Source organism: Heteronotia binoei, unplaced genomic scaffold (assembly GCF_032191835.1).
Source record: "Heteronotia binoei isolate CCM8104 ecotype False Entrance Well unplaced genomic scaffold, APGP_CSIRO_Hbin_v1 ptg000861l, whole genome shotgun sequence".
Classification (NCBI taxonomy): Eukaryota; Metazoa; Chordata; class Lepidosauria; order Squamata; family Gekkonidae; genus Heteronotia; species Heteronotia binoei.
The window spans coordinates 1-119,845 of NW_026800114.1; the positions used below are offsets into that span (position 1 = coordinate 1).

General features: G+C 47.8%; 1 protein-coding gene across 1 annotated transcript; it reads left to right on the forward strand.

The window, feature by feature from the left end:
* Positions 1-43,185: 43,185 nt before the first annotated feature.
* Positions 43,186-111,738, forward strand: LOC132590848 (uncharacterized protein K02A2.6-like). Its single transcript, XM_060263780.1, has 6 exons — positions 43,186-43,224; positions 78,032-78,661; positions 78,734-78,897; positions 79,486-80,463; positions 80,566-80,704; positions 111,529-111,738. Exons 1-6 carry the CDS (start codon positions 43,186-43,188, stop codon positions 111,736-111,738), a joined length of 2,160 nt encoding a protein of 719 aa, XP_060119763.1.
* Positions 111,739-119,845: the final 8,107 nt, after the last annotated feature.

The following is a 119,845-nucleotide window of genomic DNA, read 5'->3' on the forward strand; positions in this document are numbered from 1 at the left end:
CCCTGGGACACAGATGTGCTACGACTTGTGACTTAGCCAACGCCCCCCTGCCGATAACACTATTCGGGATCAGATGTGTGTTAGCCAGATGATGCTATGGACTGTGTGCAGGAGAGAGCTCCCGGGGCTCTTTTTTTGCTGCATCCTGGAGGACATATTTTGAAGGAATTTCTGCACTGTGTTTTCTTTCTCCGCTTCAAAGCATCAATTTTCTTCCACTTCTTCCTCTTTCCCAAACGATGAACCAGCTTCCAGGTCTCAATGATAGAGTCTTGAGAGCCAATTTGGTGTAGTGGATAAGTGCGTGGGACTCTTATCTGGGAGGAGGAGAAGAAGAAGACTGCAGATTTATACCCTGCCCTTCTCTCTCAGGTTGCGATCATACACACTAAATAATGCAATTTCAATCGACTTTCAGGGCACTTTCCAACTGGATTTTCCAGTTCACACAGTGAAAATCCAGTTGGGAAGTGGATTGGAAGTGCATTATTTAGTGTGTGTGATCACAGCCCCAGAGTGGCTCACAATCTTCTTTATCTCCTTCCCCTACAACCAGACACCCTGTGAGGTGGGTGGGGCTGAAAGGGCTCTCCCAGTAGCTGCCCTTTCAAGGACAACTCCTACAGGAGCTATGGCTGACCCAAGGCCATTCCAGCAGCTGCAAGTGGAGGAGTGGGGAATCAAACCCGGTTCTCCCAGATAAGAGTCTGCACACTTCACTACACCAAACTGGGTTTGATTCCCCACTCTTCCACTTGCAGGCTGCTGGGATGGCCTTGGGTCAGCCAGAGCTCTTGTAGGAGTTATACTTGAAAGAATGGATTGTCGAAGAAAGAAAGTTGTGATCCCCGCCTATTATCAAAAAATTTCTGAGCAGCACCATGAATGTCTTTTGATTTTTCATTTCATTGGTTTTAAATTGTTTTCCTCACACTGTGTTTTTAATGGATTGTTAGCGGCCCTGAGTCTACTTCTGGAGAGGGCGGGATAGAAAACGAAAATAATCAATACAAATAAATAAATAAATTATGTGAGAGCTCTCTCAGCCCCACCCACCTCACAGGGTTTCTGTTGTGTGTGTGTGGTGGCAGGGGGGGGGGGAGGTAAAGGAGATTGTGACCACTCTGAGATTCAGAGTATAGGACAAGATATAAATCTGATATCTTCTTACGAGTAAATAACTGGTCAGCCACCCAGATCCCCAGACATATTTTAGACTGATTTTAGATTGTTTTAGATTATGTAAAATTTAATGGTAGATTGTAAAATTATATTGAACTGTATAACTGTTTTATTGTTCAACATGGCTTTTGCCATACCTCGTAAGCCACCCTGAGCCTGCCTTGGCGGGGAGGGCGGGGTATAAATAATTTTTATTATTATTATTATTATTATTATTATTATTATTGTTGTTGTTGTTGTTGTTGTTGTTGTTTGTTGTTGTTGTTGTTGTTGTTGTTGTTGGATATTGTGATTCTGCATGCAAAAGGATCTGGGAGCAGAAGGGTTAAGAAAACTCTCCTTACAGGGGCATACTTGGGCATTGCCCCGCCCCCATTGGTTAGATATAAATAAAACAAATGCAGTATCTCCTTCTTCTTGTGAGTAAATAACTGGTGAATATATAGAAGAACACCTGACACTAGGCAATGTAATAATTGAGTCCCACGCCGTAATGCAGGGGTGGGGAACCTCCATCCTGGGGGCCGTATACAACCCTTGAGGTCACTTGATGTGGCCCTCGGGGATTGCTGGACCGAACCGAGCCATGTGGCAGCCTCCCTGGGGCCTGGTTGGCCAGTGAGGATAATGGGGCCCAGCTGCACTGTGCAGCAGCCTCCCCAGGGCCAGGCAAGGATCACAGGGCCCAGATGTACTGTGTGGAAGCCTCCCTGGGGCTTGGCTGGCCGGCCAGAATTGCTGCAGGGCCTGGAAAAGTTACTGTCGCAGTTCAGTTTGCACTTGATTATCCCAGGTGGTGTGGCCTAATATGCTAATATTAGGGGATGTGGTCTAATATGCTACTGAGTTCCTGGTGGGCTTTTTCTACAAAAAAAAAAAAAAACCCTGGACCTATTAGGGTGGCCAAGTCCAATTCAAGAAATATCTGGGGACTTTGGGGGTGGAGCCAGGAGACTTTGGGGGTGGAGCCAGGAGACATTAGGGGCGGAGCCAGGAGAAAGGGTGTGACAAGCATAACTGAACTCCGAAGGGAGTTCTGGCCGAAGGGGGCTCGGAGCCCAGCCCGGCCCAGATGCCCCTTCCTCCCTGCGGGAGCCACCGGAGGGGGGGGGGAGCAAGGCCAAAAGCGGCCAGCCCCGCCCACCAGCCTGCCACCCCACAGTGCCCCGCCACCCCTGCCACTCACTGGGCCATGTTCTCTCTGGCGGCGCCACGACGCACACTGCCCGCATCCCCCCCCACCCCAGCCCTGGGCTGGCTGCTGCTGCCAGTCATTGGCCGCCCGCCCAGCCCCTCGGGGGGCCAGCCCAGCCAGCCAGCATAGCAGCTCTTGCCGGCCAGCGGGGATGGGGCCAACTTCAGAAAGGGGGCGGCCCGGTCAGCCGCGGCCGAAGGGGGCTCAGAGCCCAGCCTGGCCCAGACGCCCTCTCCTCCCCGCGGGAGCCGCCGAAGGGGGGGGGGGAGCAAGGCCAAAAGCGGCCAGAGGGTGGCCAGCCGGGGACAATCGCTGCGGTCCCGCCGCCCCGGCCACGCTCCTTGGCGCCGTTCCCCCCTCCCCCCGCTTCCGTTTTTTTGGGGAGCGGGGGAAGAGGCTGGAAATCCTGGGGTCCCTCACCAGGGCGGGAGGGTTGGGAAGCCTAGGACCTATGCATTTGTCTACGGCGGCAGGCTGTGTGTGTGTTTGTGTGTGTGTGCCAGATTAGGCTCTCCCCACATGACTTCAAATAGAAAAAACAATTATTTGCATTAATTTTGCTGGCCTGAATCATTCTCCCTCGGCGGAGCACTTTTTTTTAGTTGATAATTTTTTATGGCCCGCGAATGATGTTATAAATATCCAAATGGCCCTTGGCAGAAAAACAGTTCCCCACCCCTGCTGTAATGTCTCGGCCCAAGTCCATACCTAGACCCCATGTTTTTATTACTTTGTTTTAATTTTTTTTTTCAATCTTCCACAGTGGTGTGGGCACTTCAATCAAGTTAATCCGAATGTGGAAAAACGTTGGCTTGATTCCATTGCTTATAATAGTTTGGATAAGACAGAATTCAGAAGTAAAACTGACATTAATTCGATGTCCCGTTTAACTTGATTGAAGAGCCCACACCACTGTGGAAGATTGAAAAAAAGTGGAACAAAGTAATAAAAACATGGGCTCTTCGTATGGACTTGGGCTGAAATATTACCCAGTGGGACTCAATTATTATATTGACTAGTGACGGGTGTTCTTCTATATATTGTAGGGTTGCCAATCCCCAGGTGGGGGCAGGGGATCCCCCAGTTTGGAGGCCCTCCCCCCGCTTCAGGGTTGTCAGAAAGCGGGGGGAGGGGAGGGAAATGTCTGCTGGGAACTCTGTTATTCCCTATGGAGATTTATTCCCATAGAAAATAATGGCGAATTGATCCGCGGGCATCTGGGGCTCTGGGGGGGGCTGTTTTTTGAGGTAGAGGCACCAAATTTTCAGTACAGCATCTAGTGCCTCGCCCCCAAATATCCCCCAAGTTTCAAAACGATTAGACCAGGGGGTCCAATTCTATGAGCCCCAAAAGAAGGTGCCCCTATCCTTCATTATTTCCTTTGGAAGGAAGGCATTGAAAAGGTGTGCCGTCCCTTTAAATGTGATGGCCAGAACTCCCTTCGGAGTTCAATTATGCTTGTCACAGTCTTGATCTTGTCTCCACCCCTAATGTCTCCTGGCTCCACCCCCGAAGTCCCCAGATATTTCTTGAATTGGACTTGGCAACCCTAAGATATTGTTCAAACCGTCATTCCATTTTATTGTATTGTATAAATAACTGGTCAGCCATCCAAATCCCTAGACATAAGTGTTGGATATTGTGACTCATCATGCAAAAAGATCTGGGAGGGGAAGGGTTAAGAAAACTCTCTTACTGGGGCATATTTGGCAGTTGCCCTCCATTCATTGGTTAGATGCTGAGCATCTCTGGCCATTTCTTGCCTTCTATTTCACCTTATATAGGACCTCTCTTTTCTCTCTTACCTGGGCTTGGAGCTGTAGAAAGTTAACCTTTTTGGAAGTTCGTCTGTTCACAATATGTGATATGTCCCTGCATGGATATGGCATGTAAGATGTGCTTCTATTTTTGTAAGTGAAATTTCTTTCTCTTCTTGCCATCGGAGTCAGATCATCTTTGTAATTTGTTTGAACAGCATTTCCCCCTTAACTGGGAAATGTGGAGAATTGGGGATACTGCTTCCAAGGGTATTGTTTCTTCTATATTAAATCCAACAATAAGAACATCAGAAGAGCCCTGCTGGATCAGACCAGTGGTCCATCTGGTCCAGCATCCTCTCCACACAGTGGTCAGTCAGTTCCTCTGGAAGGCCAACAACAGGGCATGGAGGCCAAGGCCTTCGTAAGAACATCAGAAAAGACATGCTGGATCAGACCAGTGGTCCATCTAGTCTAGCATCCTGTCTCACACAGTGGCTGACCAGTTCCTCTGGAAGGCCAACAACAGGGCAGAGAGGTTAAGGCTGTCATAAGAACATCAGAAGAGCCTTGTGGGATAAGACCAGTGGTCCATCTAGTCCAGCATCCTGTCTCACACAGTGGCCAACCAGTTCCTCTGGAGGGTCAATAGCAGGGCCAGAGAGGCCAAGACCTTCATAAGAACATCAGAAGAGCCCTGCTGGATCAGACCATCTAATCCAGCATCTTGTCTCACACAGTGGCCAATCAGTTTCTCTGGTGGGCCAACAACAGGGCAGAGAGGCTGAGGCCTTCATAAGAACATCAGAAGAGCCCTGCTGGATCAGACCAGCGGTCCATCTAGTCCAGCATCCTATCTCACACTCTGGCCAACTGGAGTCCAGTTTTAATTCCAGGAGATCTCTGGGCTCCACCTGGAGACTGGCAGTCCTACCATTCTGTGAAGTCCATCTTGTAGAAATTTGACCCTTAATCCGATTGTTCATCCTAATATCTGCAGTGCCACAAAAGCCGCAAGTAGCCAAAGGGTGCTCCACTTGCATCGCACATCAAAAAGGGTCGATCTCCTCCAAAATAGCTGAGATAGTGGTGAGACCGGAGTATTTCCAGGCTTGTCAGCAATGCGAGCCTTCGTTCCCCCTCAGTCCACGTCAGATTGCCAAGACTGGCTCGAATTAGTAAATCAGGGACCAAGCAGGGAAGTGACAGACCGGAATTAGCAAGGGCTCAACCGTCCAGTGACTGCAGTTGCTATCTATATCTCCTGAAGGATTTTCATGGAGTCATGACATAGTATTTAGGTGATGAGTTAGGGTATTTAGGCCGGCCTGGCCTGGCTTCAGCTGCTTATACATGATCGCGGTTATATATCATTACATTTGTAAGCAGGTGCTAAAACGAGCGGGCGAGGCGAAGCAGGGTGAGCCAAAGGAACTGCATCGGTCCTGTTACAAATCTGCACGCTCAAGACGTTTCGTGGGTTTCCCGAAAGGCGTAGATTTCAGAGTGTTCCCGGGCCGGTTATAACCAAGTTGTTTCCCCTTATGAGTGTATGCAGGGATTGGCTAAAAAAGGGACCGGATCTGTGGTTACTTGAATGTTTCTTGCAAACTGGGTTATTGAATGAGTCCCAAGTCTGGAAAATACACTTGGAGTGATGTACCTTGGGCTAGAGAGGTCGAGAGGATAGCATAGATCAGGGGTGGCCAAACTGTGCCTCGGGAGTCACATGTGGTTCTTTCACATGTAGAGAGCCAGTTTGGTGTAGTGGACTCTTATCTGGGAGAACCAGGTTTGATTCCCCACTCCTCCACTTGCACCTGCTGGAATGGCCTTGGGTCAGCCATAGCTCTGGCAGAGGTTGTCCTTGAAAGGGCAGTTGCCGTGAGAGCCCTCTCAGCCCCACCCACCTCACAGGGTGTCTGTTGTGGGGGAGAAGATATAGGAGATTGTAAGCTGCTCTGAGTCTCTGATTCAGAGAGATGGGCGGGGTATAAATCCACAGTAGTCTTCTTCTTCTTCTTTTGTGGCTCTCAAAGACTCCACCACCCCATCAGCCAGTTTGGAGCAGGCATTTATCTCTTTAAAGCACTTCCCCAAGCCAAGCCAGCTGGCCGGTTGGAGAATGCATTTGAAATTGCTTTTTTTCCATTTCTCCCACCCCACCTTTCCTTCCTTCCTTCCTTCCTTCCTTCCTTCCTTCCTTCCTTCCTTCCTTCCTTCCTTCCTTCCTTCCTTCCTTCCTTCCTTCCTTCCTTCCTTCCTTCCTTCCTTCCTTCCTTCCTTCCTCCCTCCCTCCCTCCCTCCCTCCCTCAATTATCTGATGTTCATGTTTTCCAGCTCTCAAACATCTGACATTTATTCTTTGTGGCTCTTACATTAAGCAAGTTTGGCTACCCCTGATATAGAGGATGGCAACCCTACAATCCAATCCTGGTTAAATCAGTACTTCAGTAATAAAACTCCTCAGTAATAAAATAAAATGGGTATGAGGTTTATTCAGAATGTAAGTTTTCATGTGTGCATGCAGCCGTCTTCAGACGAGTAATCAAGTACAGTGAGCAGAGCTACATATAGCTGGTAGCAGGGGTAAAAATGTAAAATCCAGTGACAGAATAGTAAAATTAACAAATTGAGCAAACCTATGATCTGGGCATGAGTGTGAGAAACCAACGAAACTGCAATGTGTCAAAATGTGAGAATGTTTGCTAATCACTCTATTGTTATAACAATTTGTTAATTTTACTATTTTTACTTAATTAATTTTACTATTCTGTCATTAGATTTTAGATTTGTACCACTGCCTACCAGCTATTTGTAGATTCTAACTTCGTACCACTTTGCATTCTTCATCTCTGCCCGCTGAAGAAGTGTGCATACACACATGAAAGCTTAGGTTCTGAATAAAACTTTGTTGGTCTTATAGGTGCCGCTTCACTCTTGCTTTGTTCTACTGCTTTAGACCAACACGGTTGCCCGCTTGGATCTATCTAGCGTGAGATTTCTTAAGGAACCTTCACTCATAATTTCAGAATTTGTCCCCCCCCCCCCTCGATTCATGGCTTGCGATGTGGGGAAGAAGGAAACAGCCCCATTTTTTTCTGTTTGCAAATATTGTTCTTAAGTGATGTGAAAAGATCTATTTTTTTTGGGGGGGGGGGCGGATTTGCGAGAAGATCAAAGCCGACGAGTTATTTAACGGCGGCTCTACTTTTTGTGAAATTATTTAACGTCCCCCAAATTGCAGTTGAGGTTCCCGGCCCCTCATTTTCGAGCCCGGAATTCTGTTGGGAGCGATCACAATTACTGAGGAGGATAATATTACAAGTGGACTATAAAAATATCTTTTTAATGACTAGCAAATTAGCACAATGTCTTGACCTGAATTGAGACCAAACAGTAGGCTCTGTGTGTGTGTGTGTGTTTTAATGACGGGAAGAGAAGAAAAGACTAAATTGTCCCTACATTGTTATGCTTACTGAATTCTTCAGAACTTAAAATAACATGGGATGATTAGATAAAAATTGAATCATTGTAGATCAGCGAGTGACAGAATACACTATGCCCTTTGGGGGTTTCTCCATTGAACCTTTCCATTAGACAAACATTTTTAGTAGGGCTCAGGGTTTTTAATCTTGTCTTATAAAAGTCTATTATTATTTATTAGTTTTAATCTTTCATCGTCGCTGTTTTATTGGTTTTAAATATTTTAGTTTTATTATCTACTGGCTTTATTATCTACTGGATCTTTCCGATCTGTCTTTATTCCCCCCCACCATAAAGTTGAATTGTAACATGGTGTAAATAAACTGTGCTTTGTTGATAAACCTATAAAAAAAGGTAAAAGTAGTCCCCTGGTGTGGAAGCACCAGTCATTTTTGACTCTGGGGTGACATTGCTTTCACAACATTTTCATGGCAGACTTTTTACGGGGTGGTTTGCCATTGCCTTCCCTAGTCATCTACACTTCCCACCCTGCAAGCTGGGGACTCATTTTACCGACCTCGGAAGGATGGAAGGCTGAGTCGACCTTGAGCCGGCTACCTGAAAACCCAGCTTCCATAGGGGATCGAACTCAGATCATGAGCAGAGGGCTCCGACTGCAGTACTGCAGCTTTACCACTCTGTGTCACAGCGCTGTATATACCTATAAGGGAAAGGAAAGGTCCCCTGTGCAAGCGCCAGTCGTTTCTGATTCTGGGGTGACTTTGCTTTCACAACGTTTCCACGGCAGACTTTTTACGGGGTGGCTTGCCATTGCCTTCCCCAGTCTTTTACACTTTCCCCCCAGAAAGCTGGGTACTCACTTTACCGACCTCGAAGGTTGGAAAGCTGAGTCAACCTTGGGCCGGCTACCTGAACCCAGCTTCCACTGGAATCGAACTCAGGTCATGAGCAGAGAGTTCAGACCACAGTACTGCAGTACTGCTGCTTTACCACTCTGTGCCACGGGGCCGCTATATACCTATAAAGCTGTCCCTAAAACAGAGGTCCCCAACCAACGGGCCATGGACCAGTACCGGTCCATGGCCTACTAGCAACCGGGCTGCGGAGCAAAGCGAAGGTGCCGCATTGCCCCTGCCCGCCCGGGACCTGGGCAGATGGAAGAGGCAGTGCAGCCTCGGACAGGGGTCTTTAAATGGGAGGGGGAGGCAGATTGGCCTTCTGTCGCTTGGCCACTTAGCAGGGAGGTGGCAGAAACAGACCCCATCTCCCCCCTCCATGGGGAGCAGGGATGGGGCACAGGCAGGGACAGCCTGGGGTGGCAAAAACCCCAGCACTGCTCCCCCCCCAGTCCACGGAAAAATTATCTTCCACAAAACTGGTCCCTGGTGCCAAAAAGGTTGGGAATCCCTGCCCTAAAATGTAGCAGAATATTAGGGTTTCTGGGTGCTCCTTGGACACTGGTGGGGAATAGGGTTGGGGTGGGGTTGCAGGCTGCAAGTTGGGTAAAATCTAGAGAAGAAGAAAATTGCAGATTTATACCCCACCCTTCTCTCTGAATCAGAGACAGAACAGCTTACAATCTGCTATGTCTTCTCCCCCCACAACAGACACCCTGTGAGGTGGGTGGGGCTGAGAGAGCTCTCCCAGAAGCTGCCCTTTCAAGGATAACCTCTGCCAGAGCTATGGCTGACCCAAGGCCATTCCAGCAGCTGCAAGTGGAGGAGTGAAGAATCAAAGCTGGTTCTCCCAGATAAGAATCTGTGCACTGAACCACTACACCGCTGAGATCTGGGAAGATGGAGCCTGGGGAGGACAGGGACCTCTATGGGGTTGAACTATCGACAGGGCTGACCCTAGACTGTCCGGCATCCTAGGCAAGGCTAACTTCTGGCACTGCCCCTGCAATGCTAGCATCACCAACTCATACGGTGGGGCAGAAGGCCAGCGCTCTAGGCAATTGCCTAGTTTGCAAAAAAATAAAACTCTCGAAGAGGCATACGAGTTAGTGGCTATTGCTTCACCTTGCACGAGTGAACCCCATGAGTGAATTATTCACTGGATGCGTGTTGTTATGTATTTGCTGTGTTTTACTGGGTGCTTTTTGCCTGAGGTTGAGACAGGCACTCCTTGCAAACCAGGATCCTGAAGCCTGCGAGAACTGGCCAATCAGGATGCGATGCCTGTAACAACTTGTAACAGAGAGATGCAAATGAAGGATTACGGAATGAGCCAATAGGAGTAACTGTTGCCTGCTAGGGGACGTGGTTAACCATGGGCAGCGTGAATATAATGAGTGAGTTGCCTGTGCTGTTTGTGACTGTTTCCTCTTGCAATAAAGTGTTCTTGGTTGATTAAGAGCTCGCTGAACTCACTTTATAACATCTGTCATGAATCTATTGGGTACTAGGGAGGATCCTAAGTTCTTGTATTCTGGGATCTTCTGATTGCTTTCTTCATATTATGTGTGCACTTCTTAAACAGAATCAAATTCAAAACAGAAGCTTTTCACTTAAAAAAAAATCTAATGCATGCCCATTTCTTTCTGTAAAATATTCAGGAATTGGATTTTTTTTTGGTAGTTTGGGGAGAATATTTTATTAATTAAAATATTCATACCCTACCTTTCCTACAGCTCAAGACAGTTTTCAAATTCAAATCTAAAAAAATAAAAACACAATAAAATATGTTATAACCTCCCTCCCTTCCCTAAAAATGCCAGCTGACTTCATCCTATTAAAATCCCCACTGAATAGAATGTCCTTTTACTACTCTACTCAGGGGTGGAATTCTAGCAGGAGCTGCTTTGCATATTAGGCCACACCCACCAGACGTAGCCAATCCTCCAAGAGCTTACAGGGCTCTTCATAGAGGGCCTGCTGTAAGCTCCAGGAGGATTGGCTACATCAGGGGGGTGGAGCCTAATATGCTAAGGAGCTCCTGCTAGAATTCCACCCCTGACTCTATTCTATATTAAAATTCATTGTTTTTAATTGTTTTAAAACACACACACAGGGGAGTACAGAAGGACAAAATAGAAAGGGGAACGTATACATTCATCAATAATTTTCAAATGTTATGAATAATTACACACAACAAGTATTCATTGTTATAAACAGGGCTTTGTGGTAGAAAAAGCCCAGCAGGAACTCATTTGCATATTAGGCCACACCCCCTGATGCCAAGCCAGAACTGTGCTCCTGCTCAAAAAAACCCTGTGGTTATTAGATAATGCCAGTTATTTGGAGAGATCTGCCAGGTAAGGATTCTGTCTTCTCCCCCCAATAGAGTTGCCCAGGGGTGGAATTCTAGCAGGAGCTCCTCTGCATATTAGGCCACATACCCCTGATGTAGCCAATCCTCCTGGAGCTTCCAGGGCTCTTCATAGAAGGCCTGCTGTAAGCTCCAGGAGGATTGGCTACATCAGAGGGGTGTAGCCTAATATGCAAAGGAGTTCCTGCTACAAAGAAAGCCCTGGATGGATGTCAGAGGATGGGGGAATCCTCTGCCCCAGCGGGGATTTGGCAGCCTTGTCCTCCATTTTGTCTCTCTTCTCTGCCTGATTGAGAAATATAAAAAGCCATTTCATCATAGAAGTTGTCTCTGAGCCACGAATGGGTTGAGATAAAACAATGTGAAACTTAAGAACCTAAGAGAAGCCATGTTGGGTCAGGCCAGTGGCCCATCCAGTCCAACACTCTGTGTCACATAAGAACATAAGAGAAGCCATGTTGGATCAGGCTAGTGGCCCATTCAGTCCAACACTCTGTGTCACATAAGAACATAAGAGAAGCCATGTTGGATCAGGCTAGTGGCCCATTCAGTCCAACACTCTGTGTCACACAGTGGCCAAAAAACCCCGGTGCCATCAGGAGGTCCACCAGTGGGGCCAGGACACTAGAAGCCCTCACACTGTTGCCCCTCCCAAGCACCAAGAATACAGAGCATCACTGCCGCAGACCGAGAGTTCCAACAATACGCTGTGGCTAATAGCCACTGACGGTCCTCTGCTCCATAAATCCATCCAATCCCCTCTTGAAGCCGTCTATGCTTGCAGCTTCCACCACCTCCTGTGGCAGTGAGGAAGGGGAGGGAGGGAGATGGAAATAAAGCAACTTTAACTTTAAATGCATTCTCCAAGCCACCTATTGCCCCCCAAAACACGAAGAATACAGAGCATCACTTGCCCCATCACTTGCCATGTTGCATAAGGCAAATGGCCCATCCAGTCCAACACTCTGTGTCACACAGTGGCCAAAAAATCCAAGTGCCATCAGGAGGTCTGCCAGTGGGGCCAGGACCTAGAAGCCCTCACACTGTTGCCCCTCCCAAACACCAAGAATACAGAGCATCACTGCCCCAGACCGAGAGTTCCAACAATACTCTGTGGCTAATAGCCACTGATGGACCTCTGCTCCATATGTCTTTCCAATCCCGTCTTAAATGAGGCACCAGATTGCTGGTTCTCTGTGCAGCAACCGGCTAGCATAGGGACACCTCTGGAATTCTCATCCCAGTCTCTTGACCTGCTCTGTCAACCGGAGGGTAATCTGCTGGTGCCATGGAAAACTTCGCTGGACTCGTCGTGGAGTGACGGGCATGAGAGTGCCAGCCTATGTAATGACCAGTTGGGCTGTCCCGCTTTGTCACAGGTACTGAGCAGAACCCTTCGCCTTCTCCTCTTCTAGGAAGTAATCTGAAATGGGACCTGACATCTCTGTCCATATGGGCAAGCCTCGACAGCTGCGTGGTCCAGATGTCCTGCTGCTGAAAGTTCAGTCCCATTACGAGCATTTTTGACAGATCTATGCACGGCCCCAGAACGAGCTGAACTTTAATCTGGACTGCGCTGCCTTTTGTCATAGCCTCATTTCTTTTCAGTAGAGCTGAGGTCCCAATCCTTGATGAGGACGATTCTGTAATATTTTATTCTAATAAGAGGGGGAAAAAAGATATGGAAAAGGGAGTTTTAAAAATATTGGTTTTGAGCTATTTTAGTATATAAAAAAGAGCCCCGTGGCGCAGAGTGGTAAGGCTGCAGTGCTGCCGTCGGAGCCCTCTGCTCACGACCTGAGTTCGATCCCAGAGGAAGCTGGTTCGGGCAGCTGGCTCCAGCTTGACTCAGCCTTCCATCCTTCCGAGGTCGGTAAAATGAGGACCCAACTTGCTGGGGGGAAAGCCTAGAGGACTGGGGAAGGCAATGGCAAACCGCCCCGTGAAAAGTCTGCCATGAAAATGTTGTGAAAGCAACGTCACCCCAGAGTCGAAAACGACTGGTGCTTGCACAGGGGACTACCTTGGCCTTTTAGTATTTAAAGCAGCCCTGAACTAAATGGCCCAAGCTAGATTGTGATGCTCTGCATTCCTAGTGCTTGCGAAGGGCAACAGTGTGAGGACTTCTAGTGTCCTGGCCCCACTGATGGACCTCCTGATGGCACCTGGGTTTTTTGGCCACTGTGTGACAAAGAGCGTTGGGCTGGATGGGCCATTGGCCTGATCCAACATGGCTTCCCTTATGTCTGGGGCAGTGATGCTCTGTATTCTTGGTGCTTGAGGGGGGGCACAGTGGGAGGGCTTCTGGTGTTCTGGCCCCACTGCTGGATCTCCTGATGGCACCTGGGTTTTTTGGCCACTGTGTGACAGAGTGTTGGACTGGATGGGCCATTGGCCTGATCCAACATGGCTTCTCTTCTGTTCTTATGTGACACAGTGTGTTGGACTGGATGGGCCATTGGCCTGATCCAACATGGCTTCTCTTATGTTCTTATGTGAAACAGAGTGTTGGATTGGATGGGCCACTGGCCTGATCCAACATGGCTTCTCTTATGTTCTTATGTGACACAGAGTGTTGGACTGGATGGGCCATTGGCCTGATCCAACATGGCTTCTCCTATGTTCTTATGTGACACAGAGTGTTGGACTGGAGGGGCCATTGGCCTGATCCAACATGGCTTCTCTTATGTTCTTATGTGACACAGAGTGTTGGACTGGAGGGGCCATTGGCCTGATCCAACATGGCTTCTCCTATGTTCTTATGTGACACAGAGTGTTGGACTGGAGGGGCCGTTGGCCTGTTCCAACAGGCCTTCTATTATGTTCTTATGTGACACAGAGTGTTGGACTGGATGGGCCACTGGCCCGATCCAACGTGGCTTCTCTTATGTTTTTTATGTTCTGTCAGATCTTGGAAGCTAAGCAGGGTCAGCCCTGGTTAATATTTGGATGGGAAACCACCAAGGGGTACCAGGATCGCTACACAGAAGCAAGTGATGGCAAACCACCTCTGAGTGTCTCTTGCTTTGAAAACTCTACAGGCTCTCCATAAATTAAAAGAGAATAAGGACTAGAATAAGGGCTTGTCTTCATCCTGCCCTCCTTAGCCCGGCTGTCGTTTTCCCTTTCTGATCTCCTGGCCTGCCTGGTCTCTTTTGTGCTGTGGACTGGGCCTGTGATGTCATAGAGAGCTTGTGTTGCCAGGGAGCGTCACTAGCTAAACTACCCTGGTTTTAAAAAAACCCACTGCATAACTTGGGGGCACCTTGACCTAGATGACCCAGGCTAGCCCAATCTCATCAGATCTCTGAAGCCAAGCAAGGTAAGCCCCGGATAGTGATTGAATGGGAGACTACTGAGAAGTCCTGGGTTGCTACGCAGAGGCAGGCAATGGCAAACCACCTCTGCCCTGGTCTGAATGCCCCAGGCTAGCCCAGTCTCATCAGATCTCAGAAGCCAAGTAAGGTAAGCCCTGGTTAGGACTTGGATGGGAGACTACTGGAGAAGTCCTGGGTTGCTACGCAGAGGCAGGCAATGGCAAACCACCTCTGCCTCCCGTCTTGAAACCCTTATGGGATGGGTCACCGTAAGTTGGCTGTGACTTGGTGGCAGTTCCCACCACCACCAGTGCATAAAACAAGAGTCACTAAACGGCGGCTCGGGAGCCACATGTGGCTCTTTCAGACATGATGTGTGGCTCTTGAAGGCCCACCGCCCTGTTGGCCACCTTGGAGAAGCCCCACCCGTGGCTCGGTTATTTTTACACTTTGCCTTCGTGACCCACTAAAATTTGGGGGTGGAGCCGGGAGACTTTGGGGGTGAAGCCGGGTGACCGGAGATGATGTACAAACAAGCCTAAAACTCTTGCAATATTTTGTTTAGGAAAGGTAGGAGAATAGTGGGATTTTGCAATGCAATAGTAAAAATAAGACATTAAGAAAAAGCACAAGGACCACACAGCAGAAAAGTAAAAAATATAAAATGCTCTCAGCCTGGGAAAACGCGAAATGGCAGCCTAGGAAAACATGAAATGGCAGGGCGTTTAAAGCTTCTCCCTCCCCCCGGTCTACTCAGATTAGCAATGGCAAGGAAGGAAGGAAAGTGGGAAGGAGGGAAGGAAGGAAGGAAGGAAGGAAGGAAGGAAGGAAGGAAGGAAGGAAGGAAGGAAGGAAGGAAGGAAGGAAGGAAGGAAGGAAGGAAGACTAGGGAAAAGACTGAAGAAAGAAAGGAAGAAGAAGATAGAAGAAGAAGAAGAAGATATTGGATTTATATCCCGCCCTCCACTCCGAAGAGTCTCAGAGCGGCTGAGGAAAAAGAAAGAAAAAGAAAGAAAGAAAAGGGAAGGGAGGGAGGAAGAGTTGGAAACAAATATAGAAAAAAAGAAAAAAGAAAGAAAGGAAATAGGATGGAAGGAAGGAAGGAAGGAAGGAAGGCAGGCAAAGGGAGGGAAAGAGTGAAAGAAAGGAGGGACAAAATGAAGAAAGAGAAAAGAAAGAAATGGGAGCAACTCACCTTTAAAACTGCTCACTCTCGGTGGGAAATCCGGCCACAGAGCCCTCAACGCCATTCCGCAAGGCCTCCAGTCCCCTGGACGCTCCCCGGCCTTCCCCCGCATTGCGCCTCCCTCTTTCGAGTTAGAACATAAGAACATAAAAGAAGCCATGTTGGATCAGGCCAACGGCCCATCCAGTCTAACACTCTGTGTCACACAGTGGCAAAAAAATTTATATATACACACGCACTGTGGCTAATAGCCACTGATGGACCTGTGCTCCATATTTTTATCTAAACCCCTCTTGAAGGTGGCTATACTTGTGGCTGCCACCACCTCCTGTGGCAGTGAATTCCACATGTTAATCACCCTTTGGGTGAAGAAGTACTTCCTTTTATCCATTTTAACCTGTCTGCTCAGCAATTTCATCGAATGCCCACGAGTTCTTGTATTGTGAGAAAGGGAGAAAAGTACTTCTTTCTCTACTTTCTCCATCCCATGCATTATCTTGTAAACCTCTATCATGTCACCCCGCAGTCGACGTTTCTCCAAGCTAAAGAGCCCCAAGCGTTTCAACCTTTCTTCATAGGGAAAGTGCTCCAGCCCTTTAATCATTCTAGTTGCCCTTTTCTGAATTTTCTCCAATGCTATAATATCCTTTTTGAGGTGAGGTGACCAGAACTGCACACAGTACTCCAAATGAGACCGCACCATCGATTTATACAGGGGCATTATGATACTGGCTGATTTGTTTTCAATTCCCTTCCTAATAATTCCCAGCATGGCGTTGGCCATGGCATTAGGAGAATACTTTGAAAGTTAAAGTTGCTTTCTTTTCACCTCTCCTTCCCTCCATCTATTTTTCTTCCTTCCTTCCTTCCTCCTGCCTGCTTTGAAACATCTGCCTGCTTTGAAAAACATTTGCTTTGAAACATCCTCCCCTCCATCTATTTTTCTTCCTTCCTCCTGCCTGCTTTGAAACATCTGATGTTCATGTCTTGCGGCTCTCAAACATCTGATGTTTATTCTATGTGGCTCTGTGTCACAGCAAGTTTGGCCACCCCGGTCTAGTTCTCGTATTTTGATCTCCTGGGATCAGGGTTTTTGTTTGAGCTATGTGTGAAACAATGGTGACAGTATGGGGTGTAGCCTAATATGCAAATGAGCTCCTGCTGGGCTTTTTCTACAAAAAAAGCCCCGTTGAAAACAGTTGTTGGGTGCCAGAAAAGGTGTCGGCGGGTGCCTGTTTTACTCAGATGTAAGTCCCACCAATTAAAGCATGCAGGTGAAAGTATCAAGCAGCTTTTTAAAACGGACTCTACTGCTTCTGAAAATTGTTGATTCCCAGGGCATATATTTTTTTTTATAGAAAAAGGCCAGCATGCACTCATTTACATATTAGGCCATGTCCCCGACTCCAAGCCATCTGGGACTGTGTTCCTGTTTTTTTTTTTTTTTTTTAAAAAGTCCTGTTGATTTGTAAAATGTAAATGTAAAATTTCACTCCATCAGTTTCCTGATATTTGCTTCATGCTTGCCTTAAACTGTTGCAGGGTGTTTTTGCATTCAGTTTGATCCAGAGTTTAAGAGTCTTCAAATCGCCTGCCACCGTTCCGCTTTAATTATTTTCCTTTTACATCGGTGGATTTGCTCTGCTCGTTTTGCGTAGCCAAACTTCTATATTTCCTGCTGAAAGCGTTTCAATTTGGGAGGGGGGGGTCTCTGATCAGAGGGCAGCCGGAATACCAGTGCTTAGTTAAATGTATCCGATTGCTTGGAAATGGTGTCAACGCTGCAAAAACAATACACACTCAAATGACAAGATGAGGCAAGCAATGATATGTAAAAATTTCAAGTGCTGTCAGTTCTCATGCAAATTACTGCACCTTGTGGCTTTTGGAGGAATCTTTTAAAACGCATGGAAACTTCTACAAGACAAGTTGGAAACGCTTGTAGAGAAATGACCGGATCAAAATTAGTTTCAAGAAAAATGTTCCAGCAGCACCGCCGAAACTCATCTCACCAAAATAAATGTAGATGCTTTGGCTAGCAATGACGCAAAACAGTTGTGAGAATGTTAGGTAATGTAAAAGGTGAGTTTCCAATGCGATGATAGAGAGTCACAAACTGTCAGCTTAAAAACACCCGCAGTCTCCCTCCAAGTAGGGGGAAAGATCAGGTGCCAGTGACCTTCATTTTAAGGGTGTCCATTTCGGAAAGTCAGCTCAACCCTTTTCTTCAACCGTCAGGGATCACTGGTCTTCCCAAAGCTGTCTTGGTGATATTGCAGGCAACGCTTGTTTCCAACAAGTCATTTAAAGGAGCTCTATTTCTGCTTCATTGACTACACTAAAGCCTTTGATTGTGTAGATTACAACAAACTGTGGCAAGTCCTTAAAGAGATGGGGGTACCAGCCCATCTCTCATGTCTCCTGAGAAAGCTATATAAGGGTCAAGAAGCAACTGTCAGAACAGGTTATGGAACACAAGAACATAAGAGAAGCCATGTTGGATCAGGTCAATGGCCCATCCAGTCCAACACTCTGTGTCACACAGTGGCCAAAAAAATTATACACACACACACACTGTGGCTAATAGCCACTGATGGACCTCTGCTCCATATTTTTATCTAAACCCCTCTTGAAGGTGGCTATGCTTGTGGCCGCCACCACCTCCTGTGGCACTGAATTCCACATGTTAATCACCCTTTGGGTGAAGAAGTACTTCCTTTTATCCATTTTAACCTGTCTGCTCAGCAATTTCATCGACTGCCCACGAGTTCTTGTATTGTGAGAAAGGGAGAAAAGTACCTCTTTCTCTGCTTTCTCCATCCCATGCATTATCCTGTAAACCTCTATCATGTCACCCCGCAGTCGACGTTTCTCCAAGCTAAAGAGTCCCAAGCGATTCAACCTTTCTTCATAGGGAAAGTGTTCCAGCCCTTTAATCATTCTAGTTCCCCTTTTCTGGACTTTCTCCAATGCTATAATATCCTTTTTGAGGTGCGGCGACCAGAACTGCACACAGTACTCCAAATGAGACTGCACCATCGATTTATACAGGGGCATTATGATACTGGCTGATTTGTTTTCAACTGATTGGTTTAGAATAGGAAAAGGAGTTCGACAAGGATGGATATTGTCACCCTGCTTATTTAATTTATATGCAGAGTACATCATGCGGAATGCTGGCGTGGATGAAGTAAAAGCTGGAATTAAGATTGTCGGGGGAAAACATCAACAACCTGAGAGATGCAGATGACACCACTCTAACAGCAGAAAGTGAGGAGGACCTAAAGAACCTCTTCTCGAGGGTGAAAGAGGAGAGCACAAAAGTAGGCTTGAAACTCAACATCAAAAAACCCGAGATCATGGGATCCGGCCCCACCACACCTTGGCAAATAGAAGGGGAAGACATGGAAGTAGGGACAGACTTCACATTTCTGGGATCCAAGATCTCTGCAGATGGTGACTGTAGCCATGAAATTAAAAGACCACAAAAAAACCCTGTATTTTTTTTTTAAAAAACGGAATGAATAGTTTTCTGCTACGCCATACTTCCTGGTTTCTCCGTGGAAACTTGAGAGCCGTCTGCTACATTCTTGACTGAGATTCCTTCACGCCGTCATGAGTGGTTGCTTTTAGACCAATTCCCACTGGGCCATATTAACATTGCAAGAGATCTCTCCATAGCGAATGCTGGCCATGAATGATATACTGTCACCAGGCAAAAGCAATATAACTTTATCACTAAGAAGCCTGCAGGTTTTGTTGAAGGAGACAGCAGAGTAGCGGGTATTTGTTCACATGTGAAAACTTCATACTGTTTGTTCTGGCTTTCGCTGGGCCTCACTGCTGCAGTCCTGTGACCAATCTTCCCTCTAAATCAGGGGCGTTGATCTCATTTGTTATGAGGACCGAATCTGATATAAATGAGACCTTGTCGGGCCGGGCTGGGTCAGGTTGAGCTGGGCCATGTTGGGCCAGGCCATGTGTATACCAGTGTTCCCTCTAAGCTGAGTTAGCGTGAGCTAGCTCACAGATTTTTAGCCTCCAGCTCAGACATTTTGGTCTTAACCCCAGAGCGCAATAATTTATGAAGTAGCTCACAACTTTTATCCCAGTAGCTCACAACTTTTATGCCAGTAGCTCACAAAGTAGATTTTTTGCTCACAAGACTCCACAGCTTAGGGGGAACATTGGTGTATAGCGATTTATACACCCCGTGGCGCAGAGTGGTAAAGCTGCAGTACTGCAGTCGGAGCCCTCTGCTCATGACCTGAGTTTGATCCCCGGTGGAAGCTGGTTCAGGAAGCTGGCTCCAGGTTGACTCAGCCTTCCATCCTTCCGAGGTTGGTAAAATGAGTACCCCGTTTGCTGGGAGGAAAGTGTACATGACTGGGGAAGGCAATAGCAAACCACCCTGTAAAAAGTCTGCTGTGAAAACGTGAAAGCAACGTCACCCCAGAGTCGAAAACAACTGGTGCTTGCACAGGGGACTACCTCTACCTTTAGCGGAGATATAAACTTTATAAAGGACACAAACACAATTTTTTTTTTAAAAAAGAAAAACCTTAAAACATGTCTAAAATGTTAGCACCCATTGGCCTTAAAGGTGCTTTTTGTATTTCTTCCATGGAATTCATGGAACTGGGCAAAGGAAGCTCTGGCTCTTTCCTTCCTTCCCCAGGGGACAGGGGTGGAGCCTCAGCCAATAGAAGGAAGACAGACTTAGCTCAGTAGCTATGCTGTGCGATTGAGAGAGCCTGGAAAAACAAACTTTGCCTTCCCCCCTTCCTCCCCAAGGGAGGAAGCTCATCCAATGGAGAAAATAGAGGTTTTGCTCTGTAGTTCCTGTGCGATTGAGCAAGTCTGGCAAAGTAAGCTGTGATGCAGAAGGAAGCAAGAGAAAGGGAGAAGGAAGCAGATGACAGCCAGTTGCTCTGGGGGCCTGATTCGACCCCTGGGCTGCATGTTTGACACCCCTGCTATAAGCTGTGGAGCCTTGTGAACAAAAATTCTACTTTGTGAGCTACCGGCATTAAAGTTGTGAGCTACTTCATACATTAGTCTGCTCTGGGGCCATCCTTCCTGAGCTAAGACAAAAATGTGTGAGCCAGAGGCTAAAAACCTGTGAGCTAGCTCACACTAACTCAGCTTAGAGGGAACACTGCTGTGACAGTGTGTCAAGACCTTCCATTTTCTCTATAACTTTTGCTCAAGACCTTCTGTTATTTTCTGTTATTTACTGCTTAGCTGGCCTGGCAAACTGGTATGCTGACCCCAGATAGTTCCTGTTGTGTCTGCTGTGAAATGCAAGATGTCACCCGCCCTAGTTCCCAGAGTTCTTATCTATTCACAGGTCCCTGATAGAATGCTTTGTAGTGGAAAGTTACTGTGTTTATGTTAACCTAGTAACCTTTAGGTTTTAATATTGCGGCCATTTAGTAACGGTCTATGCTATCCAACATAGTGAATGTGTAACCTGTATTGCCTTAGTATCTTCACTGACCATGTCAGTGAAGCATCACCTGTTATTCTAATAAATGCATCTATTTGAAATAACAAAGGATCTCATTCTTGGATTATCAGGGTTTGACACAGTGTTTGTGAAAAACAGATCCTCTTGGGGGACATATTCACCTCCCAAAGATAGGGTTGCCACTTGCCAGCCTCCAGGTGGGCAAAGGGAAAAAGGCACAGCCCCCGTGACAAGTACATATGAACATATGAAGCTGCCTTATACTGAATTAAACCCTCAGTCCATCAAAGTCAATATTGTCTACTCAGACTGGCAGCGGCTCTCCAGGGGCTCAGCTGAGGTTGTTCACGCCTATTTGCCTGGACTCTTTTTAGTTGGAGATGCTGGGGATTGAACCTTGGGCCTTTTGCTTACCAAGCAGATGCTCTACTGCTGAGCCACCATCCATCCTTAAATATGTAGCTGCCTTCTACTGAATCATACCCTGGGTCCATCAAAGTAAGCATTGTCCACTCAGCAGCTCTCCAGCTGAGGTTTTTTTATGCCTATTTGCCTGGACCCTTTTTAGTTGGAGATGCCGGGGATTGAACCTGGGACCTCCTGCTTACCAAGCAGATGCTCTACCACTGAGCCACCATCCCTTATCATGAATAGTTAAAAGATTCAATCACACTGTCAACATGTGAAACACAAACATTTCAATGTCCGCTCCTATAGAGACATTCAGATAAATTTATGGCAATAATCCATGGAACGACCACAAGGTGGAACAGGTAATATGTCAGAAAGTCATTAAAAACGGTTCATAAATGCATCCAAAGATGCTTCTCTCTATCTACACAAAGACAAGTCCTGTTCCAACCACTTAAGAGGATTCCACTCCGGACAAAATTCGTACTCCAGACATAAAGGTCAAGGTAGTCCCCTGTGGAAGACAGAAGGGTCTGGCATGACTTGGTCCATGGGGTTGCAAAGAGTCGGACTCGACTGTGCGACTGAACAACAAAGGTAGTCCCCTGTGCAAGCACCAGTCATTTCCAACTCTGGGGTGACGTCGCATCACGACATTTTCACGGCAGACTTTTTACGGGGTGGTTTGCCGTTGCCTTCCCCAGTCATTTACACTCCGCCCCCCAGCAAGCTGGGTACTCATTTGACCGACCTTGGAAGGACGGAAGGCTGAGTCAATCTTGAGCCAGCTACCTGAACCCAGCTACCGCCGAGATTGAACTCAGGTCGTGAGCAGAGTTTAGGATTGCAGTACTGCAGCTTTACCACTCTGCGCCACAGGGCATGCAATTTAACGAATATTTCTGGAATATCTAGGACCCTGTTTTCCCAGAAGGCTTTATCCAAGCTATACTCGTTAAAGAGAAAATTCTCATTGATCCAACACCACCTCACTCTTCAAAGTTCCAAGCAGGTTCTGAATTTGCAGCTTCCGGATTCGTTACCATTCTAGAGGGCCTGTAAAACAGAGCTGTTCCGCTAGGCCTGTGGTTGAGGCAAGCGAGCATCCTCATGTTATTATACCATATAACTGGCCTCCCAGCAATACTTGTCACCTTGACTGGGGCCGATACCACTGACGTCTCTGGGCAATCTAAGTTGCCTACGATAATTATGCCTCGTGCGCTTACACCATCCAGGCCGTCCTAGATTAATTCTGATCTGTTGTTTTAATTGTTTCATTGTACCGATGTTTTATTGTTGGTTTTAATGGTCTTATTACGTTGGAATCCGCCCTGAGCCCATTACGGGAAAGAGCGGGATACAAATTCACAGAAATAAATAAATAATAAATTACTCTTCTCCGCGATTCTCCTTTGTTGCTATAAGCCTCCAGGTGGGGCCTGGAGATCTCCCGCTTTTACAGCTGATCTCCAGCTGGCAGAGATCAGCTCCCCTGGAGAAAATGGCTGCTTGGAAGGACAGGCTCTATGGTATTACCATGCTAAAGCCCCTCCCCTTCCCAAACCCCTCCCTCTCCCAGCTCCACCCCCAAAGTCCCCAGGTATTTTCCAACACCTGGAAACCCTAGAATGCCCGTGTATATGCGGTTAGTTAAACTTCCCACTAATCCCATATATTTGGGAATTCTAGGGTTAGTTAAATTCTAGGAGCCCCATGATGCAGGGTGGTAAAGCTGCAGTATTGCAGTCCGAGCTCTGCTCACAACCTGAGTCCGATCCCGGCGGAAGCTGGGTTCAGGTAGCCGGCTCAAGGCTGACTCAGCCTTCCATCCTTCCGAGTGCGGTAAAATGAGTCCCCTGCTTACTGGGTATAAAGTGTAAATGACTGGGGAAGGCAGTGGCAAACCACCCCGTAAAAAGTCTGCTGTGAAAATGTTGTGATGCGATGTCATTTAAAGGGACTGATTCGGCCCCTGGGCTGCATGTTTGACACCCACTGTTCAATGGAGTTCCTGGGATCCATAAAGTCTCGTTTGGATGGAAGCCTACAGTTCCAGGATGCGCTTAGTTGAGCCTGTGACTATTAAAGCAGTTTGTTAAAACAGTTTTTTCTTGAGGTAATGCGCTGGTACCATTTGCGGAGTACCTGGATGTGTTTATGTCTTTATTTGAAAACAGTTGTGTTATACCTCTAAGCCTAATGGTTGTCAAGGCAACTTTAGAAATAAAATTCACAATGACAACAAATCAAGAAAATAGTCATTTTTTTTTTAAAGGCATCCGTTTCACAAACAGCCACAGCAACTGAAAATGTAATGCACGCTGCAAGGGCTCCGTTACAATCGTTCTGTGTTTTCAAGTGAAAAGTATGTAGTAAAGAAGAGGTATTTCTTAACGGCTTCACAGTTCTCGATGCAGGAATCCAGGGGGTTCCAATCTGGTACTTGTGGACTTGTTTTCAGAAAATGGGCGGGACCAGGTGAGACACTTGCCCAGCATAGCTTCTGATTAGCTGAATGGATTAGAATAATGTATCAAGAAGAAGAAGAAGAAGATGATTATATTGGATTTATATCTCGCCCTGTACTCTGAATCTCAAAGTCTCTGAGCAGTCACAACCTCCTTTACCCCCCCACAACAGATAGTCTGGGAGGTAGGTGGGGCTGAGAGAGCTCTCACAGCAGCTGCCCTTTCAAGGACAACTCCTACAAGAGCTATGGCTGACCCAAGGCCATTCCAGCTGCTGCAAGTGGAGGAGGAAGGAATCAAACCCGGTTCTCCCAGATAAGAGTCCACACACTTAACCACTATGCCAAACTGGTTCTCTCTTCTTCTCAGAACTTGGATTTCCTCTGGGAGTGTGCTGGGCTCTGCCTCCCAAGGCGGCCATTTTGTGATTGGTCATGCTTCCTGGGGCAGCCATTTTGTGATTGCACCCACCATGGTGGGTCAAAATCCCAAGGGTGCCCACAGGATCAGAAATTTGGGGAAACATAACTTTTTTTAAAAAAAAATGTGAGGAACCAAAAGCAATAGAATTTCATCTTCAGTGGGGAACTGAAAAGGATTTTGAATTAAAATTTACTCAGCATGCAATCCTAAACAGACTTTGTTCTTCTAAACCCATTGGAAGGGCGTAACCCAGTTTAAGATGGTGCTGTAAGACTTGTTATCCTAAGAACAGTTTCCTGAAAGTAAGCCTCATTGAATAAAATGGACTTTACTTCTGAGTAGACCTGGTTACACCTGCTCCCTTAATGTATTCATTTCTGGGCATAGGTTCAAATGACTTTCCTTGTCAAGAAACTCTTTTCAGCTATTCTGAGGTTAAAAAAAAAACCCAAAACACCATGATGTCATCCCATGCAGAGCAGTGGTTCAAAAGTATAAATACATTGTGATTAATCATGCCTGTTACAAATGCAATTTAATTATATTGATTTGTCTAAAACAAGGACGAGACATGAAATTCAGAGCGACAGGAAGTAACCGGCTAAAACAGCTCAACAAAGCAAGAAACAAACATCACGAGAGGAAGTGTATCATCATTTGACATCACATAGCAACCAGGCAGAAAAACAAATATAGTTGCTGGCGAGCACTGGAATACCCTCGACAAGAGAACAATGACAAATGCAGGGCTTTTTTTTTGTAGCAGGAACTCCTTTGTATATTAGGCCACACCCACCTGATGTAGCCAATCCTCCAAGAGCTTTCAGGGCTCTTCTTCCAGGGCCTACTGTAAGGTCTTGGAGGATTGGCTACATCAGGGGGTGTGTGGCCTAATATGCAAAGAAGCTTCTGCTAGAATTCCACCCCTGATTAGGCCACACATACCCTGATGTAGCCAATCCTCCAAGAGCTTTCAGGGCTCTTCTTCCAGGGCCTACTGTAAGGTCTTGGAGGATTGGCTACATCAGGGATGTATGGCCTAACAAGCAAAGGAGTTCCTGCTAAAAAAAAAAAGCTCTGGACAAAGTTATCTTGCCTTTCCAGTTGATGTAACACCAATCAATAATCAAATTTTGTGCCCTTTTTTGTTTCAGTTGTGTCCTATTGCTTTCCATTAGAAGTGGATAAAGATGCCAAGTTTCTTCAAGAGAACGCTGGCCAGTTTTCAACACTCATTTGCTTCAAGATCCCCCATGGTCGCTCATCCATAGTCTGTACTACCAGCACTGAAAGCTAGTGTTTTCTTTAACTTCCCTTTCAAATGCGCCACTGTAAAAATGTAGCCACACATGCTTTCCAAACTGAGTAAAAGCCGCTCTCAAAGGCCGAACGGAAATGAAAATTAATTCCCCCCTCTCACCACACTGTGACCAGATGCCATTCCGGGAGTCAAAGTTCAGAAATCTTCCAGCTGCCTCGCGGTTTCTGATAGCAGATCATATTGTGGTGAGGATTTCCCGATCTTTGATTAGCCATGCGTCCAAAATTGGAGTATGTGTATTTTCCTCCACTTCACGGGTGAATTTTTATCACTCCCTGGGTGCCCATTATTCACTCCGGTGCTGAAGCTGACCATAAACTTTCGAATGATTACCAGTCTGCCATCTGAATCGCCGTTACCTCACTCGCTAGAACCCTGTGCATAAAGTCCTATTCATGGATGCTCAGAGCTCTGTGGGTGCCGGTCATGGAGTCTCCACCGCTCAGCACCTGTGCGGTCAAATGGTGATTCATGCCTTTCAGCCTTCAGGACTTCGCTGTCACTGAATCCCATATTGGGCGGTTTCTTTCCCCGATCTCTCTTTCTCTCGCGCCCCTTGCTCACAGGCACTTACAAGAGATTAGGCGGGCAGCTGTGGAGGAGGTTTGGATGAAGTTGCTAAACCCTGCGACATTGGGCGTTTTTACATTCAGTTTGATCCAGAGTTTTAGAGTCTTCAAATCGCCTGCCACTGTTCCGCTTTAATTATTTCCCTTTTACATTTTAAGTGTTTCAATTTGGGGGGAGGGGGGGGTCTCTGATCAGAGGGCAGCCGGAATACCAGGGCTTAGTTAAATGTATATGATTGCTTGGAAATGGTGTCAATGCTGCAAGAACAATACACATTTAAATTACTAGACGAGGCAAGCAATGATATGTACAAATTTCAAGTGCTGTCAGTTCTCATGCAAATTACTGCACCTTGTGGTGGCTTTTGGAGGAGTCTTTTAAAACGCATGAAAACTTCTACGATACAAGTTTGAAACGCCTGTAGAGAAAAGACCAGATCAAAACTAGTGTCGAGGAAAACGTTGGCGGCAGCAGCTCCAAAACGCATCTCACTGAAATAAATGGAGATGCTTCGGGCAGCGACGATGCAAAACAGTTGTGAGAACGTTAGGTAATGTAAAAGGTGAGTTTTCAATGCAGTGATAGACTGTCACAAACTGTCAGTGTAAAAACACCCATTATCACAAACCTTGTGACTTGAGGGAAGAATGAGACCATGGGGTGGGGAGGTGTTCAAGGAGGCTGAAATCAACAAAATGGAGATTTCATCATGCATTTTTGTTCTTTAAAAAAGGTAAGTGCCAGAGAAGCACCAGACGTGGATGGCCCAGTCTAGCTGGATCTCATCTAGGGTTTCCAAGTCCAATTCAAGAAATATCTGGAGACTTTGGGGGTAGAGCCAGAAGAATGTGGGTCAAATCCAGGATACTTTGGGAGTGAAGACAGGAGACATTGGGGGTGGAGCCAGGAGACTTTGGGAGTGAAGAAGGAGGCTTTGGGGGTGGAGCCAGGAGACTTTGGGAGTGAAGACAGGAGACTCTGGGGGTGGAGCCAGGAGACTTTGGGAGTGAAGACAGGAGACTTTGGGGGTGGAGCCAGGAGACTTTGGGGTGAAAACAGGAGGCTTTGAGGGTGGGGCCAGGAGACTTTGGGAGTGAAGACAGGATACTTTGGGGGTGGAGCCAGGAGACTTTGGGAGTGAAGACAGGAGAGTTTGGGGTGGAGCCAGGGGCAAGATTATGACAATTGAACTCCAAAGGGAGTTCTGGCCATCACACTGAAAGGGACCGCACATCTTCTAAATGCCTTCCCTCCATTTGGAAATGATGGAGGTTAGGGGCACCTTCTTTGGGGGCTCATAGACTAGGACTCCCTGGTCTAATCTTTTTGAGACTTGGAGGGTGTTTTGAAGAGAGGCACTGAATGCTATGCTGAGAATTTGGTGCCCCCATCTCAAAAAGCAGCCCCTCCAGAGCCCCAGATACCTACAGAGCAATTCTCCATTATACCCTGTGGGAATTGTCTCCACGGGGAATAACGGAGTGCTCAGCAGACATTTCCCTTCCCGCCTCTCGCTTTTTGATGACCCTGAAGTGGGGGAGGGCCTCCAAACCAGGGGATCCCCTGCCCTCACTTGGGATTGGCCACCCTAATCTCATCAGATCTCAGCCCTGGTTAGTACTGTTGGAGAGAGCAACTTAGAATGTCTGGACATTGCGGGAGTGGGGGTGCTACATCACTCTAAGGGTGTTTAGATGCTATCTTCTTCAATGGGATGCCTTTCTTGTGAGAGCCAGTTTGGTGTAGTGGTTAAGAGCGGCGAACTCTAATCTGGGGAACTGGGTTTGATTCCCCACTCCTGTGTGGAAATGTGTCAACGCTGACGCGTAATCAGATGTTTTCTTTTCACAACATGGCAGAATGCTGACTTGCAAATGGATGATATGACACAAATTGGGTGCTTGCTGCATCGGAATGTGCAGTCAGCACATGAGTACTCAAAGTCTGATCGGTACTGCATCCAGCCATTCATATATTGAAATGCGCCGAATCTGAACAGAATTATTTCTACCGTGGGAGTGGCTGGAAACATTCCAACCTGTCAGCTATTCAGGCTTTCAGTATGTTTGTGTTCTCTGTGGGAATGAGGAGGACAAAGAAAGAGACTGGACTGATATGTACCTGACAGGGACATTGCCAAACCAGAACGGTTAACTAATCTTCCCATCAAACAGGATCCTCCCGATAGGCAAGCAGTATTGCCACTTTTTTTTTTGCCAATCATTGTACTGGTTTGGGGAGGGACTTCACTTGCGTGAGCCAGTTCTATCACAGAGGCTGCGCCTGATAGGCTGAGGAAAATGCGTCACATGTGCATAACATTAGGCAGGACAGAGAGGGGGCGATAGAGCCTACAGCCACGAAACGGCTTCCACAGCTTACGTTCCATTATGCCATGGAGATCCTTGTGCAGATCGCAAGGAGCAGGGCTTTTTTTTTTTTTTTTTTTAGCAAGAGCTCCTTTGCATATTAGACCACACCCACTTGATGTAGACAATCCTACTGGAGCTTACAGTAGGCCCTGTAAGAAGAGCCCTGTAAGCTTTTGGAGGATTGGCTACCTCGGGGGTGTGGTCTCACATGCAAAGCTGCTCCGGCTAGAATTCCACCCCTGACAGGCCCCCCTCGCCCCCCTCAGTGCCGCAACACTGTGCTCCATCACATCTCCAAGCTGTCACCTCTCTCCATTTCCCCCCACCGTACTCAGTCACACACCCCACCGCTGCCACCCACCCCCTCCTTCCCTTCCCATTGCCGCCTCCACCCCCCGGTGCGATCATAGCATGCCGCGCCTGGTCCCTGCCAACCGCGATGCTCATGCTTCCGAAGGATGCGTTGGAGAAGGTTTGGCTCCCCCGCCTTATGAAGGGGCCAGGCGCAGCATGCTGTGATCACGCAGGGGCAGGGAGGAGGTGACGAGAAGGGAAGGGTGGGTGGTTGTGGGTGGCAGCGGGCAGAGGAGGCAGGCAAACTAGACGTTTGCCTGCTGCACCGGGATGGGGGGAGCCCAATTTGGCGCCCCCACCCTCTTGGTGCCCTAGGCAACTGCCAATTTTGCCTAGTGGGTGAGCTAGCCCTGGGCCAAGAATTGTAGCCAATTCTTCAAGAGCTTACAGGGCTCTAAGTACAGGGCCTACGGTAAGCTTCTGGAGGGTTGGCTACATCAGGGGTGTGTGGCCTAATATACAAAGGAGCTCCTGCTAAAATTCCACCCCTGTAGCCAATCCTCCAAGAGCTTACAGGGCTCTTCGTACAGGGCCCACTGGAAGCTCCAGGAGGATTGGCTACATCAGGGGTGTGTGGCCTAATAGGCAAAGGAGCTCCTGCTAGAATTCCACCCCTGCCCTTAAGACCAACAAACCTGGTCCTGAAAGATGCCAGTGTACTCTATATCCAAAAAATTGATTTGGTGTTGAGAAACAAATAAGAACACTGGTTCTGAATCTCTGGGCATTTAGCCTGGTGTTATGGTATTAATTTCAATAGGAATTTTCCTTTGTCAACTTCCCTACAATTTCAAATCGTAAAGGAGTGGTGCATGGATGAGACCTAGGGAGGGAGGAAACCTTTACATCCCTCTTAGTGTTGCCAAGTCCAGTTCAAGAGGTATCTGGGGACTTTGGGGATGGAGCCTGGAGACATTGGGGGTGGAGCCAGGAGCAAGGTTGTGACAAACGTAACTGAACTCCAAAGGAAGTTCTGGCTATCACATTTCAAGGGACCACACACCTTTTAAATGCCTTCCCTCCATTAGAAATAATGGATTGGGGCGCCTTCTTCTGGGGTTTATAGAATAGGACCCCCTGGTCCATTCCTTTTGAAACTTGGAGGATATTTTGGGGAGAGGCACTGGATGCTATGCTGCAAATTTGGTGCCTCTACCTCAACAGCCCCTTCACAGCCCCAGAAACCTGTAGATCAATTCTCCATTATACCCTACGGGAATCCATTTCCATAGGGTGCCCATGAAGATGCCCAGCAGACATTCCCCCCACACCCCGCTTTCTGATGACCCTGAAGCAGGGGGAGGGCCTCCAAACTGGTGATTGACAAACCCTAATTTCTCTGCCAAGTTTTGAAGACAACATGATAACTCTAACATAGGGGTGTCAAATGCATGGCCCAAGGGCTGGATCAGGCCCCCAGAGGGCTCCTATCAGGCCCATGAGCAACTCACTGTCATCTGCTTCCTTCTCCCTCTCTCTTGCTTCCTTCTGCGTCACAGCTTGCTTTGCCAGGCTTGCTCAATCGCACAGGAGCTACAGAGCAAAGCCTCTGTTTTCTCCATTGGCTCACCAGCACAAGAAGCAACTTACGTACAAAAGCCCACAATGCCCAGCCATTTCATATTTTCCTCTGGGTCTTTAGCTCAACGCACTGACCGTGAGATTTCTGTAATGAATGTCAATACATTAAAAGTAGGTTTGAAACTTACACACACACCCCGGAACAACACCTGAGCAGCATATTCAAGATTGCTACAGCACAGACATTGTCTCCAGATTTTGATCCAATTGTTCAGAGCAAGAGGTGTTAGTTATCAGGAACTGTTAAATAAACAAGATATTGCAAGAGCGGTAATCTTTGAAGCATATTTTATTTGATGTTTTAGAAAAATCTTTAAGTGTGTTTGGCTGGGTGCTTTATAAAGTTTATCTCTCTGCTACCTGGCATTGCATTTTATGACACACATGGCCCGGCCTGACAAGGTTTCCTTTACGTCAGATCCAGCCCTCATAACAAATGAGTTTGACACCCCTGCACTAGCACATGAACATGAAGCTGTATGATGTTTATACTGAATCAGACCCTGGGTTCATCAAGGTCAGTATTGTCTACTCAGATTGGCAGTGTGTCAAGTCCCCAGCAGTTCAATGATCAGAGAGAGTTCATTGCAAGAATAGCTGTTTATTGATACGTGACAGGTCTGAGCAAGACAGTCCTTGCGAAAACTGGCTACGTTGGGCTCTACTTATGGTTCAGACTCAAACCGTTACAAATTCAAACCCAAGGCATGAAGCGAGCAATCCCTCCCCCAAAGTTCTTTCCCAGGCCCCTTGCAGGTGCGAGCGTAATCAGACAGGAACGACCTTGGCCATCCCTGAGACCAGGCAGAAGGAATGCTTCCCTTGTTACATAGAGATAGGAGCGGTGCAAAGCAGAGACAGTGGAAAGTGAAAGTACTCCCAGTAATGGCAAGAGTCTCTCTTGACACAGTGGCTCCCCAGTATCCCATCCTTTTAACTGGAGATGCCGGGGATTGAAACTGGCACCTAGTGGGTGATTAAAGACCAGCACTTTGGGCCGACTCCGAGACAGCTCTGAAATCCACCCCCAAAATCCTTCCACACACAGACATCCACTGCCCATCCCTGTCCCGCACTCACCCTGCCCTCTGTCCTCCGCAGGCTGGCTTTAAAAGCTACCACTTCTGAGGCGGTAGCAAATTTCTGAGCCGAAAGGGAGTCATCCAGTCAACGTCTGGAAGCAGCAGGGCGGATGCGAGGTGACTTCACTGTGTGAAAGCGCCAAGCTGCCTGAAGCCGCTTCTGCCTTTCCCCTCCCCTTAAGAACAGTTGGGAGTGCTGGAGCACATGAGCGCTCGAGCGCTTTACTAGTTGGGGGAAGAAAGATGTGTCCGACTTCTGAGGCGCCTCCGTGTCTGGAGGTGTCTGGCCGCCCCTCCCACAAAGCTACATCTTCCAAAGTTCCCTTGTATGTAGCTGAACATATGAAACTGCCTTATACTGAATCAGGCTATTGGCCTATCTGATGTTCATGTCTTGTGGCTCTCGAACATCTGACATTTATTCTATGTGACTCTTATGTTAAACAAGTTTGGCCACCCCTGGAATAGATCCTACTCAGACTGATAGTAACTGTCCAGGGTCTCAGGGTGTGAGGGGCCATGGCTCAGCAGTAGAATCATAGAGTTGGAAGGGACCTCCAGGGTCATCTAGTCCAACCCCTTGCACAATGCAGGAAATTCACAAATAAAAAGGTGAAAAAGGTAGTCCCCTGTGCAAGCACCAGTCGTTTCCGACTCTGGGGTGACATTGCTTACACAATGTTTTCACAGCAGACTTTCATGTTTTCATGGGGTGGTTTGCCATTGCCTTCCCCAGTCATCTACACTTCCCCCCCCCCAGCAAGCTGGGTACTCATTTTACTGACCTTGGAAGGATGAAAGGCTGAGTCAACCTGAGCCCGCTACCTGAAACCAACTTCTCTTGAGATCGAACTCAGGTCGTTAGCAGAGAGTTCAGACTGCAGTACTGCAGCTTTACCACTCTGTGCCACGGGGCTCACAAATGCCTCCCCCTAAATTCAAAAGGATCTTCATGCTGTCAGATGGCCATCAAACCTCTGTTTAAAAACCTCCAAGGAAGGAGTGCCCACCACCTCCCGAGAAAGTCTATTCCACTGAGAAACCGCTCTAACAGTCAGAAAGTTCTTCCTGATGTTGAGCCGGAAACACTTTTGATTTAATTTCAACCCATTGGTTCTGGTCCTACCTTCCGGGGCCACAGAAAACAATTCCACCCTATCCTCTATATGACAGCCCTTCAAGTACTTGAAGATGGTGATCATATCACCTCTCAGCCACCTCCTCTCCAGGCTAAACATGCCCAGCTCCTTCAACCTTTCTTCACAGGACTTGGTCTCCAAACCCCTCACCATCTTTGTCGCCCTCTTCTGGACCCATTCCAGCTTGTCTATATACCTCTTAAAGAGCCTCTGTTTTGTATGCAGTAGGTCCCAGGTTTAATCCCTGGCATCTCCAGTTAAAAGGACCAGGTAGGAGATAATGGGAAAGACTTCAGCCTGAGACCCTGGAGAGCAGCTGCCAGTCTGAGAAGACAACACCGGTTGAAGAACCAAGGCTAAGGATTTCTAATGTAAATGAGCTTTCTTGCCAGCATAAGTTCTCAATATGCTTTCTAAACATTTGGAAAAATGTTGACTGAGAGGTGACATGATAGAGGTTTACAAAATTATGCATGGGTTAGAGAAGGTAGAGAAAAAAGTACTTTTTTCCCTTTCTCACAATATGAGAACTCATAGGCACTCAATGAAATTGCTGAGCAGTCGGGTTAGAACGGGTAAAAGGAAGTCCTTCTTCACCCAAATGTTGATTAACACATGGAATTCACTGCCACAGGAGGTGGTGGCAGCTACAAGCATAGACAGCTTCAAGAGGAGATTGTATAAACATATGGAGCAGAGGTTCATCAGTGGCTATTAGCCACAGCATATTGTTGGAACTCTCTGGGGTATGTGATGCTCTGTATTCTGGGTGCTTGGGGGGACACAGTGGGAGGGCTTCTAGTGTCCTGGCCCCACAGATGGAACTCCTGATGGCACCTGGGTTTTTTGGCCACTGTGTGAGACAGAGTGTTGGACTGGGGCCATTGGCTTGATCCAACATGGCTTCTCTTATGTTCTTATGTGACTCAGAGTGTTGGACTGGATGGGCCATGGGCCTGACCCAAAATGGCTTCTCTTATGTTCTTATGTGACACAGAGTGTTGGACTGAATGGGTCATGGGCCTCATCCAACATGGCTTCTCTTATGTTCTTATGTGACCCAGAGTGTTGGACTGGATGGGCCATTGGCCTGATCCAACATGGCTTCTCTTATGTGACACAGTGTTGGACTGGATGGGCCATTGGCCTGATCCAACATGTCTTCTCTTATGTTCTTATGTGACACAGAGTGTTGGACTGAATGGGCCATGGGCCTGATCCAACATGGCTTCTCTTAAATTCTTATGTGACACAGAGTGTTGGACTAGATGAGCCATTGGCCTGATCCAACATGGCTTCTCTTATGTTCTTATGTGGCACAGAGTGTTGGACTGGATGATCCATGGGCCTGATCGAACATGGCTTCTCTTATGTTCTTATGTGGCACAGAGTGTTGGACTGGATGGGCCTGATCCAACATGGCTTCTCTTATGTTCTTATGTGACACAGAGTGTTGGACTGAATGGGCCATGGGCCTGACCCAACATGGCTTCTCTTATGTTCTTATGTGACACAGTGTTGGACTGGATGGTCCATGGGCCTGATCCAACATCGCTTCTCTTATGTTCTTATGTGACACAGAGTGTTGGACTGGATGGGCCATTGGCCTGGTCCCACATGGCTTCTCTTAGGTTCTTATGTAAACCTCCCTTTGAAGCAAGAACTGCTTCAAGCTTTATGTGCAAAAATTACCCTCGGGAACAGGTATGGTAAGGTTCCCCCCCCCCCCTTCTCCAAGGCAAGCCAACTGCACAGTAGTTATTGTCGATAAGTCTCTATCTTGCCACAACTTTGGGGGAAAAAATTAAAAATATAGATTGTAAACTATAGATTTCAATAGAGTCCATTTTCATCGACCCCCTCCCAGCCCCTCTCTGACTTACTCCTCATCTCAAAAAGTCGCCTTTGCCGTAACAGCTCGTTTTTCTTTCTCTCCTTTTTAATGCAAAAATACTGAATCTAATTGCAGAAATATGTCATTCCTTCCTCTGTGCTACATGGCACAAGTTAATGATGATGAATGAAAGTAATAAAGCCGAAATCTCCCCCCCACTCCTTCTGTTAAATGACTGGGAATTACAGGCATGGATCTGCAATAAGGACACCACCGAAGGTCAGAGATCTCGCTTCCTGTTCCAGGCCGAATTATTCAACAAGCCGTTCTTTTTGGCACAGATGATGGTGGGAGCTACCTATGAAAAGGAGCGGAGCTGAGGGCTGGAGTTCACATTAGAGGGATTCTTTCTCGCCCCCTTCCCACTCACCCCCTCGTGCGAGGCTACGCATGACTCACCGCCAGAGTCCAAGACTCGATTCACGCATCTGTGGAAGCTATTTTTGGATTTTTCAGACTTCATCCATTTGGGGGAGACGGGTCCCGATGAGATGTCTCGGGGTCTCCCTGGCTTCCTCAATGCATGTCTTTATTCTGGCACACTGAAACACGAAGCCGGTTCCCGAGCTGTATCTTTTGCACCTGAAATACAGCTGCTGTTCTTTGAGGAACTGAATTCGGTTGCGAACACAAGAAGAGCCTTGCTGGAGCAGACCAGTGGTCCATCTAGTCCAGGCTCCTGTCTCACACAGTGGCCAACCAGTTCCTCTGGAGGGTCAACAACAGGGCATAGAGGCCAAGGCCTTCATTAGAGCATCAGAAGAGCCCTGCTGGATCAGACCAGTGGTCCATCTAGTCCAGCCTCCTGTCTCATACGGTGGCCAGCCAGTTCCTCTGGAGGGCCAACAACAGGGCAGAGAGGCTGAGGCCTTCATAAGAACGTCAGGAGAGCCCTGCTGGATCAGACCAGTGGTCCATCTAGTCCAGGCTCCTGTCTCACACAGTGGCCAACCAGTTCCTCTGGAGGGTCAACAACAGGGCATAGAGGCCAAGGCCTTCATTAGAGCATCAGAAGAGCCCTGCTGGATCAGACCAGGGAGGGTCCATCTAGTCCAGCCTCCTGTCTCACATAGTGGCCAACCAGTTCCTCTGGAGGGCCAACAACAGGGCAGAGAGGCCGAGGGCTTCATAAGAACATCAGAAGCGCCCTGCTGGATCAGACCAGTGGTCCATCTAGTCCAGCATCATGTCTCACACAGTAGCCAACCAGTTCCTCTGGAGAATGAACAACAGGGCACAGAGGACAAGGCCTTCATAAGAACATCAAAACAACCTTGATGGTCCATCTAGTCTGGCACCCTGTCTCACAAAGCAGATCACCAGTTCCTCTGGAGGGCCAACAAGAAGAAGATAAGCAGGAGCACGGTAAGCAGTGGGGTGCCGCAGGGCTCAGTACTGGGTCCCATGTTCTTAAACTTGTTCATAAATGATTTGGAGTTGAGAGTAAGCAGTGAAGTGGCCAAGTTTGCAGATGACACTAAATTGTTCAGGGTGCAGAGAACCAGAGAGGATTGTGAGGAACTCCAAAGGGATCTGTTGAGGCTGGGTGAGTGGGCGTCAACGTGGCAGATGAGGTTCAATGATAGACCAGTGGTCTATCCGTTCCAGCATTCTGTCTCACACAGTGGCCAACCAGTTGCTTTAGATGACCAACAGCACAGAACCTCAGACCGTCATAAGAACACCAGAAGAGCCCTGCCTGATCAGACCAGTAGGGGTCCATCTAGTCCAGCATCCTGTCTCACACAGTGGCCAACCAGTTCCTCTGGAGAGCCAACAACAGGGCAGAGAGGCCGAGGCCTTCATAAGAACACCAGAAGAGCCCTGCTGGATCAGAGCAGTGAGGGTCCATCTAGTCCAGCATCCTGTCTCACACAGTGACCAACCAGTTCCTCTGGAGGGCCAACAACAGGACAGAGAGGCCGAGGCCTTCATAAGAACACCAGAAGAGCCCTGCTGGATCAGACCAGTGGGGGTCCATCTAGTCCAGCATCCTGTCTCACACAGTGGCCAACCAGTTCCTCTGGAGGGCCAACAACAGGGCAAAAAAGGCCGAGGCCTTCATAAGAACATCAGAAGCGCCCTTCTGGATCAGACCAGTGAGGGTCTATCTAGTCCAGCCTCCTGTCTCACACAGTGGCCAACCAGTTCCTCTGGAGGGCCAACAACAGGGCAGAGAGGCCGAGGCCTTCATAAGAACACCAGAAGAGCCCTGCTGGATCAGACCAGTGGGGGTCCATCTAGTCCAGCATCGTGTCTCACACAAGGGCCAACCAGTTCCTCCGGAGGTTCAACAAGAGGGCAGAGAGACGGAGGCCTTTCCCTGTTGTTTTAGTTCCTCTGAATGAGGAGGTTCCCCTCAGTCACCAGGGGTAGTAGCCGTTGATAGGATATCTCTAATGAATTTATGTAATCCCCTTTTCAGGTAGTTTCTTCCTGTGGCCATCACTACATCCTCTGTCAGCGAATTGGACATTTTAGCCACTCCCTGTGTGAAGCAGTGCTTCCTTTGGTCCGTCCTGAACCTACTGTCCATCGGCTTCATTGGATGCCTTTGAGTTCTAGTCTTTTGGGAGAGGGAGAAAAAGTTCTTTTTGTCCACTCTCTCCACCCCATGCATAATTTTAGAAGCCTCTGTCATCTCCCCCCTTAGTCATCTCTTTTCTAAAGTGAAAAGTCCCAGACTCTTCAGCCGTTCCTTGTGAGCTCCAACCCCTGAATCCTCTTGGTTGCCCTCCTGTGTACTTTCCCCAACTCTGCGATGTCCTTTTTGAGATATGGTGACCAGAACTGTATCCACGGTTCCAAACAAGGCCTCACTGTTCAGGTGTGAAGGAACATCCAAAGGGTATACAGGAGCCACCATTCCCGCCTGCAGGGGCGGAATTCTTGCAGAAGCTCCTTTGCATATTAGGCCACACACCCCTGATGGAGCCAATCCTCCAAGAGCTTACAAAAAAGAGCCTTGTAAGCTCTTAGAGGATTGGCTACAACAGGGGTGTGTGGCCTAATATGCAAAGGAGCTTCTGCTAGAATTCCACCCTTGCCCACCTGCAACCTTTCTTTGCGAAATGAACATTAATGACCCGGATGATGGTCCACGCTGCATATATAGCACTCCAGCCTTTAGGAGGGGTCTGGAGATTTCCCAGCATTGCCAGAATCTGAAGAACATTTTCAGGAGAATAAGGGAGGTTTGTGTCATGAAAGAGCACCTTCAGTGGGAAGCCACATAGTTAATCCATGGCACACTGGTGCTTGGAAACACATTAGAAGAAACATGTGGTCATCCCCAGTTCAAAACACATATGTCTAGTTCAGGGGTGACCAAACCTCCTTAATGTAAGAGCCACACAGAATAAGCATCAGATGTGTGAGAGCTGCAAAACAGAAGGAAGGAAGGAAGGAAGGAAGGAAGGAAGGAAGGAAGGAAGGAAGGAAGGAAGGAAGGGAGGAAGGAAGGGAGGAAGGGAGGGAGGGAGGGAGGGAGGGAGGAAAAAAGGGAGGGAGGGAGGGAGGAAGGAAGGAAGGAAGGAAGGGAGGGAGGGAGGGAGGGAGGGAGGAAGGAAGGAAGGAAGGAAGGAAGGAAGGAAGGAAGGAAGGAAGGAAGGAAGGAAGGAAGGAAGGAAGGAAGGAAGGAAGGAAGGAACACTTCAAACTGCCAGCTGGCTTGGCTTTGAGGAGTGAGAGACAAATACCTTCTCCAAGCCAGCTGATGGGGTAGTGGGGGCTTCAAGAGCTACACAATAAACGTGAAAGAGCCACATATGGCTCCTGAGCCACAGTTTGGCCACCCATGATATACAGGTGGCCTATCACAAATAATTCCACAGTCTTTGTCGTTGTATTCTCCTTCCATGTATCTCCTTGTTGTCAACTGCTTGGCGGTTGACAGCTGTCTGCTTTTCTTGTGTTTGTCAGGCAGGGAATTTTTATTTTATTTTATTTATTTATTTATTTAGAATTTATATCCCGCCCTTCCCACGAATGGCTCAGGGCGGCTTCCAACAATAGATCCCACATAACAATAAACAATATTTAAACATGTGAGGGAATAGACAATTAAAACAGATAAAACTCTAAAAATGAATAAATATTCAAGTATATATAAAGGAAATCTGGCAAATTGCGTTAGGTTCTCAAGCTAGGTATGGGCTAGCCGGAAGAGGGACGTCTTACAGGCCCTGCGGAACTGAACTAGGTCCCGCAGGGCCCTCACCTCCTCCGGCAGCTGATTCCACCATGTAGGGGCCATAACAGAGAAAGCCCTTTCTCTGGTGGATTTCAAGCGGGCTTCTTTCGGCCCAGGGACAGTAAGGAGATTTTGTGTTCCCGACCTCAGTACTCTCTGGGGAACATGCGGGGAAAGATGGTCCTTCAGGTAGACAGGTCCCAAGCCATATAGGGCTTTAAAGGTAATAACCAGCACCTTGCACCGGACTCGGTATATCACTGGAAGCCAGTGCAGGGTCCGAAGACCCGGCTGAATGTGTCCCCACTTTGGGAGACCCAATAACAGCCGGGCCGCGGCGTTCTGCACCAGCTGCAATTTCCGAGTTCGGGACAGGAGCAGCCCCATGTAGAGGGCATTGCAGTAGTCTAACCTTGAGGTGACCATAGCATGGATCACTGTTGCTAGGTCGTCGCGCTCCAGGAAGGGGGCCAACTGCCTTACCCGCCTAAGATGAAAAAACGCGGACTTGGCAGCGGCTGTTATGTGAGCCTCCATCTTTAAGGAAAGGCTCCAATAGCACCCCCAAGCTCCTGACCCTGTCCGCCGCTATCAGCCAATACTGAGAAAGGAGCTCTTTGGGATCAACGATTCATTGCTCAGACATAGAGCCAGTATGGGGTCATGGGTAAGTGCAGGGACTCTTATCTGGGAGAACTGGGTTTGATTCCCCACTCCTCCAGTTGCACCTGCTGGAATGGTCTTGGGTCAGCCATAGCTCTGGCAGAGGTTGTCCTTGAAAGGGCAGCCTCTGTTAAAGCTCTCTCAGCCCCACCTACCTCATAGGGTGTCTGTTGTGGAGGTGGGGGAAGGTAAAAGGAGATTTTGATCGCTTTGAGACTGAGATTCAAAGTATAGGGCGCAATATAAATCCAATATCATCATCTTCTTCATCATCTTCTTCTTCTTCCTCTGTACATGGTCGGGGGAGGGACGGTGGCTCAGTGGTAGAGCACCTGCTTGGGAAGCAGAAGGTCCCAGGTTCAATCCCTGGCATCTCCAAAAAAGGGTCTAGGCAAATAGGTGTGGAAAACCTCCACTTGAGACCTTGGAGAGCTGCTGACAGTCTGAGAAGACAATACTGACTTTGATGGACCAAGGGTCTGATTCAGTATAAGGCAGCTTCATATGTTCATATGTTCATGGTCCTAATGGATCATCCCTGAGCAAACCACTTGACCCGAGAATCTCACGGGGACTTTTCTCTCATAGCAATGGGGCACCTTGCCAAATCTTGCACGGTTCCTAGTCCCGCGGACTTCGCTGCGATTTCTCTCTCTTAATAATATTTCTGTTCCTCTTCTTGCGAAGTGTCCCCCCCCACCCTCCGTTTCTTTCTTTCAGCTTGTTCAATTACATGTGCTCATTCATCTCCCATTAGTTCCTGTTCAGTGGACGATACAGTGGAGGATACTCTTTCTACAGCTTTTATAATATCCTTATCCACAATCTGGGTTCTCACTGACAACAAAGCAGGGGGGGGGGTTCCCACCCCTTCTGCAGTTCTCGGTATTCAGTTTCTTTAAGACAAATGACTCTCAGAGCCTGTAGTGGAAGTATGACAAATTGGTGCTCTCTCTCTTTCTCTGTGTGTGTGTCTCTCTCTCTGTCTCTGTCGCTCTCTCTCTTTTTCTCTCTCTCTTTCTCTCTGTTGCCTCTCTCTGTCTCTGTCTCTCTCTCTCTCTCTTTCTCTAATATAATGGGTTTAAAGCATTGCAGAGACGGGATCATAGTGAGGACAGGTCTTTATTAGGGGCAGCCTGATGATGGCTGCTTCCACAGAAGACTGACTAAGGGCCTGTGGGCCAAACCTATATACAACTCTAATTTCCCGCGCTAGCCTGCCATTGGTTCATTCAAACAGGCAGGGGTCTGTGATTGGTGTACATACTTTAAGGCACATACATAACATCCCTCCCCCCTTAGTTCACAAGCCCTATTGTACGTAGGTACACTGGCTTGTGCCGCTCGCGTGTCGACCTTCTGAGTTCTGGGGCCGCCGGCGGGGAGGTTGTGGCCTTGAGTGCTGGTAGCGTTGGGGCCTCGATCAGTGGTTCGGGGTCTTCCTGATGCTCTGTAATACTGCTCGGAGGCGGGATGCAAATTCCTCCTCTGTGGCTGCGGCAATCAGCATCGAAGATTGGCTAGACCCAGGAAATGCCTTTAAGGAGAGAGTCCATTAAGTTCTGACGCTGAACTACAGCCGTTTGACCCTGAAAGCCCCCCCATGAGTGACGATAGTCTGTGCATTTGCAGTGGCGGTGTCTACTGGAAGCTGCTGATAAGTCTGAGCCAAATCTAGCTTCCCAAAAATCTTAGCTCCTGCCAGCGACGCCAACACGTGACCCACCACCGGCACCGGATAAGCATGGCCTCGCAGTGACTTGTTTATCTAGGGTTGCCAAGTCCAATTCAAGAAATATCTGGGGACTTTGGGGGTGGAGCCAGGAGACTTTGGGGGTGGAGCCAGGAGACATTGGGGCGGAGCCAGGCGCAAGGGTGTGATAAGCAGAATTGAACTCCAAGGGAGCTCTGGCCATCACATTTAAAGGGACAGCACACCTTTTAAAATGCCTTCCTTCCATAGAAAATAATGAAAGATCGGGGCACCTTCTTTTGGGGCTCGTAGAATTGGACCCCCTGGTCCAATCCTTTTGAAACTTAGGGGGTATTTTGGGGAGAGACACTAGATGCTATACTGAAAATTTGGCGCCTCTACCTCAAAAAACAGCTCCCCCAGAGCCCCCGATACCTGCAGATCAATTCCTTATCATTCCCTATGGGAATTGTTCATGGAGGTGCATAATGGCTGTGGGGGTGGGGCTTCCCCCGCCAGCCAGCTGGCTGCGGGAGGGGGGAAGCCTGTAAAACCGAGGGATCCCCCACTGGGACCTGGGGATTGGGAAGCCTATGTTTATCATACATTTGTAATCTGAACAAATGCGCACGCTGCCGTTGGGCTTTACTGAAGTGTCTATGGGGGTGTCCCCTTTGGCGTTCACCACCGGTTGCAGTACCCCTTGAGCCACGAGGCAGTCCAACTCCTCCTCTGTCTTGGGCCTTAGTGCCAGGGACACCCACTGGGCCTTCAGTCTAATAGGCTGCACATTGGGGTCTATTTGTAGGGTCGCTGGTTCCCCTGTGTATGTACCTAGGTTGCCGTCGAAAACGGCGGAGAATTCTTCGCAAACCCTCTGGAAATTAGTCTGGGAGGGCGCGGGCACGTGATGGATGCCAGTTACCCAGATTCCCAGGGCCTTGAACCAGGGCCGCCCCAGTAGACTGCAGAGGTCCCCCTTGACTGCTACCAAGAGCAGCCAGCCGGAAAACTGGCTGTACTTGACATGGACATTTCCTACTCCCAGTACTGCGACCTGCCTCTTCTGAAAGTCTAGGACTACGAAGGGGGATGGGCTCAACTGGGCTCCCCTCCCTGGGCACAGTTTTCTGAATGTCCGAGCCAATATTACTGTCTGCCTCGCCCACGAAATCGACTTCCATCTGGCAGGGCCTGCCGGCAATGAGCACAGTCACCTTGTACTTGCCCGGGGAGGGCATGGGAAGCTGGCACAACTGGTCCCTCACCTCGGTGAGCATCTGGACGTCCTCCAAGAATGTGACCTTTTGGCAGCGGCCATCTTTCTGTCGCAGTTTTCCGCCAGGCCACAGCAACTTCGACCGACACACCAGTGCAAGGTGCCCCATTTTCCCACATGTGTGGCAGACGGCATTCCGGAACTTGCAGGAATGGCGCTCGTGGGCTTCCCCACAGCTGGCGCATCCCCAGTCGCAGTAGGGTCAGTGGCACATGTTGCTTTGGGGCCTGGCGTGTCTGAAGTGCGTCTTCCTCGCCAGAGTCTTCTGAGTTGGAACCGCTGGCGACCTGGTTCGTTGCAGTGGAACACCGCTCTTTAAGCGACTTCTCGTAGGCTGCACCTCGTCCAGGGCATCAGCTTGTTGTGTCTTGTCAGTTTGGCCTGTAGCTTCTCGTTGCAGAGGCCTGCCATGAAACAGCACGGCAGCGCTTCGTCGAGGCTCGTGAAAGCACAGTCTCGGGCCAGGCGGCGCAGCTCAGCTAGGAAGGTCGAAGCAGTCTCACCGGCTTTCTGTACCCTCTGGTGGTATTCCAGTCACAGGGCCGTTAGCGTAGGCCTGGGTGAAAAATGCTCGGTGAGCCTCTCCGTGATGACCTTGTATGTAGCGGCGTCATCGGTCAGCCGCGTTGGCGACATCAGGTTCTCGGCCAGCGCCGGCATGCCTTCTCCGCAGAGGCTGAGCAAAAGCTGTTTCTGCTTCCGTTCGTTTGTGATGTCGTGGTAGAGGAGGTAAAAGTTGAACCTCTTCTCCCATCTCTCCCACCTCTCCGGCTGGTTGGGATCGAACTCCAATAGTTGCCCGTGGGGGCCAGGCGCTGCAGCTTGATCAGGGTTGGCCCTCGGCGGAGCAGTTTCAGTGGCGCTGGCGGAGCTGGAAGCTTGGGTCTGACTCATCTCTTGTCCTGGCTCGCTAGCGATGGCGGTGCGATGCGCGGAGCTGGACAGCAGCTGCAAGGTGCGGTGCTTGCCAGCTGCTGGGTTGCCTACCAGGATCCCATCCTCGTCGCCACTATAATATAGTGGGTTTAAAGCATTGCAGAGACGAGATCATAGTGAGGACAGGTCTTTATTAGGGGCAGCCTGGTGATGGCTGCTTCCACAAAAGACTGACTAAGGGCCTGTGGGCCAAACCTATATACAACTCTAATCTCCCGCGCTAGCTTGCCATTGGTTCATTCAAACAGGCAGGGGTCTGTGATTGGTGTAGGGCGGCAGGTATTTGGATCCCACTCCCCAATGTTACACAGTCCCCAAGCTCTGCTTTCCTGGCTCCAATGAGCCGGCAGGAAGTACATACTTTAAGGCACATACATAACACACTCTCTCTCTCTTTCTCTCTCTCTCTCCCTCTCTCTGTGTCTCTCTCTCTGTGCCTCTCTCTCTCTCTGTGCCTCTCTGTGCCTCTCTTTCTTTCTTTCTTTCTTTCTTTCTTTCTTTCTTTCTTTCTTTCTTTCTTTCTTTCTTTCTTTCTTTCTTTCTTTCTTTCTTTCTTTCTTTCTTTCTTTCTTTCTTTCTTTCTTTCTTTCTTCCTTTCTTCCTTTCTTCCTTTCTTCCTTTCTTCCTTTCTTCCTTTCTTCCTTCCTCCCTCCCTCCCTCCCTCCCTCCCTCCCTTCCTTCCTTCCTTCCTTCCTTCCTTCCTTCCTTCCTTCCTTCCTTCCTTCCTTCCTTCCTTCCTTCCTTCCTTCCTTCCTTCCTTCCTTCCTTCTCTTAAACACAATTATAGGTGATGCGTTAAAACACAGATTCTTGCATTCAGCTTTTGCCTGGTCATTTATCAAGGTTGGCCAATTATTTCTTCCATTGTTGATACTATTCTCATTTTTTTTTGTCTTTCTAGCTACAGTCATTCTTTCTCAGCTCATTGCAGATCATGACAAAATGACCCTTTATCTAACTTGAAGTTTTTTTCCCCTTTTTTAAAAAATAACAATGCTGCCATACAGAAAGAGGATTTAACTAAAGACAACTTCCATATGACAGCTTTAAAGGGGGATTAAGACAAATATATCAGTGGCTACCAGTCATGGTGATGAAATGGAACCTCCACATACAGTCAGCCTGTTGTTGCCCCTCCAGAGGAACTGGTTGGCCACTGTGTGAGACAGGAGGCTGGACTAGATGGACCACTGGTCTGATCCAGCAGGGCTCTTCTGATGTTCTTATGAAGGCCTCGGCCTCTGTGCCCTGTTGTTGGCCCTCCAGAGGAACTGATTGGCCACTATGTGAGAAAGAATGCTGTACTGGAAGGACCCTCACTGGTCTGATCCAGCAGGGCTCTTTTGATGTTCTAAGGAAGGCCTCATCCTCTCTGCCCTGTTGTTGGCCCTCCAGAGGAACTGGTTGGCCACTGTGTGTGACAGGATGCTGGACTAGATGGACCACTGGTCTGATCCAGCAGGGCTATTCTGATGTTCTTATGAAGGCTTTGGCCTCTATGCCCTATGATTGGCCCTCCAGAGAAACGGGTTGGCCTCTGTGTGAGACAGGAGGCTGGACTAGATGGACCACTGGTCTGATCCAGCAGGGCTTTTCTTATGTTCTTATGAAGGCCTTGGCCTCTCTGCTCCATTGTTGGCCCTCCAGAGCAACTGGTTGGCCATGTTGTGAGTTCTAGAACACATGATAACAAGCATGATCATTTTTTAAAAATCTCCATGTTTGTCATGACTATTAAAAGGCATCAGAAGGAGGGATACTAGCAGTGTTCCTTGCAAGTTGAGTTAGTGTGAGCTAGCTCTCAGTTTTTTAGCCTCCAGCTCACACATTTTGGTTTCAGCGCAGGAAGGATGGCCCCAGAGCAAACTAATTTATGCAGTAGCCGAATCGCTCGCTCACAACTTTAATGCCAGTAGCTCTCGAAGTAGAATTTTTGCTCACAAGACTCCACAGCTCAGAGGGAGCATTGGTAAGCTGCAGAGTCTCGTGAGCAAAAATTCTACTTTGTGAGCTGCTGGCATTAAAGTTGTGAGCTACTGCAAAAATTAGTGTGCTCTGGGGTCCTCCTTCCTGAGCTAAGACGAAAATGTGTGAGCTGGAGGCTAAGAATTTGTGAGCCGGCTCGTGCTAACTCAGCTTAAAGGAAACACCGGTTACTAGATGTCCTCTTTTTACAAAACGTGTTCTCTCTCTTTGTGTCCTCTTTGGGGCTCTTAAAAAAAAACACGGATGAAAATCAGTTTGCAATTTAGGAATATTCATAGTTGGAAGTTCGGAATATTCCTCGATAATAGCAATTATCACAATTTAAATAGCAGAGGTATTTAACATGAGATTTAAGAACATAAGAACATAAGAGAAGCCATGTTAGATCAGGCCAATGGCCCATCCAGTCCAACACTCTGTGTCACATAAGAACATAAGAGAAGCCCTGTTGGATCAGGCCAATGGCCCATCCAGTCCAACACTCTGTGTCACATAAGAACATAAGAGAAGCCATGTTGGATCAGGCCAATGGCCCATCCAGTCCAACACTCTGTGTCACATAAGAACATAAGAGAAGCCCTGTTGGATCAGGCCAATGGCCCATCCAGTCCAACACTCTGAGTCACATAAGAACATAAGAGAAGCCCTGTTGGATCAGGCCAATGGCCCATCCAGTCCAACACTCTGTGTCACATAAGAACATAAGAGAAGCCCTGTTGGATCAGGCCAATGGCCCATCCAGTCCAACACTCTGTGTCACATAAGAACATAAGAGAAGCCCTGTTGGATCAGGCCAATGGCCCATCCAGTCCAACACTCTGTGTCACATAAGAACAGAAGAGAAGCCATGTTGGATCAGGCCAATGGCCCATCCAGTCCAACACTCTGTGTCACATAAGAACATAAGAGAAGCCATGTTAGATCAGGCCAATGGCCCATCCAGTCCAACATTCTGTGTCACACAGCGGCCAAATATATATATATACACACACACACACACACACACACACACACACACTGTGGCTAATAGCCACTGATGGACCTCTGCTCCATATTTTTATCTAACCCCTTCTTGAAGGTGGCTATGCTTGTGGATGCCACCACCTCCTGTGGCAGTGAATTCCACATGTTAATCGCCCAAAGTACTTCCTTTTATCCGTTTTAACCTGTCTGCTCAGCATTTGACTTAGTGATGGATTTTTTGAAGTAATCGGAATATAGGTCCTTTTGTTTGCTCTTCAAAACGTGGTAACCCCTAATCTAGGGTTGCCAAGTCCAATTCAAGAAATATCTGGGGACTTCGGGGGTGTAGCCAGGAGACTTTGGGGGTGGAGCCTGGAGCAAGGGTGTGACAAGCATGATTGAACTCCCAAGGGAGTTCTGGCCATCATCTTTAAAGGGACTGCACACCTTTTAAATGCCTTCTTTCCATTTGGAAATAATGAAGGAACGGGGCACCTTCTTTGGGGGCTCATAGAATTGAACCCCCTGGTCCAATCTTTTTGAAACTTGGCGGATATTTTGGGAAGAGGATCTGGATGCTATGCAGAAAATTTGGTGCCTCTATCTCAAAAAACAGACACAATATAGTCCCAAATACCCGTGATCAATACTCCTTTATACCCTATGGGAATCGGTCTCCATAGGGAATAATAGAGTGCCTAACAGACATTCCCCCCCCCCATTTTCTGATATCCCTAAAGTGAGAGGAGGGCCTCCAAATGGGGGATTCCCTGCCCCCACCTGGGGATTTGGTAAATAAGAAAACTTGTGATGTGGAGTTTAGGCAAAGCAAGAAAAACACCGCGCACCAAATGCTGCAATATAAGCGCAAAACACTCTTTTGCTCAACCACTTAATTCTTAATGTCCTTCAAAGCAAGTAAACAGTCCTTAGTAGAAACTCAGACTTTAAATGTTGCCAGGTATGAAAGTTTACTGTCTCGTCTTTCCGTTGAGAGATGCAGATAGCCTGGCTGTTCCTCTTTGAAGAGCAATTCAACAGGTGTAGTGGCAGCGACATGAGTCCTAGGTTCAAGTTCGTGTTTCTTTTTCACTCCCTCCGGCCTCTATTTTTACACTCCGGAACCCGTGCATAGGCAACAGCTCGCCATCATAGCTTATCAGTATGCACGAACGGTTCTGCAGTGATAAAGTGGTTGAGTAAAAGAGTGTCTCGCACTTATGCTGCAACATTTGGTGCGCGGTGTTTTTCTTGCTTTTCCCACCTGGGGATTGACAACCCTACCCTAATCAGAAGACTTGTTTAGGGATGCATGCAGGCCTTGAATTCAGCGGGAGCTCACAGGAGCACAGCTACTGAACCTTTCTGAGGGTTCCCCCTCTTCCTTCCCACCTACCTTGTCCATTGAATAGGAGGTGCAGCTGCATAACAATCCCTGGATTAGGAGAGTGGGCAGCCAGCCAGACACCAGGAACTTTGCCACGCCCCCAGCAGCCCTCATTAACCCCTGGAGAAGCCCACGCCACCCTTTCTCCACTTATGTGATTTTGGGTGGCGGGTGGCTTGCTGGCCTTTTGACTGGGGAGGGGACAAGGAGAGCCCCGGCGAGCGAGGCCTGCTTGGGCTGTCTGCATGTCTAGCTAGCCCAAGCAGGCCTCGCTCACCCGGGGCTCTCCTTTCTTGCATCGGGTGGTGGGGGGCGGCATATGCTAATGAGTTATGCTAATGAGCTCCACCACCTATTTTTGTACAAAATGACCCTGGATGCATGAAATTGTCATGCAGGAGTTTGAAGCGATTGCAGAACTTGATATACGTTTTTTTTTTAAATTTTTTAGCTGTAAAAGGTTTTTTTCCTCTTTCTTTAAGTGCCTTGTTAATTCCCCACATTTCTGGTTTTATGCTAATGCATCAAACCGACTGCAAAGGAAGCTTTCGAGCCGTTGAGTGCTAAACGGCTATCGTTTGTGCCAAGCTGATATCTTTGAAGCCATCTCCTCCTTGTGTGCTAATGGGACGTGATAAAGACGATACTGTGAATTGCGATGATAGCTATAAAGGTGAGTTCAAGTTAAGATTTTATACCCGGGTCCTGGGACCCTCACGACAGCCGGCGGGGTGTAGTCTTGGGATAGGATCGGGAAACCCAGGGTAAAACCCCTGCGTGACGGCCATGGGGTGAAAGTAGGGTTGCCAATCCCCAGGTGGGCCAATATCAATAGAGAATCACAGATAGATGACTAGCAAGGGAGCCCCTAAGGATTCCGTGACTAAACCAGCCTCCAATATGCTCATCAAATTCTCATTAAAGTTTATGACAGAAACAGAAACAAACACTTAGAGCAATAAACTGTACATAAGATGAAGTCATACAATATGCATGGTCCTTGAAAAGGACAAAATAGGTGAAGTTCTATAATATGCACAGTCTTTCTTGGGACCAATACTCCTTTCAAATGGTTTCAACCAAGAACTGGCAAGATAAGAGTCTTCTTCACGAATCCAAACTGCTGTAGGAAAAAAGCCAACAGTGGCAGACAGCTACGAAGGCAGCGCCTCTCTGCCTCCGTTTCTCTGACGCTCCCACAGGCTTAATGCAAAAAATTACAAAATCGACAATGGAAATCAAGCCTTCAAGCGCAATGTAAGTGATGTTTATAATGTGGTGCTCCAGCGACCACATTATATTTCCATTGTCAATTTTGTAATTTCCATTGTCAATTTTGTAATTTTTTTGTAGATAGCTTGACTTTGTATGCAGTATCTGATGTTTTTGTGGGCTATTAACTTATTCGTTATTATTTTTCTTTTTTTAACATATGATATGTGCCCTGTGGTGCAGAGTGGTAAAGCTGCAGTACTGCAGTCGGAGCCCTCTGCTCACGACCTGAGTTCAATCCCGGCGGAAGCTGGTTCAGGTCGCCAGCTCCAGGTTGACTCAGCCTTCCATCCTTCCGAGGTGGGTAAAAGGAGTACCCAGCTTGCTGGGGGGGAAAGTGTAGATGACTGTGGAAGGCAATGGCAAACCACCCCGTAAAAAGCCTGCTGTGAAAACATTGTGAAAGCAACATCACCCCAGAGTCAAAAACGACTGGTGCTTGCACAGGGGACTACCTTTATCTTTTTTTAATGTTTATTTTTAAAATTCCAAGTTATACAGAACCTTGTTGGATGAAGAAGTATCAAATAAATGAATTTCACACATAACAAAATTCTACTGTGCATAAAGTACTGTGGTATATATAACTTTGTAGAACATCTTATTCAGCATTGAAGCTAACGTCCAGTTCGCCAATCAATCAATCAATCGATCAATCAATGGATAAATAAATACATACATATATAAATAAATATCTTACTAAGGATAAATTAGCTGATAATTGGGTTAGAAGTTTTGACTCTTAGGCTAGGAATAATGCCTTGCTCCATCCCAAGCCAAACGAAAGGGAATACTTAAATAAAAAGAGAAAGAGGGGATAGCATAAGTTAGAAAGAATTATAGGGAGAGATATTACCTATTAACACACCTTCAATTTCTCTCACTAACTTATTCATTATGATGTTGTTTAAGTGCTGGAAATTGCCACAAGATTCTAAAAAAATATATATTTAAAATACAGAAATCTATGCACCTTTAGCTCCTTTGAGGAAAGAAGTAGGATTTTAAAAATGCACTAAATCAATAATCCTATGCCCAGTCAATCATATTTATCCAGAAATGGCAGTCCTTTCCTCCAAAATGCATTACTAATACTATCAGGGCTTTTTTTGTAGCAGGAACTCCTTTGCATATTAGGCCACAACCCCTGTTGTAGCCAATCCTCCTGGAGCTTACAGTAGGCCCTGGACTAAGAGCCCTATAAGCTCTGGGAAGATTGGCTACATCAGGGGTGTGTGGCCCAGGGATGGAATTCTAGCAGAAGCTCCTTTGCATATTAGGCCACACCCCCTGTTGTAGCCAATCATCCTGGAGCTTACAGTAGGCTCTGTAAGAAGAGCCCTGTAAACCCTGAATACCATTATTATTAGAGGCCCAGCACGGTGTTGTCGTTTAAAGCATCAGAAAGGGCTTTCTCCGTTATGGCCCCTACATGGTGGAATCAGCTGCCGGAGGAGGTGAGGGCCCTGCGGGACCTTGTTCAGTTCCGCAGGGCCTGTAAGACGACCCTCTTCCGGCTAGCTTACACCTAGCTAAGATGAGAACTCAATGTAGCTTGCCAGACTTCTGTTTTATATATATTTGGATTGTTTATTCGTTTTAATGTTTTATCTGTTTTAAATGTTTAACTGTTTATATATTTAAATATTGTTCAATTTTTATGTTCGACTAATTGTTGGAAGCCGCCCTGAGCCACTTGTGAGAAGGGCGGGATACAAATCCTAAATAAATAAATAAATAAAAAATTAGGATCTGGGAGAACTGAGTTCAAATCCCTACTTGCATCATGAAACCTTGCTGGGGCCAGTCACACACTCTCTTGACCTAACCTACCTTACAGAGTTGTTGCGAGGATAAAACGGAAGAGAAGAAAATTATGAAAACCAGTTTGGGTATCCACTGGAGAGGAAGGAGGGATATAGATTACATAAATAAATGAATTCTAGGTAGCTAAGCATTTGGAAGGCTATGACTAACATAAAACCTTTCACATCGAAACAGTTCAGCCTTTTTGAACACCCGGTCCATCGAAACAGTTCAGCCTTTTTGAACACCCGGTCCATCGCTAAAAGCCGTGGGCTGATTCATTCTTTGTGATTCAAAAGACCCAACTACATTCTTCAAAACATCACAAAGAAATCCACTCGACGAAATGAGGGAAACTACAAAGGCCTTCATCATGTAATACATGAAGGAAAGATTAAGTGAGAGAACAAAAGGATCTGTGAATGATACGGGAGGAATTATAACGGTGTCAAAAAGTGGGCCGCTCGAATGAATCGATAAAGAAAAGCAATTTCAGACCTTTAATGGCATAGCATAAGATACAGAAAAAAAGATTTAAATGGAAAAAAATAAGTCAGGATTAAACTCAGATTAGACATAAAATCAAGCATAACCAGAGTTGTATTGGAGAATGGTGGCCAAAAATTTTGCTTCACAGGTAATTTCTGAATTAGTCATTCAGGAAAAAATCGACAGAAAGACAAATCGTTCTGATTGACGATAGGCAGGGAGAATCTGTGAAACAATTCCTGACGGGGTTGATCATATAATGACAATTATTCAATAAGTGAAAAATTGTATCATGGGAGTTTGCACCACAGGAAGAGAGTCTTTCATGAAAAGGCATTTGGAGATATATCCCCCGCAAAACCATGGAAGGAAATGATAAAGAAAAGCTAAAACAATTAAATTAGACCTTTGAGAATACAGCAGAGGCTTTCTTTTTCTCCCCCTCCCACCCCAGAAGTTACGGCTAGAACAGACCAGTTGCCAAAGTGAAAGTTAAATTATAATCTCCCATTCAGGACACAATGTTGTTTTCAGAAATGGTAATTACAGGGCTGATTTAACAGGGATTTTCTGAACCACGACACATTCCCCAGAAGAACAATTCTATTTGTAAGAGGCAATTATCACAGGACTCAGTGGAACGTTCTTCCATCCTTTTCCCTTCTGGCTTCTTCCCAGATGCTTGTCCCATGCTCAAAACCGCCACACCACATTGGCTGTCGAGTTGGTGGTGTACTAGAAAGCTCTCTGGTGGACATCTGGGGTGTGTGTACTTTTAGTAAAAGGGGCTCACTGACTTCACTATCACTAGTGAGATTTGAGATTCAGAGCAGAATTTGGACTAGGATTACCAGTCTCCAGGTGGGGGCAGGGGGCCATCAGTTTGGAGGCCCTTCCCCCACTTCAGGGTCATCAGAAATCTCTGCTGGCACGCCATTATTTCCTATGGAGACTGATTCCCATAGGATATAACGGAGAATTGATCCCTGGATATCTGGGCCTCAGGGGGGGCTGTTTTTTGTGACAGAGGCACCAAATTTGCAACATAGCATCTGGTGCCTCTCCTCAAAACACTCTCCAAGTTTAGAAAGATTAAACCAGGGAGTCCAATTCTATGAGCCTCAAAAGAAGGTGCCCCTATCCTTCATTATTTCCAGTGGAGGGAAGGCATTTAAAAGGTGTGCAGTCTCTTTAAATGTGATGGTCAGGAGTTCAATGATGCTTGTCACAACCTTGCTCCTGTCTCCACCCCCAAAGTCTCCTGGCTCCACCTCCAAAGTCCTCAGATATTTCTTGAATCGGACCTGGCAACCCTAGCTTGGACACAGAGTACACACTGAAACCTTTGCTGATGCCCATCAAGTACTTTTTGAAAGTGGACAGGGCCAGGTTAGTTTCTAATTGGCTGCTGGGGATATGATTACCTGTGCTGATTTTGAAAGCCAGTTTGGTGTAGTGGTTAAGAGCGGTGGATTCTAATCTGAGAGAACCGGGTTTGATTCCCTACTCCTCCTCCACATGCAGCTGCTGGGTGACCTTGGGTCAGTTCCCCCTTAGTTTCATAGCTCTTGTAGGAACTGCATGTACTAACCTTGGTGCCGAGGCAAAGAGAGACGTCTAATGATGCAAACGGTGGACAGTGATTTATATGGTGCTTGTGTGATTCCTTTTCCCACTGGTGTCAAAAAATAATTCCCTAGCTTTTCCCTATGCCGATCTTATGGGGACTGTTATTTCCAGCTTTGGTTTTTTAAAAAAAGTCTCCTAGCATGGTTGTGGTTGTCAAGCGCACACATGTGTATTTTATCTTTCTGTGCAAAGGAAGTGTTTAGAGTTTTAATAAAGATGCGTGTGTAATATTTGTTCTTGTCTTGCGACTCTCAGATATCCGACGTTTATTCTATGTGGCTCTTAAGTTAAACACGTTTGGCCACCCCTGGTTTTGGGTGACACTCTAGTGATAATGTCTCTCCCAGGCTGCACTGATGTGTATGTCTCACACTGGACCCTAAGAGATGCAGCTGTTATATAACAAAAAATGATAACTTTACCATCGTGCTATTCATTTCTGTGGAATGTATCTCAGTGGGCCTTGGAGTTGCCTAACCTCCAGCTGGTGGCTGGCGATCTCCTGGGATTGCAACTCATCTCCAGGTGACAGAGGCTGTGATCACACACATTAAACAATGGACTTTCGATCCACTTCCCTACTGGATTTGACTGCGTGAACTGGCAAAATCCAGTTGTCAAGTGCATTGAAAAAGGTTTGAAAGTGCATTGTTTAGTGCAGGGGTGTCAAATGCATTTGTTATGAGGGCCGGATCTGACATAAATGAGACCTTGTTGGGCCGGGCCATGCGTGTACCTATTTAAGAATAGGTGGCAGAGATATAAACTTTATAAAGGACACAGACAAACACAATTAAAGAGTTTTAAAATAAGAAACTTAAAACATGCTTAAAATATTAGCACTGATTGGTCTTAAAGGTACTTTCTTTGTATTTCTCCTGTGCGATCCAGGAAACTGGGCAAAGGAAGCTCTGGCTCTTCCCCTCCCAGGGGACCAGGAGGTGGAGGAGCTTCAGTCAATAGAAGGAAGAGAGGCTTGGCTCAGTAGCTCTGCTGTGCGATTGAGAGAGCCTGGCTAAGCAAGCTACCCTTCCCCCCTTCCTCCCCAAGGGAGGAGCCTCAGCCAATGGAGAAAATAGAGGCTTTGCTCTGTAGCTCTTGTGCGATTGAGCAAGACTTACAAAGCAAGCTGTGATGCAGAAGGAAGCAAGAGAGAGGGAGAAGGAAAGAGATGACAGCCAGCTGCTTGGGGGCCTGATAGGAGCCCTCTGGGGGCCTGATTCGGCCCCCAGGCTGCATGTTTGACATCCCTGAGTGTGATCACAGCCAGAGATCAGTTCCTCCGGGCATATGGACACTTTGGTAGGTGGACACTGTGGCATTATCCTCCATTAAAGTCCCTCCCATCCCCAAACTCCGCCCACTTCAGACTCCACCCCCCAAAATCTCCAGGTGTTTCCCAAACAGGAGTAAGCAAACCTCATGGGCTTTCTTTCTTTCTTTCTTTCTTTCTTTCTTTCTTTCTTTCTTTCTTTCTTTCTTTCTTTCTTTCTTTCTTTCTTTCTTTCTTTCTTTCTTTCTTTCTTTCTTTCTTTCTTTCTTTCTTTCTTCCTTCCTTCCTTCCTTCCTTCCTTCCTTCCTTCCTTCTTTCTTTTCTTTTCTTTTCTTTTCTTTTCTTTTCTTTCTTTCCTTTCCTTTCCTTCCTTCCTTCCTTCCTTTCCTTCCTTTCCTTCCTTTCCTTCCTTTCCTTCCTTCTTTCTTTTAAAGAACTGGGTTTTGGTACAAAAACACCTCAGTGGAGAAAGTGACAGAAACGTTAGCAGGCGCTGTTCTTTCACTGTAAGCATCTAAGATGGCCAGCTTTGGAAGGTTGCATAGATACCCAAAGAGCCCCGTGGCGCAGAGTGGTAAAGATGCAGTACTGCAGTCAAACTCTCTACTCAAGACTTGAGTTCGATCCAGCGAAAGCTGGTTCAGGTAGCCAGCTCAAGGTTGACTCAGCCTTCCATCCTTCTGAGGTTGATAAAATGAGTCCCCGGGCCGGGGGGCAGGGAGTGTAGATGACTGGGGAAGGCAATGGCAAACCATTCCATAAAAAGTCTGCCGCGAAAATGTTGCAAACCGATGTCACCCCAGAGTTGGAAATGATTGGTGTCTGCACAGGGGATACCCAACAAAGCGAAGGCCGATGAGATTTTTGGCTGGTTCCATAAAATAATCCTTGTTAGCCATTTCCCCTCCTCCACTGACATCCCAAGTGTGCCTTTAAAAAAAAAATCACACCATGATTAGTTTGCCCCATTGTTCATTGTTTGCCTGTGTACTGAACACACAGGATTTTTAATTGACTATCTGAAATGAATTACTGGCAGCGATTTGGCTACATTATATTCAGTCCTGTAATCAAACAAATTTGGCTGTCAAACAAAAAAAAAAGATCAATGTTATTGTTAATTGTCCTGCCTGATGAATTAAACAGAGTATTATTCACCCCTTCTAATTAAACTATCAAGGAAAACATACATAGCCCTTTCAAGAATGGCCCCGCTCTTCTATTCACAGCTGTTGGCAAACACTGTACATTTGATTTGTGATTAAGATACAAAGAAGGAACAATTATAGTCAGATTAATTAAACAAACAAAAAAAAGGGATCTGGGGACCAAGGGTGAAGGGGGAAAAAGGGGCGGGGGGAGACTAAGAGGGCATTATGTTTAGTTTCCTGGGGAAAATAATAGAATTTCTTATATGTGTCAATGCCTTTTTGAATTTTTTTAAAAAAAGTGAAATCATTTTAGAGAAACCCAAAGAAACTTTAATATATAATCCTTCAGGCAACTGCAAACAATGATAAGTGTTTTGAGTTCTTTTTTTCTCGCATCCGAGCATAGATTCCAGCATGGGTAGCGAACTGGGAACAAACACTCGTAATTAAATTTTAGTACCAGGCCATTCAACTCATCTTTTTAATGGATCGAATCCGTTCCCTTTCACCGAATCTGTTTTTATAAGAATGTTAAATCAGACTGGAATAGTTTAACTTACCAGGAAGCTCTGAAGCAGACTAGGTGATCAGTCTTGACCGGGCTGCTACTTTAGTTTGAGCAAGATGTGTATGTTTCACTCTTGCCCAAGGTTTCCCTCCTCAGGAGTCTCTTCCTTCATATATTAGATCTCTAAAAACACCTAGACGGTTTTCGCACACAGCTCACCTCGCAGTCACAATCCTGTTCCCTCCACAGCGTCTGGTTGGATTTCCCACCATCTGCGCCGAAGTTACAGGAAGTGCCGCAGCTTTTGCGTAGCAAACGTAAACCACTAAAACCCAGTTTACATTTGCTACGCAAAAGCTGCGGCACTTCCTGTAACTCCCGCGCAGATGGTGGGAAATCTGACAGATGCTGCAGAGGGAACAGGATTGTGACTGCGAGGTAAGCTGTGTGCGAAAACGGTCCTAGTCATAGACAAGCTTTCACTCTTGCTAGGCTTAATTCTTTTCCCACTGCTGAGCTGATAAGTTGTTTTTCTGAAGTCCCATACTTGGATTGCTTATGGAATTGTGAGTCTGCAGCTGTAGAAACACTTGGCCGTCTTCTATTGTTTTGTCATCAGTGGTCAATTCCCGGATCAATTTGGATAACTCCCGTTCTTACCAAACACCAATTATCAACTGGACTTTGGGGTGGTCCCCTATTTATCAAAGATTTCAGGTTTTCACGGCTGGTAACATCATTAGGGTTTGTAGAATCTTTCGGGCTCAAGTGCCGTGTTCTACTGGAGAAAGTTTTTCTTCCAGACGTTTCATTCTCGGCTACGGAGAACATCCTCAGTGGCATTGCAGTCGGAGCAGGCGCTCTGACCTTATTGGCTGCTGTGCATTGAGTCTGTGAACTCAATGCACATTGAGTCTGTGCACTCAATGCACAGCAGCCAAGAAGGTCTGAGCGCCTGCTCCGGCTGCAACGCCACTGAGGATGTTCTCCGTAGCCGAGAACGAAATGTCTGGAAGAAAAACTTTCTCCAGTAGAACACGGCACTTGAGCCCGAAAGATTCTACAAACCCTAATGATCCCCTATTTGTTGGCAGATATTAATCCTGAAACCACCTATTTGATTACAATTTTTTTAATTATAATTTTATCTGTAAAACGACAAAAATCTGGATTGATCCGATTGTAGCAGACACTGGTATATATTCAGCTAATGTGACAATTTTAGATTTACTTAACTGAATGATAGGTTTTATTAGAAATTCCTGTTTTAATATTCTATTTACTTCTTAGATTTGAATATTTTGACTGTAACCTTTGAATTCTGTCAATTTTGTGAGTAATGCTGTATATCTATGTATGTATGTTTGACAACTGATACATTCTGGTTGAGCTTGAGACTTTTGGTCATAGAAGCTAATAAAGGAAATGGAAATGGAATGTTAAATAGTGAGTTCAGCCAGCTCTCATTCAACACAACTCTATTAGCAAGAACAATCACAAGGAAACACAGGCAACACGGCAAACAATATACAGTTTCCTACCTAAATGCAGAACTTTACACTTAAATCAATAAAATGAATTTTAATAGGGATAAATGTAAAGTTCTGCATTTAGGTAAGAAAAATCCAATGCATGGTTATGGGATGGGGGAGACTTGTCTTAGCAGTAGTATGTGCGAAAAGGATCTAGGGGTCTTAGTGGACCATACACTGAACATGAGTCAACAGTGTGATGCGGTGGCTAAAAAGGCAAATGCAATCTTGGGCTGTATCAGCAGTAGTGCAGTGATGTGATGGCATCGCTTTACTCTGCTCTAGTAAGACCTCACCTGGAGTATTGTGTTCAGTTTTGGGCACCACATTTTAAGAAGGATATAGACAAGCTGGAACGGGTCCAGAGGAGGGTGATGAAGATGGCGAGGGGTCTGGAGACCAAGTCCTATGAGGAAAGGCTGAAGGCGCTGGGCATGTTTAGCCTGGAGAGGAGGCGGCTGAGAGGTGATATGATCACCATCTTCAAGTACTTTAAGGGCTGTCATCTAGAGGATGTTGTGGAATTGTTTTCTGTGGCCCAGAAGGTAGGGCCAGAACCAATGGGTTGAAATTAAATCAAAAGCGTTTCCGGCTCAACATCAGGAAGAACTTCCTGACCGTTAGAGCGATTTCTCAGTGGAACAGGCTTCCTCGGGAGGTGGTAGGCTCTCCTTCCTTGGAGGTTTTTAAACAGAGGCTAGATAGCCATCTGACAGCAATGAAGATCCTGTGAATTTGGGGGGAGGTATTTGTGAGTTTCCTGCATTGTGCAGGGGGTTGGACTCGATGACCCTGGGGGTCCCTTCCAGCTCTATGATTCTATGATGCTAAATGTTTAAAAAAGAAAGCACAAAAAATTTCTTGTGAGCTCCTGCCCAAAATGAGGCCTGGTGGTGACCATCAGAACACATTTTACTGGATCAGTATATGTAGTGACAAAAAACAGAAGATACTGTTTCCAGGCTTGGCTTCTTGGCTTCCAAGATACAAAGGAGATCAATTGAAAGGGATGGGCTGACCATTAAGAGGGACTAACACATAACCCACTTGCAGCATGACCCACTTTTGGACTCCCATCCCCTACGTTGGGAACCCCTGGGCCATTCTGTCCTCTTTAACCAATTCTTGCTCATCTTCCAGAAGAAGATTTCAAAGCAAACGAAGATAGCTTGATAACTCATGGTGCCTCACACGACATTATCTTAAAGATTTTCAGCTCTATGTTCAGTTGGGTTTGTTTTTTGCTCCTACTGGCTAGAGCGGTTTCCTCTAATGGCTGGAGAAATGGAACATTACACCATTTAACGGTGTGGGTCGTATTAATCACCGCGGAATTCTTTTAATGTCTTGGAAGTAACTGTCAAACTGGACATACTGAATCTATTTAAACTAAAGCGTGCCATTTTTTATCTACAGTGATCTTTAATTCACATAAAAGGGTCAAGAAAATGTGATTAAGTGACAGTTTTAAAATGTACTATAATATTAAATAGCTTGATTAAGTGACAACTATAAAATGTAATACAATATTAAGTATCTGGCTACGTCCCAAAAGAACTTTAAAGTATTTTAAATGGTTTGGGAATTTTCTAGCCCATTAGGAGTTGCCAAAGAATTTTTTTTTTAAATAAATAAAAACATGAGAATCCAGGATATTTTTACTTCCAGTAGCACCTTAAAGACTAACAAGATTGGTGGCAACTTTCGTGAGTCAAAGCTCACTTCTTCAGGCACGGCTGTATCTGAGCAGTTCTTCATGAAAGCTCATACCCCGCCACCAATATTGTTAGTCTTTAAGGTGCTACTGGAAGTGAAAATATTCTGGATCCTCGAGTTTTTATTTATTAAAAAAAAAAATCTTTTGCAATTCCTAATGGGCTAGAAAGAGAGCCCCATGGTGCAGAATGGTAAGCTGCAGTCCATGCTCTGCTCACGACCTGAGTTCGATCCTGTCGGAAGCTGGGTTCAGGTAGCTGGCTCAAGGTTGACTTAGCCTTCCATCTTCTGAAGTTGGTAAAATGAGCACCCAGCTCACTGGGGGTCAATTTGCTGAGAGCCAGTTTGGTGTAGTGGTTAAGCGTGAGGACTCTCATCCGGGAGAACCAGGTTTGATTCCCCACTCCTCCACTTGCAGCTGCTGGAATGGCCTTGGGTCAGCCAGAGCTCTCTTATCTGGGAGAACCGGCTTTGATTCCCCACTCCTCCACTTGCACCTTCTGGAATGGCCTTGGGTTAGCCATCTTCGTCGCCCTCCTTTGGGCCCGTTCCAGCTTGTCTATATCCTTCTTAAAATGTGGTGCCCCAAACTGAACACAAGACTCCAGGGGTGTTTTCGCACTGACCTTAATCAGCAGCGACGCCCCTCTTCACCGCGCAGGATCGGCGCGGATTTCGCACTAATTGCCACGGAGCACCCGGAAGAGCCGGAAAGTCCCGCGGCTTTTGCGGCGCATATGGAAACTGGTTTTTGGCAGTTTCCGTTTGCGCCGCAAAAGCCGCGGGACTTTCTGGCTCTTCGGGGTGCTCCGCGGCAATTAGTGCGAAATCCGCGCCGATCCTGCGCGGTGAAGAGGGGCGTCGCTTCTGATTAAGGTCAGTGCGAAAACGCCCCAGGTGAGGTCTTACTAGAGCAGAGTAAAGCGATACCATCACTTCACTTCATTCGGACATTATACTTTTGTTGATACAGTCCAAAAGTGCATTTGGGCAATTTATTATACAGTTTGCTTTTAAAGTTTGGCCCTTTCATTGCATATTAACCTTTTAGGTTTTTAACTCCAATTTTTGGGTTAAGTTTCTTTCCCCCTCTCTGCTTTTTTCCTATCAGGTCAGGGCGAGAGAGAAGCCTGATCAAAATTAATATTCTCTGTCGCAAGTGACCAACTAATCTGATCATGTAGGCGAGAGCCAGTTTGGTGTAGTGGTTATCTTATCTGGGAGAATCTGGTCTGCTTCCCCACTCCTCCACTTAGAGCTTCTGGAATGGTCTTGGGTCAGCCATAGCTCTCATAGGAATTCTCCTTGAAAGGGCAGCTTCTGGGAAAACTCTCTCAGCCCAACCCAACTCATAGGGTGTCTTTTGTGAGGGAAGAAGATGAAGGAGATGATAACCTGCTCTGAGACTGATTCAGAGAGAAGGGCGGGATCTAAATCTATGGTCTTCTTCTTTTTCTTGGTGTAAAGATAGCATGGCTTCTACAGGAAAGACGTGTAGACAGGGCTTATCTTGAAGCAGGAACTCTTTTGCATATTAGGCCACACACCCCTGATGTAGCCAGTCCTCCAAGAGCTTACAGTAGGCCCAGTACTAAGAGCCCTGTAAGCCTCTGGAGGATTGGATATGTCAGGGGCGTGTGGTCTAATATGCAAAAGAGCTCATGCTACAAAAAAAGCCCTGTCTTTGCATATTAGGCCACACACCCCTGGTGTAGCCAATCATAAGAACGTAAGAGAAGCCATGTTGAATCAGGCCAATGGCCCATCCAGCCAACACTCTGTGTCACATAAGAACATAAGAGAAGCCATGCTGGATCAGGCCAATGGCCCATCCAGTCCAACACTCTGTGTCACATAAGAACATAAGAGAAGCCATGCTGGATCAGGCCAATGGCCCATCCAGTCCAACACGCTGTGTCACATAAGAACACAAGAGAAGCCATGCTGGATCAGGCCAATGGCCCATCCAGTCCAACACTCTGTGTCACATAAGAACACAAGAGAAGCCATGTTGGATCAGGCCAATGGCCCATCCAGTCCAACACTCTGAGTCACATAAGAACACAAGAGAAGCCATGCTGGATCAGGCCAATGGCCCATCCAGTCCAACACTCTGTGTCACATAAGAACATAAGAGAAGCCATGCTGGATCAGGCCCATGGCCCATCCATTTCAACACTCTGTGTCACATAAGAACATAAGAGAAGCCATGCTGGATCAGGCCAATGGCCCATCCGGTCCAACACTCTGTGTCACATAAGAACATAAGAGAAGCCATGCTGGATCAGGCCAATGGCCCATCCAGTCCAACACTCTGTGTCACATAAGAACATAAGAGAAGCCATGTTGGATCAGGCCAATGGCCCATCCAGTCCAACACTCTGTGTCACATAAGAACACAAGAGAAGCCATGCTGGATCAGGCCCATGGCCCATCCAGTTCAACACTCTGTGTCACATAAGAACATAAGAGAAGCCATGCTGGATCAGGCCAATGGCCCATCCGGTCCAACACTCTGTGTCACATAAGAACATAAGAGAAGCCATGTTGGATCAGGCCAATGGCCCATCCAGTCCAACACTCTGTGTCACATAAGAACACAAGAGAAGCCATGCTGGATCAGGCCCATGGCCCATCCAGTTCAACACTCTGTGTCACATAAGAACATAAGAGAAGCCATGCTGGATCAGGCCAATGGCCCATGCGGTCCAACACTCTGTGTCACATAAGAACATAAGAGAAGCCATGTTGGATCAGGCCAATGGCCCATCCAGTCCAAAACTCTGTGTCACATAAGAACATAAGAGAAGCCATGTTGGATCAGGCCAATGGCCCATCCAGTCCAACACTCTTTACTAAGAGCCCTGTGAGCTCTTGGAGGATTGACTACAACAAGGGTGTGTGCCCTAATATGCAAAGAAGTTCCTGCTACAAAAAAGCCCTGTCTGTAGATATGTGCTCTTCTTTGCAGATCAACAAGGACAGAGAGGACACAAAGGGCGCAGAAAGAGAAGGAGGAGTCATAGAGAAGCTCCCAGATTAAGACAAAGGGAGCTGTTCCATTCATTAAGGAGATAACACATATACATCGTTAGAGCAGTGTAGCGCCCCATGACATCCAGGCACGATGAGTCGCCCTACTAGTCCGAAACGATCCGTCTCGGCAGAAGGCAGCTTCGTGTGTTTGCGGGATACGAGCCGTTGCCATTATTTATTATTCCTTGAAGAGCCTGCCATATGCTAGATGCTGCACATTAATGACGGCAATTATTGTATCTAATAGTAAGCCGGGTGGCTTCTGTCAATCAGAAAAGCAGCAAAAGCAGTGCCACTACTGACGGGTTAGGATTTCGGCCTAAAGATGTGCAGAGGAATCCGATTGTGTGGGGAAAGAAAAGGCAAAATAGAATGATGAGGACCGGACGTGCCCCAGGCGATGTGCAAATGGTTGAGCTGAAATCCTGGCCACAACATATGAACATATGAAGCTGCCTTCTACTGAATCAGACCCTCGGTCCATCAAAGTCAGTATTGTCTTCTCAGACTGGCAGCGGCTCTCCAGGGTCTCAAGCTGAGGTTTTTCACACCTATTTGCCTGGACCCTTTTTTGGAGATGTCAGGGATTGAACCTGGGACCTGCTGCTTCCCAAACAGATGCTCTACCCCTGAGCCACCGTCTATCCCCACTTTTACTGCTTTTACTATTCCATCACTGGTTCTTAAATCTGTCCCATTTTTGCATTCTGGGCCACTGCCTGCCAGCTATGCGTGGCTCTGCTCAGTGTGCCGGATTCCTCGTCTGATGAAGTGTGCTTAGAGAGCACACAAAACATTACGTTCCGAATAAAACTAAGTGGGTCTTAAAGGTGAAGTAATGGGATAAAACAGCCAATATCCCTGTTTGACCACAGCCCACCAGCTATATGTAGCCCAGCTCGCTGTACCTGATTCCTCGCCTGATGAAGTGTGCTTGGAGCACCTGAAAGCTTATATCCTGCATAAAACTTTGCTGGTCTTAAAGATGCACTTGACTCCTGCTTTGTTGTATAAAAAGGGGTCCAGCAATGGTTATTGCCAATAATGGTTTAATACAAAAGGTAAAGGTAGTACTGCAAGAAGATCCAATCAGTCAGTCCTCAGGGAAATCAACCCTGACTGTTCCCTGGGAGGTCAGATGCTGAAGCTGAAGCTCAAAGACTTTGGGCATCAAGTGAGAAGGGAGCACTCCCTGGAGAAGACCCTGATGCTGGGAAAGACAGAAGGCGAAAGAAGAAGAGGACGGCAAAAGAGGAGATGGCTGGACAACGTTACTGATGTGACTAACATGAAATCAACCCAGACTGTTCCCTGGAAGGTCAGATGCTGAAACTGAAGCTCAAATACTTTGGCCACCAAATGAGAAGGGAGCACTCACTGGAGAAGACCCGGGTGCTGGGAAAGACAGACAGCACAAGAAGAAGGGGACAGCAAAAGATGAGATGGCTGGACAGTGTCACTGATGTCACTAACATGAATTTGAGCAGATCTCAGAGGATGGTGGAAGACAGGAGGGCCTGGTGTGACTTGGTCCATGGGGTCGCAAAGAGTCGGACTCGACTGTGCGACTGAACAACAAAGGTAGTCCCCTGTGTAAGCACCAGTTGTTTCCAACTCTGGGGTGACATTGCACCAAGATGTTTTCACGGCAGACTTTTTACAGGGTGCTTTGCCATTGCCTTCCCCAGTCATCTACACTTTCTCCCCAGCAACATGGGTACTTATTTTACTGACCTCAGAAGGATGGAAGGCTGAGTCAGCCTTGAGCTGGCTACCTGAACCCAGCTTCTGCCGGGATCAAACTCAGTTTGTGAGCAGAGCTTGAACTGCAGCACTGCAGCTTTACCACTATGTTCCATGGGACTCTGGCTTAATAGAACTTCCATTTTAAATGGCAGTTGTGAAGATCACAGGAGAGTTTGTCTACTGTGCTTTCATTGTAGGCTTTCCAAGGGCACGAGGTTGGTCTCAGCTTGCCACTTACGAAGTTCTGTTGAGGAATCTTTTGGAGATGTTCCTCGTCCCCTGCTCCTGCTCAACGGCGTAGCAGAGAGGAGAATGGGAGGGATGCCTCTGATTGACTATCATTTCCTGTTTTGGAACAGGATGTGGTTTCCTGATGCTCTAGGAATTTTTTTTAAAAAAACTCTATGGTTCTTGCCATAGAGATTTTGAAAAATCCTAGAATGTCATGTCACCTCCTGCTCCGAAACAGGAAGTGACTACAGGTGCCAGCTCCAGGTTGGGAAATGCCTGGAAAATGGAGGTGGAGCCTGAGGAGAGTGGAGTTTGGGGAGGGAGAGACTTCAGTGGAGCATAATGCCATAGAGTTCACCTTCCAAAACAGCCATTTTCTCCAGGTGAACTGATCTCTGTCACCTGGAGATAAGTTGTAATAGTGGGAGATCTCTGACTACCACCTGGAGGATAGCAGCCCTAGAAAGTGACATTGCAGAAGTCTCTACCCCACTCTCAATATCCCCAGGGATTGCAAGTCAAGGGTTGGAAACCCTAGGATGACCACTGTTGGGAAACAGGGCATCCGACCAGGTGGATTGTTATCTGCTTGATCATAACTCTTCCGAGGTTCAGCTCCTGTTTACATTGCCTTTGTGTGAATTGTTGTGTGAATTGCCTTTTGGACAGACTCTGGAAGAAAGAGCCAATACTGAGCTTGTACATTCCCAGAGGAACTCTGCAGATCCAAAGTTGGTACTTTCCATCCATTTCTATTCTGTCAGTGGTGACTGTTCCTTTACAAAGTGAATACCCACAAAAGACCATTGATTTTTTTTTTGATGCATTTTCAAAAGTCTAGGCTTCTCACTGTGGAGCTGTTCCTCAATGAATTGAGGTTGAACAATTCTTCCCCCCTGCCCCACATCCAACATTTACTTAATTGAGATTTCATAAGAACGTAAGAGGAGCCATGTTGGATCAAGCCAATGGCCCATCCAGTCCAACTAGGTGCCATCAGGAGGTCCGCCAGTGGGGCCAGGACACTAGGAGACCTCCCCAGGGCTTTTTTTGTAGAAAAAGCCCAGCGGGAACTCATTTGCATATTAGGTCACATACCCTGACATCACCATTGTTTCATATAGAGCTTTTTGTGGAAAAAGCCCAGCAGGAACATATTGGCTTATTAGGCCACACCCCTTGATGCCAAGCCAGCTGGAACTCTGTTCATGTGCATTCCTGCTCAAAAAAAGCCCTGCACCTCCTACTGTTGCCCTCCAAGAACACAGAGCATCACTGCTCCAGACATAAGAGAAGCCATGTTGGATCAGGCCAATGGCCCATCCAGTCCAACCCTCTGTGTCACACAGTGGCCAAAAAAACAGGTGCCATCAGGAGGTCCATCAGTGGGGCCAGGATACTAGAAGACCTCCCCGGGGATTTTTTTGTAGAAAAGGCCCAGCAGGAACACATTTGCATATTAGGCCACACCCCCTGATGCCATGCCAGCTGGAACTCTGTTCATGTACGTTCCTGCTCAAAAAAAGCCCTGGACCTCCCACTGTTGCCCTCCAAGAACACAGAGCATCACTGCTCCAGACATAATATAAGAGAAGCCATGTTGGATCAGGCCAATGACCCATCCAGTCCAACACTCTGTGTCAAACAGTGGCCAAAAACCCACGTGCCATCAGGAGGTCCATCAGTTGAGCCAGGACACTAGAAGCCTTCCACTGTTGCCCCTCCCAAGCACCAAGAATACAGAGCATCACTGCCCCAGACATAAGAACATAAAAGAAGCCATGTTGGATCAGGCCAATGGCCCATCCAGTCCAACACTCTGTGTCACACAGTAGCTAAAAACCCAGGAGGTCCACCAGTGGGGCCAGGACACTAGAAGCCCTCCCACTGTTGTCCCCCCTAAGCACCAGAAATAGAAACGTTTCAAAAATGCAACACTCATCCAAATATAACCCTTGCGTAGAACTTCCTGATTCTTGTTCAACTTCCTAGCAGGAGGACTGTCCCATCTAACTCCATGGGTGTCTTTTCCGCCGCCACCCCCTCCCATGCTGCAGACCATGCGAAGTGCGCAGACATCTCTGATTATCAGGAGAAAGAAAACGCAATTTCCAAAGGCATGGTGCTCCCCCCCCCATTTTTTTTGCAATATAATCTCAAACATATCCAAGGGCAGGCATTGGTGCCTTGCTGTGAATCCTGGACCCCTGCCACCGAAATCTGTTTTTTCCCCTCTACTGAAACTTGAAATGGTACCCCTGACTGATGTTTGTTAGTGCTTTAATACTTCGAAAGCCTCCATTATGCACATGTTATGGGATTGTTGTCAAAGTGCGCCTTCTTGGCAGAACGCCTATAAATACACTAACATCATTTGGGGGACCATCTGCGTCCCCCCCCTTCTTTTATTCATGTTTGTTTTCCAGTTATATAGGCGCTTTTTAAGACCCAACGTCATTGGCCTTCGTACAACCTTTCCAGAAGTGAAAGCATTGAAAACGCTGAGGGCTTTTTTTGTAGCAGGAGCTCCTTTGCATATTAGGCCACACACCCCTGATGTCGCCAATCCTCCTGGAGCTTCCAGTAGGCCCTGTACGAAGAGCCCTGTAAGCCAGGGTGGAATTCTAGCAGAAACTCCTTTGCATATTAGGCCACACACCCCTGATGTCGCCAGTCCTCCTGGAGCTCACAGTAGGTCCTGTAAGAAGAGCCCTGTAAGCTCTTGGAGGACTGGCGACATCAGGGGTGTGGAGCCTAATATGCAAAGGAGGTCCTGCTACAAAAAAAAAAAAAAAGCCCGGTCTTTGCATATTAGGCCACACACCTCTGATGTAGCCAATCCTCCTGGAGCTTACAGTAGGCCCTGTACTAAAAGCCTTGTAAGCTCCAGGAGGATTGGCTGCATCAGGGGCATGTGTTCTAATATGCAAAGGCCCATGGCCCATACAAAAAAGCCCTGCCTTTGCATATTTGGCCACACACCCCTGATGTAGCCAATCTTCCTGGAGCTTAAAGTAGGCCCTGTACGAAGAGCCCTGTAAGCTCCAGGAGGATTGGCTACATCAGGGGTGGAATTCCAGCAGGAGCTCCTTTGCATATTAGGCCACACACCCCTGATGTAGCCAATCCTCCGGGAGCTTACAGTAGGCCCTGTACTAAGAGCCCTATAAGCTCCTAGAGGATTGGCTGCATCAGGAGCATGTGGTCTAATATGCAAAGGAATTCCTGCTACAAGAAAGCCCTGTCTTTGCATATTTGGCCACACACCCCTGATGTAGCCAATCCTCCTGGAACTTACAGTAGACTGTAAGAAGAGCCCTGTAAGCTCTTGGAGAATTGGCTACATCAGGGGTGTGTGGCCTAATATGCAAAGGCGTTCCTGCTATCAAAAAAAGCCTTCAGCGTTATAAATGCTTCCACTCCTGGAAAGGTTGTATAAAGGCCGGCTCTGCTACTAGGCAAACTAGGCAATTGCCTAGGGTGCCCCCCCCATGTGACTCAGTGATGTTGTCCGTGCAGGAAAAAGCACTAGAAGTTCGCTTTGCCGAGGGTGCCAGACAGTCTAAGGCCGGCCCTGCTTAAACTAGCTCAGTCTCATGAGATCTTAGAAGCTAAGCAGGGTTGGCCCAGGTTAGTACTTGGATGGGAGGCCACCAAGGACGTCCAGGGTTGCTTTGCAGGTGGTGAGAAATCATCTCTGCCTTGACCTGGACAACCCAAGACAGTCTGTTCTCATCAGATCTTGGAACATAACATAAGAACATAAGAGAAGCCATGCTGGATCAGGCCCATGGCCCATCCAGTCCAACACTCTGTGTCACATAAGAACAGAAGAGAAGCCATGTTGGATCAGGCCAATGGCCCATCCAGTCCAACACTCTGTGTCACATAAGAACAGAAGAGAAGCCATGTTGGATCAGGCCAATGGCCCATCCAGTCCGACACTCTGTGTCACATAAGAACATAAGAGCAGCCATGCTGGATCAGGCCAATGGTGTCAAGTCTGTGCATAACTCTGGCTCAGGCAGAGCATTCTGGGAAAGAACCAAAGTATATTCAAGTGCTGCTAGCTTAAACTCTGACCGACCCCCTCCCTTTTGTTATGTAGTATTGCTTTGGGAAATGGGAGAGTGTGAAGCGATAATCGGTGCCTTCTCAGGCTAGAGGCAATGTAGGAGTCAGGAGTCTGCCTTGTTCAAGGCCAACGAGCCTGGGAATGAAATTGTAACATATATGTGTGAATGTGCCCTGCATAGTGCCCCTCCCTCAGGAATCCTTTTGATGTATCCCTTATTTATTTATTTATTCCGTAACTTATATCCCGCCCTTCCCACAAGTGGCTCAGGGCGGCTTACAACAAACAATAAAACAATAAAATCGGAACAAATTAATACATTTATATTCAAACATTTAAAACCTAAAAACCTTAAAATTTTACATTTTACATTAAAACTGTACAGTATAATCACAAAACTTATAGCTTTATACCTACTGTATGGACTTCAGTCTTTCAATACTGGCATTGCCACAAGTACCAGACTTTAATAAACTAGTTACTTTTATCAACAAGGACTCGTTATTGAATCTGCAGACTTGACAAATGGCCCATCCAGTCCAACATTCTGTGTCACATAAGAACACAAGAGAAGCCATGTTGGATCAGGCAATGGCCCATCCAGTCCAACACTCTGTGTCACATAAGAACACAAGAGAAGCCATGTTGGATCAGGCCAATGGCCCATCCAGTCCAACACTCTGTGTCACATAAGAGAAGCCATGTTGGATCAGGCCAATGGCCCATCCAGTCCAACACTCTGAGTCACATAAGAGAAGCCATGTTGGATCAGGCCAATGGCCCATCCGGTCCAACATTCTGTGTCACATAAGAACATAAGAGAAGCCATGTTGGATCAGGCCAATGGCCCATCCAGTCCAGCATTCTGTGTCACATAAGAGAAGCCATGTTGGATCAGGCCAGTGGCCCATCCAGTCCAACACTCTGTGTCACATAAGAGAAGCCCTGTTGGATCAGGCCAATGGCCCATCCAGTCCAACACTCTGTGTCACATAAGAACATAAGAGAAGCCTTGTTGGATCAGGCCAATGGCCCATCCAGTCCAACACTCTGTGTCACATAAGAACATAAGAGAAGCCCTGTTGGATCAGGCCAATGGCCCATCCAGTCCAACACTGTGTGTCACATAAGAACATAAGAGAAGCCATGTTGGATCAGGCCAATGGCCCATCCAGTCCAACATTCTGTGTCACATAAGAGCATAAGAGAAGCCATGTTGGATCAGGCCAATGGCCCATCCAGTCCAACACTCTGTGTCACACAGTGGCCAAAAATCCCAAGTGTCATCAAGAGGTCAACCAGTGGAGCTAGAAGCCTTTCCACTGGCACCCCACAAACACATGAATTCAGAACATCACTGCCTCAGACAGAGAGTTCCAACAGTAAGCTGTGGCTAAAGCTGAAGCTTCCTCACTGAACATTGATATGGTCTCCTTGCTACATGCTGGCCCATTCGGGGGTCCTATTTGGAGTAGCAGTGACTGATTTTGACTACTATCATCTGTCTTTCTCTGCTTAGCCAGGGACCAGGTTTTTGAAATGGTCACCATCTGAACTTTTAATTCACAAAGTAATTGTCTGGGGTTTTTTTATGTTTTGAGAGAAGTCATTGAAAAACACAACCCTAAGGTTATAGTAACACAATTCCTAATTATTATAACCAGGGATGGAATTCTAGCAGGAGTTCCTTTGCATATTAGGCCACACACCCGATGTAGCCAATCCCCCAAGAGCTTACAAAGGCTCTTTTTTTGTAAGCTTTTGAAGGATTGGCTGCATCATAGGGTGTGTGGGCTAATATGCAAAGGAGCTCCTGCTAGAATTCCAACTCTGATTATAACAATAGACAAATAATAAAGAGAAACAAGTCCCTAACAGAAGTCCATGCAGAATTGGTTCCTGAGGAATTCAATGAGGACGTTTTCTTCTTGATGTAACAAATTCCTTCAGCATAAACCAAGAAACAATATTCCCTGGAACTCCCTGTGCAGGTCGTGGACGTCTGCTGCACCTCTTTCAAAGTCTTTTTCAACAGGGGAGATTCCACTGTGCTTACAAACAGTCAATATCATCAACTCTAGGCAAAGCTCATAGGGACCCGACGTCTCTATGATTTGCCTATTGTCATAATACATTAGTAATTGTGTCACTATAATCTTAGGGTTTTTGTGTTTTTCTATGCTTTTATGTTTTGGCTAGTTGTTTTAGAACTTAGGCAGCTATTTTCTCCCTGATGTGACCCATCCTGAGCACATTCTTGGGAAGGGCAGAATAGAAATGTGAAATAAATAAATACATACATACAGGCCTCGGATTCAGCGGGAGCTCACAGGAGCACAGCTCCTGAACCTTTCTGAGAGTTCCACCTCCTCCTTCCCACCTTGTCCATTGAATAGTAGGTGCAGCTGCATAACAATCCTTGGATGAGCTCCACCACCTATTTTTCTACAAAACGACCCCTGCATAGATACATACATACATTATGCAGAGGCAACCACCTTTGGTTGTCTCCTGTCTTCAACACACTGTGCAGTTGACCTAAGTCAACCATGACTTGACATCAGTTTCCACCACCACCCATGCACCTAGAAGAAGAAGAAGACAGCAGATTTATACCCTGCCCTTCTCTCTGAATCAGAGTCTCAGAGCGATTTACAATTTCCTTTATCTCCTTCCCCCACAACAGACACCCTGTGAGGTGGGTGGGGCTGAGAGAGCTCTCCCAGAAGCTGCCCTTTCAAGGATAACGCCTGCGAGAGCTATGGCTAACCCAAGGCCATTCCAGCAGGTGCAAGTGGAGGAGTGGGGAATCAAACCCGGATCTCCCAGATAAGAGTCCACACACTGAATCAGTACACCAAACAGAAGAGCTTGGCAGTAAAAAGTGAAGCCGCTTTTTGAAAGATGAGAAATTAGCTTCCTTTGCTCCAGTCTACCCTCCCTTTTATTTATTTGTTAAATTTCTCTTAATAGTCCCCAAAAGATGATGTAGCAGGTTTCAGGGTCCCTTGTGCGATGATTGCTCCCTTTCAATGAATTTTTCATCTTCAAGTCGTCTTTGTACAACCCAAAGCGTCGCGACAGACGCAAAGTTGCCCATCAGTTATCTAATGAAGCGAGAGCATAATTAATCAGATCTAACACCTAGGAATAATTGGTGCAGAAATATATTTCCCAAGGTAGCCGCTTTGGGTTTCTTCAGGATGTTGAGTCAACTTGTATTAATCACATCATGAAATTAGCGCCGATTTGTTCTCACGGCTTTCCAATTTATTACAGGTTACCAGCCGATCAGTCAAATTTGCTCTCACAGATAAAGACGAGAGGAATATCAGGCCGGAGATCAGAAATCATGCAGCCGGACAGGGAGAAAAAGGGAAACCAATTCCATTGATGATCAAAGACCTGCTACTCACATGAATAGTGGGACGTGGTGTTGGAAGAACAGAAAACATGGGGGACAAAGTTTGAGTCCAGAGACACCTTTAATACCAACACAGCTATCATATGCAAGCACACTTCTTGGGGAGGGACGGTGGCTCAGTGGTAGAGCATCTGCTTGGCAAACAGAAGGTCCCAGGTTCAATCCCCGGCATCTCCAACTAGGAGGTGTGGCCTAATCACTGGTGGAAGTCTAGCAGGAGCTCCTTTGCATATTAGGCCACACACCCCTGATGTAGCCAATCCTCCTGGAGCTTATAGTAGGCCCTGTATTAAGAACCCTGTAAGCTTTTGGAGGATTGGCTATATCGGGGGGGGGGAGGCATTGGTGTAGAGAGCTAGTTTGGTGTAGTGGTTAAGTGTGCGGACTCTTATCTGGGAGAACCGGGTTTGATTCCCCACTCCTCCACTTGCACCTGCTAGCATGGCCTTGGGTCAGCCATAGCTCTGGCAGAGGTTGTCCTTGAAAGGGCAGCTGCTGTGAGAGCCCTCTCCAGCCCCACCCACCTCACAGGGTGTCTGTTATGTGGGGGGAGGAAGGGAAAGGAGATTGTGAGTTGCTCCGAGACTCTTTGGAGTGGAGGGCGGGATATAAATCCAATATCTTCTTCTTCTTCTTCTTCTTCTTCTTCTTCTTCTTCTTCATTGCCTAATATGCAGAAGAGCTCCTGCTAGAAAAAGACCCCTGGGCACTACACCGAGGACCCACTGTAACTGCTACACCGAACTGCCTCTCTGCATTCCAAAAGAGACCATGGACGGCTTCCTCTTTGGATCAACTGCCAAGTCATCATAGTTCTCTGGGAGATGAACCGAACCATTCCCCAAAAATTATTGCTCTTCTACCCAGGAAACTTAATTACATGCCTTCTGGAGACATGCCCATCTGTTGTGGCGCGAATTGATGGAACCTGCTACTGACGTTGTCATGACTTCACGTGAGCCGTTTCTGTGGTTTATCCCTTGTCCCGGGTTCTTCGCTCGACATTTGACCGAAACAAGCAGTTGATAAACAAGGGGGGCGATAAACCTCCAGATGTTGTCTCAGCGTGCAACCTCGCTTTACGACCTTCTTCTCCATAAACGTATATCTCTGCACCTTTACTCTACGTATGGCACACTGGCGAGCTAGTTAAATCTGGATTTTTATGCAAGGGAAATCTCCCAGCGTATTAGGCCCTCGCGATCCATTCAGAACAGATTCCCTTCCCTCTCCCTCCCTTTCGGGCTGAGCGCTACCGAGGCTTCTCTGTGAGCACATCAATTCCAACATCAAACTGTGGCACAGTGGACACTTTTGGGAAGGAAAGAGGCGAGACGGTTTTCTTCTCCCTGCCCCTCCTTTGGTGTTCAGGAACACAAGACGATTTCTTGACAATCACCGTTTTGAACTCTTCATGAAAGGCAGTGCAAAAAGAAGAGCCTCTTGGGCTGCCTTCACTTTGTGTCTATTGTCTCCTTGGGCCTCTTCTTTAAAACGAGAGGCTGGACTTTCATGTCCTCCGTTGTTTGCTTGCCAAGAGTGGCACCGGCGAGACCGTCATGGAAGGGGCTACCCTGCCAAGTAGACGGTGCCAACCTTTGCGTTCAGAATGCAGAATGAATAGGAGACGAACCGGGCATCAGACTCTCGCTGCTGCTCCTTTTCTGCAAGAAATGAAACAAGCAGATGAGGTTCCATGTGGCCAAGTGCAAAGTAATGCACATTGGGGCCAAAAATCCCAGGTACAAATACGAGTTGATGGGGTGTGAACTGGCAGAGACTGACCAAGAGAGAGATCTTGGGGTCGTGGTAGATAACTCACTGAAAATGTCAAGACAGTGTGCGATTGCAATAAAAAAGGCCAACGCCATGCTGGGAAATATTAGGAAGGGAATTGAAAACAGGTCAGCCAGTAATATAATGCCCCTGTATAAATTGATGGTGCGGTCTCATTTGGAATACTGTGCACAATTCTGGTCACCGCACCTCCAAAAGGATATTATAGCATTGGAAAAAGTGCAGAAAAGGGCAACTAGAATGATTAAAGGTTTGGAACACTTTCCCTATGAAGAAAGGTTAAAACGCTTGGGGTTCTTTAGCTTGGAGAAACGTCGACTGCAGGGTCACATGATAGAGGTTTACAAGATTATGCATGGGATGGAGAAAGTAGTACTTTTCTCTCTTTTCACAATACAAGAACTTGTCAGCATTCCATGAAATTGCTGAACAGTTGGGTTAGAATGGATAAAAGGAAGTCCTTCTTCACCCAAAGGGTGATTAACATGTGGAATTCACTGCCACAGGAGGTGGCGGCAGCTACAGGCATAGCCAGCTTCAAGAGGGGATTGGATAAAAATATGGAGCAGAGGTCCATCAGTGGCTATTAGCCACAACCTATTATTGGAACTCTCTATCTGGGGCAGTGATGCTCTGTATTCTGTGCTTGGGTGGGCACAGTGGAAGGGCTTCTAGCCCCACTGGTGGACCTGCTGATGGCACCTGGGTTTTTTGGCCACTGTGTGACACACAGTGTTGAACTGGATGGGCCATTGGCCTGATCCAACATGGCTTCTCTTATGTTCTTATGTGACACAGTGTGTTGGACTGGATGGGCCATGGGCCTGATCCAACAGGGCTTCTCTTATGTTCTTATGTGACACAGAGTGTTGGACTGGATGGGCCATGGGCCTGATCCAACAGGGCTTCTCTTATGTTCTTCTGTGGCACAGAGTGTTGGACTGGATGGGCCATTGGCCTGATCCAACACGGCTTCTCTTATGTTCTTATGTGACACAGAGTGTTGGACTGGATGGGCCATGGGCCTGATCCAACAGGGCTTCTCTTATGTTCTTATGTGACACAGAGTGTTGAACTGGATGGGCCATTGGCCTGATCCAACATGGCTTCTCTTATGTTCTTAATCTCTTCCATCCAGCTTTAAGGAAAGAGCGGTGGGGTCATATATTTTTCCGTCCTCTGTATACAACAGTGGTGACCAAACTTGCGTAACGTAAGAGCCATACAGAATCAGTATCAGATGTTCGAAAGCCAGGAGTGATGGAAAGCAAACAGGCAGGTAAATAGATGGATGGGTGGGAGAGAAGGAGAGGTGGAAAGAAAGCAGGATGGCTCAGCTCGGAGGAGTGATTTAAAGAGACAAATGCCTTCTCCAAGCTGGCCGACAGGATGGTGGGGGCTTCAAGAACCACACAGTATGTGTGAAAGAGCCACACAATATATGTGAAAGAGCCACATGTGGCTGTTGAGCCACAGTTTGACCACCCCTAGTATACAAGATATGCTAAACGTCTAAACAATATTTGCCTTCTTCAGACTAGCTAAGGCAGGGGTGTCAAGCATGCATCCCGAGGGCCAGATCAGCCCCCCAGGGAGCTCCTATCAGGCTCCCGAGCAACTGGCTGTCATCTGCTTCCTTCTCCCTCTCTCTTGCTTCCTTCTGCAGCTCAACTTGCTTTGCAAGGCTTGCTCAATCGCACAGGAGCAACAGAGCAAAATCTCGATGTTCTCCATTGGCTGAGAAAAGGCGGGGAAGGGGAACTTGCTTTGCCAGGCTCTCTCAATCGCGGAGCTACTGATTCAAGCCTCTCTTCCTTCTGTTGGCTGAGGCTCCTCCCCCTCCTGGTCTCCTGGGAAGGAAGGAAAGAGGCAGAGCTTCTTATGCTCAGTTCCCCGGATCACAAGTGAGCGATACAAAGAAAGCACCTTTAAGACCAATGACTGCTAGTGTTTTAAGAATGTTTTATTTCATTTTTTAAAAATCTTTAACTGTGCTTGTGCCCTTTATAAAGTTTATATCTCTGCATTGCATTTTATGACACCCATGGCTCGACCCGACAAGGTTTCCTTTATGTCAGGTTTGTCCCTCATAATAAATGAGTCTGACACCCCTGAGCTAAGGCATCAGGTTAAATTGTCTCTGTGCGGGTGCCAAGTGCTGCAGAGTCACAGCTGACTTTTGGTGACCCTGCAGGGTTTCCAAAGCAAAAGGACATCGAGTGGTGGCCTGACGCTGCCTGCTTCTGTGCAACAACCCTTGCCTTTCTTGGTGGTCTCCCATCCTTGTACTCATCAGAGTCGAATCTGCTATGCTTCCAAAATCTGATGAGATCATGCTAGCCTGGTCCTTCCAGGTCAAGACAGAGACAAACAGAGGTGGTTTGCCTTTGCTTTCCTCTGCATAGCAACCCTGGACTTCCTTGGTGGTCTCTCATAGAACTACAAATCAGGGCCAGCCTGCTTAGCTTCTGATGAGATCATTGCTAGCCTGGTCCTTCCAGGTCAAGACAGAGACAAACAGATCTAATAAGACTGGGCTAGCCTGATCCATCCAGGTCAAGGCAAGAGGTGTTCAGAGGTGGTTTCCCATTGCCTGCCTCTGCATAGCAACCCTGTACTTCCTTGGTAGTCTCCCATCCATGTACTCACCGGGGCTGACCCTGCTCCGCTTCTGAGATCTGATAAGACTGGGCTAGCCTGGGCCATCCAGGTCAAGGCAAGAGATGTTCAGAGGTGGTTTGCCATTGCCTGCCTTTGCATAGTGACCCTGGACTTCCTTGATGGTCTCCCATCCACATACTCACCAGGGCTGACCCTGCTCAGCTTCTGAGATCTGATAAGACTGGGCTAGCCTGGGCCATCCAGGTCAAGGCAAGAGATGTTCAGATGTGGTTTGCCATTGCCTGCCTCTGCATAGCGACCCTGGAGTTTCTTGGTGGTCTCCCATCCTTGTACTCATCAGAGTCGGATCTGCTATGCTTCCAAAATCTGATGAGATCATGCTAGCCTGGTCCTTCCAGGTCAAGACAGAGACAAACAGAGGTGGTTTGCCATTGCTTTCCTCTGCATAGCAACCCTGGATTTCCTTGGTGGTCTCTCATAGAACTACGAACCAGGGTCAGCCTGCTTAGCTTCTGATGAGATCATGCTAGTCTGGTCCATCCAGGTCAAGACAGAGACAAACAGATCTAATAAGATCTGGGCTAGCCTGGGCCATCCAGGTCAAGGCAAGAGATGTTCAGATGTGGTTTACCATTGCCTGCCTCTGCATAGCGACCCTGGACTTCCTTAGTGATCTTCCATCCATACACTGATCAGGGTTGAACCTGTTTAGCTTCAAAGATCTGATGAGACCACTCTAGTCCAGTCCATCCGTGCCAGGACAGAGACAAACAGAGGTGGTTTGCCATTGCTTGCCTCTGCATAGCAACCCTGGACTTCCTTAGTGATCTTCCATTTATACACTGATCAGGGTTGAACCTGTTTAGCTTCAAAGATCTGATGAGACCTGTTGAGTATCGGACTCTGCACCCGCGCCGCGCAAGCCGGGACGTCCTCGGGTTACCTGGCGCAGCGCGGGAAAAGTCACCGCCAATCAAGACCAAGCGCGGGAAGTTTAACTGGCCAGGATTGGGCTGGCCAGCAGGGGGGTTGATCCGGGGTGCATGTATATATTAGCGGACCCGGCCGCGTGTTCCCCAGTTCTGTAATGTACCAGCGATTAAAGACCAATGCCTTTACCACGTCTCGTCTCCCAGTACATTACACTGGCGACGAGGATGGGATCTAGATAGGTCCGGCCGGAGACGAGGAAGGCGAGAGACCGCAGGATCGGGCAGCCCGCCGCCACCATGGCGAACTCGAGCGTAACGACGGGCCATCTTGCGGAATTCAACCCGGAGCACCCCGAGAGATGGGAGACCTACACCGAAAGGGTCGAGTGCTACCTGCGGGCGAACCTGATCGACGATGACGAGAGAAAGAGAGACGTCCTGCTGAGCATCTGTGGCGAAGAGACCTTCGAGATCGCACGAGGTCTCTCCGCTCCAGCTAAGCTGACGGAGAGGACCTACCGGGAAGTCGTGAGGCTCCTCACGGGCCACTTTTCACCCCAACCGTCCATCGTCGCCCGCCGATTCCTCTTCCACAAGAGGGACCAAAAGTCGGGGGAGACAGCGGCGGTCTACCTGGCGGCCCTTCGACAGATCGCCGGAAATTGCAACTTTGACAAAAGGGACGAAGCCCTGCGGGACCGTTTCGTCTGGGGCCTCCGCGACGAGCGATTGCAGCAGAAGCTCTTCGCGAAGGAGGAGCTAACGCTACAACAAGCCTTCAACGAGGCAACGGCCTTCGAGAGGGCCACCAAGGCGTTCGGCCAGCCACGAGGTGAAGCAGTCCACCAAGGGGAAACGGAGCCAGAAGACCGAACAGAGGAAGAAGCGTTTCAACTCCGGCGGCCCCAAAGAACGGACACAAGGGCCCCCACTAGACAGCGAGCGACGGAGAGGGCCACCGCCACCACCGGTCCCAGGTGCGCCAGCTGCGGCGACCCCCACGAGCGCCGGGACTGCCCGTACCGCAACCTGGACTGCCGCAGCTGCGGAAAGACGGGCCACATCGCTCGGGCTTGCCGGGCCAAGAACAGCCGCCGACAACCATCAGCGCATCACGACTCCCTGGACACCCACACGACGGCATCCACCACTCTGCAGGTATTGAACTTGCCCCTATCGGCCCCAGACAAGGTCAAAATGTCGGTCCTAATCGAGGGCGCCCCCTGCACCATGGAAGTGGACTCGGGTTCCTCCATCTCCATCATTTCGGAGGAAACCCTCAAGAAACTATGCCCCCACCGCCGCCTTCAAACGAGGCCAGCGGACTTCGTACTGAGGGACTTTCAGAAGAACCCAGTACACATCGTGGGGTGGGCCCGGGTGCATGTGGAAAGAAGGGGTTTCAGAGGGCCCCTGGACATCCTAGTGGTCAAGCGCCAACTGACCACACTTCTAGGGTTGGCTTGGTTCAATCCCCTGGGGATCCAGCTGGTGGGGGTGGACCACTTGCAGGCAAGCAATTTCGACGGGGTCTGCCGAGAGTTCCCCGAGGTCTTTGATGGGTCTTTGGGGAGCTATAAGGGTCCGCCCATCACCCTACCGATTGACCCAATGGTCAGGCCCATAAGGCTTAAAGCGAGGCGCGTCCCGTTCGCCCTTAAGCCGAAAATAGAGGCAGAACTGGACCGCCTAACGGCCCAGGGCGTCCTAGAACCGGTAACATACGCGGAATGGGAAACCCCCATAGTAACGCCCGTCAAACCCAATGGGGAGGTGAGGATCTGCGCTGACTACAAGTGCACGATCAATAAGGCGCTACAAGACAACCCCTACCCAGTCCCGGTGGTCAGCCACGTCCTAGCAGCGCTAGCCGGGGCGAAGGTTTTTGGGAAGCTGGACTTAGCACAAGCATACCAGCAACTGCCGGTCGACGCTAAGACAGCGGAGGCGCAGACGATCGTGACCCACAGGGGCGCGTTCAGGGTTAAACGGCTGCAGTTCGGGGTCAGTGTGGCTCCGGGGATATTCCAGAGCATAATGGACTCTCTCCTTAAAGGGATCCCCGGAGTTCAACCCTTCTTTGACGACGTTTTAATCGCCGCCCCCAATGAAGGAGAGTTCTGCTGCCGCCTGCGCGAGGTCCTCAGGCGGTTCCAAGCGGCGGGGCTGAGAGTCAAAAAGGAGAAATGTTTGTTAGGGGTCCCGCGAGTGGAGTTCCTGGGGTTCGCCGTGGACGCGGCGGGGATACACCCGACGGCGGACAAGACCAGGGCCATAGTCCAGGCTCCTGCGCCCAAATGCAAGGCAGAACTACAGAGTTTTTTAGGATTGTTGAACTTTTATCACACGTTCCTACCGCACAAAGCCGCCGTAGCGGAACCGTTGCACCGTTTGCTGGATAAACAGGCCCCGTGGGTCTGGGGCCAACGCCAAGCCGCGGCGTTCCAAGCAGTGAAGGACCTCTTGGTCTCTAACGCGGTACTTCACCACTACGACGAAAACCTACCCCTGATCCTAGCTTGCGACGCCTCCCCCTACGGAGTAGGAGCGGTTTTGGGGCACCAACTCCCGGACGGGAGGGAAGTGCCAGTCGCGTACTATTCACGGACTCTATCTCCAGCGGAGCGGAACTACGCTCAAATTGACAAGGAGGCCTTGGCGATCGTGGCGGGGGTGCACAAGTTCAACGACTACCTCTACGGTAGGCGTTTCACCATCGCCACGGACCACAAGCCGCTCCTGGGCCTCCTAGCTCCAGACCGTCAGACCCCCCAAATCCTATCCCAGAGGGTCCTGAGGTGGAACCAGTTCCTGAACTCCTACACGTATGAACTGGTCCACCGCCCGGGTAAAGCCATGGGACACGCCGATGCCCTCAGCCGCCTGCCGCTCCCCATGACAGAACCGGATCCCGCCCCTGCACATGGGGTAATGCTCATTGAATCGCTCCCCGAGCGCCCCCTGCACGCGGCGGAGGTGGCTCGGGCAACAGGGAGGGACCGCATCCTGGCACGGGTCAGGGACTGGGTGGGGAGGGGGTGGCCATCAGGCAAAGTCGAAGACGCGTTCAGGCCATTCGCGTCCAGGAAGGACGAGCTATCAACCCACAAGGGGTGTGTGCTTTGGGGCAGCCGGGTGGTGGTTCCCCCCCCCTTGCGCAAGCAGGTGCTGGAAGACCTCCACGAGACCCACCCGGGCATCGTGAGGATGAAAGCCCTGGCCCGTAGTTATGTGTGGTGGCCGGGCATGGATGAGGAGATAGAGGGGTGGGTGAGGAGGTGCCAACCCTGCCAAGAATCCCGGCCCGATCCCCCATCAGCCCCGGTCCACAGATGGGAGTCTAACAGGCGACCATGGTCCCGCCTCCACTTAGATTTTGCAGGCCCGTATCAGGGCCAAATCTTTTTTATACTTGTGGATGCCTACACAAAATGGCTGGAGGTGATTCCAGTAGCCTCGACCTCCACAGCAGCAGCCGTCCGGGCACTCAGGAGGGTCCTATGCACGCACGGGATCCCAGACACCCTGGTGACGGATAACGGTACTGCATTCACCTCCCGGGAATTCCGGGAGTTCACGGAGAGGTACCTCATACGACACATAAGATCCGCACCCTTCCATCCGGCCACCAACGGCCAGGCAGAGCGGATGGTGCGGACCACCAAGGAAGCACTGGGGAGAATAGTACAAGGGGATTGGGACCACCGCCTCTCAGCCTTCCTGTTCCACAACAGGATCACCCCAAACCCTATAACGGGATCCAGCCCCGCAGAACTGCTTATGGGGAGGAAACTGACAACACGCCTAGACAGGCTGCACCCCGACCGGGCCCCCGAGGTCCGCGGGTCCCCAGAGGTCCGGGAGGCGGTGCGGGGGTTCTTTCCGGGTGACCCGGTATACGCGAAGAACTTCGCAAGCGGTCCCGAGTGGGTCGCGGGGAGAGTCCTTAGGGTGACAGGTTCCAGGTCATACGAGGTGACCACCGAGGGGGGCCAGGTACTAAGGCGGCACATAGATCAGCTGCGCCGCCGCACCCTACCCGAAGAAACAGAGGAGGTAGGGAATAGGGAACCGCGGGCAACCGAAGGTCCGGAAGGGCGCTCGCCAATACAGGAACTACCCACTTATGACGCCCCCAGAGACACCGAACCAGAGCCGGAGCCTGAAACAGACCCCAACATCCCGCAGCCAGAAGCAGCATCGCCCACAACGGAACCAGCCTCCGCACCAAGAGCGACCCCGAGGAGATCGACACGGGAACGGAGAGCACCGGCGTACCTCCGGGACTATGTGGTTTAAACTAAGGGGGGAGGAGTGTTGAGTATCGGACTCTGCACCCGCGCCGCGCAAGCCGGGACGTCCTCGGGTTACCTGGTGCAGCGCGGGAAAAGTCACCGCCAATCAAGACCAAGCGCGGGAAGTTTAACTGGCCAGGATTGGGCTGGCCAGCAGGGGGGTTGATCCGGGGTGCATGTATATATTAGCGGACCCGGCCGCGTGTTCCCCAGTTCTGTAATGTACCAGCGATTAAAGACCAATGCCTTTACCACGTCTCGTCTCCCAGTACATTACAAGACCACTCTAGTCCGGTCCATCCGTGCCAGGACAGAGACAAACAGAGGTGGTTTGCCATTGCTTGCCTCTGCATAGCAACCCTGGACTTCCTTAGTGATCTTCCATCCATACACTGATCAGGGTTGAACCTGTTTAGCTTCAAAGATCTGATGAGACCACTCTAGTCCGGTCCATCCATGCCAGGACAGAAACAAACAGAGGTAGTTTGCCATTGCTTGCCTCTGCATAGCAACCCTGGACTTCCTTAGTGATCTTCCATCCATACACTGATCAGGGTTGAACCTGTTTAGCTTCAAAGATCTGATGAGACCACTCTAGTCCGGTCCATCCATGCCAGGACAGAGACAAACAGAGGTGGTTTGCCATTGCTTGCCCCTGTATAGCAACCCTGGACTTCCTTGGCAGCCTCCTGTAGAACCACTAACCAGGGCCAAGTCTGCTTAGCTTCCAAAATTAGATGAAATTGCGCTAACCTGGTCCATCCGGGTCAAGACAGAGACAGCATTCTATGACTCTTGGACTGCATTTCCCATGCTCATTTCTCATCAGAGCAGACTTGTAGCCAGAAAACTCTCAGTAGGGGGAGCCACTTGGGTGGGATATGAGGACACAAAAATAGATAAGTAGATAAAAATACATGTGTAGCTTCCACCCCCCCCCCCCAGGGGGACACGACAATCACTTCTGCTCTTTCCAGCACCTTTCTCATGGCTATGGTTTATTCAGCACCAGACCCAATGTCTGGAACAGTAGGAAGAAGACGAAGGACAAGAACCAGAAAAAGAAGAATAACAAGAACAACAACAAGAACAACAAGAAGAACAACAAGAAGAACATAAGAGAAGCCATGTTGGATCAGGCCAACGGCCCATCTAGTCCAACACTGTGTCACACAGTGGCCAAAATACCCAGGTGTTATCAAGAGGTCCATCAGTGGGGTCAGGACACTAGAAGTCCTCACACTGTTGCCCCTCCCAAGAACCAAGAATATAGAACATCACTTGCTCCAGACAGAGAGTTCCAACAATACACTGTGGCTAATAGCCGCTGGTGAAGAAGAAGACATTGGATTTATACCCCGCCCTTCACTCTGAATCTCAAAGTCTCAGAGTAGCTCACAATCTCTTTTACCTTCCTCCCCCACAACAGAGAGGGGGAGAGAGCTCAGAGAGCTCTCACGGAAGCTGCCTTTTCAAGGACAGTTCTGGGAGAGCTATGTCTGACTCAAGGCTATTCCAGAAGGTGCAGGTGAAGGTGTGGGGAATCAAACTCGGTTCTCCCAGATAAGAGTCCACACACTTAACCACTATACCAGGGGTGGCCAACGGTAGCTCTCCAGATGTTTTTTGTCTACAACTTCCATCAGCCCCAGCCATCAGCCATGTTGGCTGGGGCTGATGGGAGTTGTAGGGAAAAAACATCTGGAGAGCTACCGTTGGCCACCCCTGCACTGTACCAAACTGGCTCTCAGGCAGCTGACAGAGGAGAGAAGAAGCCTCCCTCTCTCCCTGGCAGAGGAAAAGGATGATAGGGCATGGGGACGGATTGCAAAAAAAAAAAAGGAAAGTGGTTGTGGGGTGTGGAGAGTAAGCTGGAGGTGTGGCCACGTCCTGCCCCACCATGATGACAGGCCAGCATCAGAGTGGCTTGTTGCTATTACTAATACGCAGAGGTGGAATTCTAGCAGGAGCTCCTTTGTATATTAGGCCACACGCCCCTGATGTAGCCAATCCTCAAAGAGCTTACAAGGCTCTTTTTTGCAAGCTCTTGTAGGATTGGCTACATCAGGGGTGTGTGGCCTAATATGCAAAGGAGCTCCTGCTAGAATTCCACCCGATTAGGCCGCACAGCCCTGATGTAGCCAATCCTCCAAGAACTTACAGGGCTCTTTGTACAGGGCCTACTGTAAGCTCCAGGAGGATTGGCTACATCAGGGGTGTGTGGCCTAATATGCAAAGGAGCTCCTGCTAGAATTCCACCCCTGATTAGGCCGCATAGCCCAGATGTAGTTTGGCAACCCCTGGTCTTTACACTGGCAGAGTGACACTTTTCTTTCATGAGGCATGTCCTGGAAATAAACATTATTTCGTATAAAGGGTTTCTGAGGTAACCTGGTGAATGCTGTACCGATGCACACAAAGGAAAAGGCTTGCGTTCTCTGAGTCTGTTGCGGTATTCCTGTGACTGAACCATTTTTAGGTCCATCTGCCTGCGTCGTTTTGGGTTCCAGCATACCGCCTCCAGTGGTCACACATGGCTGGGCTAAGAATCGGAACGGCCTGCGGAGCTGGAAGATGCCGGAATACGAAGCATGCCAATACCGCTATCAATTAGACAATGACCCAGAAATTCTTGGAAGAGTGATTTTTCAGCTCTATCCTGTCTCCAGGGGATACAACCCCATTGCCGAGTCTTTTCTGATTCCTACGTTGGAAGCTGGAACAACTCGGGAATGTGCCAGAGGAAGATTTGGGAGGACAAAGCCCCCCCAAAAAACCATTTAATTACCGTCCCTAAGACAAACAAATCACTCAGTTAAACAAATGAATAATCAAAGTTTTTGGCTAACTAACAAAGCTGCTATTTCAGCAGAGACACTGTGATTAGGTTTAATATCCATCCCTGGGCCAAAATGTCATCGAGACAGATGTACTAGCCATTTGGTTTCCATAATAAAGGTTGTACCGGTGAAAATATTTTAATGACATCTACCTACTTTACTAGGCCTCGGATTCTTGACGGCTCTCTGGGTCACGAGACCGCCATTTGCGTCAACTGAACCCTACCAACCCCTTTTCCGTTCTTCCCCGGGCCGCATGAAGAACATTAAACTTACAGGTGCAATTATTGTATAATAAAGTATTGATTTCCTGAGAAACCCTCGGACATTTTCTTTCAGAATCAGCACTGGAGAATTAACCACATCCAGCCTTCAGATGAATTAGAGAGATACTTAAAGCTGGAAATAAATATCCTCTCTCTTACGCTAAAACACCCCAAAATAGTAAGTTTGTGTCCTGGATGGAGAACGCATTGTTCAAATTTCCGAAAACAAGCAACATCCATGCACAAGGACAGTTTGAAATGAAACAAAAATTAAGGCGGTTAAAAATAAAGAGCCAGTTTGGTGTCGTGGTTAAGTGCGCGGGCTCTTACCTGGGAGAACCGGGTTTGATTCGCCACTCCTCCACTTGCAGCTGCAGGAATGGCCTTGGATCTGCCGCAGCTCTCGCACGAGTGGTCCTTGAAAGGGCAACTACTGGGAGAGCCCTCTCAGCCCCACCCACCTCACAGAGTGTCTGTTGTGGAGGGAGAAGATATAGGAGATTGCAAGCCACTCTGAGTCTCTGATTCAGAGAGAAAAGCGGGATATAAATCTGCAATCATCTTCTTCTTCGTGTAGTGGCTAAGTGTGCGGACTCTTATCTGGGACAACCGGGTTTGATTCCCCACTCCTCCACTTGCAGCTGCTGGAATGGCCTTGGGTCAGCCATGGCTCTCGCACGAGTTGTCCTTGAAAGGGCGGCTGCTGTGAGAGCTCTCTCAGCCCCACCCACCTCACAGGGTATCTATTGTGGGGGAGGAAGAAATAGGAGATTGTAAGCCCCTCTGAAACCCTGATTTAGAGAGAAGGGCGGGTATAAATCTGCAGTCGTCTTCTTTATATATCTCATGCTGTGATCGGCAGATACGTTCATGCAGTCAACATTTTTTGCTTGCAGAAATGTCTCCTTTCTTAGAATCCTATCCTTCCCCCCCAAGTAATTTCTATTTTCTGCTGTAAAGTCTCTTAGCAAGGAAAGATGCGGTCGGCTGCAGGCGGTGGCAGCGCATTTATTGCTCCATTAGAAGTTTGTGATTTTTTTTTTTTTTTTTTTTGCAGTGCAAATCTCACTGGTTGACTTTGACTCCCTTTGACTGGTTGACTTTACTCCCTCGGGAGCAAATCTCCACACAGATAATAGGGATGCCAGCTTCCAGGTGGGAGCTGGGGGTGGCCTGGAATTACAGCTCATCTCCAGGCTGCTAGAAGAAGAGACTGGCAATGGTGCTTGCTCAGTCCTCCAAGACTACAAACACCATAGAGCTAGCTAGCTAGATAGGACAATAATCCCTTTCCTGTCCTGTTCTGCTTTCACTCACCCTCTCTAACCAATAGAATGTAACTCAGGGAACTTCCTTCTTCCTGCTCTCCTCCTCTTCCTTCTCCTTTCCTGCATGCATCAGGAAGAACAGCGTGGTGTCTCCCCTCTTGAGCTGAACTAAACAGATGGCCTACCACAATCCAAAGCCATCCAGTTAGCTAGAATAGTTTAGACACTCTTTCTCTCCACTACACTTCAAGCCTTTAAATAAATCCACCGGTATTGGTGTCTTGACTTAAAGCAAGGCTCTCTGTGCAGTTTGTGAGAGAGTGTGGTAACCATTAGATGAGGCCACGCTGCTGCGCTGAAGCTCAGAAGGAGCACACTGCTAAGAACGGCTGCCTGACCAGTCCAGTCATCCTAAACCAGACCTAACACAGACTACAGAGATCAATTCCCTTGGAGGGCATGGATACTTTGGGCGGTGGACTCTCTGGTATCCAACCCCGCTGCAGTCCGTGTCCTTCCCAGGCTCCATCCCCAAATCTCCAGGAGTTTCCTAACCTGGATCTGGCAACTCTACCTCTCCATCCCCTACCAGTGGTCAGTGGAGACCTGGTAACTCTAACAAAAAAAAAAGTCTGATTTTCATTTTCAGTAAGCTTTAGTGCAGGGGTGTCAAACGTGGAACCCGGGAACTGAACCAGGCCCTCAGAGGGCTCCTATTAGGCCCCTGAGCAGCTGACTGTCATCTGTTTCCTTCTCCCCCTCTCTTGCTTCCTTCTGCATCATGGCTCGCTTTGCAAGGCTTGCTCAATCACCCAGGAGCTACAGAGCAAAGTCTCAATTGTCTCCATTGGCTGAGGCTCCTCCCTTTCTCGCTCTCTCAATCACACAGCGGAACTACTAAACCAAGCCTCTCATCCTATTGGCAGAGGCTCCGCCCCTCTACTCTGAGTCCATCTTGAAATTTGACAAGGAACGCCAACATTTTAGCAAGGCACTGTTGGCCAGCTCTTGGAACCTTAGGCTCTTGGAATCATGGCAAGAAGTCTGGTGTCTTCAACGGGAGATGGACTTGGGGACTAACAGATAGAAAAGACTGTGTATTAAAGTTTCTGTTTATTTGAACTGGACTCAGTAAAGGTATCAGGGTGGAAGCCCAGATCAAGATGACCCATAAAAATACACAAAACCGCATCGGGGAAGCAGATGTTTGCTTTGTGTTGACTTGGGAATATTTCTAACATAGTCCAAAGATGTTATCATAACCCCAAGTGCACCACACGCAGACTAGAAAAAGAGGTTGAGGGAGGAGTTGCGTAGCTATCACAGAAAGCAGCATCCCCGGCCAATTTCCCGCTAGCCTTATGCCACCCTCACGCGGGAGTTCCGTCGGATTTCACACTAACTGCCCCGGGGCTGCAACTAACTTCGCCTTTTTCGTGAGGTAAACAGAAACTGGTTTTTAGAAGAGCTTGTTAGTAGTGTGAAATCCGACGGAAGCCCCGCGGAGAAGAGGAGAGTGAGAGAGGCATAAGGCGAGTGGGAAATTGGTCCTTATGTCCTTTCTGTCCCAGCTCGTTTGCGTTACATGCTGTCAGATTGCTTCCAAGTTATGATCACCCTATGAATCAGTGAAATGCCCTATTGTTAACAACCATGCTTGGGTCTTGCGAACAGAGGGCAGTGGCTTCCTATGGGGCCAATCCATCTCCTGTTGGGTCTCCCTCTTCTCCTGCCGCCTTCCGTTTCTCCTAGCATGAAGAAGAAGACTGCAGATTTATACCCCACCCTTCTCTCTGAATCAGAGTCTCAGAGCGGCTCACAGTCTCCTTTATCTTCCTCCCTCACAACAGACACCCTGTGAGGTGGGTGGGGCTGAGAGAGCTCTCCCAGAAGCTGCCCTTTCAAGGACAACCTCTGCCAGAGCTATGGCTGACCCAAGGCCATTCCAGGAGCTGCAAGTGGAGGAGTGGGGAATCAAACCCGGTTCTCCCAGATAAGAGTCCATGCACTTAACCACTACACCAAACTGGCTCTCGTCTTTTCCAGTGACTCTTGTCTTCTTGTAATGTCACCAAAGTATGACAGTCTCAGTTTAGTCATTTTAGCTTCCAGGGAAAGTTCAGGTTTTGATTTCATCAAGAAGTCACTGGTATGTCTTTTTGGTGGTCCACAGTCTCTGAAAGCCCCTCCTCCAACACCACACCTTTTAAATTGGGTCAGATAAAGTCATGACCATTTAGGAAATTCAGAACAGGACTATGTTGGTGTAGAGAAGAGCAGCTACATTCAAGTCCAGTAGAACCTCAAAGAACAACATGATTTTTGAATCATAGAATCATAGAGTTGGAAGGGACTTCCGGGGTCATCTAGTCCAACCCTCTGCACAATGCAGGAAACTCACAAACACCTCCCCCTAAATTCACAGGATCCTCATTGCTGTCAGATGGCCATCTAGCCTCTGTTTAAAAACCTCCAAGGAAGGAGAGCCCACCACCTCCCGAGGAAGCCTGTTCCACTCTAACGGTCAGGAAGTCCTTCCTAATGTTGAGCCGGAAACTCTTTTGATTTAATTTCAACCCATTGGTTCTGGTTCTACCTTCCGGGGCCACAGAAAACAATTCCACACCCTCCTCTCTATGACAGCCCTTCAAGTACTCAAGGATGGTGATCCTATCACCTCTCAGCTGCTTCCTCGCCAGGCTAAATATCCCCAGCTCCTTCAACCTTTCCTCATAGGACTTGGTCAGACCCCTCACCATCTTTGTTGCCCTCTTTTATGGGGCTAATATAGTATGAGCTTTTGAGAATCAAAGCTCTCTTTCTCAGATTCCAAGAGCTTTGACTCTTGAAAATCTTCATTGGCCTCTCAGGTGCAACTGGACTCAAATCTAGCTCTTTGACTGTGCACCAACATGGCTTCCCTCTGAAACTAGTTAAAGACAGGGGTGCAATTCTAGCAGGAGTTCCTTTGCACATCAGGCCACTCACCCCTGATGCAGCCAATCCTCCAAGAACTTACAAAAAAGAATTTTGTAAGCTCTTGGAGGATTGGCTATATCAGGGGTGTGCGGCCTAATATGCATAGGAGCTCTTACTAGAATTTCACCCCTGGTTAAGGGAAATTCCGCACAGACATTTGGAAAAGGAATGGATTTTTGCTGACTCCCCCCTCCTTTTCCTGCCATAGTAGCAATAAACATTTGTCCTACATTAATATTTTAGTCCTTTACAATCTTTTACTCCTTTATTGGCCTTTGTAGGATCAGGCTCACCCACGGATGCAACATTAAGAGATTCCGTTGCACTGCAACATTTATAACTCGCCTCACCAATCACAGTCAGCCCCACCCACCATAACACACTCCCCTGCCCCGCCCTCACAGCTAAGAACTGTCCAGTTGGAGACCACTGGATTTCCCAAATCCAACTGGAAACCAGGTCGTCTACGGTATTGTTGTGGTGGAGGGAGAGCTTGCTTTGCCAGGCTCTCTCAATCACACAGCAGAGCTACTGAGCCAAGCCTCTCTTCCTTTTATTGGCTGAGGCTCCTCCCCCTCCTGGTCCCCTGGGGAAGGAAGGAAAGAGCCAGAGCTTCCTTTGCCCAGTTCCCTGGATCCCATGGGAGAAATACAAAGGAAGCACCTTTAAGACCAACAAAGTGCTAACGCTTCAAGAATGATTTAAGTTTTTTTTAATATATTTGTGTTTGTCTGTGTTCTTTATATTATTTATATCTCTGCTACCTAGTCTTAAATAGGTACACACATGGCCTGGCCCAACATGGCTCGGCCCAACCCAGCATGGTCCGGCCTGACAAGGTCTCATTTATGTCAGATCCGGCCCTCATAACAAATGCGTTTGACACCCCGATCTACTGTGATGTTCTCTCTAAGCTGAGCTACCGTGAGCTAGCTCACAGGGGGTTTTTAGCCTCGGGCTCACATCTGTTTATCTTAGTGTTGTGTATATGAACTAATGTGAATGTTATAGGAGTGTTCCTGCCTGGCTCATTGGAGCCTTAGGTCTAGGGTTGCCAAGTTCAATTTAAGAAATATCTGGGGACTTTGGGGGTGGAGCCAGGAGACTTTGGGGGTGGAGCTAGGAGACTTTGGGGGTGGAGCCAAGATCAAGGCTGTGACAAGCATAATTGAACTCCAAAGAGAGTTCTGGCCATCACATTTCAAGGGACGGCACACCTTTTCAATTCCTTCCTTCCATAGGAAATAATGAAGGATAGGGGCACCTTCTTTGGGGGCTCATAGAATTGGACCCCCTCGTCCAATCTTTTTGAAACTTGGGGGGTACTTTGGGGAGAGGTACTAGATGCTATACTGAAAATTTGGCGCCTCTATCTCAAAAAACAGCCCCCCCATAGCCCCAGATACCCGCAGATCAATTCATTATTTTCTATGGGAATAAATCTCCCTAGGGAATAACAGAGTTCCCAGCAGACATTTCCCTCCCCCCCCCCCCGCTTTCTGACGACCCTGAAGTGGGGGGAGGGCCTCCAAACCGGGGGATCCCCTGCCCCCACCTGGGGATTGGCAACCCTACTTAGGTCCGAGCTTGGGGATTCAGGAACAATGGGGAGTAGGATCCGAATCCTGCTACCCTGCTCCAATCAAGGGCCCACTACTGGTTTGAATGATCCAATGGCGTCCAGGCGTGGGAACCTTGAACTGTATATAGTTGGCCCCATTGGCCCAGTTCAGAAGTCTTAGTCTCAGAGCTCAGCCACACCACGGTGTACTTACGAAAAGATCGACTATCACTGCAACAGTGTCTCCTCCTTGCATTATATTATACTATCGTATATCCACTATATTATACGTATTTCTGTTGCTGTTTTGGGGCGTTCTCGCACAGGGCTTACCCCGGAGCGACGTCCCTCTTCACCGCACAGCGTCTGCGCGGATTTCGCACCAACTGCTCCACAGAGCCGCGAAGAGCCGCGGCTTTTGCGTCGCAAATGTAAACTGGTTTTCGGGCCTCGTGTGTGCCTGTCTCCCCAAAGCAAACGGAAGAAACTCCACCCTGGAAATGCACCTTCCCTGCTGAGGGTGAGGAGGCCAGAGCTCCATCCCACAATGCCACCCTTGTGTGCCAGGCGGTGGGAATTCTGCCAGCTGAGCTTGCATCCTGGCTCCTCCCAAGCAGGTATTTATTGTCCCTGAGGTGGCACGCGGGGGCCACAATCCACACCTGCCTGGCAGAATTTGGGGGCAGGAATCGAAAGGAGCCATCTCTCTTGGGACCAGAAGCAGATCTCTCAAGGTCATCTTCCCCAGTCATCTACACCTCTCCGGATCCTCTTCCTGGTTCTGCGGAGCAGTTGGTGCGAAATCCGCGCAGACGCTGCGCGGTGAAGAGGGACGTCGCTCCGGGGTAAGCCCTGCGCGAAAACGCCCTTTGTTTCCTATTTGGTGTAGGGATTAAGAGCGGTCGATTCTAATCTGGAGATCTGGGTTTCGTACCCCACTCCGAGTCTTACGGTGATCCGAGCGAGGGGCTTTCAAGGCAGAGAAGCAGAGGTGGCTTGCTGTCGCCTTCCTCTGCAGAGCCTTCCTTGGCGGCCTCCCATCCAACTTAATTATAAGCCCAGCAAAGGGGTTTCGAGGCAAGGGAGAAGCAGAGGTGGTGTGTTATTGCCTTCCTCTGCAGAGCCTTCCTTGGTGGTCTCCCATCAAAGACTTACGGTGTCCTCAACAAGAGGCTTTAAAGGAAAAGAATAAGAGGTTGTTTGCTTTCTTCTACAGAGCCTTCCGTGGTGGTCTCCCATCCAAGTACCGACCCTGCTTAACTTTCGAAGTCTGATAAAGTCAGGCTATCCCATACTGCCTTCCCTCCCATAGAAAATAAGAAGCATCCCTTATTTGATCATCTATACTAGACCAGGGGTGGCCAAACTTGGCTTGGGAGCCACATGTGGCTCTTTCACACATATTGTGTGGCTCTTGAAGCCCCCACCACCCCATCAGTTGGCTTGGAGAAGGCATATGACTCTTTAAATCTCTTAAGCACATAAGAGAAGCCATGTTGGATCAGGCCAATGGCCCATCCAGTCCAACACTCTGCGTCACACAGTGGCCAAAATATATATACTTCTTTCTCTGCTTTCTCCATCCCATGCATAATCTTGTAAACCTCTATCATGTCACCCCGCAGTCGACGTTTCTCCAAGCTAAAGAGTCCCAAGCATTTCAACCTTTCCTCATAGGGAAAGTGTTCCAACCCTTTAATCATTCTAGTTGCCCTTTTCTGGACTTTTTCCAGTGCTATAATATCCTTTTTGAGGTATGGTGACCAGAATTGTACACAGTACCCCAAATGAGACTGCACCATCGATTTATACAGGGGCATTATGATACTGGCTGATTAGTTTTCAATTCCCTTCCTAATAATTCCCAGCATGGCGTTGGCCTTTTTTCTTGCAATCGCACACTGTCTTGACATTTTCAGTGAGTTATCTACCACGACCCCAAGATCCCTCTCTTGGTCAGTCTCTGCCAGTTCACAACCCATCAACTTGAATTTGTAGCTGGGATTCTTGGCCCCAATGTGCATTACTTCGCACTTCTAGTTGTTTTCTTTCCGCCTCTCCCTCCCTCATTTATTTGCCTTCCTTCCTTCCTGTCTTGTGGCACTCAAACACCTGATGTTCATCATGTCTTGTGGCTTTCAAACATCCGGCATTTATGTGGCTCTTACATTAAGCAAGTTTGTCCACACCTGTACTAGACCTATGTATGTGATCCCTCTCCTCACGTGACCCCTGCCTTCACCTCCGTAGGACCACCAGCTCACAAGTGCAACACCTATGCATGGAGAAAGCATATGTGTATATCCTCCCTCTTGCGATCGGCAATTTATGAATCACAGAGTCTCTGATCAAGAGGAGGGAACAGGCATATAGACACTTTCTCTGCAGGCTCTGACATCGCAGATGAACCAGCAATCACACAGAGGCAGGGGGCAAGTCATACAGCCGTGCCTACACTCCCTTCGTGAACATTCGGTCGACTCGTGGCGGATTCGTGCATAGAGGGCTCGTGACGTTGACTTTCATGCATTTGCAGAGTTTCGTTTTTACAATTTCCATCCGCCCGTCTCGTTACAGCAGGCGGGAAGGCATAATCATTTCCTTTTCTGCCTTCCCAGGTCCTTCTGTCTAAACCTATTCCTTCCTGAACTCTATTTGCGATGCGGTTTTCCCCTGAAGTTTCATGTCAACCTTGCCTAGGCAAAGAAAGGCCATAACTTCACAAAATGGAGGCTGCCTAAATTGCGAGGAGTGGCATAAAGGAAATTTACGGCAGGATAGCGCTGAGCCCAATCTTCTTCTTCTTTTTCACTCTTCAAAATGTCTAATTAGTGCTTAATCAATTTTTATAATATAAGATCACCACTCAATACGGCCCAATCCCTTAATTTTCAACTCATGTAAGCGTTTCTCTTGTCATGCTAGAAACTCTCCAATGCTATTTCCTGTTCACTTTGGGGGTATAGAATCTGACAAGATTCTTCATTCACCCTTTGCTCATTAAGATGTCAAGTGTTTTTAAGTGTGAATGACAAACGGGTCTCAGGTTCTTAAGTACTCCTCCCTAGCAAGCGACAACTAAGGTTTTTTTTATAGCAGCATGAGGCAACTGTGCCTTCTGCTTAAAGATGTGTCTTCAGTTCCTTTGTTAGAATATTTACAGGCCCCACCCAGAAAAGTATCTCATGCAGGAGTGGATTTAAGGATTCCTGCCTTCAGGTGGGATCCGGATATCCCCTAGAATTACGGGCAGGGCTCTTTTTCTAGCAGGAGCTCCTCTGCCTATTAGGCCACGCCCCCTGATGTAGCCAATCCTCCAAGAACTTAGAGGGCTCTTAGTACAGGGTCTACGGTAAACTCCAGGAGGATTGGCTACATCAGGGGGGCGTGGCCTAATATGCAGAGAAGCTCCTGCTAGAAAAAGAGCCCTGCTTACGGGTCATCTCTAGACTAAAGGAATCATCAGACTAAAGCGATCATTAGGATCATCTCCAGACCTGCCTTCTTTGGAGGTTTCCAAACAGAGGCTAGATCAGGTGCGTCAAACTCATTTGTTATGGGGGCCGAATCTGACATAAATGAGACCTTGTTGGGCTGGGCCATGTTGGGCCAGGCCAAGTGTGTACCTATTTAAGATTAGGAAGCACTGCTACTGTAGCAGAGATATAAACTTTGTAAAAGACACAGACAAACACAATTAAAGGTTTTTTAAAAAAATAAAATAAAAATAAAGCATGCTTAAAACAGTAGCACTTGTTCGTCTTAAAGGTGCTTTCTTTGTATTTCTCCCACGGGATCCAGGAAACTGGGCAAAGGAAGCTCTGGCTCTTTCCTTCCTTCCCCAGCCAATAGAAGACTTAGCTCAGTAGCTCTGCTGTGCAATTGTGATAGCCTGGCAAAGCAAGCTCTTCCTCCTCCCTTTTCCTTCCCAAGGGAGGAGCCTCAGCCAATGGAGAAAATAGAGGTTTTGCTCTGTAGCGCCTGTGCAATTGAGCAAGCCTTGCAAAGCAAGCTGTGATGCAGAGGGAAACAAGAGAGAGGGAGAAGGAGGCAGATGACAGCCTGATTCAGCCCCTGGGCCAGATGTTTGACACCCCTTGGCTAGATGGCCATCTGAAAGCAATGCTGATTCTGTGAGCTTAGGCAGATCATGAGAAGAAGGGCAGGAAGGTTGCATCAGTGCTTAGTTCTCATGGCCCTTTCTAACATGCCCGAGAATCCTGGGACATTCTGCATAGCCTATTCAATGACTGAGCTGCAAATATAACCCAATACAGATTCATGCCTATTTGGTCTGCATTCCATTCTGCATAGATATAGAATTCATCTCATCTCAGTTTGGCAGAGCTCTTTGACATTTGCATTAGGGTTGCCTGCCAGGTTATTTGGAGAGTAAGGGAATTGACAGGAATTCACTCTATCTCTATGGTAAAAACCACAGAGATTAGGGGAATTCCTAGAGTGTCACATACAGGTAGTTGCCCGGAAGTGATGTCATAGCATTGTGTACCATCATTCCCTCCTTTTGTTCCCACTGCTCCACTGAACAAAGGGATTTAGTTATTTAATTTGTATATACCTTGCTTATCTCCCCAGTGGGAACCCAAGATAAATAACATCGTTCCCCTCTCCTCCATTTTATCACCACAACGACCCTGTGAGGTTGGTTAGGCTGAGAGAATGTGACTTGCCCAAGGTCATCCAGCGAGCTTCTAAGACAGAGTACGAATTTGAACCTAGGTCTCCTAGATCCTAGTCCAGTACTCTTAACCACTACACCACACTGGCTGTTCAGGTCATGGGGGTGGGAGGCAAGTTTATATGAAAGGTAAAGGTAGTCCCCTGTGCAAGCACTGAGTCATTACCAACCCGTGGGGTGATGTCACATCATGACGTTTTATTGGAAGACTTTTTACGGGGTGGTTTGCCATTGACTTCCCCAGTCATCTACACTTTACCCCCCAGCAAGCTGGGTGCTCATGTTACCGACCTCGTAAGGATGGAAGCCTGAGTCAACCCTGAGCCAGCTACCTGAACCCAGCTTCCGCCGGGATCGAACTCACGTCGTGAGCAGAGCTTGGACTGCGGTACTGCAGCTTACCATCTGCGCTGAAATAGAATATTGTCTTTTGTTTAGTTCTATAAGCCCATCCCAAAGAAAATCCCCAGGGTTGTACAGACAGTTGGGGGCAAAACACAATGCAAAACCTGTGTTGAGAACATCTATTTATTTATTTATTTAAAAAAACTTGTACTCATCGATGCAATAGGAAAGTATAATAATGATTCAGGAGCTGTTTTTGTTTTTTCTAGAAGTTAGGGCTGGGCGTCTTCTCTTCAAAATGTTTGTGGCAATTCCATAGCTGAAACTGAAGATGGCCATGAGCTGCCAATGGAATTCACAGTCACAGTAAGCAACCCAGACATTAATTGCAGGATGATGGGTCTGAGCTTAATAAAATTGGCTGACTTAACAAGGTCAAACCCATGGCGTTATGTGTTTGCTATTAGATATATGTCACTGTTTCAAAATGTATGCAAAAAATGAACCGAAAAAGCCCCATTAATTTTCATTAGCCTCGAAAGGAAAACAAACGTGAATCAAAACGAATGAACTATCCCATTCATTTTTGTTCCCATCAGTTTCAATAGGGAAAAAGAGAATATTTCCAATTGGAATATATTTTCCAACCAATCTGGGTACAATTTTCTGGCATTGTAATGTTCGTGGATATTCTCACAACCATCAAATTTCAAAGAGGAAAAAAAGAAAAAGTCCCGGTTTTATAGTCAATTACAATCAAAAAAATATCTGGCTGTTACTTTGTAAATTTCCCAAATCTAGTTGGATGAAATTAACCAGGATTGTATTCCTTACCTATGGGACTACTGCTATTGAAGTATTAGAAATGATCCCAATTTTATAGGCAATTAAATAAAAAGCTTGTAAATTAAAAAAAACAAAACAATCGAATGCTGTAAGATCTATAAAACTACTTATCCAATTGCCATGAAATGAGGCAGACATTTGTACTCCCGAGAGCATTCCCACATAAGGAGAAGCATTCAATAAATTATCAAAGTAAACAGGAAGCAATCAGTCATTAAAATAAACAGGAAGCATTCAATCAAGGAGAATACAGATAAAGAAGTGCACTATCGTTTGTAAGATGCATATAAAGGATATGCAGTTATTTATGATGGAGTATTATTCATGTAACTAATTTTTTTTTGTAAGAGGACAATTGAATAAGACATCAACATAAACTAAACCTTCGATTTCCGGTATTTCTATGTATTTAGCTATTGATTGTTTTTGCCGTCCTTCCTCACGGCGCACACTATATTATCCTTTCCCATCCTCCCCTTCTTATTCTCACAACAGTGATATATGGAATGGTAGGCTAAGTCAGGGTGGCCAAACTTGCATAACCTAAGAGCCACACAGAATAAACGTCAGATGTTTAAGGACCACAAGACATGAACAAATATTACATGCACATCTTTATTAAAACTCTTAATGCTTTCTTTGCACAGAAAGGCAAAATACATGTGTATGCACTTTACAACACAACCATGCAAGCAGGGGACTTTTGAAAGCAAAAGCTGGGAATAACAGTGCCCGTAAGACCAGCATAGGAAAAAGTTAGAGATTTTTTTTTTCCCACCAGTGGGAGAAGGAATCACTGACTACCATTTGCATCATTATGCATCTCTCTTTTAACCGTCTCTTCCCATATGCTCCCCAGAGAGTGCTGCGATCCGGCTCTCGAAATCTGCTTGTAATCCCCGGGCCAAAGGAGGCCCGGCTGAAGTCAACTAGGGACAGGGCCTTCTCAATCACAGCCCCTTGCTGGTGGAACCAGCTACTGGAAGAGGTCAGGGCCCTGTGGGACTTTGGACAGTTCCGCAGTGCCTGTAAGACAGTCCTCTTCCGGTTGGCTTATAACTGACAGGCATTGAAATATTCTGAAGGAAGACAATACGATAGCACACTGACATTGATTGATACATTGATATATTGGTTGTTTTTAATTAAGTAAATTATTATTGTGTTTTAATTTTTAAACCTTATTGTTAGAATTATTATGCTGTGAGCCGCCCTGAGCCCGCCTCGGTGGGGTAGGGTGGGATATAAATCAAATAAAATGAAAATGAAAATGAAATTAACTTGACACAAAGGTTAGTAAATACAGCTCCTATAAGAACATAAGAGAAGCCATGTTGGATCAGGCCAATGGCCCATCCAGTCCAACACTCTGTGTCACACAGTGGCAAAAATTTATATATATATATATATATATATATATATATATATATATATATATATATATATATATATATATATATATATATATATATATATATATATATATATAATACATACATACATACACTCTGTGGCTAATAGCCACTGATGGACCTCTGCTCCATATTTTTATCTAAACTCCTCTTGAAGGTGGCTATCCTTGTGGCTGCCACCACCTCCTGTGGCAGTGAATTCCACATGTTAATCACCCTTTGGGTGAAGAAGTACTTCCTTTTATCCGTTTTAACCTGACTGCTCAGCAATTTCATCGAATGCCCATGAGTTCTTGTATTGTGAAAAAGGGAGAAAAGGACTTCTTTCTCTGCTTCCTCCATCCCATGCATTATCTTGTAAACCTCTATAAGAACCATGGAACTATGGGGGAACCCTGCGCCACCCTCTTTGATTCCACTCCTCCTTCGAGTGGCTTCCTTGGCTCTTGTGCTCTTTCCCTGCTCTTGGTCTCTGGGTGATCTCTATGGTGGTGGAGGAGAAAAGTTTGCATGCCTGCCTATTTTCCCCTCCTTCATAATGCCCTGCCTATGGCTCAGTGCTCAGAGGCTGACTGAGGTCCTGATGCTAAGCAAGCTGCAGCTGGCTCCCAAGCCATGGTTTGGTCACCCCCGGGCTGCAGTTTGGACCCAGCCAGCTGTTCCATGAGCAAAGTATGAGTGGAGTGGAGTATTGGCTACATCAGGGGGTGTGGTCTAATATGTAAAGGAGTTCCTGCTACAAAAAAGCCCTGGTTGGAGGTATGTTGTATCTAGGGCTCTTTGATATCTAGATGATACAGATCAGTTCCCCTAGAGAATATGGCTGCTTTGGAGGGTGGACTCCATGGCGTTGTACCTTGCTGAGGTCTCCCTCTTCCCAAACTCTGCCCCCAAACTCTGCCCTCTAACTCTCCGGGAATGTCCCAACCCAGAGTTGGTGACCCTAGCTGGATCACCCACAATGTCCCACTGTTGCATTCCAATTCTTCCTTCAAAACATTAAAAATGACGCCATCCATTTTCATATTTAGAATGATGGACAAGATTAGCATTTCAGCGGTTTAATATTTTACGGAGTGATCCCTCTACGGGGACTTTCCATTTCTGTTTTCTTCACAATGCCTGTCAACTGCTATATCATCTAACAACTCTTCTCTACCCTGGAGATATTTCCCAATTTTCTGTCTAAGAACGGAGCATTTCAAATGCTCCTTTGTTCCCGAGATGATTTCTCCTTCAGCGTACGGGGTCACAATGTGATTGGTTCTCAGTTTATCTGCCGGCTGTTCCTAAATTCACATTCAAATCCACACCCAATGCCACAACATTCCCATTTATGTCTCACTTGTTTTATTGGCCTTTCACTGCTGTATTGATTCAGAGACGGTGTGATACCATTATTTGGTCTCCAGAAATAGGGGAAACAAAGTAAACTAGGTGAAAAGGTGCCACCGTATTTGGCTGACCTGTGCCCAAACCAAAATCTGTTTCTCACTACCATTAAAATGAAGAACAGTTAAGTTCTTAAGTTAAGGAAATCTTAATATTGCACAAGATTTTTGATGTTGTGTGCCACTGTTAGCATAAATACGGAAAAAGCTTGTCTGGTATGTATATATATTTGACAGATCATCCTAAGCATGTTATTATATTCTGATCACAGAAGCCAATTTTTGGTGGATCACACCAAGGTCTGGTAAGCCAAAGAATCCCCGGGCCAAAGGAGGCCCGTCTGAAGTCAACTAGGGACAGGGCTTTTTCTATCACAGCCCCTTGCTGGTGGAACCAGCTGCCGGAAAAGGTGAGGGCCCTGCGGAACCTTGGGCAATTCCGCAGGGCCTGTAAGACAGTCCTCTTCCGGTTGGCATACAACTGACTGGCATCTGAATACTTCTAAGGAAGACTATGGGATAGCACATCGATGAACTGTTGTTTATTTTTATTGTGTAAATTATTAATGTATTTTAATTCTTAATTTTATTGTTAGAATTTTTGTGTTGTGAGCCGCCCTGAGCCCGCTTCGGTGGGGTAGGGTGGGATAAATATTGTTTGGGGATCGGGCAGTCACTTCCTGCCCAGGTTAGGGGGACTTCTGCTAATACTCCTCTCCTTCCTGGCTGGCCCTCCAGAGAAAGTAGTTGGCTACTTTGTGAGACAGGATGCTGGACCTGTCTCATACAGTAGCCAACTACTTTCTCTGGAGGGCCAACAACAAGGACAGAGGTTGAGACCTTCATAAGAACATCGGAAGAGCCCTGCTGGATCAGAACAGGGGTCCATCTAGTCCAGCATCCTTTCTCACACAGTGGCCAACCAGTTCCTCTGGAGGGCCAAAAACAGGGCAGAGAGGCCAAGACCTTCATAATAACATCAGAAGAGCCCTGCTGGATCAGACCAGTTGTCCACCTAGTCCAGCATTCTCTCTCACAGTGGCCAACCAGTTCCTCTGGAGGGCCAACAACTGGGCATAGAGGTTGAGACCTTTGTAAGAAAATCAGAAGAGCCCTGCTGGATCAGAACAGGGGTCCATCTAGTTCAGCATCCTGTCTCACACAGTGGCCAAATAGTTCCTCTGGAATGCCAACAACAGGGTTTGTAAGAACATCAGAGAGCCCTGCTGGATCAGAATAGGGGTCCATCTAGTTCAGCATCCTGTCTCACACAGTGGTCAACCAGTTCCTCTGGAGTGCCAACATCAGGGTTTGTAAGAACATCAGAGAGCCCTGCTGGATCAGACCAGTGGTCCATTTAGTTCAGCATCCTGTCTCACACAGTGGCCACTCAGTTCCTCTTGAGGGCCCACAACAGGGCAGAGAGGGCCCACAACAGAGGCCTTCAGAAGAACATCAGAGAACCCTGCTGGATCAGACCAGTGGTCCATCCAGTCCAGCATCCTGTCTCACACAGTGGTCAACCACTTGCTCTGGACAGCCAACTACAGGTCAGAGAGGCTGAGTACTTCCCCTGGGGTTGCCTCCCGGCTCTGGGATTCAGAGATTTATAAGAATAAGAAAGTGTTTGGATTAGAAGCCGACAGCTGTGTCTATGCAACCTGCAATGACAAAGTAATGCAGTGGTGGATCTCTTACTAAATATACCACAATGCTGTCCAAACTCTGCATCAGCGTGGCCTGTTATTATTGGGTTGGAATTTTGGCCACTGGAGGAAAGGCCTTCTCATTCTCCTGTCACAGTTAATCTCTTTTTGAAAATGTATCAAGTTCCAATTCACTATTACCTTTTAATTTCCCTCCCTTCATTTCTTATTTAACTCCTAACTATATTATTCAGCACAGTAAAGCATGGGGGGAAAACATGGAAGCCTTACAGGAGTCTGAATCCACATTTCTGATCTGAACGGACTTGAACTGCGATGATTGGACCGGGTGACTCTGTCTTCCAACATCACTTGGATCTAGAACCAGATCCTCTGTGTGTGTGTGTGCAAAGTCCCATCAGTCAGTCAGTCACAGTCACATTTTATTTGTATCCCGCCCTCCCCGACCAAGCGGCTCAGGGCGGCTAACAGCAAAAAACTCAATATATACGGTATACAATAAATAGCATTTAAATGCAATTAATTAAAATCCATAAAATTCTAAAAACATTAGTACATTTAGTGCTATTCCGCTGGCAAGTTTACTTGGCGGTTTAGTAGTTTCAGCTGGTGAAGGCCGTTCGGAACAAGATGGTTTTGCAGGCCCTGCAGAACTGTTCAAAGTCCCGCAGGGCTCGCATTTCCTCTGGGAGCTGATTCCACAGCTGTGGGGCCATAACTGAGAAAGCCCGAGTACGGGTACTCTGGAGTCTTACCTCCTTTGGCCTGGGGATAGTCAGCAGGTTCTTCCCTGCTGACCTCAGTGCTCTCTGGGGTTCATATGGGGACAGGCGGTCCCTAAGGTAGGCAGGTCCTCGGCCATCAAGTTACTGTCAGCTTGTGTTCCTTGAAGTATATTCTATGGTTTGAAATGTTTGTTTACTATTAACCAATTCTATAAATCTTTGCTTTACTAACACTAGTGCCATGTTAGAATGTGAAGGGGGGAACAAGGAGGGGTGAACAAGGAGGTGCCAAAGGCCAGCAAGGTCTTTGAAGTGCAAAACATTCGGCTGTTTCTCAGGCGCTTGCTAGAGGCGAGCAAGGCCACAGCAGGGGAGGAGAGACAGTCTGCACATGGAGAAGACAAGAGGGATGTGAACTGGTTACTATCATCGGACGGGCCCAAGTTTTATTGTGGGAAATGATTTAAACCCCCTGTGCTTTGATGTATGTCCATAAATGCCAATGCCTCTGCCTATTTCGTTATCAGTATTAATGAACCTGCGTAGAGAGTAATGTTGTCGTAATCAATAAAATAGAAACTTAGTTTTTACACAAAGACAAGTCTGTTCCTTCTTGAAACTTCAATGCCCCTTTCGCTGACAGTTACAGCCAACTTGATGTACTCCGCTCTCTGAGCCCCCAGTGGGGGAATGGGTGGAAAATAAACAAATAACAATAATAACAACAACAACTTATGCTGATCCCGCCAAGGGGCTTTCCTCTGCAGAGCCTTCCTTGGTGGCTGATTTAATGGCAACTCCAGCAAGGGGCTTTCAAGGAAGCAGAGGTGATCGGCCATGGCTTTATTCTGCAGAATTTTTTTTTTCCTGGAAGTCTCCCTTCCAAGTACTGAGCCTGATTAACTTCTGAGATCTGATGAGACTGGGCTATGGCACGCTACCTTCCCTCCCAAACAGACCCAGCAGAGATGAGTTAAGCCAGTCAAGAACGTGACCTTCACAGCACAATCCTAAACAGAGTTCACCCTTCTAAGTTCATCGAAGTCAAGGATGCAGAGAAGAAGATTAGGATATCGGATTTATATCCTGCCCTACACTCTGAATCTCAGAGTCTCAGAGAGGTCACAATCTCCTTTATCTTCCCCCCCCCCCCACCACAGACACTCTGTGAGGTGAGTGGGGCTGAGAGAGCTCTCCAGAAGCTGCCCTTTCAAGGAGAACTCTGCAAAAGCTATGGCTGACCCAAGGCCATTCCAGCAACTACAAGCGGAGGAGTGGGGAATCAAACCCGGTTCCCCCAGGTAAGAGTCCTCCCACTTAACCACCACACCAAACTGGCTCTCTCCAAGAAGCAGAGGTAGTTTGCCATTGCCTGCCTCTACAGAGTCTTCCTTGGTGGTCTCCCATCCAAGTACTGAATTAAAAGTGGCCCCAAGGATGTGAATGTGACATGGATGAGGTTAAAAAGAGGTAGCTCTGTTTCGGACCACTCTCTTATCAACCTCCCTCTCACCAGTTCAGAAAGGGAAAGAACTGAGAAAGAATCTTCTAACTAGCTGGCCAGCAGGGTCCTAAAAATCTGCGCAGCCAATCAAATCTTCAGTGGCTGCCCCAACCTAGATAGCCCAGGAAAGCCTGATCTCATGAGATCTTGAAAGCGAAACAGGGCCAACCCTGGCAAGTGGGAGCAGGGGGAATCGTGTAGAAAAAGAGGTGCTGGAGCTCATTAGCATATGCCACACACACCCTGACATCACTGGAAGATGTACTAAATTATATCAGCTCTTATCTTATCTATCCGGGCTGTTGTGCCCTGTCGCCTCCCTGCCCCACGGCAACTCGGACTCTGCCGGCCCCTACCCCCGCAGACGAAGACAGGAGTGGCCCCAGCACAGCCTGACGCCCAACAACTCCTCCCACCATGCCTTGGAGCCCACCTACCTGTGCACCTGGCACTGGGCATGCTGGGGCCTCAGTGGGGAAGCAAGCTGGCCGGTGCCGGAAGGCCCAGAGGGGAACGGGCTGCACGCTGACGCCTCAGCCCATCTAAGGGGTGCGGCCAATGCCATCTAAGGCTGACCAGAGGGCCCAGGTAGAGGAAGCGACGACATCGAGTGGCATTGAGGAGGCCGCCAAGAAGATCGCTACCGGCGTGGCAGGCACCCCGCCCCACAGAACGTCCTCTGAGGGTGGGGCAAGCAACAGTGCTGGGGAGCAGGGGTGGGAAAGAGGGCTGCGACGGAAAGCTATGGGTTAATAAGAAACTGAAGACGCACAGGGCCTGCGTCAGGTGACCTGACAGAAACTGAGGGAGTCAGCTCGTGCCTGACAGAGGCTGAGACGGCAGCTGATTCTTTGACGGAGCTTGAGACAGTGGCGGGAAAGTCTTCCAGAGAGGACAAGCCGACTGCCAGCTTGACAAAAACAGCCAAGAGGGCTGTGAGTGGGATAAGTGTGAGTCAGTCAAGACCTGTACGGTCACAGACCCCTATATACTTCTCTGAAGGACTAGTGAAGAGGTTGAGGGAGCAGATGTGGGTCTAAAGAAACCAGAAGGGCTAGGAGGAGAGGCTCCAGTCGATGGGTGAGACTCGGCACATCATTCCAAGAGGCCAGACCTTTGCTAGAGGTGGAGAGTGTAATATATAGAAACTGTGAACTAAAAATCTGAGAGACCTAAGCAAGAAAAAATTATTGTAAAGCCTGAAACAACTGAGCAATGTGTTAGCCTGTGTAAATATCTCCCATATCCCCAGTTAAGACTTTATGTTATGTTAACAAATATCTGTGGTTTATGTTAAAGTTCTCTTGAGCCTATATTTTTGGGGAAAACTAACAAAGCTGCTGTGGTCCCCTACGAAGTGAATTATATTTTCCTCAGATAACAAAGTAAAATACCCCGAAGAGACTGAGTTAAAGAGATCCAGTGAGACCGTAAGGCGGGCGCTGTTATAAGGGCACAGCGGGGAAGCGACCGATGGCTGGGGGAAAACGGGTGATGGGCTCACTTGAGGCTCACATTCTGTCAAGCTTTTTCTGCCTTGTTTGACTAGGAGGTTGTGATGACCACATTTCAAGAACAATCTTCCCCTATGGATAGATCCAGGTGAGCAGCCCTGTTGGTCTGAAGCAATAGAACAATGTAGGAGTCCAGTGGCACCGTTAAGGCTAACAAAGTTTTATTCAGAATGCGAGCTTTCGTGCGCATGTGTATTTCATCAGATGATAGAATGGAAGAAGAAGATGAAGAAGATATTGGATTTATATCCCACCCTCCACTCCGAAGAGTCTCAGAGTGGCTCACAATCTCCTTTACCTTCTTCCCCCACAACAGACACCCTGTGAGGTGGGTGGGGCTGAGAGGGCTCTCACAGCAGCTGCCCTTTCAAGGACAACCTCTGCCAGAGCTATGGCTGACCCAAGGCCATGCCAGCAGGTGCAAGTGGAGGAGTGGGGAATCAAACCCGGTCCTCCCAGATAAGAGTCCGCACACTTAACCACTACACCAAAATGGGGTACAGTGAACCGAGCTACATATGGCTGGTGGGTCGTGGTTAAGAATGCAAAGTAGTACAATTTTGCCACTGGATTCTTTGTCCCACTTTGCATTCTTAAACCGCTGCCCACCAGCTCTATGTAGCTCTGCTCACTGTACCCCCCATTCCATTGTCTGGTGTCGTATCCATGCATATGAAAGCTTGCCTTCTGAATAAAACTTTGTCGATCTTCAAGGCGCGATTGGACTCCTACTTTGTTCTAACCTTCCCATATTTCAGTCCCTTCTTGCCTTTATAGCCACTTTTTCCTTCTGCGTGAACAGAGTCGCTGAATAAAAACGAAGCCTCACAACTTCGACCAACGCCACGCGAAGCTGACACCAGCAAGACACGGGCCGTGGCTCATTTCCCAGATGGCTTTGCTCATTCTGTCTCATGGTTTACATGTCAGGGGAAGATGGGAAGTGACACAAATCTTTGTCAGAAACGCACTGGTCAGGAAGAAAACGCTGAGCAGTCTTTGCACGTGGAGAGGACACTGCTGGGTTCTTTCCTTCTTTAAAGATAGGACGCATCTCAAGGACATACGATAGCTAGGATGAAGAGTCTTTGGAAGATGTGGCTAGTGCAGGGGTCCTCAAACTTTTTAAATAGGGGGCCAGTTCACTGTCCCTCAGGCTGTTGGAGGGCCGGACTGCCGTTACTGTACAAGGCCGCGGGCCGTCAGTTCTCCGTCTTCTGCATCTCTCTCCCTTCCCCACACCACACACCCCGGCCTGGGAACTCACCTCACCTCGGTATCACCTCACACTCTGTCTCCGCCGCCTCAGCCCAGTGCCGGAAGTGTGCGTCGCTAACGCGAGTTTAGGTTGAACGTCACTTCCGGTCTGATTTTGCCATAACCCGGAGGGCCGCATAAACGTCCTCAGCGGGCCGCATCTGGCCCGCGGGCCGTAGTTTGAGGACCCCTGGACTAGTGCAAAATGCTGAGCCTAGACTGTTGGTCAGGGCCAGAAAACAAGAAAACATGACCCAGATACTACACATTGACTGTTGTTTTCCACCCAAGCCCAATTCAAGGCGCTGTTTTTATTCCTATGAAGCGCTCCAATGTAGCTCACAGCCTGGGAGCTGAATCAGGCCCCCGAGCGACTGGCTGTCATCTGCTTCCTTCTGCCTCTCTCTTGCTTCCTTCTGCATCACAGCTTGCTCAGTTTGAGCCACTTTGGTGTCGTGGTTAAGTGCGTGGACTCTTATCTGGGAGAACCGGGTTTGATTCCCCACTCCTCCACTTGCAGCTGCTGGAATGGCCTTGGGTCAGCCGTAGCTCTCGTAGGAGTTGTCCTTGAAAGGACAGTTTCTGTCAGAGCCCTCTCAGCACCACCCACCTCACAGTGTGTCTGTTGTGAGGGAAGGAGATATAGGAGATTGTAAGCCGCACTGAGACTCTGATTCAGAGAGAAAGGTGGGGTATAAATCTGCGGTCTTCTTCTTCAATCGCACAGGAGCTACAGAGCGAAGCCTCTATTTTCTCCATTGGCTGAGGCTCCTCCCATAGGGAGGAAGGGGTGAGAAATAGCTTGCTTTGCCAGGCTGTCTCAATCACACAGCGGAGCTACTGAGTCAAGCCTCTTTTCCTTCTACTGACTGAGGCTCTTCCTGGTCCCCGGGGGAAGGAAGGAAAGAGCCACAACTTTCTTTGCCCAGTTCCCTGAAACTCACGGGAGAGATACAAAGAAAGCACCTTTAAGTCCAACAAGTGCTACTGTTTTAAGCATGTTTTATTTTAAGCTTTTTAAAAATCTTTCTGTTTGTTTGTGTCCTTTATAACGTTTATATCTCTGCTACCTGGCATTACATTTTATGACACACACGGCCCGGCCCGACAAGGTCTCAATTATGTCTGATCCAGCCCTCACAACAAATGAGTTCGACACCCCTGCCCTACATGGGACTGGAGAATCTGAAGGAGCATCTTCGCCCACATGTTCCTGCCCGAGAACCAAGATCACAGTGAGGGGCCCTTCTGATTCCCTCACCAATCAAAAAAGCTCACCTGGTGGGCAGACTAGAACATAAGAACATAAGAGAAGCCATGTTGGATCAGGCCAGTGGCCCATCCAGTCCAACACTCTGTGTCACATAAGAACATAAGAGAAGCCCTGTTGAATCAGGCCAAAGGCCCATCCAGTCCAACACTCTGTGTCACATAAGAACATACGAGAAGCCATGTTGAATCAGGCCAATGGCCCATCCAGTCCAACACTCTGTGTCACATAAGAACATAAGAGAAGCCATGTTGGATCAGGCCAGTGGCCCATCCAGTCCAACACTCTGTGTCACATAAGAACATAAGAGAAGCCCTGTTGAATCAGGCCAAAGGCCCATCCAGTCCAACACTCTGTGTCACATAAGAACATACGAGAAGCCATGTTGAATCAGGCAATGGCCCATCCAGTCCAACACTCTGTGTCACATAAGAACATAAGAGAAGCCATGTTGGATCAGGCCAATGGCCCATCCAGTCCAACACTCTGTGTCACATAAGAACATACGAGAAGCCATGTTGGATCAGGCCAGTGGCCCATCCTGTCCAACACTCTGTGTCACATAAGAACATAAGAGAAGCCATGTTGGATCAGGCCAATGGCCCATCCAGTCCAACACTCTGTGTCATAAGAACATAAGAGAAGCCATGTTGGATCAGGCCAATGGCCCATCCAGTCCAACACTCTGTGTCACATAAGAACATATGAGAAGCCATGTTGGATCAGGCCAGTGGCCCATCCAGTCCAACACTCTGTGTCACATAAGAACATAAGAGAAGCCATGTTGGATCAGGCCAATGGCCCATCCAGTCCAACACTCTGTGTCATAAGAACATAAGAGAAGCCATGTTGGATCAGGCCAATGGCCCATCCAGTCCAACACTCTGTGTCACATAAGAACATATGAGAAGCCATGTTGGATCAGGCCAATGGCCCATCCAGTCTAACGCTCTGTGTCAAACAGTGGCCAATGCTATAATCTCTTTTTTGAGAGGGACTTTTTAGTGGCAGCCCCACGATTATGGAAGACCCTCCCCCAGAAGGTGCACAAGGTCCCCTCACTTTTGAGTTTCAGGAGGCAACTGAAAATTATTTTATTTAAAACTGCATTTCACTAATTTTTGTTTTTCTTTATTGGCCGTCCTAATTGGAGATTATACATTGCGGACTTTTAGGGGGGTTTAAACAAAATTATTTACTTTGCAAGTTTCCTGGACTTCCGCAACGCTAATAAATGTTTTAAATAAGCAAAGAAATAAATCCAGGGAAATGAAACGTTCAACTCACGAAGCTAGCCTTTCATCACGATTCACCACAAATGTAAAACGAGATGGTTAAAAAGGTCTGTTTGACTAATTGTCTATTCGATTCAATCGCCGCATTGAGGTTTCAGTGGGGTTATCTGTCGGGGATATTTATTAGTTAATATTGCAGAGCTGGCCCAGTCAAAGGAGCGTGGGGTATTGCATGCAGTAAATAAACTCCAAGCAAGTGTATTGCAAAAAGGTAAAACTTCTATTTATTGAGGTAGATCCGACGTTGCAGTCAAACAGAGAGAGAGAGAAGTCTTCTCTGAGGAATACTGTTCTCCATCACAAATGGCCATGGAGTTAGATTAGGGTTGCCATACGTCCCAAAGGAAATGGGAGTCCTCCGTCAATAGGCCCTCCCTTCCCCAGCTGCCAAACAGCTAAACCGCGGGGGAACATACTTGTAGAAAGAAGAAGGCCTACGCCATGTTGCTGGTGGCGCACAGGAAGTGATGTCATCTCATCAGTGAAGGTCTCATACCTGGGCAAAAACTGGAGATCTTTCAGTATTATTCCTGATGACAGAGATCAGAGTAGGATTGCCAAGTCTGGGGACTTTGGGGGTGGAGCCAGGAAACTTTCACATTCCCTAACATAAATGAGTAAAAAACACAGCAGTGCAGTTCCCCTGAATATAGTCTTCATTTCCTCATCCCCAGCCAGCTGCAAATTCCTCTCTCTCTCTCTCTCTCTCTCTCTCTCTCTCTCTCACACACACACACACACACACACACAGAACAAAAAAACCCACCCAGTTTGCAATTGCACAATTGTGTGGTCTCACTAGTGCAATTTACTCATAAGTTGCTGAAGTTCCAAGTTCTAAAGAATAACAGAAGGAAATCAAAGGTTCTAGTTTACCCTTTCCTGTGCAAATGGCTTCTGAGAGGATTATAAAACCAATGGAGGTTCTGGTCTCCTTCTGTTCCTTTCTCTTCCAACAGGCAGGTTGTTCTGCAGGCTCGCCCCGCCCCCATTCAGCCTGCCTCTAAGATTTAAAGGCATGGAGCACCTTTCTAGAAAAAAGCTGTTCCAAGTGCCCTGATAAGCCTTCTGAGGCTTAAAGGCTCATGGATGCTGTTGGGGCGGGGCTTCCCTCTGCTGGCCAGCTGACTGGGGGCAGGAAGGACCCTGCAAAAGCAGATAACTCCCACTGGGAGCTGGAGATTGGCAAGCCTAGATCAGAGGATGCAACTTCAGCTGCAGGAGAGGTCAGGCTATGCTTCTTAATTGCCTCAGTGAGGGGCCAGGAAAGGCAGTCCAAGCCCTGCCAGCTGAAAAACGTGATGGTATTATGGTTCCCAATCTCCAGTAGGTGGCTGGAGATATCCCCGAATTAGCACACTAATTCAATCCACTTTCAGTGCACTTTGCAGCTGAATTCTGCTGCGTGAAATGGCAAAATACACTTGTAAACGGTCGCTGAAGCGGATTGAAAAATGAGTTATGAAGAAGAAGGAGAAGAAGACAGCACTTTTATAGCCTGCCCTTCTCTATGAATCAGAGACTCAGAGCAGCATACAGTCTCCTATATCTCCTTCCCCCACAACAGACACTGAGAGAGCTCTCCAGAAGCTGCCCTTTCAAAGACAATTCCTATGAGAGCTATGGCTAACCCAAGGCCATTCCAACAACTGCAAGTGGAGGAGTGGGGAATCAAACCCTGTTCTCCCAGATAAGAGAGCTATGGCTGACCCAAGGCCATTCCAGCAGGTGCAAGTGGAGGAGTGGGGAATGCAACCTGGTTCTCCCAGATAGAGAGCTATGGCTGACCAAGGCCATTCCAACAGCTGTAAGTGAAGGAGTGGGGAATCAAACCCGGTTCTCCCAGATAAGAGAGGTATGGCTGACCCAAGGCCATTTCAGCAGGTGCAAGTGGAGGAGTGGGGAATCCAACCTGGTTATCCCAGATAAGAGAGCTATGGCTGACCCAAGGGCATTCCAGCAGCTGCAAGTGGAGGAGTGGGGAATGAAACCCAGTTCTCCCAGATAAGAGAGCTATGGCTGACCCAAGGCCATTCCAACAGCTGCAAGTGGAGGAGTGGGGAATCAAACCCGGTTCTCCTAGATAAGAGAGCTATGGCTGACCCAAGGCCATTCCAGCAGGTGCAAGTGGAGGAGTGGGGAATCCAACCTGGTTCTCCAGATAAGAGAGCTATGGCTGACCCAAGGCCATTCCAGCAGCTGCAAGTGGAGGAGTGGGGAATCAAACTCGGTTCTCCCAGATAAGAGAGTTATGACTGACCCAAAGCCATTCCAGCAGCTGCAAGTGGAGGAGTGGGGAATCAAACCCTGTTCTCCCAGATAAGAGAGCTATGGCTGACCCAAGGCCATTCCAGCAGCTGCAAGTGGAGGAGTGGGGAATCAAACCCTGTTCTCCCAGATAAGAGCTATGGCTGACCCAAGGCCATTCCAGCAGCTGCAAGTGGAGGAGTGGGGAATCCAACCCGGTTCTCCCAGATAAGAGAGCTCTGGCTGACCCAAGGCCATTTCAGCAGCTGCAAGTGGAGGAGTGGGGAATCAAACCCGGTTCTCCCAGATAAGAGAGCTCTGGCTGACCCAAGGCCATTCCAGCAGGTGCAAGTGAGGAGTGGGGAATCAAACCCTGTTCTCCCAGATAAGAGAGCTATGGCTGACCCAAGGCCATTCAGCAGCTGCAAGTGGAGGAGTGGGGAATCAAACCTGGTTCTCCCAGATAAGAGAGTTATGACTGACCCAAGGCCATTCCAGCAGCTGCAAGTGGAGGAGTGGGGAATCAAACCTGGTTCTCCCAGATAAGAGAGCTATGGCTGACCCAAGGCCATTCCAGCAGCTGCAAGTGGAGGAGTGGGGAATCCAACCTGGTTCTCCCAGAGAAGAGAGCTATGGCTGACCCAAAGCCATTCCAGCAGCTGCAAGTGGAGGAGTGGGGAATCAAACCCGGTTCTCCCAGATAAGAGTCTGCACACTTAACCCCTATATCAAACCAGCATATCTTCAAGTGCTGCTAGTCTCCAAGTTTTAGACAGCAGTTCCCCTAATGAAAATGTGTGCTTTAGAGGGTAGAGTCTATGACATTATATCTCACTAAGGTCCCTGCCTTCCCCAAACCCCGCCCTCTCTGGACTCTACCCCTGAAATCTCCAGGTATTTCCCAACCCAGAGTTGCCAGCCCTAAATGGTAGCCTGTACCAGCGCATACCAGCACAAAATAAAATCCCTGTCTATAGCGCATCACACACACAATAAATGACACACAATAAACTAGTTGAAACATAAAGGCGGAAGAATCCGTTAGACACTCCATGCTTAATGATGTGTTTAATGATTATTTCTGCGCTACATTTATTGTTGTTACACGCCTTTGAAAAGTGGGGCATAGGGCTATCCTGCATAAGTGAAGTAGGCTAAACAGATTGGTCTTTCGTACCCTATACCCATTTGCGGAGGCTCGCCAACCTCCAGCTGGGGACTGGAGATATCCTGGAATTATAACTATTCTCCAGGTTGCATACATCGCTTATTTATTTATTGTGTATGTTGGCAGAGCTTGGGAAATTATCCAATTCAAGCTTTGGGCGTTTGTTTTCAATGATATTTTTTTTTCTTATCGCCACAAGAATTTACAGAAAGTCGATAACCGACGGCGGGCCCCTGAAGCAACGGAAAGGCCTTCGGACCGCAAACACGAACACGCGGCAGAGAGAGAAACAACAAGAGGTCGGTTGAACGGCAAGAGAAAACGTTGCATAAACGCAAAGCACTGGCTGTATCTGAAGAGACCCGAGCGGTGGCTCACGAAAGCTCGCACCCTGCCACGGATGTCGTGAGTCCTGAAGGTGCTACTCTCCAAAGAAGGGAGCAGTGACTCTATTTATTTATTTAGGTATATTTCTATTCTGCCCATTTCCTGTAAGGTCTCAGGGCAGAGTACGACATACAATAAAGCAATAAAATACAAATGGAAAGCTTACACCCTATTAGGAATTCTGGGAGTCTTAACGGTGCTGCTATCTAGAGTTGCCAGTCCCCAGGTGGGGGCAGGGGATCCCCGGTTTGGAGGCCCTCCCCCCGCTTCAGGGTCGTCAGAAAGCGGGGGAGGGGAGGGAAATGTCTGCTGGGAACTCTATTATTCCCTAGGGAGATTTATTCCCATAGAAAATCATGGAGAATTGATCCGCGGGTATCTGGGGCTCTGGGGGGTTGCTGTTTTTTGAGGTAGAGGCACCAAATTTTCAGTACAGCATCTAGTACTTCTCCCAAAATATCCCCCAAGTTTCAAAACGATTGGACCAGGGGGTCCAATTCTATGAGCCCCAAAAGAGGGTGACCCTATCCTTCATTATTTCCTATGGAAGGAAAGCATTGAAAAGGTGTGCCGTCCCTTTAAACATGAGGGCCAGAACTCCCTTTGGAGTTCAATTATGCTTCTCACAGCCTTGATCTTGGCTCCACCCCTAATGTCTCCTGGCTCCACCCCCAAAGTCTCCTGCTCCACCCCCAAAGTCCCCAGATATTTCTTAAATTGGACTTGGCAACCCTAGGTGGGATGGAGAAAAAAAAGCCAAACGGCTCTGTGTATGATAAGCTTACACACACTTCTTACAGGCGATGTATCCTTTAATAAAGTCAATTTCACCACTCTTATGCTGCAATTCCAGTTTATTATATAGGCAAAAAACAATAAACCTTGAAAAAAGTGTGGAATATTCCAAGCTTCTATATATTCCCACCAAATCTGTTCTCTTTCTTAGGATGCTTTCAAATAATATTATATTTAAGCAGCTGTGGAAATATTATTGAAAGCAGCCTAAGAAAGAGTCGTAAGGAAACGGGGGTGGGGGAGGGAAATGTCTGCTGGGCACTCCATTATTCCCTATGGAGACCGATTCCCACAGGGTATAACGAAGAATTGATCTGCAGGTATCTTAGGCTCTTTTGGGCTTGTTTTTTGAGCTAGAGGCACCAAACTTTCAGCATAGCATCCACTGCCTCTCCCCAAAATACCCTCCATGTTTCAAGAAGATTGGACCAGGGGGTCCAATTCTATGAGCCCCCCAATTAGGTACCACGGAAGGTGGCGGCAGCTACAAGCATAGCCAGCTTCAAGAGGGGATTGGATAAAAATAGGGAGTGGAGGTCCATCAGTGGCTATTAGCCACAGCATATTGTGGAACTCTCTGTTTGGGGCAGTGATGCTCTGTATTCTTGGTGCTTGGGGTAGGGGGCAAAGTGGAAGGGCTTCTAGCCCCACTTGTGAACCTTCTGATGGCACTTGGGTTGTTTTTTTTTTTTTTTTGGCCACTGTGTGACACCGAGTGTTGGACTGGATGGGCCATTGGCCTGGTCCAATATGGCCTCTCTTATGTTCTTATGTGACACAGAGTGTTGGACTGGATGGGCCATTGCCCTGGTCCAACATGGCCTCTCTTATGTTTTTATGCCCCTATCCTTCATAATTTCCAATGGAGGGAATGCATTTAAAAGGTGTGCAGTCCCTTTCAACGGGATGGCCAGAACTCCCTTTGGAGTTCAATCGTGCTGGACACAATCTTGCTCCTGACTCCATCCCCAATGTCTCCTGGCTCCACCCCCAAAGTCCCTAGATATTTTTTGAATTGGACTTGGCATCTGTACAACAGATCATCAATAAATTGGGGCCATACATCCGCTACGGAGAAGCTAGAAACCTGAAACTATCTTGAGGGTCAAGAAAAGGCATAAGGGTTTCTGGTGTTTGTGTTCACTTCAAGCCCATCAAGGGTAGCATGTCAGTTATGCGCATGTAACATACACCTCTCCTGACATCATCCTTGAGCTGGGCCATTTTCGGTTTAAGGCCGAGACAGCTGGAGCTCGGGTTTCAGAACGGGTGAGGACCCTTCGATGATGTCAGATTTAAGACCGTTCCTGAGGCTGCCAACGGGCGAGAGGAAAGCGAAGTCGGTCACGGCAGGAGAGTTTCGACCTTAAAGCAAGGAAGAGGGGGAGAGGAATGCCCACAAAATGCCGTGCTGGAATACTTTTGACCTCACAAAGGGGAATCTCGCACTTCCCTCACTCTTCGCTTTGAAGCGTGAGAGCTGTAATGATTTACCCTCGCCTTTGTAATGCATCTGGCCGACACCTTCTATTTGCTATTAATTCACGACTGACTTTGTCCAAGCGGTTTACCGTGGTCTGTCTCTATGTACCAACCCTGGACCTTCTTGGTGGTCTCCCATCCAATTGCTAACCAGGGCCGACCCTTCTTAGATTCAGAGTGAACATGTCCTATGTCAGGGCTTTTTATGTAGCAGGAATTCCATTGCATATTAGGCCACACACCCCTGATGTAGCCAATCCTCCTGGAGCTGACAGTAGGCCCTGTACGAAGAGCCCTGTAAGCTCCAGGAGGATTGGCCACATCAGGGGTGTGTGTCAGAACTTAAGAACTTCAAGCGGATCCCATACTTGGTTACAAAGTTAGGATTTTATTGAAGAGAACTAAGCACTGGAAGAGGCAAGATAACAGTGATGGCAAGAGCCAGCACCAGCACAATTTTATACACGTAAAACAAACATCTCACAAAGCCACAATTCACCCCCGGTACAGGCACATCTGTCTTCTCACCATCACTATCAGTAGAGAGGATGCCTCCCTACTTCGAAGGCCATGCTGTTCGGCTTCAAAGGGTCCCAGTGTGAGAATGTACAGAGACATAACATAACTCATTCTACAACCCCAAATATTTTGGATACCAGTGGGGCAAGGTTAATTACTACTCAAGCCTTTTGGGTCAAGCAAGGGTTACAACATGGAGTCAGTTTGGTTCAGTAACAAAGCAGTTCTAAATCATAGTAAAAAATACATTGCAGCCTTGGTCACATTATAGGGAACCAGCAGTAAAGATACAAGTTCTGACAGTGTGTGGCCCAGGGATGGAATTCTAGCAGAAGCTCCTTTGCATATTAGGCCACGCCCCCCTGATGCAGCCAATCCTCCTGGAGCTTACAGTAGGCCCTGTAAGAAGAGCCCTGTAAGCCGGGGTGGAATTCTAGCAGGAGCTCCTTTGCATATTAGGCCACGCCCTCCTGATGCAGCCAATCCTCCTGGAGCTTACAGTAGGCCCTGTAAGAAGAGCCCTGTAAGCTCTGGGAGGATTGGCTACATCAGGGGTGTGTGGCCCAGGGATGGAATTCTAGCAGAAGCTCCTTTGCATATTAGGCCACGCCCCCCTGATGCAGCCAATCCTCCTGGAGCTTACAGTAGGCCCTGTAAGAAGAGCCCTGTAAGCCGGGGTGGAATTCTAGCAGGAGCTCCTTTGCATATTAGGCCACGCCCTCCTGATGCAGCCAATCCTCCTGGAGCTTACAGTAGGCCCTGTAAGAAGAGCCCTGTAAGCTCTGGGAGGATTGGCTACATCAGGGGTGTGTGGCCCAGGGATGGAATTCTAGCAGAAGCTCCTTTGCATATTAGGCCACGCCCCCCTGATGCAGCCAATCCTCCTGGAGCTTCCAGTAGGCCCTGTACGAAGAGCCCTGTAAGCCGGGGTGGAATTCTAGCAGGAGCTCCTTTGCATATTAGGCCACGCCCCCCTGATGCAGCCAATCCTCCTGGAGCTTACAGTAAGCCCTGTACGAAGAGCCCTGTAAGCCAGGGTGAAATTCTAGCAGAAGCTCCTTTGCATATTAGGCCACGCCCCCCCTGATGCAGCCAATCCTCCTGGAGCTTACAGTAGGCCCTGTACTAAGAGCCCTGTAAGCTATGGAAGGATTGGTTGCATCAGGGGTGTGTGTCCTAATATGTAAAGGAGTTCCTGCTCCATCAGCATGCAAGATACCGGACACAAGGACATCACCCGGACGTGACATCATTACACTGGGCGTATCATGGGGGTGGTCTAGCATTTGAGTAAAAACTCTATGGTACCATAGAGGTTCTTACCTGATTTCTAGAGCATTCCTAGCGTGACATGCTTGGCACAATGATGTCACTTTTGGGTGATGTCATCGCACCGTGCGCGCTTTGTGAGCATGCATGTAATCCTCCACTGAGAGCCAGGTAACCCTGCATGGCCCAGCCCAACAAAGTAATATTTATGTCAGATCTGGCCCCTTTAACAAATGAGTCTGACACCTCTGCCATAGAGTCCATCTTCCAGAGTGGACTTTTCCCCCCAGGTGAACTGATCTCTGTCACTTAAAGACAAGTTGTAATCCCAGGAGATCGCCAGTCACCACCTGTATGCCAGAAACCCTAACTATAAGGCAAGGCAGGATAGAAATGTTAATAATGATGTTGGTGATGCTGCTGCTGCTGATGGTGGTAGTAGTAGTAGTAGTAATAGTAGTGGTCATCTCCTCAGATGCTAAGATCGACAAGGAGATTGACAACAGGCTGGCAAAGGCAAACCATGCCTTTGGCCGACTGCACAAAAGAGTGTGGAGCAACAAGCATCTGAAAAAAGGCACAAAGATCAATGTTTACAAAGCAATTGTGATGACAACCCTCATCTACGGCTCCGAATCGTGGGTTTTATACCGTCATCACCTGTGACTCCTTGAGCGCTTTCATCAGCGCTGCCTTCGCACCATCCTCAACATCCACTGGAGTGACTTTGTGACCAACACTGAAGTTCTCAAGTGGGCGGAGGTTACCAGCATCGAGGCACTGCTGTTGAAGATGCAGCTGCGCTGGGCAGGGCATATTTCTAGGATGGAAAACCACCGCCTTCCCAAGATTGCCCTGTATGGCGAACTCTCCACCGGCCATCGAAATAGAGGGGCACCAAAGAAGAGGTACAAGGACTCCTTGAAGAAATCCCTTGGCACCTGTCGCATCAACCATCACCAGTGGTCTGACCTAGCCTCAGATCGCAAAGCATGGAGGCACACCATCCACCAGGCTGTCTCTTCTTTTGAGAACGCACGCATAGCTGGTCTTGAGGACAAAAGGAGATTGAGGAAGAATCGCACTGCTACAGCACCAACCCTAAATCAGACTTTTCCCTGCAGCCACTGTGGCCGGACCTGCCTGTCCCGCATTGGTCTTGTCAGCCACCAGCGAGCCTGCAGCAGACGTGGACTACTGCACCCTTCTTAAATCTTCGTTCGCGAAGCCAAGCCGAGAGAGAGAGAGAGTAGTAGTGGTATTTAATAATAATAAATGTAATAATAAAGGGCCTTCTCAGCTTCCACCTTTTATGTTCTGGAATTGTCTAGATGGTGCAGGGCAGACTCTATGACATTATACCTCTTTGAGTTCCCTCCGCCCTTAAACTCCACCTTCATCAGGCTCCACCCTTAAATCCCCAGGAACTTCCCAACATCAAGTTGGCAACCCTAAATATGGGGCTAAACCAGGGGTGGCCAAACTTACTCAACATAAGAGTCACATGGAATACATGCCAGATGTCTGAGAGCTTCGAAATATGAACATCAGGGAGAGAAAGTAACACAGAGAGAGAGAGAAGGAAGGAAGGAAGGAAGGAAGGAAGGAAGGAAGGAAGGAAGGAAGGAAGGAAGGAAGGAAGGAAGGAAGGAAGGAAGGAAGGAAGGAAGGAATTGCACATAGAAAGAAGTAGGAGAAAAAGAAAGAAAGAGAAAGAAAGAAAGAAAGAAAGAAAGAAAGAAAGAAAGAAAGAAAGAAAGAAAGAAGAAAGAAAGAAAGAAAGAAAGAAGGAAGGAAGGAAGGAAGGAAGGAAGGAAGGAAGGAAGGAAGGAAGGAAGGAAGGAAGGAAGGAAGGAAGGGGGAGGGAGGGAGGGAGAAAGAAAGAAAGAAAGAAAGAAAGAAAGAAAGAAAGAAAGAAAGAAAGAAAGAAAGGAAGGAAGGAAGGAAGGAAGGAAGGAAGGAAGGAAGGAAGGAGGGAAAAGAGAGAAAGAAAAGATGGAGAGAGGGAGAAGTAGAAAGCAAGCATTAACTTTAAATGCATGGTCAAAGCCCCCCTTGTTGGTTGGCTTGGCTAAGGGATTGAAAGAGAGAACAGGGCGGTGGGAGCTTTGAGATCCACACAATATGTGTGAAAGAGCCACATGTGGTTCCCAAGCTGCAGTTTGGCCACCCCTGATTTAAACTGCAACATATACAAGAGCTCCTCTCCCACTGACCAATAACAATTTCACCAAATCTCTTCTAGATTAGTGCATTTACTTCTTCCCCTTTCTTATCCTGTTTGGTTTCATCTTCTCTGTTCCTCCTCTGATTAACTGTGGCGGGGGGGGGGGGGCGTTGTGTGGATTCCTTGTCAAGGGTTCATTTGTGGGTTTCTTAATCCAGAGGCTTGCAGTCTTTTCTCTTTTTTTCTAAATAGCACTCCCAGCTTGTTCCGTCCATGAGAACAATTCAACCGTACGAATTTTCTGACTCATCGCAAGAAGCTTCGGCAGAGGGTGGGTGATGCACAGCCACTGATTCACACAAGCTGATACCTCCCAGGTTCGCCTGCGGCATCTTGAGAACTTGGAGGCCGGGGTGGGGAGGGAACCACACAAAATGTTCACTTGTTATTTTTAGTTCCTTTTCTTAAAAGAGAGAGAGAGAAAAGAACTAGATTTGGCTTATCACCAGGCCTCAGATTCAGCAGGTGGCTTGGAGTATGCATTTCAATTTAAAGTTGCTTCCTCCCTTCCCTCCCACCCTTCCTTCCTTCCTTCCTTCCTTCCTTCCTTCCTTCCTTCCTTCCTTCCTTCCTTCCTTCCTTCCTTCCTTCCTTCCTTCCTTCCTTCCTTCCTTCCTTCCTTCCTTCCCTCCCTCCCTCCTCCCTCCCTTTCTCCCTCCCTCCTTCCCTTCCTTCCTTCCTTTGTGTGGCTCTCAAACAGGCCTCAAATTCAGCAGGAGCTCACAGGAGCACAGCTCCTGAACCTTTCTGATGCCCCCTCCTCTTCCCCAACTACCTACCTTGTCTATTGAATAGGAGGTGCAGCTGCATAACAATCCCTGGATGAGGAGAGCGGGCAGCCAGCCAGCCAACAGGGGCTTTGCCACACCCCCAGAAGCCCTCATTAACCCCTGGAGAAGCCTGCGCAACCCTTTCTCCATTTTGTATGTGATTTGGGTGGCGGGTGGCTTGCTGGCCTTTGGACTGGGGGGGGGGCAAGGAGAGCCCCAGGTGAGCAAGGCCTGCTTGGGCTGGCTGGATATCTAGCCAGCCCAAGCAGGCTTTGCTCACCCCTGACTCTCCTTTCTTGCATCGGGTTGCTTTTGACTGGTGTGGGGGGCATATGCTAATGAGTTATGCTAACCACATGTTTTTCTACAAAATGCCCCCTGCTTATCACCATTGCAATTCCAGGGCCTAAAAGGGGGGGGGATGGGGCAGTGAAGGCGAAGACACCTTTACAACTACCCCCCATGTTTTCTTCACTTCAGGCTTCCAATCCCCAGGTGGGGGCAGGGGGCCCCCTGTTTGGAGGGCCTCCCCCAGCTTCAGGATCATCAGAAAGCAGGGGTGGGGGAAATGTCTGTTGGCACTCCGTTATTCCCTATGGAGACCGATTCCCATAGGGTATAATGGTGAATTGACCTGCAGGTATCTGGGGCTTTGGGGGGCTGTTTTTTTGAGATGGAGGCACCAAATGTTCAGCATAGTATCTGGTGCCTCTCCTCAAAGCACCCTCCAAGTTTCAAAAAGATTGGACCAGGGGGTCCAATTCTATGAGCCCCCAAAGAAGGTGTCCCTATCCTCCATTATTCCCTATGGAAGGAAGGCATTTGAAAAGGTGTGTGGTCCCTTCCCTTGTGGTGGCCAGAACTCCCATTGGAGTTCAATTGTGCTTGCTCCTGGCTCCACCCCTAATGTCTCCTGGCTCCACCCCCAAAGTCCCCTGATATTTATTAAGATAGATAGATAGATAGATAGATAGATAGATAGATAGATAGATGATAGATAGATAGATAGATGATAGATAGATTGATAGATGATAGATGATAGATGATAGATAGATAGATAGATAGAT

What these genes read in the sequence shown, in the direction of transcription:
- LOC132590848 (XM_060263780.1), top strand. Translation starts at nt 43,186, where the DNA reads ATGGCGGTGCGATGCGCGGAGCTGGACAGCAGCTGCAAG. An exon ending in AGCTGGACAGCAGCTGCAAG is followed by an intron (nt 43,225 to 78,031) that starts GTGCGGTGCTTG and finishes GACTCGGGTTCC; the next exon opens with TCCATCTCCATCATTTCGGA. An exon ending in GCCGCCCCCAATGAAGGAGA is followed by an intron (nt 78,898 to 79,485) that starts GTTCTGCTGCCG and finishes CCTCTACGGTAG; the next exon opens with GCGTTTCACCATCGCCACGG.